The sequence below is a fragment of the Corvus hawaiiensis genome, chromosome 2, assembly GCF_020740725.1.
Source record: "Corvus hawaiiensis isolate bCorHaw1 chromosome 2, bCorHaw1.pri.cur, whole genome shotgun sequence".
NCBI lineage: Eukaryota > Metazoa > Chordata > Aves > Passeriformes > Corvidae > Corvus > Corvus hawaiiensis.
Window position 1 is genome coordinate 77078161 of NC_063214.1, and position 144179 is coordinate 77222339.

At 36.2% G+C, this 144179-nt stretch overlaps 1 protein-coding gene and 2 long non-coding RNA genes across 4 annotated transcripts; 2 read left to right on the forward strand and 1 right to left on the reverse strand.

The window, feature by feature from the left end:
* Positions 1-12909: 12909 nt before the first annotated feature.
* LOC125322138 lies at positions 12910-83755 on the forward strand. Of its 2 annotated transcripts, XR_007201862.1 has the most exons (6): positions 12910-13155; positions 16702-16746; positions 17553-17684; positions 18937-19068; positions 23632-23793; positions 83605-83755. It is a non-coding gene; the product is annotated as an uncharacterized LOC125322138 (long non-coding RNA). The 2 variants fall into 2 exon arrangements; XR_007201861.1 differs by lacking the exon at positions 16702-16746.
* Positions 83756-86208: 2453 nt separating this feature from the next.
* Positions 86209-98031, reverse strand: SLITRK6 (SLIT and NTRK like family member 6). Its single transcript, XM_048295740.1, has 2 exons — positions 97949-98031; positions 86209-94681 (listed from the first exon to the last, which is right to left on the reverse strand). Exon 2 carries the CDS (start codon positions 94664-94666, stop codon positions 92144-92146), a length of 2523 nt encoding a protein of 840 aa, XP_048151697.1. The 5' UTR covers positions 94667-94681; positions 97949-98031; the 3' UTR covers positions 86209-92143.
* Positions 98032-129169: 31138 nt separating this feature from the next.
* Positions 129170-140159, forward strand: LOC125320730. Its single transcript, XR_007201269.1, has 3 exons — positions 129170-129249; positions 139400-139458; positions 139909-140159. It is a non-coding gene; the product is annotated as an uncharacterized LOC125320730 (long non-coding RNA).
* Positions 140160-144179: the final 4020 nt, after the last annotated feature.

Below are 144179 nucleotides of genomic sequence, written 5' to 3' on the forward strand. Positions count from 1 at the left end.
CAGGCAGGGACATCTCCCACCAGATCAAGTTGCTCAGAGCTCCTTCTAGACTGGCCTTGAACAATTCCAGGGATAGAACATCCACTGCTTCTCTGGAGAACCTGTTGCACTCTCTCACCACTCTCACAGGGATGAACTTTCTCCTAACATCTAATCTAAACCTACCCTCTCTCGGTTTAAAACCATTACCTCTTGTCCTGTCACTACATGCACTTGAAAATCAAGTCCCTATCCATCTTTCTTGTAGGACTTGGAAGGCTGCAATAAGGTCTCCTCAGAGTTTTCTCCAGACTGAATAAGCCAAGCTGTCTCAGCCTGTGTTCATAGGAGAGGTGTTCTGCTTTGTGTCCCTCCTGTGGATTTGCTCCAACAGGTACATATCCTTCTTCTGTTGGGAACCCCAGAGCTGTATGCAGAACTCCAGGGGTGTGCACAGAAAAGGGAAGTAGACGGGCAAAAAACATGCCCCTTGGACTGATGGCCACCCTTCTTTTAATGCTTTCCAGGATACAATTGGCTTTCTGGACTGCAAATGCACATTGCCAGGTCATATTGAGCTTCTTGTCAAATATCACTCTTTCTCCTCAGGGCTGCTCTCAATCCATACTCTGATCATCCTGTATTTGTGCTTGTGATTGCCCTGACCCATGTGCAGCACCTTGTACGCTTGCCCTATTCAATTTCATGAGGTTTGCACAGGCAAACCTCTGGATGGAGAAGGTGAACTAGAAAAATCTCACACTAACAGGGAAGCCTTAAAGATAATGAAAGCCAATCTTCAGTCAAGATTCTTAAAAACAACAGGGTGACTGGAAGCAGTCAAATAAGAGTGAACATCCTGAAGGCATCTTCTGCTTTTTGACACTAACAGCTGATACAAGAAAAATTGGTAGAATAACAAGCCTGGACACAGGGATCTGTGACCCTCTAACTCAGCAAATATGATACCATCCATGCTACAGGCCACAGTCCATAATAACTCTGTGAGGCCTTGGGACTAAGCCTGGGTATGTATTCTGTCGATGTCTGGTCCTACTTTGGTCTTGGTTAGAACTTTGTTTCAGCTTGTTTGTGTGCAACACCAATTGCCTAAACCCCATGATTATTACTGAATTTTAGTACAGCTTTGTTTTGTGAAGTCCCATTGCAGCAATGTTTCTAATATGGTGAAATATTACCATAAATAATGTATAAAACCGCTTATTCTATGTAAAATAAATGCTCTGCAGCCCTAAAATTAAAAAGCAATTTACAGAAGTACAAACTTGTGATGACAGTTCCAGAACTATAAACAAACCACTAATAGCCATTTATTTGTTATAAAAGAAATATAACCTTGAAAGCTGGGCAAAGCCCTTTTTTTTCAGCTGTAACAGGAAACAAGTATCCAAAGAACAAGTGTCTAAAGTATATAAACCCCGACATGTATAGTAAATAAAGATACAATGAGGAACTGTGGAGCAATGGAGAAAGATCAAGGTATAGGCAGTGTTACAAAATGCATGGAAATAATCCCAAGTGAACCTATGGGCAAGAAGCACTTCCCCATAATACCATATTCTCATGGGAAAGGGTTTATAAAGCTTACAGCTTGGTGTAACACACCCTCACACACCCTGAGGGCATCGGGCTTAGGAATCACACAGGCAGTGTGTGAGCATAACAACAGCAGAAGGAAGGAGTAGATGCATGAAATGTGAGCGCAGCAATTCTAATCAAGTTGTTCATCAGAGAGGTTTTTTTGTCTGTCTTTGGCTGGTTTTGGACTTGCAGTTTGGTTTATGTCTTCAATTTTATTTGTTTTTCTTTTCTCTAATAATTCGATCTGGATTAAAGATAATTAAACTGTTGAGATTAAAATTAGATTGACCATTAAGTATTGGCTTTAAGTAAGAGGTGTATTTATTTTGTTCTCATAAATTACATAAGTTACAGTGCAATAAATTGGTAGAGAATGCATGCAGGCAAAGATGTAATTTAGATGCTATAAGTCAAAACCAAAACCACAATAGGATCAGTTGGGAAATCTCAAAATTACCTAGGCTTTCCTGATTATATTATACTACAAACCTAAACCTTTGAAAATGTTCCTTCAGTAGTGGAGACTGATGACAGTAATTCTGATAAACATATTAAAGCATTTACACAATGTGGAAAGGCTTTAGTGAGGAAAGAAAGCAATCTAGAACATCTAATGTAGGGGAGAGAATTGAAACAAGTCAGCTGCATCATTAATAATGATTGAAGATAGTGAATTAATGTGTAAAAGAAAGGGGGAGTATGTTTGCAGTAATGGACTTTGCCTTCACAACTAGCCACTACATGTGATGGAGCCCTGCTTTCCTGGAGATGGTTGAACACTTGCCTGGGAAATAGTGAATTAATTCCTTATTTTACTTTCCTTGTACACATATCTTTTGCTTTACTTATTAAACTGTCTTTCTCAGATACATCCCATTCATCAGCACAGGGAAATGAAAAGTTAATATTAAACTGCACTGAAATCCACATAGATCATGTGACAATATTCAACTTCTGACTTTTAAGAACATCATTAACACACATTAGCCTTGAACAGTTCACCTTAAAGACACCCAATAAACAAACAAAGAAACAAACCCCCCCAAACGTTAATTACACCTGTTTTCATTAGGGCTACTTTTTGTTATCATTCTCCATAACACTAGATACTGTGAGAAAAGCTGGAATTGTGTCAAACTTCAAGAAAATTCATGTATCGGAGGGCAAAAATCCTTCATGAGGGCTAAGCTCTTTTAGTTACGGGCACATTTTCTTCATGCTTATCTCTAAGATTTTAAGCATTATAGTATCATGTTCAGAAGGAAGTTTGAAAGAAATTTAGATGTTATTTAAGTAGAAAGAGTCAATAGACTCCTCCTCTCTTGATAATACAAACATCTTTTGTACAGTACACCTGGTCTTGTGAACAATTTGCCACTGAGGAATCCAAATAATTTTTGTTAGGCAAATATTTACAAAGTGAGTATGAATAGCATTAGCCTTAACTGACCTTGCAAAAATAGTACATTGTACTTACTGAGATTGTATTTGCTAACTTACCCCTTTTCAGTTGTGACTAAGGCTTAGGAGGAAGATTTATGTTTAACTGTTGAAAGCAGAGAATGGAATCTAAAGTCTATCTCCAGGTTCTTTACTTCTATTGATCATGGAAACAACAGGTGTTTCAAAAAGTATTCTCACTGAAGAACCACTGAGATTGTGACTAGAACACACCACTTTATATCTAAACCAGAAAATACAGACTAGATCTAACTGACATACTATAGTTCAGGTCAGTCTAATTCCTTAATTCCCTAACACAGAATGGCCTTATCCATATCAGCTGTTGAGAAGAATCCTTGGCCCGTGTTTTATTCCTGACACCACAGTGTTGTCAGGGAAAGTGTAGACACTACTATATTAAAGAGAGTATACAAACTAGTATATTAAATTTAAGGAGTGTGGAAGATTTATTTTTTACACAAGCCTAGTTGACCAACTATTGCTTTTTAACTTAGACCTGTTAGGAAGCTGGAATCAATTCCAGAAATTGAATCAACTACTTTTGCTTTTATTTGTGTCCCAGTCACAGCTGTCTCATACCATTTGAGATGCCTAAGGGTACAGTAGCTGTCATCCCAGTGCTACACTGAGAGTCTGCAATAGGCTCTATGCCAGATCTGCAACAATCATGTCTGTTAGATGTCTCAACTACCTCCATGCTTAATTAGATGAATCAAGACTCTGATGTCTGCTGACTATGGTGGGAATTTAAATATCTAACTTATGTTTAGACTGTAGCATATATGTATTTACATACAGTCTAAACACAAACTGCACTATGACTGTACTTTTAATTTCTTTTCAGAAAAATCTTTAAAATCCATGTCTCTTATGAAGATATCTCTTCTCCTCCTATCAAATACTAACCTTAATATTGTTGTAGTCTGTCAGTCATTTAGAATGTACAGTGTTGACAGAATTTCTTGTTTATGTGCATTACGATATAGACTTTAATGACCTGTTTATACTTCTCATTTGCTATCTAGTTGGAGTTTATATAGTATTTTACTGATCAACTATGACTGTAGATTGTTATTCTACTCATTGTTCAATTTGAAATCTCACAATTTATTCAACTCACGTTATGTGAAAACTGTTGTGAACAGAGAATTATGGACTAATGCACCACCAAAACAGTTTTTACAGGCATCAACTACTTTACATTCACAGCAGCGTTATAAGAAAATTAATGCGATCCCATTTCTACAAAGGAAGAGTTGAAGGACCAATTTTTAAGGTCAAGCTGTCTGCCACTTAAGAATAACCACTTAAAATTACATATTCTGGGGTGTATGGAGCACACAGCAATATGTATTAACTCTGTGTAGCACCTCATTCCTTCAAATCTTAATTTCCATTGATTTTTCAGTTGCAACTACAAGTATTCAGCAATTACGTAGCTTATACCATTGAGGCAACTAATGGATACAGGAAATGAGAAACGCCATGAGTAACAGGTCTTCAAATCACTTTTAAATAAATTAATTTATACCAAATAATAAGTAAAGCACAAGCACAAAGAGCCTGAGCGTAGAGTGAGGTGGAATTTAGCTATTAAAGTCTTCATAACATCTCAGGCCACCCAGTGTACAAGACTTTGCAATTTTCTAAGAACCTAATAATGACAGGCAACTCAAACAGTCTCAGAATTTCCTAAGGGTAAACACTTTGTTTACTTGTGGAAAAGTTAGAGCTGTAGTGTCTTGTTTATTTAGTTTTGTTTTGTTTTTCAAAAAAAGATTAGAGAATTTTCTGAGGTGTATAAACGTGAAATCTAAGTCCTTTTTCTGGGACCACAGTCTTAATTTTTTGAATAGTGCCCTAGCTATCCAGTCTATGATTTTGAATAGAATTTGGGGCTACCTCCTGAAATACAGCAGTGGAGACACTTCCCCAACAACAAGGAGTTTCTGAGAGCGCATGAGTTTATCTTCATTTACATTTTACTTGCACATCACCTCATGCAGATTTCACAACTCTACCTTTGTGTTAAAAATCCCCTATTTTGTATCTCAGGTGCCACTCTTTCTAACGTGCATGCATGCAAAAAGAAGTTGAATATAAAATTAAATAATTAATATGATTATGACACATCAGATGTCATTAATAAAAGAGCAGAAATACAAAGATGATATAGAAATAAAAGCTCCAGTGGCATAATTTAAGTATTTTAAGGATTAATTTATATGTGCACTCATAAAACTTACATATTTTACCAGTTGGACATGTGGTACAAAGTGAACTGTGAAAGAGGAAGGCAAAGTCCATCCTTTCATACAGTTCCTGAGGAATCACCAAATCAAGAATAGGCATAATTTATTTCTTGTCTTTAGAGGTTTAGATATGAGGGGTTCCCTAACTATATAAACGTTGGTTGATTAATTGCTGTGTCAGTAAAGGGATGAAGCAAAATAGGAAGATTTTTGAAACAAAAATATAAGTGAAAAAATTGATTAGAAATCGGATATTCCTTTCTATGTGGCTTCACCAAGGCTGCTGTACAGCAGGCCTCCTGCTCTGACACTGATACATCTGACAGACTTACTAATTAAATAGAGGTGACTGAGCATGATTGAGCACTGGGATTTAGTTCCAGAAGCAACACATATCTTTGTCCTTAATAAGAGACTGATTTTGCATTTTTTTAGAAATAAAGTTGTCTTTCTTTCACTTGATTGATAAAGCATAATAAGGGGTCATACCAAAGCTGACTTTCAAAATGCTGGAGGCTGATTTGCCTCCTTGTGTGATTAATATGAGCTCCTTTGTAACAAAGTGATAAAAGAAAAATTATTTAATCATGAAGATAACATGGAAATGCTTTAAAATTAATTTTATTAGTGTTCATTATGGCTTATATCTCTTATAATTTATTTAAAATAGTGAAAAGAAGGGGCTATTAAATCTGCAGGTAACATAGAGAAGCATAGATTGGTTTGGCACTAAAGTAAGCAATACCCATCAGTTAATTAGGGCTTTTCGAGGTATCAGGAACTTTTATATATTGAAGTACTATGACTAGTCTTCTGGAGAATAAAAGCAGGAGGTTATAAAATATTACCAAAAAGTACGATGCTTTTATTTATATTCCTAAGGCCTTAAAAGACAGTATTATCACTTTCGCTTCAGATAGTCACGGAGATTTTTCTGCATATTACACATCTATGAATTTTTAAACAGAAAATCAAATTTCTACATAATGAGAAAGTGAGCATTGAAAAAACATGACTTTAGGCAAAGGAACTTTGTATTGTACCTTAACAGCATAAATTTGCATAATCCTTTACCAGCATAGTTAACCAGAGTGTAGAGTCCTTTAAAAATTATTTTAATGTCTCCCTAAATAGAGGTAGTGCTTTCTGACTCATCACATGACTGCATACAGAAATTAATTTCTTGATTTTTATAACTCATTCTGAGGACAAAAACCCAAATAAATTAATCATACTGTAATCTATAAGCTGTAACTGCATACATATGCATTTTTTCAACCTTCTTTTATCCTCAGGTCCTAACTGAGCCTTTCCCTATGGCTTCAAAACTCCAATCTCCTAAATTGGATGTTAGCATTAACAAATCATATCAATATAAGGACAGTATAGAAGCAAATTGTACAGGTTAGATAGTCTAATAATCAAGCTCCTTTTATTAAAATAATGAAATTTTAAATATAAATATATGACATTAAGATTGAAACAACTGTGGCATTATTCTGGTGATTATTATTTCTTTAAATTAGTTCAGAATACATATAAATATTTAGTTTCAGAATTTCTTTGCACTCTGTGTTGTATGTAAGAAATTTCTTGGTGTACTGAACGTGTTAGGATTCAAATATGTTCACTGCATAAAAATATTATCTAACTGCACACATATAGACCTAAATTCAATATCTTTGATGTATTGTCTAAATGAGCATAAATAATTATTTTTTGGTTCTTCAAATGTGTGTTATAAGTAATATTAGTAAAACACCTAATGGACTTGATTCTGACTCTTACTTCAGAGGTACTTGTTGAGGAGTTTGCCCATTCAAAGAAAGGAGAGAAGAAAGGACTTGCAGCATGAAATTTCTTGTCTGGCAGGTGAATGTCATATACACTTAGGAAGAAATGTATTTTCATCGAAGACTACTAATAGTTTATTTCAAATGATTGAAAATTGTTCCACTGAGTTGCAATGAGAATTTGCATATCTTTTTTTAGCTTTGTTAAAGTTTTGGGAACTATAAAATGAAATACAGGTATATAGAGAGAAACAGAGGACAAAAAAACAATGAAAAAAAAAAAAACAGACAGGACAGGTTTTTCTTTCTGCAACTCATGAGAGCATGACATAATTTGCAATAGAATGAACAGATCCTATGGCTCAGGAAAGCAGAAACTTTTTGTTACAGCTGACCTAAATTTCACTACAGATACTCTGATGGAGAGAGAAAGGATATGTTGGAGTCACATTGATATGTCAATTGGACAAAAGACACATAAGGTGCTTCAAGTGCCAAGTTGAATTTTGAATAACCTAATAATAAAGCTTTCCTAAAATATTTATTTTCTCAACTTTTTAGCAGGAAAAAAAAAGATAAAATATTGGTAAAGAAATTGCTTTGGGTTTGACACTTAGAAAGATTAATTACTACAGGAATGCCAATGCATTGCAAGTTTATTTGTCTTGGAATTTTGTAATTTCTAGTATTTTTAAGATGATAATATCTGGGGGCAGTGTATCAAAAATAAAACTGAAGACTGGTATGGTAATGTGCATAACTTCATTAATTTCTCTTGATTTCTATTGACTTTAACTGACACGGTGGTGAAAGATATGCTTCTATTTGTAAAGGGTGATCCAAATGTAAAAAGGGCTTATCATTTTATCATTTTTATTTAAAGAAATGGCAGAATAGTCAGCAAATAATTTGGTGCCATACAACTGACTTACTTTCTTTCTATTTTTCTTTCATTTTATTATTTTTTTCCAAGAGGTTTTGGTGACTTTTCATGTGTTTGATTCATATGTTTTCTTTGACAAATTTCAAGGCATTTTGCATCTCAGATGGACAGTGTGGATAAGCTGGGACAGTCTTCTCATTGCTTTTGGTATGAGGTTCTCTGAAGAAAAAATGAGATGAAGGAAGGATCAAGTTAGATCCTTCTAACTGGTTGGTAGAAAAGTTGTATGTTCCTATTCTCAACTCAAGACTTAAAGGCGGATTTTATTTGCCTGAAACAAAATTCCTTCTGGAAGCTGCCACAGGCAGGTTCTGCATCTCCCATAACTAAGGATATACTTAAATAGAACTATTTACCCTACAGTATTTTAACAGACTTTTCTTGCCCTTTGGGTTTTGTGTCACATTCTTAAATTCATGATGCTGCATATCTTCAAGATTATGCCTATTGTTAAGGTATAATGCTGTGGTTTAGTTTTGTGTTTGGTTTGGAGTTTTTCTGGGGGATTATTGGGTTTTTTTCCAAAAATTTTCAAGCCCAAACTGCTCTGCATTTTAATTTTTTTTAGGAAAAGTAATAGCTTTGTGAAGGAAATACAGATATCTAAACTTTCTGTGTTGCATAATTTTGTGATTGGCTTACTAAATGTGTATTTGCACTAGCAGCTTTCACCTAAAGTCATCTGAGTCCCTGTAATATTTGGCAAAGTGTTCTTTCAACTACATAATGAATCTAAAATATAAGCTGGCCTAGATTTTTCTTGTTGCTACTTTTATTATGCTGATTTAAACCTATATTATATCAATCAAATACAACATTTATTCAACAGGTAGAAAAATAAAATCCTAAGAGTATCTTGCCCTACAATACTTAATTTGTGGTATTAGATAATATATTTCAGAAAATAATACTGTGTGACTAATTTGCCTTGTTCGACATACAATAAGTCTTATAGCACTAGATTTCATTTAAATATTAAAACTCTAGTATTTTCTTTAAATTAAGATTAATCAGTGTTGGCATCTTGCATATAAAGAAGAAATTGAGTCTTCAGGTATAATAGTGAAATATTTTCCATAGAATCATAGCCATTAAAAAAACTCTACTATCATAATCATGACATATCATTCTATTTTTCAAAGCAAGAAAACACTAGCAAATTCAAAATTAAAAAATGCAGCTGAAGAATTAGAAAATATCATATAATTCAGCATTAGAATTAGGACAAAATCTAAATTTTTTGAAGTCAATAGAAACATATAAAAAAGAAAACATTTCAGATACAACCACAAGGCCAAACTAAAAGAATTATTTTTCAGGAAATCTGAGCTGTGTATTCTGTATCTCTGAATAAAATGCATAATATTGTGATGACAGTGAAAAGATACAGCTAGCCATTATTTCTCTTTCTCTCTTCCACCTCCTATACTCGGCAGCCATGAAAGCAGCTTCGACTCTGAAGCGATGCTGAAAAAGAAGGGAGCAGGTGCAGAGTACCCATGTCTGATCACATAGCCTTTTCTTCTCTCTCCAAGGTAGGACTGTGAGCAAGAGCAGTCAGCTTGCCATATGGCCCTTTGTCCCAGGAGAGCAGGAGAGAATTTAGGTCCTAATTCACTGGCCTCTGAAATTACTGGTAGTCATTTCACTGATTTCAATAGGTGCAGGACTGAATCTTTTAATTATAGTTCATGAGTCAGAGAGGAAATTTAAACAGGCAGGATTTTTGTCTTGGCTAATGGCTAAAGCATACTGTCAGCTGTATAAAAACCTGGGCACCTGCTCTCGGACTATTTTTCAATGTTCTATGCCCTGGCTCATATTACCTCTTCAGACACACAATCAAAAGCCTCAGTTAAAATGTTATTATTATATTATAAAGGGTTATATTATTATAGAGGTCTTATTTTGGCTGGCTGTATAACACTTTGGTCATAAAATTATAGTGGCATATACTCCATAGCTGAGGCTGCAGGGCTGAAGTAGAGTAACAGGTAAAAGCATCATAGACCAGGAAGATGCTCATGGTAAGATGTAAATCTTTAAAAGTATAAACAGCTCGGGCTTCACTTTCCTGTGGATCTTCGTGTCTGTATATAATTTACATAATAGACATGAATCACTGTAGTTAATTTCCATAATTTTATGTTTATACAATAATTATTTGTATATTGTATACTATTATAACAATTATAAACATATAATAATTATTTTAATTATTTTCTTAATTTACATGTCAAACTGAACATCTCCGGGTACACTTGCCCTTAATATATGGTTAAATTTAGGTTTAGGGAAACTGATCTTTCCAAATCCATTGAATTCTTATTCTAGATGTATCTCCTATGAAGAAATGTGTACATACCCTGGTGAACACAAAAGGCAGGCAATCACAAGTACTTCAGTAATCTACTTTAAGAACTCAATCTCTTACAATATTTCATATATTATTTAAATAAATTATTTAGAGAAAAACCTATTAGTTATCCTTGATAAAAATACATTTCTACCCGAGCGTGTACAACATTCACCTTGCCGGACAAGAAATTTCATGCTGCAATGCCTGATTCAGTCTCACTAGAAAGAAGAGACAAGAGTAACACACAGCTGTGTGAAATTCAGCTGTGCAGACTTTGCTCAGACACATAACCTTCCTTTTTTGTCTATAACATACCAGTACCAGTAAGGCTGGGCTGACACTGCCTCCTGCCAACATGATTCTGCACATAGGAAAAATAGTACATATTGCACGTACTGTGTGCGTCTTTGCTTCTGGCCATCAAATCTTTTATTTTGTCAACTGTTTTAATAGATCCTGTCCCTCAGGGAATCTCTATCCCACTGAAATGGTCAGCCCATTTTCTTTCTAAGCTGAAAATGTGTCACATCTGTCTCAAACACTGAGGGATGGCATTTAATCTTGTTACAGTCTCTTGATGAGGATAACCTTCTCAGAAGGATGAAATGGCAAATGAAGAGGAAATGACATAGCTCTCTTCTCTTTGCACTCATTTGTATCTTTTAGTGAGTTAGTCAGCCTTTTTACAAATCTTTTTGTGTGTACATGGAATTGCGAAAGGAGTATTTATGTCAGTCCATGAATAATAGTAAAGCCACTAGCACATTTTTTCCTGAATTTTTGCCAGTCTTTTCCCTTTGAGTTGAATGTACGCTACTCACTTTTGGTACTGACATCTTTTTCACTCTGTGTGGATTTCAGTAACTATTGTTTTCATGAAAGCTTAGTTTCATAATGTATTTTTTCAGTGATCTGATAAATCTCATCACTTGCATTTATTTCATTTTTATCTGACATATTTTTACTATATCTTGTTCATGCACAAATATTTAAAATTTTCAAATTACAACAAAATTATTTTCCCAAGGAAAATATTGTATAAGATATAGAATAAAACACTTCAATTTAATGAACTTGTGGTTTTTTTAAAAATTAATCAACGATCTTATGTGTGTTTTGAAGCTAACAAAACTCATCTTAAAATGACTTTTTCCCACTTAAAAGTAGCCTTGACATTTACTCTAGATACTTAAATGCTTTTAAATATCTTCTTTTGTCTTTTTAATTAACAGAACTTACACAAACTAATAATGAATGTATATTCTATCTCTTCTTAAAGTCAGTATCTAATTTAGACATCAGTTAATATTCAACTGTAGTGGGTTGACCCTGGATGGATGTCAGGCACTCACCAAAACTGCTCTATCACTCCCCTCTGTAAGTGAACAGGAGAAAGAAAATATAATGAAGGATTCATGTGTTGAAATAAGGACAAGGAGGCATCACTCACTGATTACCATCATGGTTAAAACAGACTCAGCTCTGGGATATTAATCTAATTTATTACTAACAAAATCAGAGCAGGACAATGAGAGGTAAAATAAGTCTTAAAAAACACCTTCCTCCTTCCCAAGCTCTACATCCTCCCCTCAAGTGGCACAGGGAGATAGGGAATGGGGCCTATGGTCAGTTCATCACACACTGTTCCTGCTGATGCTCAGGGAGAGGAGCTGTTTCCCTGCTCCACTGTGGGGTCACTCACATGAGAGACAGTTCTGCATGAACTTCTACAATGTAAGTCCATCCCATGGGCAACAGCTCTCCATGAACTGCATGAGGTGCAGTCCTTCAGGCACAGCCTGTTCCAGCATGGGTCCACCACGGGGTCACAAATCCTACCAGTAAAACTGTGCCAGGGCTTCTCTCTCCACAGGTTTACAGATCTGTGGCACAGGTTCCCTACAGTTCACAGTCTCCCATCAGGTATCTGCCTGCTCTGTGGGTCTCTTCTACAGACTACAGAAGGATCTCTGCATCCCCATGGACCTTCATGGGCTGCAGGGGCACAGTTGCTTCACCATTACCTTAACCATGGGCTGCAGGGGTATCTCAGCTCTGGTGTCTGGATCACCTCCTGCATGTCCTTCTCCACTGACCTTGGTGTCTGTAGCGTTGTTCCTCTCACATGTTCTCACTCTGCTCTTCTCTGGCCACAATTACCTATGCCCAATAGCTTTTTTTTCCTTCTTAAATATATTATACAGAAGTATTGCTATCGCTCCTGATCGGCTCAGCCTTGGCCAGCAGCAGGTCTGTCCTGGAGCTCACTGCAATTGGCTCTGCCAGACATGGGGGAAGAAGCTTCTAGAAGCTTCTCACAGAAACCACCCTGTAGCCCCGCCACTATCAAAATAGCACAAACCCAGTACATCAGTATAGATTGGATATTAATAGTATAGCTGATTTTCAAATTTCAGATTTGTGTAGGTTGAATAACAGTTGCTTAGGGTGCAATAATGCATCGCCTGAAATATCCTCATGCAAATGTCTCAAAGCTTTGCAAGTCACAGACAAAATATTAAGATAAGAAGATGATAAAAGACCATGCTTAATTTTAACATTTTTCTTTATTCCCTCATAGGTATATTTTTATCACTGGAAAGCCCTTTGTGCTTTGGAAATAAGAAGATGGAACACAATTGATGAGATAGCTCTTAAAATTTTAGAAATCTTTCTGTGGAAGTTTCTGTTTCTCTACTAACAAAGGGAAGACAGAGAACAACATTTCCTAGACCTTTATCAGAGGCAATCCTGGCTGAAAAGGTAAGATTACTCTAGATTATGTATTCTAGTTGACTAGCAGTAAATACAAAACCCAAACCTGGTATGAAGTATGTGACACTGTATGTCACAAAGAGGGGTGCATATAATTGTTGTTTTCATGTTGTGGTTTACATGGGGAGGTTTGTGATTTTATTTAGTGTGTCCGAGTGCATGGAACCAACAAATATATTAACATCTTCTGCTTTTCAATAGAAATGAATCTGTAGAGAAAAGTGGTTGTTGCCTAATGTCACCTCTGTGCAGCTTTAGAGGGTTCACTTATGATGAGCTCTAATCTGGTCACATGGACTGGACCATATTTAATCTGAACTGAAACTCTAATGCAGATGCAGTGGACACCAGATGACAGCCTCATGTCTGCTACTGACCTCCTGGGTGACCTTATCTGAATCTTTTTATATCCTTATACTTCCTTTTTTCTCTCTAATAGAGGGTTAAGAATACAAGTAGGTAGAGTATTACCAGCAGTACAAGATCTCTGATAGAGTGGAATTTAGAGTGGAATGGTACTATTATCCATGTGTAGGGGAAAAAAGGGCCAACTAGCAACAGGTTTTTTCCTCATCTCCAGTTTACTTTTTCAGTGGTCATACAGGTGGAAGTATATTAGCAATAAATCCGGCAAGACTAGCAGTTGTGGAAAACTCTTCCATGTGGGAGAAGAGTCTTAATGATTGTCTCTATCCTTATTATTCATTCTTATGAGAAAAAGCCAAAGGTTTTCACTAATGAAAATTAAAGACAAAAATTGAATAAATTGACAGATGAAGGAGTGCAGACTTTATCAGGGCAGGATTCTGCTTGGATCTGTCAACCAGGCAACTGAATCTTCCATCCTCTGCTTGAGAGAGAAGGGTCTTATTCTCCATATAACTTTATTCAAAATAGTGGGAAAACTCATGGCTCTGTTCTATGGTAATAGATTCATGGGCTTTATGAAATCAGTCTTTTTTTCTCAAATGTGTTGGTTCCTATGCAGTGCTGCCATAGAGCTCATGCACCATAAGAGATGGAAAAAGGAACAGTTCAATGCCAATGAGTAACTCTTCCTGCTGATACTGCTTTTTGGTGTCATACAGCCAGGCATGAGTGATCCCATTGCAACAGCAAGAAGCATGTAAGGGCCATGTACCTTCTACGACTCACAGTTTAAATTAGGTAATAGCCAAGTTAACCACAGCAGCCTCCTGTTTGGAAAACACATCAGCTCTAATTCTGCTACAGTTTTTGCCTTTTTTGGAGCTGTGCCTGTGCATTTGTATGTGATGCCTGCTGCTTTGTTCCTCCTGAACCTTGCTTCAGAGCAGTATGGATAATCTGCATTCAGTTGTCTGTTTGACTTCAAAATCATGGTAACAGGCATGCTTTTGTATCACAAAATCAAAATCACTGATTTTCAGGTTTTTGGCATTCCATATATTTATGGGAAATATATAAACCTAAAAGTTTCCTTTTCCTTATGCTTGCAAAAGAAAGCCAGACAAAATAACCACTTGAGATAAGCTTCAGAATTTTTTTTTTTTTACTGAGGAAATGGGCTGTATTCTTTAGAAACATAAGCTTTCACCAGAAACCCCTTCCTGAATATGCAAACTAATTTTTTTCAGATTTCATGTGCATCTAGAGAAACTGAAGAAATTTTCTTGAATTGATAGCCTTTTTATATTGAGTGACAAGAGAATCCTTGCAGAATAATTTGCTGTATAGTCAAAGAATGTCAAGTCATTGACCTTTTTTGAGTCTACACCAGTTTACAAAATATACAGAAAACCCCCAAGAGTTTTTGTCGGGGGCTGCAGAGAATTTGCCTCGTAAGCCTGCTTTGCACATATTAATTTTGAATATTTAGGAAATCCTATTAAAAGCCTTAAAAAACACTGAGTTCAAAGCTTTTTAACTGTTCACTTGCCTCCAGGGGAAAGTATCTACACCAATTCACAGGGGGAAAAAAAAGACACTAAAATTAAAGAAAAAGAACACAGAAATATTTCATATTTTTTGCATCGGGCAATTAGCTGTGTTCTTACATCTGAAGCTTATCAGTGTATGTTTCTGACAATGTAAACATTCTGCAAGATGTATCATGATTAACTTGAAATATAGGCTAATTATGGTTGAAAAGAAAATTATTCTGTAATTATCTTTGTAATCTTATTACAAAATGCCTGCATATAGCCTAATCAACCAAAATAATAACAGACGTTTTTTAAATGTTGTGTCTGAACATCTGTGTCTATATTTGTAAGCAGGTAATGTAGCACATATATATAAATATATATATGTTCGCTAATAGATAAACAAACAGTGTGGAAAAAACATAAAACTTGAATTGAAACTCTGTCAGCTGCTTATGTAGTAACACTGTTAGGAAAGCACAAGCTTTAAACAAAAAGGAAATGCAGATCACTGTGCTCCTCTTTATGGTAGATGATTATATATCATTTAGTGAAATTATCCTCTGTACGTACTCAACCCAACAAATGCAAATCTTTGCTTCAACACGATCAGAAATTCTTGCACAGGAGTTAAAAAAATTTTTTGTAGTTTAATTTCAAATGGGATGGGGAAAATTTGTCCTGCATTTGGTCTCATGACTAAGGTGTAAGATATCAAAGTGTGTAATTTTTGATATTGTAATTAAACATAAAAATTCCTTTAGAAATTTTTAATGTATAATTCAATAATCACTGGTAAGCCCAAGTGGTATTATTATACCTAATTTCTTTCTTTAGTTGCAAATAATAGAGAAAATTAGGTTAATATCATCAAAAAATTGTGTGCAGCCAGCCTGAAACTATTTTGATGTGTTAATGGGACTGTATATTATTTGCAAACATTTCAATTTTCCAGCATTTTTCAGTCCCAGCCTTCAAACTGACCATGCAGCACATGATAAGGGCTTGATATCCATTTGAGCATTTGAATTTTCTTAAGTCACTGAAGGAAATCTTTCACTTTGCTATACTTTCTGTTCATTCAGCCATTTTGCAGCAGTCACACGAATCATCAATGAGATCCCCCTTGACTACCCTGACTTAGAAGATATGCCATAAGAGGGACACTGCTGTGCTTCAGCTGCAGAAATTTTCATTCCCTGGGATAAGATCATACCAAGTGTGGAGTAATACTCCTGAACCACACAAAGAATACATGTCATGTCAATAACACAAAATATCTGCCAAGCCCAATTATGTTTCACATAATTTGCACAGTCTGTACTGGCAGCAACAATGAGATCTCCAGTAAGACAAGCAGTGAAATCTAGAGAGATGATCAAACAACAGTGTTTGTATTAAGGTGGGAGGAACAGGTTTTCTGTGTTGCACATATCTTGGTTCTTGGAATTTGCTTATTTCCAAGCAAGCTGCTAGTTCACTTGTCAAACCTGAAATTGTAAGCGCTTTTTATTTTCTCTTTGTAGTCCCCTACCATATTTACTACTGGAAATCCAACTTCCTCAGTAAGTGAGACAGAAATCATACTTAGAAATAACTCCTTCCCTCTGACGCTGTGATTTCTTTTTAGAACACTATTTTGCTCTGTGAAGAAATGAACTTCTGGGGGGGGGGGGTGAGTAGAAATAATAAAAATAATTTTAAAAAAATGTAACATTTTATCTTACTTAGCTTTAGTCATGTGGAAAATGAACATCTACTCCAGTCTAACTGTCTAAAGATGTATACATCTAATAAAGGCAAATGAGTCCCTCTGATTTCTTTTTGAAATGGCTATAGAGACAACCTACACATCTAGCTTAGACTAGAAAGCATTATATGGATTAATTTATAAGAAAAATTTCCAGTCCATGTAATCCTATTAGCTATTAAAAGAATGGCTAGAAATGCACAAAGCAAAGAATTAATTATTCATCATAAGCCCTGATTTCAGCGTTTCCAGTACAGAATATTTGATTTTGTTACACTCATATATTCTTAATTGTGAAAAAACAATACTGCAAAAGATTGATATATTGTATACCAATGTGAACATTTAGATGCTCAAATACATATGTCAGTTCCTTTTTAACTCTGATTTTTAAAAATGTGCCAAAAACATTTGCCAGTTTTGGGAAGGATCTAATTTTTTCCCCTCTAGTCTATTAATGTATAATGTTTAGTTCAACAAACAGGTAACATTTCATCAAAGATGACAGGATTTTTACATCCTCACAAACAATTGTCAGATTTATAAAGTTATTAAATAATTTTGATTTGTAGAACTGAAAATGCTATTGTCAATACATAATAGCTGTTTTATGAGAAATAACAAAAAATAGGCAACCAGCTTAATCAAAGTCTTTTTCACCTCCAGTTTCCTCCCCAGCTCCTGAAACATGCTTTAAAAAAATGTTGAAGAGTTCTAATCTATTTTTTCAGATAGGTTGACCCACATTTCAAAAAACAGAGAAATCCTGTTAACATGGACTACATCTCCAGCTGTGCTAAAAGGCACTTTGAAGACACATCACTAAGTGGACAAGCCAATATGAAAGAGGCACCTCACCAAAGGTGAGCTCCTTTCAGTCACTTTAAAAAAAAAAAAAAAAGGTGATCTATCTTCAGAAGGAAGTATTCTAACAAAGCAGGCAAGAGTGATGCTCGATAAGAACTGCCATCAGCATGCACAAGATCAGCAGCTCACATTAATGTATATATTGCCAAGTTAATCATAGATTCGGACTAGTCAAAAATAAATGTAGTCCTGCAAATCTCTTCCTTCGGAATTTAAAAGGAGACTACATTTTATTAACACATACAAATATGAATTTTCATACACTATAATAGTTGTATAAAATGCCCAGCTCTTTATCTTAAACTGAATGCATACATAGGAACTGGCTGTGGGAAACTTCTCATGGAAAAATACACGTTAAATATATAAACTAAAGACTAATGCAGCCAGATGTATGCTCCCTTTAAACCCCTACATATGGGATGCCCAAGATTATTCTTGTGGAAGGCATTTCCAATAAATCACAGCAGTTTGTTTACATCTTGTCTAAATATTGCATGTTTTTGACTTGAGATTTATTTTGTATTTTCAAAAGCAGAAACAACAGTACAGTACACAGCCACATTGAATTGGCAGTGGGATACTTGCCAAGTAATTTAGGCACACCAATGCATAGGGACTGAAAGTTAAAAATAAAAAAAGAACAGTTATTCATTCCTTGTTTATATGGAGCTAAGCAAACAAAAAAAAGCAATTCTGTAAGAAATAGATCATTGCAAATCCATGAAGAAATTAGCATGCTCACTCAGGAATTCCCTTCTGGCATTTAGCTAGCATGGCTGACTATACACAAACTCAAGGTTTTCCAGCTTACCAGTGCCCTTCAGTCAAATTCAATGTATTAATTTTTTATCTGAAAATGTTTGTTACGTTTGGTTCTTAGATATTCTGCCTACTGATCACCCTCCATAGAGGAATGTTTCTTAAAATCCATCACGATTTTTTTCCATTCAAAGAAATGTACTTTACCTAAAAAAATGTCTTTTATTTGTTGCCATAGGATACAAGAGATCACCTAATTCAATATAGTACTAATCTTATCTAAAATAAACATTTCTGCCTTTCCAATCAGAAACCCCTGTTGGCATCTAAAATAAATTGTGTTCATATTTTTAGAAAAATTAGTTTCTATTGACTAAACCTTGGAAGCTATGTTAGGACCTGTTCACTCTTTGAAGAAAGATACAACTATATTGAAGATGGTAACGATAAAATGTTTTGAATGCTCACTTGAATTTTGTTTTATAGCCACATCTACATGAGTGCACTAAATGCCTGACACGGAAACCAGCTGGCATGGTGCAGCTTGTCCCTAGGCTGGCAATTTGCTTTGCCATGATTACATTTCCTCTGCACACTGTATGGCACAGGCCCCAACAGGTAAGGATCCTATTGGCATTTTACTCCTACACCACTCGGCAGCATGTTATGCAATTCAGCCCCTTCTCTCTGTCTCACATGGCACATAGACCACACCTAGGGGATTTAAAGGGGCTTTTTACCCACATTCTCAGGTAAGGAGTTTCTGTTGAATGGTTCCTCCACCCTTCTTGTGTTATGCAGGGACACCAGACACCAGATTCCTGAAGGGTGGTTGTAGTCAGGTGGGGGTTGACCTCTTTCACCAGGCAGCAACTGACAGAAGGAGAGGGCACAGTTCCAAGCTGCATCAAGGGAAATATAGGTTGGATATTAGGAAAAAGTTCTTTTACAGAAAGGGTGATAAAGTGCTGGAATGGACTGCCTGGGGAGGTGGTGGAATCACCATCCCTGGATGTGTTTAAAAAATGACTGGATATGGCACTCGATGCCGTGATCTAGTTGAGGTGATAGGGCATGGGTTGGACTCGATGATCTTGAAGGTCTCTTCCAACCCAGACATTCTGTGAATTCTGTGAATTATAGGTGTTCCCTTTCTTCTTTTTCTCCTTCCCACAGTCTCACAGTCTATGTTTCCTAACAGCAAAGACTGAAAACAAGCTTTATGCCCAGCAGAGCTCTCCCAGGGACTAATTTCTTTATCCAATCTGATGGCAGTGGAATCATGGAGAAATGCTCCTGTGGCAAAGAGCCTTCTGGCCTGCATTAGGAAAAGCATTTTCAGCAGGTTGAGGTGGTGTTTCATCACATCCTGTGAGGGAAGAGGTGGTCTTTCCCCCTGTTGAGATCACATTTAGTGTTCTGAGTCCAGGTCCAGGCTCTCCAACACAAGAGAGACATGGGCATCCTAAGCTGGTTGACTGAGGACTTAGAGCAATAGTCAAGACAAGAGAGCTGGAAGTGTTCAGCCTGGAGAGAAGGAGATTCGGGCACCCTATCAGTCTGCATACACACTTGATGAGGGACAGCAAAGAATTTAAAGCCAGACTCTTCTGACAGGTGACAGGACAAGAGTCAACAGAGACAAACTGAAATAGATGAAATTGCACTTAAACATAAGAACACTTTTACCACAAGGGTGGTCAAAGACTGAATGAGGTGCCTTGAGATGCTGTGGAGTCTCTCTGTCCTTTGTAAGCCTACAGGGCAGGGCCTTGAGCAATCTGCAGTATCTTACCCTGCTCTGAGCAGAAGGGATTGGACTGCATGATTTGCAGAAGGCCTTTCCCACCTGCTGCAATTCTGTGTTTCTGTGATTCTGCAGTTTCAAGTACTCTGCAGAGCACTCCTTGGTGTCTCCCTCTGCAGCCAGATCTTCAAAAAGATTCCTCTGAGGGTTGGCAAATCTGTGGTGGTTCCAAAGGGGAAATCTGAAATTCTCAAACCCAGATGTTAAGCAATGAGGGGCTAGACAGCAGAGCAAATCGTAAAAGCAAATATGCTGATCTGTGCCAGTGTGTTAAAAGTGAACTCTAAAAAGTCATTTCTACTTAAAAAAAAAAAACAAAAAACCTTTCTCTGCAGTAATTTTTGAGTTCTTTTTCTCTGCCTGTCATTTTGCTGTTGGTAAACTGATAAACCTAGCCAAAGCAAAATCTGCCTGCCCAGTACCCTTAGCCACTACCCCTGCAGGCTAAAGTGGGGGTGACCAGCAAACATGAGCATGGCAAACATAAATGCACAAATGCAGTAGTTTGGACAGCAGTTTGTGCAGAGGGGCATATGGAAGGGAGCCAGCAGCAAATGAGGACAGCACAGGACTGCTCAATATGCTGTGATGTGCCACAGGGCACAAAACACAAGCCTCAACAACAGCAACCATCCCAGCACATCGGAGACTTCCCCTCAGACAAAGCCTGAGCTGCAGGGCACCTAGAGGTCTCCCACTGAAACAAGTTAAAAAGGTGCACACGCCTGCATCTGTGCTCTGGCTGAGAAGCTGTGCTACCTAGCAAAAAAAACTTCTGGAGGAGATGAACAGACTGTGCAGCACCAGGAGAAATGAAAATGAGGTTGACAGGATCGTTAAAGAGACCCTGCAGAGATATGAACCCAAATTTCAAGCTGCACAGAAGGAGGAACAACCAGAGACTGTACTCATTCAGGTGGAAAATGGTGATTCCTGGGGTGGTGAAAGCTGGGAGCAAGTGAATTTTGGTAGCAGGTGGACAGCTCCTTCTTCACCCAAAGCTGCAGCTGCAGAATGGGTTTAGTGTCTTTGTATCACACATAGAGGATAAACTTCTTCCTGGGTAGGAACCACGGTGGGCCAAGTCTCAACTACACACTTGTATCGGGAGAAAACAATGGGTGGTAGTTATGGGAGATTCCTGATTGTGGGAAATGGAAGTCCCCATCCACAACCTGACTTCCTGCCTGGCAATTGCTGCTTGACAGGGTCTTGGATCAGGAATGCTGTGGAGAGACCACTGGTACTGGTCCAACTCTTGAACTAAGCCTTTTGCTGCTCATCTATGTGGGCACCAATGATAATTCTGCAGTGATATCGGGGGACTGTTTGGTTCTGGACACAAGGGTCAGGGGCATCAGGGTCCAGTTAGAGCTACCTGTGGACTGGTCGCTGCCAGGAAGAGATGGACTGTGCCTGACTGAACACAGAAAAATCATCTCTACCAACAGGTTTGTGAAGCTCACAAGAAGAACTTTAGCTGGGAATAATAATGACAGAGGGAGATGAAAACACACAGTTAAGTGAGGGAACAGTTGATGAAGTTGAAAAGCAAAGGGTGCATAAAGACTGTTAAAAGAAACCTCAGGAACAGCAAACTGGGGGAAAAGGACACCAGTCTCAAATGTACATGCCCAAGTGCACACTACCTGAGAAAGAAACAGGAGTAACTAGAGCAACTCATTAGGTGACACACTGCAATTCTGTGGGAGTAGCTGAGACACGGCAGAACAGCTCACATGACAGGGGTGCTGCAGTGGACGGATACTGACCCTTCAGGAAAGACAAGTGGGGAAGATGAGGGTCAGGGAGTCGCCCTCTGAAGAAGCAAGTCAAATGTACAGAGGTTTTGTACTGGATGGATGACAGGTGGATTGAAAGCTTTTTGGTCAGGATGAGACAAGAGGTCAATATGAGTAATATGGTGTGGTTGGAGTTTGTTACAGACCACATGGTCAAGGTGAGGAGTTTTTTTCTAAAGTACCAAAAGCAATTAGAATTCCTTTCACTCAGGCTAGGTTTTTTTAACCTTTCACCTCTTTCAGCCAGGAGGTGAAATATGCCAGTAGCAATTGCTTCCAATTCTAGATACCTCAGCTGCACTGAAACAGAAATAAATGTATTCTTTTTGCCTTCCAGACCTCAGTTACAGTTTTTTCAGAAAGCTGAACCTATTGTGACCATTCAAATTCCCACTCTGCTGGAGTATTTGTTTTCTGTTTGGTTTTTTTTCGGTAGAAATCAGACATTATTAAATTGATATGTATCTGGAGCTGTGAAGTGTTTTAGTTACCATTCAGCTTTGGTGAAACATTTTCACTCATGGCTTATTGCGAAATATAGTAAGGATCAAGACATTTATATTTAGGGATCTACATGCAGCTGCAGACATGTAAGGCAGAAATCTGAACTCCCATTATTCCCCACCTTCCTATTGTCCCTGCTCATTGCAGATGGATTGATATTGAATAGCTTTTCAAAGATGCCCTCCAACTCAAACTATTCTATGATTCAATGAATATCATGGACAATGATATAGTTACAGTGAGTGTAACTAACTGCTAAAGAGGTTTAGTAACTCATCATCCACTGAGGCACTCTCATTCAGAGGAGTGAGATTAAGTTAGTTATCCCAGAACAAAAAAGTTTTCCAAATCATAGACATGGTTTCTGTTTCTGCTCCAGAAGAGCATGCATCTTCAAGACCTCTGGCATATAGGCCAGCTCAGTGTAGATATCTCAGGTACTTTAGGATATGGCAATTGGCCCTAGAAGCATACAGTTGGTAACTGAATTGAGGCTTACATTTCCATTAATTATAATGAGACCTTTAATACCCACATATAGACGAACAGATTTAGGAATCTTATTTTGGAGTTATTTCTTATCCTGTCTGTCAGGTTTCAATCCACTTTCCTGCTCATAAATTGCCATTATTTGAGTTATCCCACAGTATTCAGTGTTGACTCCAGGTAGATCTCTAGAATGAGATAGGTTTCACTAACTTGTTATTCTCATACATATATATATATATATCCATATATCTATGTCTATATCTACCTATCTATTTATCTAATCTATCTACCTACCTACCTACCTACCTATCTTCGTACCTATCTACGTACCTATCTATCCATTCAGACAAATTATCCCAAGAGTATCTGCTAGCTCCACAGCATTGATATGTCTCAGGTATACTAGATACCTCTAAAAGCATCAAGCACCTGTGTATTGATAATTGAGTAGAACCCTTAGATATATAGATATATAAATCTCTGTAGATATATAAATCTCAAAGAATCGGCTCCCATGGATTCATTTGGCTAAAAAAACCTTTTTTTTTTTTTTTTTTTTGTTATTTATTATTACTTTAGGTGTTCTAGAACACCAAGTCATCTGCATAGAACTGCAGATTGGACGCATTTATCTGGAGTAGAAAAGCTGGAGACCAGGAGACCAGGCAGGGTATTCTATCAAGTCTGAAATTATTCTAGAGACTGATGTTTGAACAACTGAAGCCTACCTCCATGTTTGCTGTGAGTTGACTTTTTGTTCTCTGCCAGACACAAAAATGTTTTGCTTACTCAATTTTATCATACTTTAGCCTACATACTGAAAATATAGGTACAAATTAGGTTTTGAAAAGAAACAGAATGCAGCCTATAGTGGTTAATAAACTGGATCATGTAATCTGTAGATTACAAATGTGTTTTGTCAAAGACAGAAATTAATCTGTTTCCATGTTCAAGAGTGGAAGCAGGACTTGGGCAAACAAGAAAGGAGAAAAGGGACGAAAACTAACGTTTTGGACTTTGAAGTATCTCTTACTCTTTGTTGTAAAGTCTATATTATTAATTTTTCTACTTCTGGATCTTATGATTGCTATCTAACATCTCATCTGTTCATTTTAAAAAAGTTATTGTATCACTCTTTTCAGATCCCTTAGAAATAGTCAGAATTTGTTAAGATGGTTTTTACTTTGATTCTTGTTAAGGTATCCATAATATTAAGATATAGCACATCAACTGGATTTTTTGGTGGTAGAGATTATGGATAGTATCTTTATTTACAATTGTCAATAAAAGATAACTCAAAGTATCCTAAATTCAGATGTAGATGTTGTTAGTGGCTGATATTTACTGCATGCTGCCGAACACTTACACAAAATAGCTGTAAGAATAGGATCAATATTTCAATTCTTCAGACAACTACTGTTGAAGGTCTTAAATGTTAAAAAGGCACCATTTTATCTTGTAGGCAATTCGGTATAAGGCTTTTTATCAAGCACACAGTCATTTTTCAAGCTGCAGAATATGAAACAGGTTTTTTTATGTAAAAAGTATGCATCCCTCCAGAAAAGGAACTCAATTTATAGCTTTAGAAACAGTTTATGACAACTGTGAGTACGCCCTTGGAATTATTATGCAAGAAAAAAAAAATAAAGTACAGGTTAATTGTAACAAAATTATTTTCTAACAAAAATACATATCCACAACGAGAATGTTTGCATAATTGAAACACCTCAAGTTGTTAGCAATGAAAGGGAATCTAGTTCTCCGGGCTGTGACTTTTAATAAAATCTGGGTTAAATTATTATTATTCCATATTTCTGATATCTATAAAGGTCCAATTTTTTATATGTATTCCTTTCATTAAAATAGAAATGTTATATACCTCTCTTCAAATAGGAATAATTCAATTCTGGAAGTGATTTTCTCTGCTAATACTAGAGAAATTATAGGCAGCTAGCATAAAGAGTTTAAGTCACAGAGGAATCTTATTGTAAAGGTAAATATTGAAAAAATATTTTTTATAAATAGTACTTTGAAAGAAACAAAATGTTTTCTATTTTTTATGTCAGAATTGAATCTCATTTCAAAGTTTCCCTTTGAACCGTTGTTCAAAAGCAATTTGATACATTGTTACTTCTGTTTGCATTTTTAGAAAACAAGGAACTGTTCATGCCTTTTCCATTTATTTTGCAAACCTCAGGAGTTTGGCGGTGTGTGAAACAGGAAGATAAGTGACAGCACTTGAGATGCTAGAACCTAATGTACCACAGAACTGAGAGCAGGCAATATTGATAAAGACAGGGCAAAACAAATAGCTACAGTGAAGAAAAAGTGCAAGAAGGCAATGTAATTTCTGCTCTAATTAGTGAATCACTTCTATTTAATTAAAAATAAATGGTTATTTTACTTTTAGAACTAAAGGTAAATTTAGTGATGAAATTTAAAGGGTTTGTGTATTTTAAAGGGTAGGTATGTATAAAGATCGAGTTACTATCAAATAAAATGTTTTCCAGAGCCTAAAACTTCTAAATGAGCCTGCTCAGAAATTTGGGTAAGCTTCCATCATTGATTAATCTCCAAGTAAAGCGGAGAGGTTGTGGTACACCTCAAAGCAGTTTATGTCTTTTTACTTTGTTTTAATGGTTGAGGTTTTAAACTGCGATTATCTGAACAGCAAAAAGCATACTTTTGAAAATTCATGAAGTGAAAAGATAAAAAGAGGGAAACAGCTCCAGTAACATATTAAGTGATACTGTTGTGACATTCCCTGACACCTTATAACTGTGACATGCTAGAAGTGGTTCTTTACAAACAGTGAGTAGCTGACCCATGCTGCTCTTACATATCTACTGCGCTGGCTATGTCATACAGGCACAAAACTGGTGTATGGATTTCCTTCTAAATTATTGTGTTCTTAGTACTGGACATATCTACAAACACTTTCAGCCTTATTGTCTAAGGTACCAAGAACAGTTAGAATTTCTTTCACTCAGGCTATTTTGTCTCTCAGTGCCAGCTCCATTAATATTATCAGGTATATCACTAGAAGCCCTATAGAATTTTCCACTCTTTCAAATGCTGCAGGATTTCCATCTGTCCAATAGACTTCTCTATTTACATTCTTGGATAAATAAAGGAGTCCAGTCTATTTTCTTTAACAAAGGCCAGGAATCATTTGCTGTGCAATTGTTAGACTCAACTGAAGTGTAACTAAATCTTCTCCTCAATGATCTCTCACCACATGTTCTCTACCTATCATTCTCTATGTTATTTACTATATTGTAGCTTTAATTCAGGCATTTCTTACATCCAGATGGCTTGTTATCCTGGTATTAAGAACCTTTGTAAGAAACTAAACTTGGGGTTTCAGTGCTAAGGTGTATGAAATAGTCTTCTTCTTGCTAGATGCTTTGGCATACACATACTTCAGGTTGCTATTTCAAAACATCTGTCATCATATCTTGAAGTTTCTCACACAAAGGTCACATTTCATGTACGTGAGTGACAACATAAACCAGGAATTTTCTGAAAAAAATATAAAAGGAAATCTTCCAAATAAAATATTAAAAAAATATACATGTATTTGAATAAAATTTCCTATTTTTTAAGTAGTAAGAATAGGAAATATGTAACTGGATGTAGTTTGCTTTATATTAATTTTCTTTATTTCTGTATCTTTCTAGAAATACCATAACACAGCAGAATGGTACCAGAGCTTGCTATTTATCTGCAAGTGCTTCCCCACAAAATAATTACTGTTTGAAGCCTACTGTACACTCAGGATAAATAAAAGGATTCACAGAAGAGCAGGTCCATTAACTAAATATCTATGAGAAAGTATCACATTTTGGCATGCAGAAAACAATCCCAAAAAAAGTACTGATCACGGGTTCTCAATATCTTGTTTGAAGATAATTTTCCCCTATATTTTCACTTCAGCCATGGGATTAATGAACAGCAAGAGAATGCTAGATAAAATAATTTTTAAAAGGTGCTATTAAACACCCTTTACAAAAAGGTTACAAAAAAGATGACCATAAAACATACACTTAATTTGTAGACTCTTTGGTGCAATTAGAAAAGGGACAGTATATTTAGGACGGTGATTAAATGTAGTTTTTCAATGATCACATCTTTAAAAAATGACAAAAAATTCAAGTCCACTTCTGCACTGGATCTGGCTCTGAAGGAATTTATTTTTTTCATGGCAGACCATATGGCTGGTTTAGATTTGTGGCCACATCAGTGTTGATAGCATACCAAAGTTTTAGCTACTGTTGAACAGTGCCTGTATGTGGTTAAGGTCTCACTCTGTCCCCATAAAGAAGGCTGGGGGTGGGCAAGAAGCTGGGCAGGAACACAAATGGGCCAGCTGACCCTAACTGACCAAAAAGGTATCTCACGGCACATAACATCATGCCCGTCAATAAAATCGGGGGGAGTAAGCAGGCAACTGTGTGGGGACTTCCTGTCAGCTCAGGCCAACCATCACAATTAGCATTTAGACAAAATATAAATTTCACCAATACTCATATGTATGCAGCTTTAATAGAAAGGTGTGAGACTCATGTATGCTAACACAAGGTTCTATCTACATCTGTGGTTTGCATTACTCATATTTCACCTGAACTGAGTTGCTCTATTCTCTGAAAAGTTCACAATTTTATAGGTAGTGATGTCTCCTCTATTGTTTTGTAGAATTTCCATTTTCTTAGATGTGTCATATTGAAATATGCTCCCTTTCCTGCATTGCCTTTTATATAACTGTGTTGCCTAGGGGCCCTTGTCACAGTCTAAGTCTCCCTTGAGCAGTACAAACACTGAACAAAAAGGTGAACTTATCCCACGGACATTTCACAAGGTAAGTATAAAAGAAGACGCAGACTGATACAAGAAGTCTCATTCAGAATACAAAGCAGCAGTGAGAGGGTATTAGTCATGATGTTAGGCATTTGCTTTGGTGAATAAACTCAGTTTTTTAACACTTAACAGTATAAAGGTTAAGAACAAACCAACACGATTGTGATACTGCTTTTCAGGCATTTATCAAAATGGAAAGTAGGACAAGAAGGATCAAAGAGGTAAAAGAGATTCAATTATTTAGTACAGGTCATAAAGTCCTTATTGTAGCATAGTTATAAATAAGTGCAGAAAATTTAAATCAATGACTGTGACTGGCTCAATAATTTGGAGCTTTTTGAAACAAGAAGTCATTTTATAGAGAGGACTAGCATGAAAAGGCCAATGGCCACACACTGCCCTCCCCCCACCCCCAACAAAAACTTTAAAACCAAAATTCTTTTTGGAATACTGAAGTTAAAAAAAAAAAAAAAGTGATTAATTTTTATCTCAAAACTGGCTAAAATATTTATAGAAAATATTAAATTTATTAAATTATGCCTTAAAATATCAGGCAGGTCAGGTGCTGGACAAACAGCACAAACCCAGGTGTGTGCATGTGTGACAAGAAGGATGCAGTTTGTTTGATTTTTTCTTTAATTCCATGATAGTTCTAATCTTTTATATGCATGGGCTTTAAAAAATTATTTGCTTTTCTGATACAAATAATTTTTTGCATGCTTATGAGATAAACATGAGAAATTTCCAGTTGCAAATGTCAAAAGGGAAATGCAAGTGAAATATCTAAACTGTGAAATATGGAACATGATTTTAATTAAACAAGTGCCACTGTCATACTGCTCACAATTGCCAGACAATTTTATAATGGCAAAAATACAAAAAGTCAGGATTATGATTGAAAGGGGACCTTTATTATCTAACTCTTTTACCAGGATATGTCACATCAAAAACATTGCCATCACACTCTCTAAATGTATTCTGAAGAGACAAAAAATAAAAGAAAAAAAAAATTCAGCTTCAGTCTTATCTGTGGATTTCACCCTTATATGAATATTTTTCACACAGTATGACTTAGTAAAAGATCAATCTAAAAGCCAAATGTTGCTAGGAATTACGTCTCTTTTTTTTACTTTTAAAGCTGGTAAGGCTTTATAATTCCGCAAACAAGCTGCAAAGGATTATGAAGCAACATAGAAAAATTTATATAGATTTTCTTTAAATCAGGATCACACCAGTGGATTAAAAAAAAAATTCTAATATTTGAAAGAAAGAAATAAAAACACATGTATGTCAACTGCTCAGTGTGCTTGTGTGTTGTTTAGTGGTTGTTAAAGTATTTTGTATAAGTTTCCTATTAATTAGAATTACATACAGCCCATTTTTAAATCTATAAATTGATTATGATTTAGCACTTAATTTTTTTTTACTTGAATAGAATAATAATGCTAAGTTCAAATTGTAAAATAGTTCCATGCTATCCAATAGGTAATTACTACCTGAGAAAAATACTTTTTGGATACTATTGGTATAGACATGCTTTCACATGCACACAAACACACACAAATTCACACACAGATATCTTTGTTGTGTGTATAGTACTTTCACTTGACTACAATATAAGGGACTTTAATACTGTCAAGGTTTTTTTGTTTGTTTTAGTTTTGCAGGCCCTTATCCTAAAATATACATTGAAAAGTTTTAGAATACCTCACTGGAGTAAAGCTTTTCCCAGGATACATACTTTGGAAGCCCTTTTCCATTGTGGGTAAATTTAACCATAAAAGTCCATCTTCACATTACCTTGTGCTAATAATGGCTTTAGTTTAGGTGATTCAGAGAAGCATGAATTTTCAACTCTGTTATTTCAAATATGGGAGTACATGAAGCAATTAGAAATCATGAAAAATCAGAAGAGCAATAAAGTTCATATATTCACCACAAGAAAAAAAATTACACTTTTACATTTTTTTTTCCAAGGTAATTTTAATTCTGGAACTTAAATCATACAAAACAGGTGATTTTAAGGTGGTGAATGTATCTGGAAGAGGTAATGCACTCCACATTTTTTATCTCATTATCACAGTGACTGAGAAAATGTTGGAAGCTAATATAATGCATCACATCCCTCTCATCTAGCCCTGACCGCATAAGCTTGTGGCAGATGGATTACAGCACATGCCCATTGTGAATGTTCCTAATGTTCTCAGTTCTCACAGGCAGCTGAGACCTGAGGTAGAACTGATCTGTTTCCTATTATTATTAATAAATGAGACAGATTAGTAGAGGTTATACAAGTCTGGGAATAGTATAGGAAGTGTATATTCCCCATGAATTTGCATGTTTTAAAGACTAAAACATGATATAATATTTGAAAACTGTTAATTAACAGTATAAGTGGGAAAATAATGTCATGGGGAAAAGATATTATAGCTGCTGACAAACAGATTTGTCCCTTTGGAGCACTGAAGACAATTTTTGACTGGTAGGAGAAAATGCTTTTGCTATAGTAGACAACAAATGGTTAGGATAGTAAAACCCATTACAGTGTAAAGTCACAATATCTTTCTTTTTTTTTTTACAACTTTCTTTTTGCTCAGAAGAAAATTAATTTCTTACACTGGTATGTGTTTTGATTAATTTTTTCTGGAGTCTGAATAGTTGGAAACAAAGTATGAATTTCATTACAACCTCTTTTTTTTTTACCTTTTTAATAAAGGTAGATTGTCAGTACTTAGATTTTCAGAATCCTACCATGGATAGGTTTTATAGAAAATTTCAATTCATAATAGATTCACAAGTAGGGCCCCAGTCTAAAATTCTCAGCATCCAAGTGTTTCTAATATGACACAATCTGGACGATATAAAAATAATAAAAATAAAAAAGCCTTGCAAACATCAGCCCTGATCCTGTTGAATTGTTGATGCAGTGGGGTTGTTCTACTTGTGAAATATTTACTTCAAAAATCAGGCTAGGAAAAAGAAGACAATGAAAGTGCTCTTGAAGTACTAGTGACATACAACTTTGGTAATGTAGCAGCTAGCGTATAGAGACAGGATGGACATGTGTCTTGGATTAAGTGAAGTTGAATTTAAATATTAGGTTTTTCATCCTATGGATAGAAAAGAAAGACCTGCATTTCAAGTTACTGTTTAACATTTGCATTATTTATGCTTTCCTCTCAAGTACAAGTTTTCATTACCTTCAAATACAAGTTTTCATTACCTTCAAATACAGCATTAATTTAACATAAAATGTTATCATTTGTTGAAATGACACTTACTTATCAGTAGTTTTGATACACTATAGTTTAACTTCCTTGGTGTTTTAATCATTTGGTACAGTTTTACACATACCCAAATTTAGATAACTGTAAATTGGGACTCAGGTTTCTATTCTATTTACACAATGAAAATGTAATTTCTGCTGCTTAGAAGGATGCTGGAAATCCATTCTTCAATTGTGAAAGTGCTAAGGAATCTTGGATTTGTAGCTAGAACTCTTAATCTGTTTCAAACACAAGCTCCTGAAGGACAGGGGATATCTGTGCAGTCCATGTCTAGGTTTTAGACAACTTCCAAACCTTGAGCACTGCTTAAGGTTTCTTCACTATAACTGTTTTTCAGAACATGAAAATCAAGTAATTGAAGTTCTATTAAGAAATATCAAGGTGAGTTCAAGAATGAGAGCAAATATCTACCACTGAATTCAATATCTTTATTTTTACTGTGCTTAAAAATGATGTGTTTACCATCATGAGTTTTCCTATTTACCCCATGAATACTGATATTGACACAGAGCAGGAAGTATTCATCTTAGCTATCTGCAACCATCTAAAAAAATAGTTCTTTGAATTTGAAGTACCTATCTTGACAATCAAGTAAAGATAGACACTTTAAAATGTAGTCTGTGACAAAGAAAGATGCTTGAGGCTACTATATTTTTAATTTGCACGACTTGGTTAAACCACAACACACTTCTCTTCAGAAACACATTATATTATTTTACTATAAAATTCATCTTTCTAAATCAATAAATCAAATAAATTACTTTTTTAGTGTTTCTAGTGCTATTTCTAGGAAACTGAAGGACTAAAATGATGACTAAAAGTATTTGAAAAGTTTGTCTCTAGGTGCTTTACTGAAACCTCCTTTCTATAAAAGTTTACAGGTGTAAACAAAGTCCTTATATGTATAGCTTTAAGAAAGATTGTATCATTTACTATATAGTAATATTTTCATCTTTGTGCCTTCTAATTAACAGTTGCATAATGTGAACATTTCTAGGGTGTTAGATAAAGAGAATAAACATGTATTTCATTGAATATTTTGATTTATGGACTAACCCTTATATAAAAATGTCAACATACATGAATGACTGTAATTAAAACATAAAGTCTATTTCAGGTTTCTGGCAATCAAGCATGCATACTCAAGCCTTACTTCTGTGGTCTGAGATTTCTGTGTTATAATTTTAGCTCTGTATTACACTACTGGTTTTTGGTTTGGTTTTTTTTGAATATAATATTTGTGAAAGCTCTTAGAGTCATAATACTGGAAAATTAATCTTTCCAACAACATAACAGATAGAGCAGGGGCAGTGATGGACTACAGTCTTCAACATGTGATCTGAGTCACTTTATGTCCTTCTTACAAGTTCAAGGGCAGCTGTTATATGCTGCTGTTAAACTTAAATAAATGACACTACGTAGAGGAGTGAAACCACAAAAGTAATACCATTTTCTTTCATTGATAAGGTCTGATTTAGTGATCTTCTGAAACATTCCTCCTAAAGAATTAAACATAAACACACAGATCAATATTCTCACGTCTGTTTATACAATGTAAAAATAGATAAACAAGCAAAAAACAAACAAAAAAATCCCAGAATCTTTGGCAACAAAAACATAATACTTTCATATACCAAGGAAACAGATTTGTACCAAAAATTCTTAATATTAATAAAACAGTGTTGAGGTAAAAATATAATAAAAATAAGCAGAATGTAACAAAAGTTTAGAAACCTGTTGTTTCTTTATATTTTAGGTGACATTCTCTTGCACCTAGTAAACTAAAAAAATAATAAGAAATATGACAAGATAAATCATGGTCCTTTGTACTTTAAGATCCTATCATTATAAAAAGTACAATAAAGAAATTTGGAATGTTCAGCATTTTCCTGGTCTTTTCTGGCATACAAAAATGAGACCGGATATTTTGTCTGAAGGAGCAGTCCACATTCAGAGCAAAAGGTAACAAATAGAAAAGCTCTAAGTACATTAAAAATCATTTTAAATTTAAACATTTGAGAAGTCATTTTAATGACTAGGAGCTCATATTCTTTAAAAACTGAGCAGTCCTTTAATTGCTGTTTTAGTTTTACCATCATTAATAAAAAGGGATGTGTGAGTGGAACTGTAAAACCTTAAGAAAAAAAAGTTGAAGCAAACATGCTGCCAACGAAAAGAATAAAAAAAACAAACAAAAAAACCAACCAACCAAACAAGCAAACAAAATTTGAAAGACAGAATAAAAGAATAAAGTTTCCCAAACTCAGCCTGGGGACAGTTTAATTCAAATCAATGAGATCTTTAAAAATGAAGAAAAATATCAAAGAATAAATTAATAAATAAGAGGCTGCACATTCAATTGAGCTTAAGAGGGCCTGAAAATCTTTGATGTCGTTTCCGAAAGAAATTATTGGATTTATTAACAGTGGCAGTCGAGCCACATGGGAATCACTCCATAAACACAAACATTCATCAAAGAATCTGCCGCATTATCCCTGAAATGGGCTTGATCATTTGGGGGCTTGTTCTGTAAGTATTTCTTCAAATATTTGATCATTTAAGATACTGAAATTAGTGTCAGTAACACTCATGCATTTAAGGATGCCTGCATTTCTTTCCTCATTTGAATAGGTGCTAATTGGTCCCACTTCTTTCTTAAATTAAATTATAAACTTAAATTATACTGCCAGGTGCATGAACTCTCCTGGCTATTTCTTTGCACCTGCAAGCCAAGGGCCAGTATTTTGTTCTGGAGGAGACAGGCTGCATCCATGTTACAAATCATTTGACACTGGGTCCCAATCCAAACCCTGCATGGTGTGCTATAGCTCTAAGATGCAATTACAATATTTTGTAGGTTTCATTCACTGCAGAATGTCTGAAATAATAGTACTGAGCAAATGCAAGGGTTGTTTTTGCAACAGAAAATTAAGGACATACCTCCTATGACAAAGAGTGTTGTATAAGGGTGCTGGGATGACTAGAAGGGCACTGGAGGATTGTATAGGTTTAAAGAATATAAGTATGTAGAGTTCCAGTCATATATTCATACTGAAGTGTTTTTGGTGTTGGTTTTATTTGGGTTTTATTGATTTTTTTTTTAACTAGAAACCTGCTCTTTAGCTTAAAAATGTAGTCTGTGAATAAACTAATGCTCACAGAGTATGAAAGATAAGGTGATCTGAGGATGGCCAGTTAAGGTCTTTGGCGGCACAAATAGATCTTTGGATTTGAGTTCTTTGCCATAAGCATGTATTTGTTGCATTATTTAGGAACTAAACCTTTCAACAAACGGTTCCTAAATGTTCAAAAGCATCAGGCAATGTATGATCTCAAACACTATTATATACAAAGTTTGTCTACTTTGAATATTGGCCAAAGAAGAACCTTTCTTATTTGATTTTCAATTTGTAATGAATTAAGGCTTCCTATAAACCAGTAAAATGTCCTTTTAAATTTGCAGTGTGAAAGATCTGGTACTGTGACCTTGGATCTGCTCCAGTTATTTAATTAAATTTTCAGATCACTGGAAAGAGTCTAGGAAAAGTACCAGTTCTGTAGCTTTTTGTTAGAGCTCTTAGTCATGTGCTGGGAAACAGGTTCATGTCTTCATCCAGCTGGTGCTCAGCTGGTCATAAACTGCAGAACAAGTTCAACAAGAATACACAGAGAGAGAGACATGTCTAAGAAAACAGATGAGCCTGTTCCTGGACTGTATTCTTGAACAGCATGTGCCAAGCTGGTTCAGTTTCATATTTTAAACCAAGACAGATAGAGGGCTAGAGATACAGGGATAAACCTGACATTGTAGTAGCTTGCCACTCATTTATAACAAAAAAAACAGGCTTCTTAAATGCAGCTTTTTGTTTGTTTCCATTAAAAACTACCTCAGAATTACAGTTGTTGAAAATAGATGAGATTCTCATTAGCAAAGAGAAGGATGTAACTGAAAAGACACCTCTTTTCCAGGGTCAATTTTTTGGTGTCTTCTTTGCAAATTGGGGAAATCTGTATAGAGATTATGTCTTCCTAAAATAATACCAGGCTGTTTTTTTCATTATGGTCTGTGTCACAAAGTGTAGCAGAGAGTTTCTTGTAGAGGAGTATGATATTATTGACTTGCACAAGGGAAAATAGTCTACGTGCTCTGTCAACATTAATTGTCTAAACAACAAAATTATTTATATTCCTTTGCATTGCTGAAATGTTACTGTCTTTCAACTTCCCCTAGAGATTCTTTTCTTTCAAAATAATTAGATTTCTCTCCAATTTTTTTTTCATCTAATCTTGACTTTACTATTAATAAATAAAGACATCGGATGCAAATTCTGCTGAAAAAAACTGAATACATCAGCAAAAATGGGCATCTGCACATTAAAATTGGATAGGTGATTGCCCAGACACATGATGAAATAAACAAGCTTGCAAGGACTGGTATAAAAATAGGTCCACATAGATCTTGTTATATACAAGTAAATAAGTCTGCCATTAATAGTCATAAAAACATGAGCTTTGTATTGACCTGACAGTGCAGGCACTCAGGGCTTTCCTGAGCTTGCCTTGGCTTACTCTGGCAACTGATATTAGTGTTTATAATAATATAAGTGTATTATTAATGTGACTTTTCTATATTGATTAGGACTGTAAAGGATAATGTTATTGTAACAGGATTTATAATAATTGATGCATTTTTATTATTCTGTTAAAATATTTATTGGGCTGTCAATAAATTTTTAGCTCCATATAAATGGTGTGTTCTTTTCCCCCAGAAATAGATTTTGAGGTAACTTTGCAATAAATACTCATTGGCCCTTTTGAAAAGTTATTTCATTTAGTGGACTTTCATTAAAGTGGACATCCAAAAAGCATTCAGGTTCAGCCATGATATTCTGCTTGGAGGGTTTCTTCGCACTGTACTGCACCTTCTCATCTAGAATGGATATTACACCTCATTCAACATCAGTGTCAGAAGTTTTACTGCACCCCTTCTTAAAAAAAAGAAAATAATAAGTGCTACCAGCCCTTCAACAGTCATGAATCATGACAGCTTCTTAGATTTCAAATATATGATATATTGCATTTAAATTCCTAATATTGCTGTACTGTGTATCAGAAAAACATATTATCAACTATTTTAATATTAGTGTACTTGATGACCTAGAAGGTAAAGATATTTTATTATTCCTCTATTACAGATGGGTAATTAATGTGCAGAAACACTAGGGTGGGCTTACAGGGTCAAGTGTGTGAAATGAGATGAACTTCTTATCAAGTCTGCATTCCATTGCCTTTTCAGTGTGTCATCAAACATATATGCAGAAATCAAAAATACATACTCATTAAAACTACATCTTATTGCTAGCATGCATGGTAATACTTGTTCAATTAAATATTTGATTAAAAATTGTTCATAAAATATTTGTTTTAATTTCAATGTTTTCCAGATCCCTTTCATTCAGGGAGCTTCTTTAAGTGCATGTACTTCACTTTAAATGAGAACAAACATCATTGAAACAAAAACCTTTTCAGAATACACACTTTAGTATTTGTTTTTTAAGATTATAGGAAGAAATTTAGCAGAGATTAAAAGTCTGAAACCTGAATTTTGTGCATGGTGCTGAAAGGTCACAGAACAAGAGGAATCTTCTACAATATTTTGAATAGTTAATAAGCAATGCTTCTTTTGAGCAAAGATCTGTTGGTTTTTTGGGGTTTTTTTTTCAGTTTTAGATTCTCTAGATATGGAAAGAGTCCAGTAGAAAAAGACATTTGATCCAGAGATGTACTGTGCATTTATGATTTAAGTTCAAGCAACTAAATCATGTCATTAAATTCTGCTAAATTGTTTGACTTTACCTTATTTTCTATGCCAGTGTGTTACTAACATTTGCACTGTTGTATGAAGAAATACATTAAAACTTGTAGCAAACATACAAAAGAATTCTTACAGACTTGTCCTTGTGTTGACATAAATAGCCACAGAACAATACCAGGCTATTATACACTGTTAGATAAAGTTTAATTTTGGTTTTAGACGTTAGTACTACTGAAATGCTAATTTCTATATTCTGTGTTCATAAATTTGTTTCAAGCAAATAATTCACCACTAGAATTTATTTCTATGAAAATATCAAAGAATCACAGAATGGCTTGAAAGAGACCCCAAAGATCATCCATTTACAATCCTCCTGCCATGGACAGGGATGCCAGTAACTAGAACAGTTTCCTCCAGGCCCTATCCAACCTGGCCTTCCACTTCCAACACTTCCAAGAATGGGGCATCCTCAACTTCTCTAGGAAATTTGTTCCAGTGATTTACCCCACTCTGAGTAAAGAATTTCTTCCTAATATCTAATCTAAACCTGCTGACTTTAAGTTTAAAACTAATCCCTAGTCCTGTCACTATGCATACCACACTTACCATGAAGCAGCAAAATATTCTGATTGGGAATATGGCAAACTGCAGATCAGACCACATTTCAATGGTTATCATCAGCAGATCATGCACACTGTCAGGGGCCTTGAATACCTGACATATCATGCAGGCACTGGAGGCTCAAAATAATCTAATACTTTCCTAATCTAATACCACTGTTTGAAAAAGGTGCTAAGATAGTGTCAGCAAACTCTTCTTGGTAGTAGCAGATGATATAATGATGGATAATTTCTGCAGATTCCAGCTTCGGATGTTTGGACAGAGGAAAGAGACTTTTGCACTAGGAGTTTGTATGAAATCTGAACATGTTGTCCAAAGAAGCTGCAGAACATTGATGCTTGGAGATTTTCAGGAGCCAACTAGACAAAGCTAAAGCTGTGATGGTCCTGTGATAACAGTAGTCCCTATATGAGTGGCAGGTTGTCCTACATTACCTATATTTCTATAATTCTTTATGAACAAAACAAAGCAAACAAAAAAAATCTGACAAAAAAAACCCGCAAACAAGAAAACAAGGCCCCCCAAAAACCCCAAACCAACCAACCAACAATAACAAAAAAAAACCCTAAAAACAAACAACAAAAAGAAAGACTCAGACATCTACCAGTTTCCTTTTTTTTTCATTGACAGAATCACAAATAATAAGCAGATGCTTGAAAACTGTCTGAAATTAACAAAGTCTTAATGTTTCTTAGAACAGAAGTTTGTTAGTCTGGATTTCATTATGGGGAAAGATTTATTATTTTATTGTTCATAGAAGAACAAGAATAGCAATTGAATCATTAAGCAGAGAGACATGACCAGAACTGGGCATGAGTACTGTTTCACTTTTTTTAGTGAAAACTTTTCTGCTTTCAGAAACCCAGGCATTTCATGAGACTTAAAAATTAAGAACAGTTCCACCTTTCTGACAGGATCACTGACTTTACTAAGCAAAAATTTACATTAGGCCAACTATTCATCCCCTAAATCTAGAATTAAGATGCACATACTAATGCGTATTAATAGTGGGTGTTTTAATGAGCTTTGAATTCAGCTTCACTCACTGCAGGAAAAAGGCAAATGAATTTTTCATCCGTACATTTATAGATTCTGTTTTCTGTATTTTGTCATGAGAAGGGGAAATAATTTTCTGTTTCTTTTCTAAAATTAAAAACCTTCTGAAGCTGCACATTGCTGCTTTCATGCTTGAAAAAACTTTTTCAGTTTTCAGACATCATCTTTTGGAAATTTTTCTGTTTGATAAACCTTATGGCATAAGAATGACTTGTATAGTTTTAGTTTTCCTCCTCTCAAGTTGCCCTTGTTTCTGTTAATAAATTTCTTTTTTCTTGTGACAAACAGTTTAAATCACATCAGTAAGATAGTCTTACCACACAACTTTATTCCTAAAAGCGCAAAAGAAAGCTACTTAACAATCAAATAATGCAATTTTATCCTTTTGTCCCAGCTATATCATATTAAATGATATATAAAAGATGCTTTATAACTACAGATTTATTTAGTGCATCTGGTAATTGATAATATTTACTGGGCAATCAAATTCTGTATGCAAAATTACATTGCCAGAAAAAATAATTATTTTTAACTACCATCACATCTCCACCATATCCTAGCTAAACTCATAAATTAATGTAGGACCCCATGGACACACTATTGCAGTTAAGGGACAGGGTAAAACATTGTTCCCTTGCCACAAAAATTGCATTTCTTAGTATCTGTAGGACATGCATTCTGCTTAGGCTGCTTTCAGCTTCATCTCTTTGGAGAACAGTTTCATATGGCATGAAAACTATCCTGGAAATTGCCACGTGTCAGGAGACTATCCAGTTTGTGTGGTTGCATCTTCTCCAGCAGCTGGCATTCCCTGCAGTTAACAGCAGCATTTATAATACATTTCTTGACAGTCACATCACAAAACATTTACAATATCTTCAAGCTTTCAATCTGTCATCCCAAATTCTGGCTATTAAAAAAAAAAAAAAAAAGGAAAACTGAAAGCTATGCAGCTTTCTGCTGTTTAATGTACTTCAGCATTTCAGAATAGTCAAGTGATCTAGCATTCTTCTATCCCTTTCCATTTAAATCACAGCCCTTGTTAAATCTTCTGTAATGTTCATTCAGATGTATCAGAACCACCTTGACTGTCTTCTTCCTCACTTCCTATCTTTTTCTAGATTAAACAGCCTCATAACTGGAACTCAGTCATTATTTAGAAATGATCATTAGTAGAGTGACTGGAAATCCAAGTCACAGGTTTTAAGGACTTATTCATTAAATCAATCTTTTCTTCTTTCTAGACTGATTTCTAGAAAATGTGAATCAAAAGTGTATGGCCCAATTTAAATCCCTGCAAACACTTTGCCATACTATAAGAATCTAGACATTTATAAAACTTATTTTGCATTGATTCCTAGATCCTGAGGGAAGCTCCCAGGAGGCTTTAACAAGCCAACCATGTACCAAATGCAATGTCTACAATTCTAGCCACCATTTCCAAGTTTTACCATGTGATCTTGAAGGAATGGACAAATGGTAGAGTTTGGCACATGAAAAAATTAATCATTCTTCATAACAGAACATCTCTATCTGAAAAGATGATATAATTGTCATTATCTATGATCACAGCTCACAGGATTCTTTTCTAAAGCTGATTCCATATAATCAGCATCCTATTCATCACTATATATTCCTCAACATATAATCTTTGAATAATTGCCATTCATTTTTCCTGCAAAAATAAAGTGCTCTTGAATTAACAGCAGACAGCAATAGAGTTGAGTTTATTAATTTGATGGAGAAAATTCTATCATCTGTACTATTTTAGAGAACGATGACTCTATACTATCTCTTTGGTACTCAGAATAACATCTGATGATATCTGAACCCAGAACTTTCTTTACCTAAGAAAAATTTGTCAGTAGTCTTAATAGGAGATATAATTTTAAAATATTGTTTAGGAGTTTAAAATCATTGGGAAGTTGCCTCTCTTTAGGATAAGTCTAGGGTTTTAGCACTTAAAAAGAATTGAGCAATATAAGTGCTAGTTGTTTCATGCCATCTCAAACTGATCGAAAACAAAGTCACAAAGGTCTAGCTGTGTCCAAATATATTAATCAATGGATCTCAGCATGAGCTGTCACAATCTGTTATTTTGTGTCTTGAATGACTTGAAGGGATGTCAGTTACTTCTATGGAAAATAGCCAGGTTTGAATTACAGAACCACTACAACTTATCCTGACTTCAGACTTGAAGGCAGTCACTGTTGCATTCAGATAAAATTTTCTTGCCTCATTCATTCAATAAATGTTTACTTTCAAAAAAAAAGTGCCCTTGCAAATATTTTAAAATATTCCTGAATTGAGAGAGATATCTCAAAATATTATCTTGGAAAAGTCTCAAAACAGCTGAGAGGATTTGGTGGGTGGGGGTTGCTTGTTTCCTTTGCATAGGTTACTCTTTTAGTATTCAGCTAATTTAGTTTAATTTTTTTATTTTACTTTTTTTTTTGACAGGGTGGATGAATGAAAAAAATTTCACTCTGTTGTTCACTCAGCTTTAGCACTGCCACAAGGACATGAAGAAACCCTGAGATTTGTTCAGTTCGTCAGAGCATGGTGCTAATAATGCCAAGGTTGTGGGTTTGATCCCCATATGCTCCATTCACTTGAGAGTTGGACTTCATGATCCTTGTGGGTCCCTTCCAACTCAAACTAGTCTGTGACTCTGCAAACTGCAAAAGCCTAAGAGACATATATATATATCTAGAAGCTCCTCCAGTGAAAAATCTTTCAAAAAGTCAGTGTTTCAGGAAGACATGCAATTTAATATTCAGGTTGTAGTTTGACCTCTGTTATTTTTTTCATTTTAGTATTTATAGGCCCTATTAGAGGTTACCCACTTAGAGAACAAAAATCCTCTTAATATTTACTAGTTAATTAATTGGATCTTCTAAGTTTAAAGAGTCACTTGATTATAAAGCTGTAAATAGAATTCCTAAGTACTTCAGTTCTGGTGTGAAAATAAAGGATGTCTAAGTTGGCAGTTCATTAACTTCCTTGAGGTTTTTGTTCTCCTAACAATACTTTTGTTATGAACTTCAATGCTTGTGTTTTCCTGACAGTGAATAGATGGTGAATTTTCATCGAATGTACATACTCAAAGTGAGACATTCAGAACTACAAACAGGAATGCTACCTGTCTTGCTCATCACCTTCTCATTCATCCTCAGAAACAGACTAACCAAAAAAAAAAAAAAAAAAAAAAATCAAAGAAAGAACAGAAAAATAAGATTAATAAAATCTATTTATTCAGGAGTCATCTGATTTAAATTCCTGAGTGTCTACCTTGCTTATGCATAAATCCTGTTCAGTTGTCTGGTTTACATGCAGGCACTGCTGTGATGCACCCTGGTGCCTAAGTATTTCTATCACTGGCTGCAAAATAATCAATTCTAACTAAGACCAGACCACTCAAGTTCAGAGAAAGGTTCCATGGAGTCACTGACACAATGCAATTGTGAAAGTCCTGTATAAACCTGGAACTGTGGCAATATGATACAAAATATCTGCTACTGAACAAATGATATGGTAAGGAACTTTCATATTTCCTTATCATTTTAGTATTGGCCAAAAACCAGAGCATTCATTTCCCACAGTTAAAATGATTTTTTTCTGCTATAATTGTAACTTGCAGTGGGGTAAACAGCTTGAAAAAATTGAGACCACAGATCCATGTCTCTCTTATGGAACAAGGAATTTTTCATGTGGTCAGGAACAGTTCCAAGGAGTAGTTCTATTAGAATTTCTGGCTTTTTCTGATATAAGTAACAATAGTAATCTTTACATTTAGAAAATAATTTTAAAGGTGTCTGCATTACAGTCTAAAAGCCCATCATTTAGCATGGTAATCATGGCTGCTGGTCTAAATTGTCTTCTTTAGAAATAAGGTTATGATGAGCAGGTATCTCATTCTAATTTTGTATTTTTATGTGCTTTAAATGTTTTAGCAGTTTAATTCCTTAAAAGGAAACTCCCTGAAAGTCCCCTTTACATCATCTTTGCTCAGTCTCAAATCATTAGACTGCATTAAAACATTGCAGCTAAGTTCTACTACAAGCTTTGATCTTGCTCATTCAAATTACTGTACTTTCCACAAAAGAACCAAGAGTCAAGAACTGTGTTTTGGTAAGAAATACACCACTGCTGTGTTTTCCATTTATTTGTATTTATGTAGTATTTTATTTCTCATCTGTTTTCTGTTTTCTGTCATCTGTCTGTAGAACAAGAACTCAGGTCACTTACTGCTGCTTGCTATACACACATGCAGCCCTTATCCACTGCTGAAACATAGAGAAACTTTATATATATATATATATATATATATATATATATATATATATATGATGTCACTACCAAAAATAAAAAATAGTGAAAAAAATAGTGACATGCTATGAAAATTATTTACTTAATTTCTTCAGCTTCTTGAATGATTAAGTATTTCATTACAAGCAAAAGTTAAGTAGCACCAGTAGCTATCATAAGATATAATTTTTGAAAACACAGTACAACAGAGGAATTTTACATAAAGGATATGAGTCAGCTAAAGAGGTTTCTAATGGAATTCACTCAGCTGCAATCCTAACCAGGTTCAGTACATATCCTGTTTGTTATTTCAATAGTTCTCTGGAACTACAGAAAGTGGATTGCACAATGTGGGTGTGGTAATGAAAGTACTTATTTTACCTTTGAGACTTTCAGTGCATAGAAAAACGAGTTTGCCTAGCTATGCATTTGCTAGTATTGACTACAGCAATAAGGAGGAGTATCACAACTCAGTCATACATCACGAGGGCACAGAGATTTATGAAAACAGGAATTAATTCTGTAAGCATACATACTTCTTCTCATGTCCAGAGCAGGAAATAAGGAGTTCTGAAACACAAGACAACAGGTGTAAGTGACTCCTGAAATTTACTGTGGCAAAACAGACCAGAGAGAGTTTAGAGAATACATTATTTACTCTGTTTCTAATTTTTACAATTTCTGCCACCATTTTTCATATTGATTAAAAATTTTGCACTCTGCTGTTTTCTTCTGACGAAAGCCTACACAGCAATTGTAACACAAGAGTATATCAGATATAAATATTTCCATTCCAACTCCAAATGCTATCAATTCTTCCTTTTTTTCACTCCTTCATGATTAGTTTCTGTCATCTTTATTATATTCAATTAACACAAAACTGCAAAGATGTGTCCTTCAATCCCAAACTCATAATTTTCTGAAGTAAACAGGCTTAATCACCAGTAGATTATATTACTAAATGAAGTCATTTGACAAGTAATGAAAACAGTAGAGCTCAAGAAGGCTGTCATCTGAACTAATGAAAGTTTAAGTTATTTGAATTCAATGAAATTTGATGTTTGTTTGTGGTTTTTTTAAATTTAATTATTATCAATTACTTAATTCCAATGATAACTCTTGGATACATCTCTCTAGTACATGTTTTTACCTTTCTGCTTATTTCTTCAATTATTTGCATAGAAATAGTAATAATTTACTTCTACTATTTCTTGATACAGAGTTATATTTCATTCAGGCTATCTTTTGATTTGAACTTCATATAATTTGGTGGTGTTATGCTGCAAAGAATATGTGTATCTTTAATTGCTGTTATAGTTGTACAGATGAAACCTTCACCCACAAGGTAGGATAAACTTCTGGAATTTTGGAAGTGGGTTTATAAATTTATATCCTCTCTAGCATCTATTGCTATAGTATGCTGAACCTGATGTTCAATTTCAGAGCCTCAGCCTCAAGCTACTTCTTATTTCAGGAAGTTAATTTTTTCTCAACTAATCTTTCTTTTGTAAATTTTTTGGGGTGTTGGGTTTCCCCTTCCCCTACTTCCTTTGCTTGGTTTTGGGTTTTTGGAGGGCTTTTTGTTTGTTGTTTGATGGGTTTTTTCCTTTTTTTTTTTTTTTTTTTTTTTTTTTTTTTTTTTTGCCTTCCACAGCATTTTAAACTGATATGAAATTTTCCTTAAAGTAAAGAAGAACCAAACTTGGCATGTTTATTTCTTGGGAAACCACTGTGTTGCTCATGACCACAGAAGAACTTGATAAACATTGTGTTCTCAGCCTGGACTATGTCTAAAGTGAAATACAAAAAAAAAGATTAATTACCCTGAGTAATTCAAGAAAAAAAGCCATTCTTTTTCTCCACCATTTTTTCCAGAAAATGGAATATTCATGGAGATAGTATGGGAATCTCTTAGCCATGTGAGAAATTTAGAATCATAATTCAAGATACATAACATGTATTAGGAAAATGAGACTGGATCTGTGACATGAACTGACTGCTGAGTAGTCAGCTTATCCCTGCTTGTTCATATAGATGTCATATAGGGCTTCAAGAAAGAGTGACAGTGTCATCTGCAATACTTTGGGACACTGAGTTGAATGAAGCTAGGGGAAAAATATTGCTTCAACTTTTCTGAAGAGTTGTAAGTGTTGGAAAACTTTCCAGACAGAGAACGACATAACTGAAGGGTTGACTCCAATCTTAGACCTTGGGATGAATGAAGAAGATATTTTAAATGCCCTTATAAGGAAGTGAAGCTGATACGTCAAATTTTCATATTCATAGTAACTTCAGGTGAAAAAGACATCATTAAAAAAAGTAGCTCCATGTGTTATAGGAGAACATTCATTGGTAACATAATCCTGAATTACTTTGCAGACAGCAGCAGATTCTGAGGGACATATTTTATAATTTTATTTGGTTGAACATATTTTTTATGTTAATTTAAGAGCACTGTATTTAGTAAACTGTCAAAAGATTGGTTGCAAATGCCGGCATTACCTTATGCTCCTGAAAAAGAAATCTGAGACATGAGATCCTAAACATTGCTTCAATTCTGAAAAAGAGTGGTTGAAAAAGAAATTTATGAGGTCCAACATTTCAGATGGGAGAGTTCCAGGTGTCATACATAAGAAGTAGCCATAACATCTTTACCATTTATGTTTAATAGATTCCACCACCTTAAAGAAACCTCCCCAATACTACTAAATGTCAGTGCTGTCAACTAAAGGAGGAGGGACAGATTTATTGCATTGACAAAAAAGATCTTAGGGAAGAGAGTTCAGGGGAACATCTGTGAGGGGTAGACTTGTGCCCTGTATGACAGCATGTCTGATTACGGTTCTGCCTTGAAAAGCGTGAAAGAGCCCTTTCCAGAAAATACAGGATGACAGACGTACAGGAATTTGATGCCAGGTTTGTCTTCAACTGCAGAATGCTCTGTCATGGTGTTTGTGGGTCTGCAGATGTGCACTTCTGGCTGGACAGATGTGCCTGATGTTTCTGTTTCTCTCGCATTTCTCTGGGGATATGTCATATTATGCATCACCTCCTTCTCAGTAGCTCTACCCTAACATGAACTCCTCTGTCATAAGGATTTAGTTGACTGCGGAGTTGTATCTTAAAGTTTCTCAAAACTAAAAAATAACTGTTCGTGTTCTTTCAGAGCTTTTTTCAGCTATAATATCCCTATAATTATTAGTACAACTAATGGGATAATGCAATGAGCCAAGTCTGCATAGATCAGCACTGTTGCCAGAATTGTTTGTCCCATTATAGGTTATCTAATGTGTTTAATCACTAGCCGCCTTTTACTCTAAACCTGCTTTGATATATAACAAACATAAGGCACCTGTAATATTTAGATGATTTTATCCTCTCAAATGGAGACTGTCAACATTTTTAGCTTCATACATATTTCAGGCATGGTTCATCTAGCAGCCTTTTATGGCATCTCACAGTAGAGAAAATCCAGATATTAGTAAACCAGAAGTACAAGTCTTTGCTGAAATTCATATCTGGAGAATGTTGTGAAAATTCAGAATTATTTTATGTTTCTTAAAAATATCTTATGGGAAATCAGACAATATTTAATAAGAAATCACATAAAAAAATTTTGAGAGATGTAAGGTACAGTATTATCTCTGTAATTTGAATTTGAGTTTGCAAACATTTCTTCAAATAGAAAGGATGGTGAGATTTATCTTACTATAAAGAAAATTACTATAATAAATCAGAGAAAGCACTTCATAATATGGTCATTTTTCTCTATGGATTTTGAAGGGGACTTGAGATTACCTGCTCAGATGTAGATTTCTACACTGTAGATATCTGGAACTAGCCAATAGAGATAGATCACTTATCAAGGCTCTGTTGTTTAATGCCATTACTATTTGACTCAAATAATTATACAGTTAACAAAAAACAGTTGTGGAGAGCTAAGGGCCAAACTCCCACCCATGCACTTGCTCACTCCCTCTCTTTAGTGGAACAGGAGGAGAGAATAGGATGAGAAAGTTCATGGGTTGAGATAAAAGTCATGAGATATCTTAACAGTCTCAACTTGGCAGACTTAGTCCAATTTCTTGCCAGTTAATGTAGATTTGAGTAGTGAGAAACAAAGACAGAGATCAAACCCCCACCTTTCCTCTACCTTCTCCCAGGCACAACTTCACTCTGCTATTGCCAAACCCTCTCCCCCCCTGGAGCAGCACACAAAGGGACAGGGAGCAGTATGGCTGAAACATAGCAGCTTCTCTCTTCTGCTGTCCCACTCTGGTAGGCAGGCTCTCTCATTGGGTGAGCTTCCTCAGGAGAAAAATCTGATCCCATGTCAGGTCTCCACAGGTATCATCTCCTTTTGGAAATATCCAACTACTCCTGTGTCCAGTCCTCCACAGGCTGCAGTGATTGTCTTCTTCTCTGTGTACTCTTCCAAGGAAATGTCTGCTCTAACAGGGTAAGAGGGAGTATCCCCTCCATCAGGAATTTTGCCACAGACAGCAACTCCCACTCTTTATTTTCTGACTTTGGTGTTCAGCGAACAGTTTCTTGCTTTTTTTTCCCCTCCTCTTCTGCCTGTGTGGCATTTTCTGACCTTTCTTGAAAATGTTTTCCCTGTGATGCCATCACCTTGGTTGAGGGGCTCAGCCATGTCCTGCGGTGGCTCGGTCGGGGCCAGCTGGAACTGGCTCTCTCTGTCACAGATCAGAGACCATCCTCCTAGCCCTGACAGCCTTGACACACATGCAAACCCAACACTACTGTGTTTCTAATACAGCTCATAATAACCTTCACAATAACCTTCAAATGAACATGGAACAATAGCTCTGGTATCTCAGGGAAGTTCAGATCTGTAGGTAATGTAGCAATATTTGAGTAATACTAAACTTACACCAAACTGTGTCCCACAATTTACCAAAGGCAGTAAAAATTTAAGACTGTAGAGTGATAACTACATACTTTTGGTTCTCAAGAAAGGGTCACCTCTTAAGATTTGTGGCTGTTTTTTGAAACACAGGCACTTCCAGAAAAGTAGATCTGTTTGAAGAGGTTTATAGAAAGTTAATTGTATCAGCAGTCTAAGACTTCACATTCAGAGAAGCAATCAGGCGTCAAATTGTTGAATGATTTTCAAATAAATGACAAGTAAAAATGACAAAGGTATGATGGAAAGTCTTAAAGAAATTTCATTAGCTACCTCCAGTGATAGTCCAAGGTGAGATGAGATGCACAGAGCAGTGGGGCTGAAGATAAAGCAGGACACCCTATAGTGAATTAATATTAAAATTTCAGACTATGGCACACTGCCAGTTTTTCTGACAGATTTAGCTAATCTAATTAGAAGACAGAAGTGAGAGGACAAATTCTGTGTCTGGCTGTCAGCACTGAAATAAGAAGAAATACAAAGTAGCAAAATGACTGTAAACAAATACACTCAACACAAAAATGATAACCAAATGGCACATACTATTCACTACTCTATCAGTACTGAAACTGGCTTTCTTTTTCATCTGAATTCACCTTAACTCAGTCAATAATCTTGAAATTTTTGCAGTGGACCTAATGAACATATATTTTGCATTAAACATACAAAGCAAAATTAAGACAGGCAGATGAGACAAACAAAAGCTGATCATAAACGCTTCTAAATAAACTCAGTCATTCATTTTTTATACATTTGCTTCAAAGGTTTGGGGGTTTTCTTCTCTGATATGAAACAACAAGATCAGGATTAATTCTAAATTCATCATCCCTTTTGAAACAGAAACATTTGTGATGAAAATCTGCAGATGATTGCCTGAGTAAGGCAGTGGAAAGCACTATCCTAAGGGGTCAGAAGAGAGCTTGTAATGAAAATACAAATTTGTTGACTCATGCTTTAGAGGACAAAGCTAACTTTTGATGGTTTTATGACCAGTGGTATATAATGAATTCTCAATTACATAGTGAATATATGTATCCAGTTACAAAATATTACAGGTATTATTATGCCAAAAAGTATAATGTTGCATATAAAAAGAATATTTGCCATCACAGGCTGGGAATAAGCCATAAGTCAGGTTTTTTTTACATCTCAACACTTCAGAAACAAACAGCTTCTACAGTCTTATTGTATCTACTTCTGATATATACAAAGCGGACAACTGTTTTGGTGGAAGAATTAGGAAGGTGACACATCTGCATTAGATAGAAAACTTAACTAATTTGTTTCTCTACAGCTGGTGCACATCCATACTCATTAAAATCAAAGCCAAGATTTGCATTTTCTTCAGTGATGTAAGATCAAGTAAAAGCATTTAAAGACTGAGCTATTCCAATCCTCAAAATTAAATATTCCTGTGATTGATGGAGGGGGAAAGAAACCAAGCTGAATGTCTGTTTTCTGTCACTTATCTGCAAAGTTATCTTTTGTCAGAAATAGGAATAACATTTCCATATGGATCTTTTTAATGTTAAGTAAACATTTAGCATTTTCTTAACATGCGTTCTAGCAGTACAGTCAATTCCTTTGGTTAATGCTGTGTTACATTTATCTAAAGATGCAATGCTTTATTCCTTCAGACCCATCTTAAGAAGAAAAAAAAAAAGTTATTGCATTCAATGGCTGTCAGATGGCACAGAATATGTTTGTAATAATAAGACTAAATCCTCTAAGAAATCCTAGATTTTCACCAAAGCATTAAGTTAAAAAACAAACAGGACAAAACCAAAGTACTCTAAACAGGAATGCTAGCAAAGATTAGATATAGAGACTGGAAAAGCCTTGATACTCTCTTGGGCAAGTGTCATGAATGTATGCTTTAGGTCATTCAAAGAATGACCAGCAAAGGTATCGGCAGAAGCAGGTTTAATATAAAAGTGAGAGTGTGACAAAGTTCTTTGGCAAGGTCAACTCTACTCCTTACTAGAGGGTACAAGCAAACAGAAAAAAATTAGACTAAAATCTAAAATAAATCAATCTATAATTAAAATCAACGTAAAATGATCTTTGTGGATGCTGGGTATAGAAAAAGGCACAGGTGGGAAAGGCTAAGTATAGAAAGGAAGAAGGGAAGTCCCCTGTTGAGTCACCAGCTTCAGAGTGGACCCCCTTGCCAAACCTAGCCCCAGACCTGATCAACGGTTTAAGCCTAAAGGTTTTAACAGCAGTTAAATTAATAGCACTTAATCCATAGCCTAATTTAAAAAAATTAACAAAAGATTCTATAGAATTTACTGTAACACAGCAGTAACTCAGAGACCTAACTTACTTGCAAAGCTAATATATTTAAGAGTCTAAGACAGGAACATTCATAGTACATATTCTATAGCATATTCATGTTTGCACCCACACACAGAACGAAAGGAGCATGTGCAAGGTATATACTTGTGAAAAAATCCCCTTGAGTTCAGTGAAGTACTCACATCGGAAGTCTCTGCACCTACTGGATGGTTGAAGGACTGGGGATATCTGTCTGGTCTCTGTTGTCACCTTTTGGCAGTGGTCCTCTGAGTATAGCAAACTTGAGAATTTGCTTGCTCTTAAAGGCATCCCACTCAAGGGCAGATCATAGAATCATAGACTGTCCAGGGTCAGAAGAGACCTTAAAGATCCTCTAGTTCCAGCCCTCTGCTTGAACACCTCCAGGAGTGGGACATCCACAACTTCTCTGGGCAACCTGTTGCAGCGCCTCACCTCTCTCACAGCAAAGAACTTCCTCTTAACATCTAACCTAAACCTACTCTTCTTCCAGTTTGAATACATTCCCCCTTGTCTGCTTTGGTTATACCACCATAACAGGATGTAAATTTGGTATCTCTGCTTAAATATGTAAATTGTAAGAAAAAAAATTTCAGCTTAGTACCACATATTACAGTGTTGATTAGCACAGGTGGCAAAATTTTGCAAAATTCCATCAAGTTTTAGGAAACTTGCACTATATTTAATGTGTTTGAGATCTTTACTGATTTCACCGAGGTTGTTAACATTTCTTTAGCTGGTGAGGGGAAGGATCACAAAGACATACAAACAGGGTTATGTCATAAATTGTGTTTCTGTAGGAAATCGGATTAATAAAAAGGACTCCAAGCTTCTGATTTAACTGTGATTGCAGCAACCTGTCATTTCCAAAGAATGAATTTGCCACATTTGTTAGGAAATAAATAAGAAACAAAAAGATCAGGAACAGCTCAGAGGAAGAAAACTCTTGAAGTCTCTTTACAGAAAGAGTGACTAATCTTGGTTCCAGACAGTTTACATTTTTTAGCTGAGATATTTTGGACCTTGGTGGAAGAGATGTTGTTCATGGAAGTAGCTCCTTTTATTGCCTTCTCACAATGAAAGTCATTGTCCATAAGTATACTTATAACTTTATACAGGCAAAAATTTAACACACTTTGTACATGGACATACAATTTATTGTCAGTTGAGCTAAAATTTGAAAAACCTAATGTAACTAAACCAGCTGTCTTGAGTCCAGTTACAATGATATAACTTACTAATATAGCTTTATACAGAAAATTAATATTCTGAAACAAAATGTCAGTCTGGAATAGGTAAAACTAATATTTACCCTTCTGTAGCGGGTTGAGTTCAAAACCGGGCAGAAACACCAATTAAATGTAGTGGTTTTGGTTCAAAATATTCATTACTTACTTATTTTCCTTCTGTGAGATAAGAATTAGGAGAAAAGCAAAGCAGGCACAAACCTTAAACAGTTGCAGTACAATGAAAGAGCTTTATTACTAATAGAATTAAAAGTAAAGAGAAAATAACAAAACAAAATTAAAGCAAATCCCCCCCCCCCCCTCCAGCACTTCTCTCCTTTTACCCAGCTCACACAAGGATGACAGAACATGGGATGTTAGTCAGTGTTCCAGTTCTTGAAACAGTCTCTCTCTTATGCTCAAGGAAAAAAAAAGGTTTTCCTTCAGTTGCACATGGTTCCCAAACTGCCACTAACAGCAGACCCGCCCGGAAACAAACAATCTGCTGTGTGTAGAACATCTCTCCCATGAAAAAAAAAATCTCACAGTTCCTTCACACTGCCAAACATGGGCCATCACATGGGGTTATTCATCTTTTTAAGGATAAGTTATTTTGGCCTGCACACAAAGGCTTTTCTTTGCCACAAGTCTCTAACAGCCTCTTACTACTTCTATATAGCCTGGCATAGGCACTCTTCACAATCTTCACAGGCCACACAATGATTCTCCATCCCCCCATGTTCTTCAAATGGATTAAAGAGACAAACAGTCTGTGGTATTACAGTTTCTTACCACGGCATGCAAGAAGGTTTTTTTTAAGCTGCGCGCCAGAATCGCGGCACCGCCCTCTTTTCTCCCGTCGCCATGCTCAGCTTCGTCCCACGTGACTCACTTCTCTTTCTCTCTGACTCTGAAGCCGCCATGTAGAAGAGTGTTCTTGTTCAGGCTTTACGGTGGGGAAAGCCTCGCTCCCTCTGTGCTGCTGGCTGCGTGGTGTCCTCTTCAGTTCAGCATGGAGTGTGCTGGCTGCAGACAGGAGGCTCTGCCGGCTCCCGCTGGCTCCGCCGGCTCCGCATGGAGAGGAGAGGGACCCGCCTGTCCCCAGAAGCCGCGCTGGATGGGTTTAGCTGTGAGCAGTCCATGGCTGGTTTTAACTGCCTGCGGCTCTGGGACAGTCCCCCGCAGTGACCCAGGGTCCGTGCCGCAGCGTTGGGAAAGGGGGAAAGGGGCAGTGGCCCCGGCCCGGCCCAGCGGGGCCGGGAGGCTCGGAGCCCCCCCACCTTCCAGCAGGCGAGCTCTGACAAAAGGGGAAGTCCCACCTTTCTGTGCGGTTTAAATATGTAAATTGTGAGAAGCGTAATTGGTCTTAAAGACTGTCCATCAACTCAGGGTCAACCCAATACACCTTCTCTTTGGTGCTGCACTCATAATGTTTCCAGGGGTCCTAACATGATGGCAGTTGTGTTCCTCAGTAAAGGGGTGGTCTGTTGTCCAAAACATTGATAATGTTTCGAGTTCTTCCCTGCAGGACTTGAGTATTTGTGGTGGTGGTTCATTTTTCATTGTCTTTGGGTGTGTTTGAGGCTATCTTTCTACTTATTACTACGGTCTAATTTCCTTTCATTTGTTTCCAATTACCCATTAAAAATTCCACAACCGTTTCTTCCAATATCAGTGGACATGAGGTCCACTATATTTTAGACAATAGCATATAAAGAAACTGCAACATTTGTAAGCATTTGGTACTTCAATTTTGTTTCCTGTTTTAGAAGTGTATTGGGTCTGACCAAGGTAGAGCTCACAGCCCTTACAGTGCTGTGCTTTGCATTGGTAGCTGGAAGGTTGTTGATAACAGACCAGTGTTTCAGCTACTGCTGAGCAGCGCTGTCCCTCTGACATTCCTTCCCCCACCAAAGGGGATGGGAGTGGGCAAGATCCTGGGAGGGGACACAACCAGGCCAGCTGACCAAAATTAGACAAAGAGGTATTCCATACCTTATGACATCAGCTCAGATATATAAGCTAGGGGAGAGAGGAGGAAGGCGGGGCATTCATGAATTTTCAGTGTTTGCCTGCGAGAGGAACTGTTACGCGTGCTGAAGCCCTGCTTCCTGGGAAGTGTCCGAACATCACTGCTGATGGAAAGTAGAGACTGGCTTTTTTTTCTCTTTAGTTCACGTGCACACAGATCTCTGCTTATTCTTTTCTTTTACTGTAATAAAACTGCCTTATTTCACCCTTCTGGTTGTGCTCCATTTTTTCTCTCTCCTGTCCCAGTGGGAAAGGGAGTGATAGAGCAACTTAGTGGGCATCTGGCACTCAGCCAGGGTCAACCCGCTACAGTCATTTTGGCACCTGAATGTGGGGCAAGATAAAGGCAGTTATATATATATATATATATATATATATATGTATTGCATGCCTTGGTTATTATTAATAGCAGTTCTTAAGTAGTCAGCTCCTGTGTGGCACACGGACTTCAGCAGCCACAATGCTGATCTTTATTTTGCTAAGTTTGGGAACATGTTGAAACAAACAATGACTATGAATGAACATAACTCCTTCTCTCTGCCTGGGGTGAATTTGAATATGGATGATTTTTTACTGGAGACTCCCATGGTCATTGCCAATCTTTATATAAGCTGCCTGATATTATTAATAGCATTAACCAATACCATTGATATACTATGGAATTCATGGAATTTTTCATCCTCCTGGTACAAGAGGAAACAACTTTTGGGTGAGGTGCTGTTAAAATCTGCCCTGCAGCACCCACTTCCTGGATGGAAAGATGTGTGGAGGGATTGGGGCAAGTTCCTAGGGTGGTTATCCATTGCCTGGGACTTTACTCCTGAACAGGTAAACAACACTAACAAACTGGCCCGTTGACTGATAGAAGAGTGTCTTGTCTACTCCCAGGAATGTGAGCAGCTTCTTGCCCTGTACTGGGGCCTGGCCTGGGCCTACCAAGCCTCTGTTCGATACTCTCAGAGGACTGTAGTCGAGGCAGGAACCCAAACTGTGTTTGAGGACACTATGGCTGAGACAGGGACACAAACCACAGCAACTACAGTAATTACCCCCATAGTGAAAACAAAAAAATGGACAAGTTCCAGGCCCATACCACTATTAGTAAGGGAGGAAGAAGAAGAGGAAGAAGAAGAAGAAGAGGAAGTAATAATAGGAAAGGAGGAGTTAGATCAAGAGGCAAGCCCTTCAACAAAGAAATTGAAGGAAGTGATGCAAGTCAAACAGGAAACCGAACTTACTCAGTCCCCGACCTCATCAGAACTTTGAGACTTGCAAAAAGATTACAGCCGCCAGCCAGGTGAGCGGATTTCTGCATGGCTGCTGTGATGCCAGGTGCCCAATGTGGGGTTAACCCACTACAAGAAGATAGAATGAAATATTTCAGAAGAGACATCTGTTTTATGTATTTCTTCCCCTGCCATTATTCCCATCCTGCTGGTCTAATATCCATCTGGACATGATTTTAATTTCATGATAAAAAAAACCAAAAACCAAACTAATAGGTTACATAAAATTTAACACAAATTATACTCTATGAATTGCAGCTCAAATATGCAGTCCCTCCTCTTGAAATAAAATTCAGAGGTAACGCTTATGATGTACTTCAAAACATATATGGTGTAGTTCAGAATGAATTATTTAGAACCTTACAAGTTTAACATACAAAGAAAAACATCACATCACTTTCTGCTGACAAAGATATAAATCACTCTGGTTTTAAAATGTTCCTCTCTATGCTCATGCCTCCCATGTACATGAATGAGCAAGGACCAAAACAGAACCATAATCTTTTGTAGAAGAGAAACTTTTAGCTTTATAGTCTATTAATGATATCTAATGACTCAATAAAAGTTTATCTTAGCTGTTGGCAGTTATAATTTCTAAATCATATCTAATCATGCACTAAAATAATGCAGCAAATATTTTCAGAGAAAGAAGAGACATAATCAACTTTTTTGGGATCAACTACACATTTTCTTATGTGGTAAAGAAAAACTAATGTAATATCAGATTGTCTGTCTGGAGGAAATCTTTAAATAACTGGACAAGCTTTAAAATATATTTTGATAGAATACTTTATGATATAAGGACTTCTAGAATTAAATATTCATACCTGACTAAAATAGAAACTAAAGGACATGTAATGGGGTAGAATAATCATCAACAGTTCAAAAGTGCAAAAGTATACAGGAAACATTTTGCATCGGACAAATTATTTTGATAACAATTGTCAGAAATTATGTTACCAAAGTTATAAGAGGAATATATAAAAGTTATCTCAGCAAGAGATAGGTCAAGGAAAGAAAAAGATAAGCTCTCTGATAATTTGTTTGTTTTTATGATGGTATAGAACAGGGCTGGCTTCACAGGTTTTCCTTGCATCATGATCTGGGTTATGGACTTTTATTTCAATGGAAAACATATAAGACCTGTTTTTATTTCTTGTTGTCGTTGCTTTAGTGCTGCATTTGAGCTCTAAAACCTTGAGTATGTGACAGTTTTTTTACAAACCTGTGGAGAAAAATCAATCTCTCATGTAATAGTTGTCTTTTTAGGAGACTGTTAACAGAGACATATCTATGAAGATTTGTTATTATTACAATATTACATTGTTTAATATATTCCCTAAGTACTCCATACTACATGGTAGCATGTAATTTGGATTTCCCAAATCCACTGAAAAGAAAATAAAATTAAAAACTTCAACAGATTTGGCTATTTGAGGAGAGGAACAAGATTCCTTTTAAGAGAATAAACTTTTATCTTTCTTTGTGAGCCTTTTTTTTTTTTTTTTTATTTTTTTTTATTCTCCAGCAAGCTGCACATCTGGAAGAAACCAAAAATACACTAATTATATTCCTACCGTATGCCATTAATGACCAATGTTTTATATTCCACTGAAGTTTGTATGGAAACATTAGCGCAAACTAGAGAGAACAATTAACAATCACATGTCCATGCCTTGCTTCTTTTGACAGGTTTTCTTACAGACCTAACCAAATGTTTTTACGGACTTAACAATGTTTTACAGAATGGACAATCATTTTCTATTATTTTGTGATCTCTATAGCTAAAAGGTTAATGAATGGAATTGTGAAATTAAGTTGTTATAACTCAGAGACACGATTTCATAGTTCATTATTAATTTGTCATTGACATAAGTGACAGCACTACATGGATCTCCAAAATTTGTCATTTTCCTTCTCTTACTCCTTAGGACCAGTGTTTGGACTGAAATCTCTCTTATGCTCTTCAAACCAATACTGATGGGGTACAGTACGGTAGAACTGGCTTGGAAAGGTAGAGGATGCCTCTTTTGTTTCAAAGATAACAAAAAAACTTTATTTGTTCCAAAGAGTCTTTAAGTCCTACTGTGCTGGTTTGGGCTGGAATAGATTTAATTTTCTTCTTAGTAGACATTTTCTGCTTCTCATCCTGACAGTGAGTAGGCTGGGGATGCAGAAGTTGGGAGGGGACATAGCTGGGACAGCTGACCCCAAATGAACAAGCAATAAAAGCTGGGGGGAAATAAGGAGAAGGGGTAAATGTTCAGAGTCATGGTGTTTGTTTCTCCAAGTCAGTGTTATCCATGATGGAGTCCTGCTTTCCTGGAGATGGCTGAACACCTACCTGCCCACAGGAAGCAGTGAATTAATTCCATGGGGTTTTTTTCTAGCATGTGCCAGTGGCTGCTCTACCTGTTAAACTGTCTTTAGGTCAGCCCATGAATTTTCACATCTATTTCCCTGCTTCTACTGATGAATCTTATACCTTTTTATATAGATATATCCATAGCTTTGCAAGCTGAAGTATTTTCTTTGTTGTGGTTTTCATGGGTAACACAGGCAATATGATTATGCAATATGTAGGTGAACAACAAAGGGCAGGTCTGAAATGAATATGTTCCATGTAGTGCAAGCCCTTTAACCTCAACATGGTACAATTAAAGAATGCAGTATTTGTTATTGGAAGAAAAAATTATGGAAGAAAAGTGAAAATAAAAATAAATTGCACATGGAAGTTAAGGAGAGTAAAATAGATGATGATGATGATGATGATGATGATGGTGATGATGAGTACATGTTTCATTCATTAGGTTTCTTATGCTGGCTGGTAGCTAGTAACTGTAAAATACAAAATGGAATGGTATATCTTGTGACGGATGATTTTCCAGTGAATTCCAGTTTACTTCAGATGGGTCTGCTCTAATTTACTCTTCTTAACTAATCCAACCTTAAATAATCTTATTTCTCTCTGCCCTTGTAACTCAGCTAGGATTTTTCTACATACCTAGTCATAAATCTAGTTGTAGTCTAATAGTGTTGCCAGCAGCCGCTAAAAGCTTTGTTCAGGATGCTCACATTAAATTCACTTATTAGTAGCAGGTCAGCCTCTTTTTTTTTTTTTTTTTCTTCCCTTTAATTATGTCTGTGTATATGCAGATTGTGAGTGTTTATGTAGTGGAGAGAGATATAAAACAGATACAATAGCCATGTCTCTTTTTCTGTGTAAACAGTTCCAGACGATCTCACATTCCCAGTTTATGTTTTCATTAGCACTTCCACTTGTGACAAGAGAACTGCTTTATGTTTTACAAATTTAGACTAAGACTGTTCATAGCTGTCTTGTCATCTAGCTGAAGTGAAATGTGAAAAAGTGCTAAGAGATGCTATATTGGATTTACTGGACAGCTATGAAAATCCAATGCTATCTTTGTGTGTAAACTGTAGCTTCTGGAAGAGAAACACTCACATTGAATATTTCTTTCCCTTGTGTGCTGGTGAAAAGAACATTCTCTGTATCTAAATGATGGGAGAATTCCTAACTAGTGGGATCTCAATTCTCACTGGCACTGAGGAGAAGTATTCTTTTCATTCCCACAAAAGCTTCCATGGAATTGTCATTAATTTGTATTTCTGCGCAGCAATAAAACTCCGTCTTCCTGTCTGTGACATCCATTGCTGGGAGTTTTAGAGACTTAGCAGTTGTAGTGGTAAGTTTCTGCCTTGTCTGAGATGAAGTTAGGAAGTGACTGAATATTAAAATCTACCTATAATTTCTTTGCCTTGCAGAATATCTAAAGGGATCAAAGTTTCTTTACACAATTTTGCATACAATTTGGCATAAAACAGGGATTGAAAGCAAGCTAAGGCAGAAGTAAAGATATAGAGTTGTTGGATAGAGGGTGAGAAAAAGCAAAATAAGACGAAACAGGAAATTTTGAACATTTTATACAGGAAGAATAATGTATAGTCTGGTGACTAAGATGGGAGTCTAGGATTCACTGCTTCAGTGCCAATATCCAAATACCTCTGGCCTAGAAATATTACCGCGGGCCTGGTTCCTATGGTATATCACCGTGTTCCGCAGCCATAGGGAGGAGGAGGAGGAGAAGATCCAGCAGGCAGGAATTGTGCAGCAAGATTGATTGATTGATTTATTTTACAAACTCTTTTATAGACTTTTTTCTTCATAGTCTAATTGGGCAAAGGACCAGCCACCCCTTGGGGGTGATTGGCCAAAATCCTAAAACATCCATTATCAAAATATTTTCTACTATACCATAAACAAGACTTTCCAAGGTTGCAGGTGGCTTGGCTGTTTACATTCCCTGCTACCTCTTCTGTGAGAGAGAAAAGTCTCTCACGGACTTAGAAAAATAACAAGAAGATCCTCACTAACAGCATTTTTGTACCTACATAGAAATAAGTCTTTCATACACCACCTCTCTTCCCTGTATCCCTGAAGGACTGTGAAATAGCAAATCCCTTGGTCTACATCTCAAGTAGAAACTAATGCATAGCCAGAAAACAAGCTGAAACACAGGTCATCTGATCATCTTCACTGCTTCGCAGATTGCACATTTACTGTCTGTTTTCCAGCCCCTCTGACTAGCTTTTTTACAAAACAGGTATGTCTACAGGACATACTGCTTAGACTTTCTCTAAGGAATATGAGAGAAAAAGTATGAGATAGTGGTGTCACTTCACCACAGATAGGTCTCTCCTGGTTTTTTTAAATGGTAGACTACAGACATGCTTAGTTTTGTGCACATTAGAGTATTAATTAAAAAAAAAAGTCAGGGCTCAGGTGAAAGTCAGAAAATTAATGGTATTCATCATACATTTTTTGCAATGTGGAGATTTCATAGACATAAATATTTTCATGTTTAATTTTTTTCTTTGTGTTATATCCTTAAAAGTTATAGTGAGAAGGATTAATTGTAAGTCTCATATGATAACACATAGGATCATATATCACCGGATTTGGGCATATATGGACTTTGTGGGGAGAAGGAGAAACCACACACGACATGCTTTCCTGAAAATATGATCAAAGAGTTTAATTTAGTCATTCACTTATGGACTTGATTAGTTATCTTTGAAGGAAGTGTAACAAGAATGGAAGAACACAATAAATTACCTCTATTACCCTAAATCAGTGGTCTGTGCAGCTCAGCATTGTGGTTCCTGTTACTGCAGTACAAGTGGCTACAGAATGGAGCATCACTTCTGCAGTCCTTTTCTCTTCCACCCATGTAGACTTGGACTGAGGAAAAAGCATACACTGCTGGTCGTTCCCTTTAACATTTATTTATAGTCAATGTTATCCACTCCATAACAAAGATTTAAATACCATGCAAAAAGCAGCAAAATGGAAGTTAGGAGACTGCATCATTTGATGCAGTCTAAGACTATAAAGACTGCTTTCTGTCACAGTTGGCTGCATATTCTTTCGTCTTCTAAAAGCCACACATGCAAATATATAACATATGTTATACTATAGTACTTATGCACATCTAGTAGAGTATAGTATATAGTAAATATACCATGCATATAGTGCACATATAGCATAGCATAAAATAGTATATTCTGTTGGAAGGGACCTACAACAATCATGCCATCCAATTGCTTGAACATTTCAGAACTGACCAAAAGTTAGCTTATGTTATTAAGGGTATTGTCCAAATACCCTTAAATACTGATAGGCTTGGGAGATTGACAACTTTTCTAGGAAGCCTGTTCCAGTGTTTAACCACACCCCTTGCAGTAAAGAAATGCTTCCTTATGTCTGGTATGAACAACCTATGACATATCATTAAGCCATTCTCATGTCCTGACACCAGAGACCAGGGAGAAGAGACCAGCACCTCCCTTTGCACTCCTTTCCCAGGAAGCTGTAGAGAGCAAGGAATTCATCCCTCAGCCTGCTTTTCTCCAAATCAGACAATCCCAAAGTCCTCAGACGCTTCTCAAAGGACATTCCTTCCAGCCATTTCACCAGATTTGTTGCCATCCTATGGATGCATTTGAGTGTCTTAAGAGGTTTCTCAAGTTGTGTGTTCCAGAACTGCACACAGCACTCAAGGTGAGATTGCAGCAGCATTGTAAATGGCAAGATAATCACCTTTTGACTGGCTGGAGATGCTGTGTTTGATGCACCCTGGTATAATTATATACTATACATACAGATAGATATTATAGGATATTTATCCTATTTATATATGAGACACCTATCATATCTACTGTTAGCTATACTGTACATACTGTACTATGTACTGTTCTACATGCCACACTGGGTGAAGGACTGGCTTATGGTCACGGCTCAAAACGCAGGGAATGGCACTACACCTGACTGCCAACTGGCCAGCAGCAGCGTTCCTCAGGGTTCAGTTCTAGCGCTAGCTCTCTACAGGATTTTTATCAACGATCTGGATGCAGGAGCTGAATGCATCATTAAAAAGTTTGTTGCTGATATTGGGTATTGTCCCTGCACATGGTGGGGGGCATAGGAACTGGATGGTATTTGGGGTCCCTTCCAACCCAAACCTTTCTATGGCCCTATGAGAGGTGGGACAAAATGCCTTGCAGAGGGATTTAGATGTATTGCAGCATTCGACAATTAATAGTGGGGCATAATTTAACAAATTGAAATGCCATCCAACTTCACCTAGGATGGACTCATGCCAGGCACAAGTACAAATTGGGAGAGGAATGGCTGGAGAGCAGCACTGCAGAAGGGGATGTGGCAGGTTCAGTGTGGGCCAGATGTGTGCCCTGGAAGCCAGGAGCACACCCCCCATCCTGAGATGCAGCAAACACAGTGTAACCAGCCAGTCTATTTAGTGGGCCCAGAGAAAGGCCACTACAGTGATAAAGGCCTTGAACACCTGTCTTATGAAGAAAAGCTGAGAAGGCTGGGGCTGTTTAGCACAGAGAAGAGAAGGCTCAGGAAAGATTTGATTCCTACCTTTCAGTAGTCAAAGGGGGCTTACAAAAAGGGCAGAGAGAGACTTTCGAGAAATGCCTGTAGTGTCAGTGGAAGGGCCAATGCTTTTAAACTTTAGGAGGGTAGGTTTTGATTGGATGTAAGGAAGAAATGCTTTAAAAGGAAGGTGGTGAGACATTGGAACATGTTGCCCAGAGAAACTGTGAATCCTCTCCCACTGGAAGTGTTCACAGTTATATTGGATTGAGCAACCTGACCCAGTGAAAACCACCAAAGCAATGCAGTTGAACCAGATAATCTTTAATGGTCCCTCCCTACCCAAACCATTCTAAGACTCTGGGATATCCTTAACAGCAGTGTGAAAAAGTTGCTTGACATTTGTCTAGAGCTTTCGTCTCAGTTTCATTTATACTTCACAGAAAAAAAAAAAGAAAAAGAAAAAAATATATGTTCCGAAGCCTTGACAGATGTGAGGGAAATTTTACCATATGAACTGATAATTATGTTCTACCTTTATATCATTTAACTCAATAATTAACTAGAATTGAGAACATTCAATGGAAGAAACCATATTGTGTATATATAAATCTCATTAGAAATTGGTCTCAGATAGGGTTCATACTTCATATAACTCCATCATAGTGCAGTTACGAGGAAAATGACTGGGAACATTTTAATGCTTTCAGCATTCTGAGATTTCAAATGAGTTAAAGATGAAACCTGAATTTTTCAAGCTATGAAACAACAGGTGTTAACCTCTCCTGAGTCCTTTTCCAGCCACCTGCCAGTCTTAGTACAAAAACCAACACAAAAATGTAACACACTTTCATATCCATAGAAAGTCTTTATAAAGATTAAAGCTTTGCATTATCTTTCCTTCATGAAAAAAAATCTTTTTTCCCCTCAGTGAGAGCTTTTATAACTGATTTCTATTGTGTGCTAGATTCTTTTTTTAATGGCTGTGATTCCGCTTATGGTTTCTTCCAACACTCCCCTCCCCCAAATAAGAAGCACAACTTGTTAAAATTAAATAGAAGTGGCTACAAGCTGACATCTGTGTCAATGTGAAGAACAAGGACACACTTTCCATGGCTCTCTTTTAAGAACAGAAGGGCTGTTTTTTCCTGGAATTCTGAAAGTAGTCTAAAGTCTTACACATGTAGCCTTTCTTTCTAAATGAAAGACGAAAGTGCTGTAGGAAAAAGAATCAGTGTCCTGTAAAAGAATAAATAAATTAATAAATAAGTTCTTATTTGGGAAACTATTCAAGATAAAAGCTAGAACACACCCTGTAAGATTTAGTGTTTGATAGTATACTCCATATCATACTGGTATTTTTATACATATATTGCTTACTTTTAAGTAGACATTTTTTGTCAGAAATTAAATACCTTTGTGCTAGAGAGCTTGTACCTAAGTGCTGCAATCATAAATGCTGCCTATAAATAGAAGCTATTCTTAACTTTGTCATCTGAATAGAAAACTTTACACTAGCACTTTAAAGGCAGGCTGACAAATGCAGTACTCCATAGGAGTAATCATGATTGGATCAGATCTTATTTTTCAGAATGGAACTACATGAGACTCTTTGATGCCTTTTCCTGGTCTTAAAATCAAGAGTCAAACACGGTTAGAAGGATAAAAGGGATTTTACCTTGGTATTTATTTTAAGGATCCTTAGGTGCACACGTCCATGTCATATGCATCGAAATGCACGCCGCCGAATAATGTCCACCCCAAAAGATCGGGTATAACATTATAGGTTTTACTAATTAGCATATCTATCAAAGATTCCCCAATGAGAGGTTCAAGTGAGCCCCCCTCCCGAAGGAGCCTTCCCCTGGATGGTTCTATCTTAGTTTACAGAATGTGTTCTGGAGAGGACCTTGGGGTCTGGGGCACACTGATACCTAGCTACAAAGCTTCTAAAATGTTTAGTCTCCTAGCTTGACAAACAAGTCCAAGAAAGTAGGCAAAAAGCACTAGGAATACAGAAGTTGTAAAAAGGTATAACAGGGGTATAAAAGAAAAGGCAAAAAATCTTCTTGGCATCAATATGAATCACAACAGGTGAAATTGTAATTAAAAAAAGGTATTTTTCGGTAACAGCACATTACAGACATATAAAAGACAAAGGCTTTTTTGACTGTAAGATATTAGAAAATAGCATTTTAGATGAGCCCTATTTTGCTGAATTTTGAAGCTTTATTTTGTAATAAGGATAATTTAATCAAATTTCAACTAAATACAGGCAGTCACATCTAATATAAGATGGAATATAGAATATATCATGTTTCAAATCTATGATAATCATACTTGTCTTGATATTTTATTTAGTGAAAAGTACATATCTGCAATGATTTTTCCTATATCATCTTTCATCCAGAAGGTAATCTTTAAGAGTATGAAAATGAATCCCGAGAAAGGTTTTCACTCAGAGTGTATTTGAGCAGTGGGACAGGCTCCCTAGGGAAGAGGTCATAGCAAAAAGCCTGACACAGTGCAAGAAGCATTTGGACAATACTCTCAGGCACAAGGTGTCATTTTTGGAGTGTCCTGTGCAGGTCCAGGAGTTGGACTTGATGATCCTGATGGGTCTCTTCCAACTCAGCATGTTCTATGATTCTGTGATCACTCCAAACACATAAAGATAAAAGACATCTCTCTTTGACAAGATGTTATAACAACACATCTTCATTTCTAGCAGATAAGACAGAGAAATCTTAAAAGAACTATTTGTCAAACAGAATTTTAGAAATATTTTTTGTTTCCTTTAAATGAAAAAAGTTCTTGAGGAAAAGAAATACCTTTATATAAGAATGTTTTTCTTTTTTATTAAAATAGGGGCTGAAAATTACTCATTAATGTCTCTCATTAGGCCATATCACCTCGTGTTCCTTAAGTTTCCTTAGGATAGATTCTCTAGACAGGTACTTCTTTCCATAGATATCATTTTGATGTGATAGCCTTAAGAATCCTTAAGAATCACTGAAATGTAGACCTCACCCATAACTATATATGAGAGAAAAAAAGAGTTGGGATGACAAATTCATTGCTGCTTCATAGTTAAATTTGAAAACTGAAGTGTAAGAAACCTTCTTAATTAAAACCATATTTTAACTGGCATTAAAATTTATTTAGTAATTAATTTTCATTATTTTAACAAGAACAGTAGCATTTGAAGAAATATCATATCTTTGCGCACTTACAGACTGATTTTGCCATGTAAATAAAATCTTGTCCTTGTATGCATTTACTAACATTTATTTTAACAGGAAAAAGCCCCACTACCACATTATTGAATTTCTTTGGCCATATTTGACACCTCAAAATCTGGCACCAAATCTAGTCAAGTCATCTCTAGCTTTCATTACATTAATCTAAGAAGATAGAGTGCAATCATTCTGGTAATATTAGACACCTTTTTTTCCGCTACTAGAAAATCTACCATCCAAATATGTCTTTCTCTTTTAATTGTCTGCGAAGAAGCCTCTGGCAATCGTCTTAGAAGACATTCAGCTTTCAGTTTTTTAAAATTGGGTAGATGAAAATTTCCCTAAGCACCCTTCTGAGGTCACCCTACTAGATGTTGAATAGACTTAGTCCTGCCTGGCTTAGAAAGTCAAATGGCATCAAACCTTTGGAGTTTCAATTCTTACACAGTACATCAAACATTATTTCCTGATCTCATTACATGTTTGTATTTGCTTCAGATACACTCTAATTTTTCATTCAAGTTTTTACTTTGTGTGCTTAATTAGAAAAAATAGTTAGCTAGTGAATAATAGTGAAAATTATTTTCTGTTAAAAAAAAATATTATAATAAAGTAAAAAACAAACAACAAGCAAATAACAAGCAAACAAAACAAACAAACAAAACCCCCCAAAAAATAACTTAACCAAAAGAAATTGTTTTGATAATATGATATTGTTCTAGACTACATCTAATTAGACAGGAATTTTTTTTTTTCACTTTTAAATACAAGTCTTCTTTAATTAAGGATCTTTTGGTGTAGGAGACATGTTCCTTTTAACAATATTTATAGACAAGTATCTCTTAAAACAGATTTTTTTAAAATGAGAATTTTTTTTTTATTTTAATAGCAACATCAAATCAGCATGGTATACAAGCAAAATGTATCAAGGTATCTAGGTGAATTGGCATCTAATGGTGGTAATTATTATCACTTTTACCCTTATCACTCCAGTGCATGGGCATCATGCCAGTTGTCTTTATGCACTTCAGGGCCCTCATTTTGTAAATTGAAAAGCATTCTAAAAAGCATTTATGCATTTATTTCCTAATCTCACTATTCTCAGTCATTACCAAGCGTATTGGACTTAACATAAATCACATGTTAAACTTAAAAATATATAACAGCTTCAAAATATAATGCACAAGAATATGTGCCATAATCAGTTTACAATTGCTTACTGTTTAAATCAATCACATTAACAAGCCACTCTTCCTTTTATGCATTCCTGGAGGAAATAAACTGAATACAATCTTTAAGGTGAGGAATACCAGACTACAAACAGAAATAGAAGCTTGTTTTAGACTTTTGAGATGAGGGATAATCACTCAATATTTTCATTCAAAGTACTGTCAATAATCATGAGAGTGTTATCCAAACTATACCACAGTAACAGCAAAGATAGAAAATATTCTATCTATAACTTCATAGATTATACAGGTTAAATACCCTCAGGCAAAAGATGGATTTCAACAAAATATGCATCAAAATATGCACTTCAACCATTAAACTAGAAAGGACAAGAAGACCAAATCCATCACAACTTCTGAGAAATTTCTCTCAGTGTGATAAAGGCCCTTAATGTCTGGAGATGGATCATGAATTCCAAATGGAGAGAGAAGCTTTTTTCCAGACCAGAATAAAGTGCCTCTCTTTAAGAAATGAAGCGTAAGACCTGCAGCTCTTCTCAGCACTCTCTTCTAGCAAAATTTTTCTGCTTAGTTCAGCAGCCTGGCTTCATGGATTGCTTTAGGTCTGTAACACTCCTCAAGCGCTCTGAAGGGGCTTGGGCACTGAAAACAGAGTATATATTCTACTCTGTGGCCAAATACATGAAAAACCAAGAAATTTCCGCATCAGGCAATTTTAGACCTACCTCCAAACCCAAAGGCTATATTATCTAATGGTCAAGAGTTTCTTATCAATTCTGTGTAATATACTTGTTATCAAATTAGAGAAAATACCACTCTGCCTGGCTGTTCTGCTTACTAGTATTTTAAATGTACATCTAGATAATTAATGAAAGTTTGAGATTTTTTTCTCTTAGGAAACAGGAAATCAGAAGTCTAATGTTGTTTCAAAGTTGTAACAGTTAAAAAACACTAGTGATATAATGGGTTTTTTGTTCTGGTATAGTTGTTTATTTGTTGGTTTGTTATTTTTTGGGTTTTTTTCTGTAGTAATGTAATCTGGAGTGGTGAATCACTGTGGAATGGAATAAAATTGAATTCAGCTTCTGAGTCTGCTAAAGCCAGTAGTGCCTGTGTTTTAAACATGCTCATTCGGAGCAGAAGCTCCAGAAAGGGAGGTTTTAATCTAATACATATCCCTATAACACCACTGTGTGATTTTATGTTTGTCTGTTTCCAAATTGAAAGGGCTATATGGATACCAGTGGAAAACAAGATTCTTCACTGAGCTGTCATACATTCAGAATTTAAGCAGAGATAATTCAAGTACAAGCTTGAATCTAGCACTTGTGTAACTCATAGTTATGTCTTTGGGTTTTTTTAGGTTTAAGCTGTGGTCTGTGTGGTGGGTTGACCTTGGAGGGATGCCAGACTTTCACCCAGCCCTTCACACCCACTCAGCTGTTCTCTTACTCCCCCTCCTCAACAGGATAGGCAGAGAAAATAAGATGAAAAAGCTCATGAATCAAGATAAAGACAGAGCTTGTGTAGTGCAGGAGGATGGGGAATGGGGGTTGCAGTCAGTCCATAACAGCTCCTCTTTGATGCTCTCTCCTCATCCTGAAATTGGGAAGTGCAGTAACTGCACCAAGCTGTAATTAATTCTGTTTCATTAAACAATGTCAGTATCATGGCCTTGGCCCAAAATGCCTTTTTTTTTTCTGCCTCCAGGTAGTTATATTAAATCTACATCATTTTATATTAATTTTCAGCATCTCTGTGGGTACCTAAAAATGATTGCCACTTTTCCATCATATCATTGAAGTTTTCATTAAAAAAAAAAAAGTAATTTAAATAAAATATGTGAAATAAGATAGGTATAGTCTCCATAAGGTTTGGATATGTTTATATGAGTTTAATTAAATCACTTCTAATAATGACTTCTCATCAAAGCTTCTTTAACAACAAATTTCAACTTTTAAATTCAATGTAAGAAATAAGAGTTTTTTGAGCTAAATGCAGTCACCTTGAAAACAGAAAGCAGATATGCTCCAAGATTGGCCTTACTTTTCCAGCTAGAACTACTCAGGGCAAGACTGTCAACATCAATTAAACATTTCTAGGGTAAGGAATAGATCTGGTTAACCTTAATGTGTTCACAATCTGATTTATTTTGTCGACAGACTATTCAAGGAGCTGTTAGTATAGAAGAAAACAAGTAGGATTTACACATAACTTTCAGCAGGAACAATTTTCATAGTTATGTAAGGAATACTCTTTTTGCTAAACGCTTCAGATTTTCTGTTGCATTTCCATATAAAAGTATTGCTTATTTTCACTTCTTGTAGTCAATACTTTTATTATTATTACTAAAAAAATATTTTTATACAGAACAGGAATTTTTTATGTGCATGTCAACAATAATTACATCGCTTATTTTTTGGATCATACTTTTTTATCTTTATTTTTTGTCTCTTTTGTGGCTTCTGGAAGTAGTTTTCTGAACATGCAGTGTTAGCAGTACAAAGCAATACCTATCTTTCAAACCAGACACAGCTTTCACCGATAAGGGACAGATCAAGATCGTATCTTAACAGCTCAGCCAAAGCTGAAAACATGGACATAACTTGAGTTCAGCAGGCTTTGGATCAGGCTCAAATACCCATGCTTTTCTGTCTTCATTTTCCTCAGTCAAGCAAGTCCTTGCTTGCAGGAAACCCATCTGGTTCTGTGGTATAGGAGATGGCTGCAGGAGGTCAAGATGTGAGGAGCCCAGGCTGGTGCAGAAATGTCTTCTGATCCCCAGGAAGCCCCAGGGCAGCACAGCACAGCTCTACCAGTCTCTCATGCGAAGAAGTTAAAGCAGCTCAGGGCAGTAGCTGAGCAGTGGTTAGAAAGAAGTACAATTGAATCTTCCCTATATCTCATGGATCAGAAAAGGAGATGCTCTTTTAGAGTATGTGCAGGAGAAAGACTGTGCTGGATGTTATTTTAATGTACTTATGTCAAAATTGTATTTGTACATTTTGCAGATTTTTCTGAAATGAATTATTTTTATATTTTTTTTTAATGTGGACTTCTCTAACATTGACAAATCTGAGCCATTTGTACCATTATTAAGGAGTTTATCAATAGCAAAGGTATTAATATAACAGCAATCCGACAGCAAATATTTTTATTGTGATATAGTAACTGAATGCACTACTGAATTGTCAAAAAAAAAAAAAAAAAAATACAGATCTTGCTGTTTAAGAGTCTTGTTAATAACTCAGAACAGGTTCAACCGGAGGTCAGTAAAGCTTTGAAGAGAACTTTACTACTGGTTTTGGGCAATTTCTGTGTTTTATACATGTATTTTGAAATGACAGAAAGTAGAGAAAATACCAAAGCACTTAAGTTAAACAGGAAGTAGGTACCTAAATCTAAAATCTTAATGCCTACTCATCTATCACTGAAGTGAAAGGAGTTTATACTACAGAAGACTTTACAGATAGTATTACTAAACATTTCCAAGTTAGAAATCCTGAACATCATAGCCTCTGCCCAATTGTTCCTGAAACCCCAGTTTAAGAAACAATATGACACACAAAATGTAGTTGAGCCACCTGTGTACTTCTACAATGCTTTTGGTGAAAGATTGTGAAATGCCTTTAAACAAACCTGACAGGTTGGAGTATCTTTTTGTACAACAAAAATCTGTGCTTCAGTTTCCCTACATGCATGAAGGATTGCAAATGTACATTTCTCATCCTCATGACAGTCACTTAAGCACTAAATTGGAGGCTGTCAGTTAGGTAAAAGGAAGGGTAGTAACACTTTCACAGAAATATAGAATGGTTTGTATTGGAAGGGACCTTAAAGATCATCCAGTTCCAACCCTCCTGCCAATGTCAAATGTCATGACTACCATAATCCATATGTATTTTATCTTTGTTCAGTCATCTGAATGCAAATTCAGGTTATTGCACATATTCAGAACTTTAGTTTAAATTTCGATGGCTTTTTTCTGAAATATGTGTTATGTAATTTTAGCCAGAATGAAGAAAATGAGAAAGCTTTCTCATTTAGCTTCCTTTTGCTCTAATCTGTTTTCAAATTTAACATCAACACTGATCAAAAAGGAAGTTTTACTAGTAACTTTGCTGAGGATTCCAGAACTTTAAATATAGCTGCTTACAAAACTTATAATGTTTAAAAGATTAATTTATACATATCATGCAATACATGCTAATTCAATGTTACATTATACGTTTATGTAAAATTTAGACTTGTAAGTTAACTGTATTATCATACAAAATCCATTGCAATTCCTAATGTCTATGGTAAAACTATTGCAAATGTCATTATTGTGCCTGCACATGTAAAACTGTAATAAATAGATTCTTTCCATAACTAAAATACAGTTTTTACTTCTGAACCAGAACCAGCATTCCAGTGAATCCTGGGGCAAAAAATGCATCACTTTTCATCAATTAATAAGGTGGGACATGTGGTAAATTTTTTTGTATATTCCACAGAATAAGAAAGACATTTACTTTTAATATGGGCATCTGTGTCTTAGGACAGATAACTTTGGTGATACTGACAGTTGTTCTGTAGGCTAGAATCATTCAGAAAATCGTAAGCATGCATTTGACAGCAAATGCTTATATAAAATGATTTAAATAAGATGACAAAACCTATTTAGCAATACTAATGTCTCTGAAATAATGGAACAACTGTTTCTAAATTATATAATTCAAGAGACAGATTGTCTCTGTACAGGCAGAACAACATGCAAAGCATGTGATGAACCAGAATACATCAATACAAGCAGGTAAGATCCTAGCATATATTCCCATATTCTGTGGGAAGATATTTGTTCTGACTGCATTGGGAACCACATTGAATAGAATATCCTGTTACAGAGGTTGTGAATATAGGAAGGATGAAGCATACAGACAGAGAGAAAGCAGCAGATGTAGTTCATCATTTATACCCATTTTAGTTAGTTTTTAAATGTTGATGAAAATATAATATTGTTTGAAGAACATATTGTCATTAAAACAGATAAGTATAATCAATGAAGAGACTAAAACTCAACCCATCCAAAAAAATTCAGCTGATTCAAAAGACATGTAATACTAAGCTTAAATTCAAGCCATTCAAGCCACTGACCAGAGAAATAGTTTAAAGGTGAACTGGTCATTCTTGCTTCACCCCAATTCTTTCCTGCTTTCTCCACAACAGCCTGGAGGACATACTGATCTTCAGTCTAAACAATCCCAAGTCATTGCATCTTTCTTTCTGGACCAGTTCTTTAGGTTTTTTGCAATTATTCTTTGTCTTTCCTGAAGAACTGTGTACATTTTGTGAGCTTTATCATAAAAAATTCACAGCAGTGGGATTCTCCACACTTGTTGCTGAGCTTGTTTCATGGGCAGAAGAGAAGTTGAAATCCTTTGTACCAGGGAAAGAGGAAGTCTGTGCAGTGAAGATGTGCAACCTTGAGAGCTGTCAAAGGCTACCTTACGGTCAGGGGATAATGAGACAATTCAGGCAAGAGAGGCTAGAGGGAAGTATCACGTTAAGGCAAGCACCTACATTTGATCAGCAGACTAGTCTCTGGGCTCCAAGGGCTTTCTTACCTAGCTCTTCACTGACCTTGATGGACGGTTAGACAACTACATTTAGACACTTAAATTAGTGTCCCTCTAGTCTAACACTGCATTAATTTTCATTGATTATAAAAAAAGTTTTAAAAAATTTAATAATTGTTAAACCATGTGGAACTAGAGAAGAGAAACAGATGAAGGAGAAACATCCTCCTAAAATTATTTTTTAGAATACTCTGTGATCATGAATGCATTAAGAGTTTTCCATAGTTCTACAATTTTTAAATTACAGAAAATTTAAGAACAAAACATACATGCTGCATCTGAATATTCAACATACATGTTATTGTAGAGAGTTATTGCAGTATTTCCCTTGTTAGTAGCATCAATCCCAAGTGAATTTACCAGGAATACCACTCTGCATGTGTGACTCTTTGTGTGTATGTAGTGGGAGTGTGTGTCCATAGAATGGAATATCATACATGTTTTTTTCAAAGTTTTAAGTCATATCCACCGTCACTATGTTGCAACATATTCAGAACTGAATGTATTTGGAAATTCCTCCAGATTAAAAAATAAATATTTCATTTGTAAACTGACACACTTGTACAGAATCAAAAAAGTTAAGACTGGAGTTTTTTTGGTCAAAGTTTTTATTGTGAGTAATAGATATATCTAGTGCTTGTATAAAGAGGTTTTTTTTACAAATATTTTATAGGCCTATTATTGTTGATGTCTATTGCCCTTATTCTGACTTTCAAGTAATATGATTTGGATAGAAAGATAAAATAAATACACCTTATTACGATTTTTTCTTTTGTATAAAAAAAAAAGATTTTGTTTCTATAAGTGGAAGAAAGATCTGGGAATTTTGATAGATATGAGAAAAGCAAAAACAATGAAAGATTTTAAGCTGAATGCATATAGATCAAATAACATTGCATAATACTGTAAAACATCTCAAACTGCTTTTTGAAGTTACACATGTGCTGCCTACTGAAGCATACACAGTGCTCTGACATAAGGTGTGAACATCCCTGTGCTGGGCACTGCAGCCCACCTTCAGCCACCGAAGCATTAGTAACTTTGTGGTTATTGGCTCACAAATCCTAGGTTTTGATGTGTGTTTTCACTTAGAGGAGAATTGAAGATAATTTAATAGAAATGTATAAAGCTTCATGTATCAATTACTATGTGATGATTTGCCCATGGATCAGGCATGCCTTTAAGAGCATGTACATCCATTTGGTGTAGTTTGTTCCTTTCAGCTTTTGGCTCCCTTTTCCTCACCTGCCCTTTGCCAGGGAACTGTTCTGAAAAGTCAGAAATGTACTCCTGCACTTTTCCTCTCTGTGTGGCCTTGCCTTATTTCTGTGTGTGATTTTGCTTCTTAATCTTGCCTGAATTAGTCAAAACAATTATAAATTTGTAAATATAAATGTATTATTTGCCTGTTAGGAAAATGTGATAGATTATATATTCACTGCAAAGGTAGTTTCAATAACAATATGTGAAAAGGAGAAAACAGTACAGCATTTCTAATAAATATATATATTCTAATAATTTACTATTTATGTGCTCCTGGTACGGCAAATTCATTTAAATATATGCTCCTAGGCTCCAGGTCTTTTTAGTAGCATGGCTATTATTTAACCTGTTTCTGCCCCACAGGTTTTTTTCCTTGTCATTGATTTTTTCTTCCAACAGAAATGTCTGTTTTCTATTTTCTATTTTTTATAACGCTTAAATTAAAATCAAATATTGCCTATTATACAGCTACATGAAATGCAGTGATGTAGCATATAAAGAGACAGAAGATAAATTTGGATATACTTATAATATATATCTATAAAACTTGGAGATATGTATATTTTTATTCATACATACATACATACATATATAAATATATTTGTGTGTGCGTGTGAGTGTATAGAAATATATATATATGTTCCTTCCCTGCAAAGATGTAGTCAGCTTTGGATGAAGATATGAAGACACCTAAAGTTTTAATACAAAGTATTGGGTGTCATTACCCTTAATAGTCTCATGACTTGAGACAGGCTCAATATAGTTGAGCTTTATACATCTAGCCAGCTTTAACTGTTTAACTCAGATTATCATACTGAAGCAATATATGCTGTAGTGCGTTCTCAAAAGGTATTTTGCCAGAATTTATTCTTCAAAAGTTGTAATGTATTATACTCAATATTTAAAGTTTTGGTTCAGCACATGAAGTACTATAAAGAAAAACAAACACCCTGTAATATGAAATATCAGTCATCCAAAATGCCTTGTATTTGAAGAGGCATCTCACAAAATCACAGTCTTAATTCTTTGTTTGCCAGGCCATTGGGCAGTCATTCAAATTGGATGTTAAATATTTGTTTAGAATTATTTTCAACTCTGTGTACATACTTAAGAATAATTACACTTGATCAAAAATCTCTACAGAATTAAGCCAAGCTAACACTTGTATTTTGATAACTTATTTTCTTCTATTTGCATTAAAAGGATGAGAGGCAAATGCAGACTTACCAGAGATACTCACATACAGTGTTGTTTAGAAACATAGTAAATGGAAATTGCTTAAGTAACTGGTAAAAATTATAGATAGTATGGAAATTAATTTGATCAGGTAATAACGAAACCAATGACTTAATCAGAGGTATGAAAAGAATTACATGAGGGAAATAATTAAATTGAAGTGACCATAAAATCATAGAAAGCCTTTTTACCTCCCAGCAATACACCATCAGTAATTCTCCTCCAAACCACATAAATGCTATATTTATAGACTGTCAGTACAATTCTTTTAGTCAGGAAAGAATTTCAACAAATGAGACCCAAGGGACCTGCACTGAATTGCCTTTGCAAGACATTTCCTCTGAACCTGGAAACGTCCTGACAGCTCTTTGTGAGGATTCTGTCTCATACAGCTTTAGGGATCTATGATAGAGGTGTCTACATCACCTGGTCACCCATTATAATCGGTAGAGAAAAACTTTTTTTTAGAGCAGATTTATTTGATTTACTTTAAGTATCTACACTGTGAAGAGACAATTTATCTTTCTCTCAGCCACAAAAAAAGACCCTGGGATGAATCCCATTTTACATGTCTTTCTTTTGAAAATTGTAAAATGAAGATGCAGTCCTGCCTTTCTCCTCTGAAGAATAATGAGTTTTAAATCTGTGAATTGCACTGGGTTTATAGATAAATATGAAACTCTGGATGTTGAAATAGAATTGATAGATCCAATTTTCAACCAATAATTCTGATATATCAACCCACTAATGAGTGACAAATGACACGATGACTTACATAGATCAAAGGACAGATAGAAATGCCAGATTTTTAGGAGCATAAATAAAAGGAACCTGAAACTCAGTCTCAAAAATAAGTGTGTCCTGAGGTCAGATCTGTTCTTGTTCTTCTAAAAATAAATTTAAAATAAATATACAAGATTAAGACTTGTGGTTTCAATGTCATGATACTGTTGCAGATGACACACCATTTGCAAAAATGCATAAGAAACCCCAAGATTTTACAAGTATATCATGGGGTCAGAAAAAAATAAGACTGGAAGCATAAAAAAGCAAGCTTGAACAGCAATACTGCTACTTTTTAAAAAATATTATTTCCATTTTGAATTTGCAGTGTCAGCAACATGCAATATATGATACAACTTTAACCTAGAACTGTTGACTTATGTTTGAGGTATTAAAACACAGTTTTGAAGTTCTTCACATCTTGAAATATAATTTTGTCTATTCCATTTTTTTCAAGTCATGTCAATATAGGCTTTATGTTTACTATCAGAATATCATGTTCTTTCTTCCTTCCTTCATTTTATGTATTTTCACCAAAAGACTACAAGCATGAATATTTTTACTTTGTAAAAGGGACTGGAATTTAGTCTCTGTATTGCTACTAGGAGACAAAAAGTTTATTTGAGCACTGTATTTCTCCCCATGGTTTATAACATGGATGGATTTATGTATAAAAACAAATACAGTATTGCATAACCCAAGTTACAAGAAGCTTCTTTCTTCTGAGAAATAAGTCACAGTGCTCTTTCATTGAAATTTATATTCCCTGCAAACCACCAATATTTCTAGGAAGCAAAATAAATAAATATGCTGGAATTCTGCAGTTTACCCTGCTAAGGGATCATGTCCAAGACGACATTTACTATTTGTTGTGAAACGTATGTTAGGAATAGTAATTTTCTCAAGATCACAGAATCATAGAATAGTTTGGAGTAGAAGGGACTTCAACGAATATCTAGTCCAACCTTCCTGTGATAAGCAGGGACATCTTCAACTAGATTAGGTTGCTCAGAGTCACATCCAAACTGACTTTGAATCTTTCTTGGGATGGGACGTTCTTTTTGTGTTCCACCACCCTCGTAAAAAAATTCTTCCACATACCTAGCCTAAATCTACCCTCTTTTAATTAAAACCCATTACCCCTTGTTGTTTCTCAACAGGTCCTACTAAGAGGTTTTTCCCCACATTTCTTACAAGTTCCCTTTATGTACTGCAAGGCCACAATGAGGTCTTCCTGGAGTCAACCTTGGCTGATCAACCCAAACCATCGCAGACTTTCCTCATAGGAGTGGTGCTCCAGCCCTCTGATCATTGCTGTTGCTCTCCTCTGGACTCACTCCAACAGGTCCACCTCTTTCCTGTGCTGAGGAACCCAGAGCTGGATCCAGTACAGGTGGTGTCTCAAAAGATGAGAGTAGAGGAGGAGAATCACCTCCATCAACCTGCTGGCCACGGGTTCTCTCAGCTTTCTGACCAATTTCCATTTACCAGCCTCCTCAAGTCCTTCTCAGCAGGGCTGTTCCTAGCCTCTTCAACCCCAAGCTTGTATTGAAACTGCGGGTTGTTCTGACTGAAATGCAGCACCTTGCATCCTGTGATTCACCTGAGCCCACTTGTACCCTCTAGAATGGCATCCCCTCCTTCAGGTGTGTCATCTGAACCACTAAACTTGATGTCATCTGCAAACTGGCTGAGGGTACACTTGATCCCACTGTCTGTGTCAATGATGAAGACATTGAACAATACTGATCCAGCTATGGACCCCTGAGGGACACCACCTGTCACTGATCTGCATCTGAACATTGAGCCATTGACCACTACCTTCTGGATCCAACCAACTCCTCATCCACCAAAGAGTCGACCCATGAAATCCATCTCTCTCCAATTTTAGAGGGAAGGATGTTGTGGGGGACCATGTCAAAAGCCTGACAGAAGTCGAGATAGATGGCATCCATAGCACTTCCCTTGTCCACTGATGTAGTCATTCCATCATAAGCCACCGGTTCAGTCAAGCAGCACTCGCCCTTTGTGAAGCCATGCTGCCTGTTTCAAATCACTTCCCTGTCCTTCATTTACCTTAGCATAGCTTCTAAGAGGGTCTGTTTCATGATCTTCTCTTTTCTACCACTTTTAAAAACAGGTGCATTGTTTCCCTTTTTCCAATTAGCAGGAACCTCACCTGACTGCCACAACTTTTTAAAGTATGATGGAGAGTGGCTTGGCAACTACATCAGCTAATTCCCTCAGGACTCTGGGATGCATCTCATCAGGTACCATAGACTTATGTATGGACAGGTCCCACAGGTGGTCACAAACCTGAGCTTCTCTATTGTCTGCATGCCTATTTTATTTTTTACTGAACAACAAGTTCTTTTCCAGATGATGCCAGTTCTATAAAGATTGGTGTCTTGTGGTGCCAGGAACTGGAGTGAGTGTAGGTGTGTGAATGAATGTGTGAGCACTAGTGAATATCAGTCTGCTCTTGACAGTGAGCAGGTGAAGTGGCTTATTGAGAGTGAAAAACAGGGAGAGAAAGAGCCTTGTTTGTCCACTGGCCTCTATGTTGATCAAATTATTTTGAAATGTTTAATCCCAAAAAAATGGGTTGCTTATTCACCACATACAGAAACAAAAGGTTTAAAATCTTTTTGAGGCATAATGGAAAGTGGATTTTCATATGTGACCTGAAGAACAGAGATGGGGACTGCATTATGAATGTTTTTTCTTTAAAAAAGCAGCAGAGACAAAACAGTGGGTGGAAATGTATAGATGTACACATGAATATTTGTGCATATTTTACACATTTTATGCACACACAATTTCTTTAAATGCACTGTTCACTCATTTTCATTCAGAGGAAAGGTTTTACAACAGCACTTGCTTTGAAGGAGAAAGACACCTATCTATTTGATACACTAAATTATTTCTAAGCTGAAGATGTGACATGTTATTAAACTTTATCTTCTTAACAATATTGCTGTTCTGCAATCATTACGACGAAATTATAATGTGGAACAATACACAGAGAACATCTGTAAAAAAAAGATGCATTTTAAATGGTTTTGTGAATACATGCCCTGTGGTTAGACATGACTGTAGAATTGTGTTTGGATGAAACCTGAGGTGACAGTTAAGGGAGCACACTAATTTAATAACAGTTGATGAATTAAGAAACTGTATTACTTTTTAAAATCACTTAGGAAGTCTCCTTTCAAGCCCCTTGGTAGTCTGGTTGATTCTTCTGGACAGCATGTCAAAAAGATTTGGAAACACATAGTCTTTACAAACCACCGTGTCTGGTTTAGCTTCTTTTTCACTTTCTAAAGAAACTTACATCAAAGCTTTATATTTCCATTCCAATAAATATGGTCTGTACAAGGGGGTTTTTTTGGGGACAAAATAATGCTGATTATCACAAAATTTATCCTAAGCTGAATACATAACCTGCAGCATCCATCACTTTAAAATATATTTCCTTTAAAAGGAGAAGAATATGTTAATGAGACAAAGTCTTAATGGTGATAAACCACTTCTTTATGTTTTTATGCAACAGAAACCAAACCATTTACATAAATGTAAATTTCCAGGAAAACTTTTAATATGATGACACAAGTATCTAATGATTACAGTCAAATACCACAAACTTTATAAACTCAGTGTCAGAAAAATGAGTATGGAACAATTTGAGCTTGACAGTTGTGGTTTCTAAAATTTCTCTTTTAAAAACAGTCAAGGAATAACTATGACTGAAGTAAAAAAAGAACTTACATACCCAAAGGATAAGTCCCAGTAGTCAAAAAGATGTCAAATAAAGACATTTCAGTTACTTTTTCTAATGGATTTAGACCTTTTCGTATTTACCCTTGATATTTCCATTTCCATAATAGATTATTTCAATGAATTCTTTATGAATCACAAATTAACATGATGCCTGATCTGAAAAGAAATTAGTGTGTGCTCCTCTGAGTAGAGGTGGAAAGGCAATGTCATCATATATAAAAAGACAACTTCTGAAGCAGATATGTTTCTGCAGAAGAGATGGTAATTATAGTAGAAACATGTTTTTATGTACAGGTACACATTTCTAAGCAGCACAGGTTCTAGCTCCAACATCTTGTTTGTCAGTATCTGAACCTTATTAAAACCCTACAGCTAGCACTGAACAAGTTGTTTAACAATTCCATGAAAATACAATGTTAAATGGAATAAGAAACACATCCCAATTAATTTTATCTCATGCTTTTGGAAGTGACTCAAAGAGTCAACAATGTCCTGAAATGTCCAAATGTCCAGTGTCCAAAAGTCTGCTGAATTTTCTCCTTCTGCAATAGTGATAAAAATGTATTACTTCTGAAGACCATGAAGCTACAGTTTTTTAATGGAAACTGCACAGCTGACATGGCTCTGGGAGACTGAGTTAAATTCTTGTTATTAGGACTCTGAATTCAAACCTCACAATGGGATTTTTTCCATGAGCCAGAGAAAATGTCATTCACTGTTAGATCCCACAATAACCTAACAAGAATGACAGTTAAGATATAAATTAAAAGGAAATCTCTCTGAAGACATTTAGAAAAATGAATGAATTTTGCATTTGCAGCTTTGGTCATTTAAGTAAGTTTTATCAAAGGACCTTGGAAAATAAAGAAGAACCCAATATAAGTTTATAGCTGCTTTTTTTCTTGTGCTATTCAGCTCTGCAAGTCAAAAGGGACAAGCACCAAAGATAAATACCATTTTTTTATTTCTCACTACCATGTTCACGTGGACATAACCGCTATACAGAGGTGAAGGTAAACAAAAGATAGATTTATCCTATCTTTTCAGGGACTATTTTATTCCATGTATTTTAAAAAGCCCATTTTACATGAAGTCAATCTTTGATAAAATATTTATTTGCGGGCTATCCAGTCTCTACAATGCCTTTGGCAGTATGAATATGACTAGTTTTAGTGCAAAATATTAATAATTATGGAAATTTATTAAATTTACTACTTAAACTCTCAATTAATAGTTCAGAAATAGCAAATCTTTAATACTTTCTTTATTATAAAAAATTATCTGCCCTGGTCCTGCACTTTCTCCAGGTCTGTACCTTATTAAATGTTTAACTTGTGTTAAAACTGTTTAGAAGTTTAAATTTTCAGAACAGAGGTCCCTAAGGTAATTTTTTTTCTTTCTTGTGTTTTAACACTTGCACAGCTTCCACTTAGAAAGATTACCTATCTTTCCACTATACTCCATCCCACATATAGAGAAAGAAGTAGCTCTTCATTTGAATAACACAAAGGCAAGTCTTGTTTGGAAAATACAGTTCTAGGAGCAAATCTAGATAAACAGAACTATAGGGAAATACAGATGTTTTATTTCTTAAAAACTAACCTTGATAATTTAAAAAGCAGGATGTGTAATAGGGAAAATATTCTTGCTCTGGGAAAAAATTGGAAACCATTAATTTCTGATTCACCAAGAAATACCACCATAGAAAACCCACTCTTTAAACTAAATGAAATAATTAATGAAAATGCAAAAAAAAAAAAAAAAGCTGTATGCCTTATGAACTAATTTTCTTTCAGGAAGATTATTGTAAATTGTGCTTTTTGAATTAAAATGGTGCAGAATATGACGTGTTTGATCTTCATTCACTTTTGCTGATGAGCAGTTGTTAAAGGTATAATATAAAATCAGTCTGTCTAAATATTGTCTCAGTGCTTAAACCTTATCCTTTTTTTCTGCCTTATATGTATTGCTCAATTCTATTGATGCCATACCTGTCTGTCTACTTCACCAGAAGGTTTTGTGAAAGTGACAACTCACATTTTTTTATAGGTAAAAAGAAGCACATCATAAGCACAGAGCTGAGAATTTATTGTTATTTCAATTAATATTTTGAGCTGTCCAAATCAACTAAAGGATTTCAACAGAAAATCCTTGCTAATAACGTAGGTTTATTTTCAAACCAAGTAGAGGTCTCAGCATCAGTAGTTTGAAGGGACCATAGCTGTCTGCATCTAGTGAGGGTCCATTGGACACTGTAATTATTTTTTGTAGTGCTGGGATTTCCTCTTCGATAATACACCTAATATGCACTACAAAAGGAAATATTTGATATGCCACATTTCTTTCATGCAAACAATTCAAACCTTTTACCAAAGATGGAATTGCTTATTGAACTTCCTGAATTTGAAGCTTAACCTGTTGATGGGCCAGCCAAGTTGTATATTCCAATGCATATTTAATAGGAATGACAAACACATGTAAGGGCTGCTGAAGTAGAAAAACAGATGCTTCACTACACCCAGAGCTTAACAAAGATTAGTAGGCAAAAGGGTAGAAAAACACACAAACCTCTGCTGTAGATATATGTTAGCAGCGCACCTTTTCTTTTCCTCTCAAACTTCTGTTCCTGTTTTGCTGGCAGAAACAGGAAAAATATTCTCTTAAGGAAAAGTCTCACAGGTAAAGCTGAAGACTCGGTCAGAGGATGATGGTTAAATAGAAGAGAAGAAATAATTATGTAACATTAATATATTACACAGCTTTTTCTTGCTCCACAGGAGTTCATCTTAAAAAAAAAATATACTTATTCCTGCACATCAAGGAAAATTAAGTGGTTTTTATGACTTAGATACCTAGAAAGAAGAAAAGAAAATTAAAAATTGAAGAGCAAAAAATCAAACCCATTAAAACCTGAGGAAATAGGACAAGATCTTACACAGAGGATGACTTTATATTTTCCTAAATAGATTAATAACAAAAAAAAGATATTTCTCAGTAGTTACCATCTCATGTCTCTAAACTAGTTAGAAGGGAATTACAGTAAGAGATTTTGATCCACCATTAGAAGCTGTTCCAAGCTGTGGTAATAAGTTCCTTAGCTCTTTCATCTACCATGTGAACATTAAATACATGGTGCAATTTATCTTCTTCACAATCTCCTTTAGTAAGTTGGAGTAATCATCAACAACAAATCCAAAAGCAGCTCTCACAGAGGCTTGCGGGGCTGGCAGTCAGTTGGTAGAAGAGATTCTAGCTAGAAAAGCATTTTAAGAGTCTGGCACACAAACCTAGCAACTTGTGTTCTTATACTAGGTTAATGAGCACTGATAATCTTAGCATGTTACACAAATAAGCTGTTGTATTTTACACACATTAGGTCGAATAAAAAAGCGAACTTCAAATTTGCTAAGGATTGTATGAAAACAGGAAGTAAAACAGCAAAATATTTATTAAAAGTTGCTCATAAATATGTTCAGCTTTAAGGAATGAAAAAGCATATCATTCCTAAAGCAAAACATTCCACTTAATTTTGCCTAACCAAATTTATTCTGTAACGGATATTGAAACTCGTATCAGAACATGCATAATAATCTGCTATCTTGCAATACAAATTTCTCATTCTCTTATAACTTCTATGTAACCAGGCCTTCCAGCAATCAAGCTAGATGGAAAATTTTAAAGATATAGTGGAAGGTGTTGAATAAACTTTTTCAAGGGGAAAACAATAAAATCACAGGCTTACCTCTTAAAATTTCTATAGGGTTCTAGGAAAGATTAGAAGTCAGTAATGTCAAAACATAACACTCGGACAAACTGAAATATTTAATTATTGACAACTGTGTTCGACTGAAAAAGTAAGTGTTAGTTTTGGAAAAAAAGTCTTCCTGTGTGAAATACTGAGGGTTTTGATTGCATATTTTTTCCATCAAGCTGTACTTTGATGGAAAATCCCCAGTCACCTTAAGATGTAATTCTTTTTCTTCCCCTCCTCATATAAATATTTCTTTGCTTGTTTGCATTGTGATATTTTTACCCCAAAAGAGAAAGGAACCAAAATAATTAGTTATACACTAGTCAGTTTATTAGGACCTTACGTGTCTGTGTTGTTTTAAAAGCCCACTATGGAGACCATTGCCCAGTGGTGAAAAACAAACACTTAGACAGTTGCTACCTAAAACACCACAGCATAAATTTATCCAGGCTACAAAATTTTACATACATGAAAAAAAGAAAGTGGGAAAAAAGTAAAAAAGAAAATAAAGAAGAGATGATAAAGAGAAATATATGATAGGTTATGCAGAGAATGATGGATAAATACTTGAAATATTTTAATGATTTTTTGTTATCCTTTTTTTTTATTAAGGACCTTTTATTTTTGTGTTTTCTTGTGGGGTTTTTTACAGTTTGTTTGTTTTTGTTTTTGTTTTTGTTTTTAGTTAAAACACCATTTATGTTTTTCAGTTCTCTCTTGGATCTACCTTTTAGAAATGAGACTGAGGATTCACTGTAGTACCAAGAGAGTACAACTGTGTATTAAACCAACAATTTTCCGTAGACTTTTTGGGTATTTCTTGTCTGAAAAAGCATTTTATGTAGGAATAAAATGTTCACATTTTTGTGGCAGTGTATTTTCATATTTAGGTAGAAAACAACCACATTTTTAATTTATGTCCATTGTCAAAGAATTACATGATTTGTGTCTAATCTTCTGCTTTTAAATTGCAGGAATAAGAATCATTTTTGTGTCTATTTCTAAAAAACTTTTGAACTCTTATGTTTGTGTTTAATCTCCAGCTGCAATTTTTCCATTGAATTTGTATGGATGACTATCTGTGATTATTGCAATCCTTCATTTCCTCCACAGGTGGGTAAATAATTGGTCTGGTAACAACACATCCATGTTTGTACTACCTTTCAGAGGTTTAATTTACAAGATTAATATATAACAGACCTATCAAAAGAGTACAAATTATAGGCTTTTCTATTAAATAAGACTCTATTAGCAAAAATTTAGGAAACCACTCCCAGATATAGGTCTAGATAGGTCTGAGAAATTTGGTTTCCACAAACATATACAAGTATGTTATATGTATACAAGTACATATTATGAACTAACTAACAGCCATTCTAGGACAAATCAAAGATCAATTTAGTATCCAGTCTTCAAAAATAGCTAAATTATATACCTAAACACTATAAGAAACATGGAAATATAGTTGTGTAAATTTTTGCTCTAAATCTGTATGGAAGTATTGGGTTTCAGGTAACAGATAACGTACCAGAGAAGGATTTTGAAAAGGCTGATTACTAATTAGCATGAAGCACTGCACTTAGACCAAAGAGTCTTGTTCCAAGTGCTGCTTCATAATTTGAAAGATTCAAAGTAGAATTTTATGTAAAAATATTTTTAATTTAAAACAAACATTACTGATACACTGTTTAATAATTTGTCCTTTTGACAATCAAAAGAGTATATTAAGTAATTTTTAAACCTGGAAGAACATTTGAAAAACTAAGATTGTTACCCTTGAAATGCATGATATATTGATCAGCAGTATATCAAGAAAACAAGAATCATTAATTCAACTAGTACAGAAATTTCAGCATTTTATTTAGGCATTTGAAGTCACCAATTCTGGAAAAAAAGTGTTTTTAGTAATAAACTTAAGTAGCCACAGTTCACCATCACCATCATACCACTATCAGAGAAGTACTGTTTAATTTGATGCAGCTTTCTTATTACTGCATCTCTGTATCTTACAAGAGTTAGGTGAAATCTTTTATTTTGTGACAGTGTTTGGTGATTATTGCCTTTTTCCTTAACTTCATATTCTGTGTATAGAAAAGAAAGACTGTAGACTATTTTGCCCTAAAAAATCTTTAGCAGAATAATATTAGAACCACAGATATTGTCCCTAGAAGGAACTTCTGGGGGCTGTCTAGTCCAGCCTCCTGCTTCAAGGGCCTGAGGTTCCATGGCTACTTTAGGTACTGTTATCTACCTGCTGCACTAGTGAAGAAGGTTTTCTTATTATCCAAATGTCTTTTAGGTGTTTACTATTCAGATTTACCTTTACAACCCACATTGTGATCTTCTTAGCATACTTAGGTGTTAGAAAAAATGACAGGAAGAAACAGACACAAACCTTTTACTTTTTCAGGAGACTGTGTCATGGGAGTCTTCAGCATAATTTTTGTGAGATATTTTTTAAGATATGGTCAGATCTTATAGTTAAGAACAGGCTCTGGTCTTGTCTAGTTCCAGCTTATGCTGTTTGGGAAATGGTTGGGTGCAACAACACCCTGATGCTTTTGTAAGTACTGTTTTTCTATATGTATCTGTGCGACAAAACCCTAGACTTCTAAGATGCTTCTGCATCATTCTATATCCAAAAAAAATAATTCCTTACCTTTAATGGCCCTTGGATCAGGGCATTAATCAAAAATTCAGAGGGAATTATTTTCTTTACATGATTGCTTTTACATGGGAAAATGATAAAGCTATATTCTCTATATTCTGTAGTCATTTTTATGAATAAAAATAATCATGGAATCTGAGCCTGCAAGAAGTCCAACTTCAGTCCTTAGAGCATATAATAAACAACAACTTCAAAATCTATAGAATATGATTCAGCCTTCATAATATCATGTATGGCAGCATGAAGATAGCTATCCTCAGCACAACATCTCCCTTCAGGGAATCCAAGTGAGTGAGTGGTCAATAGACAGCAACGCCACCTCCCCCCCAACTCTCCTGGAGTGATATATTACTTAATGACACTTGCGTAACACGAGGCAATTAAAATCTCGAAATATTAATCTTCATTTCAGTATTACCTCATGGAAACATTTACCTTTTGGGAATAATGGTATCAAAGTGGTAGATTTCTGATTTAGTGATGTTTTATGTTCATATGTAAGTCATACGATACCACACTGAGGAACATTGAACACCTCAAGCAAGATGAGAAAAGCAATCAAAGTCTTTAACAGTTGCTCAAGAACCTTTCCTCTGTAAAAAATGATGGACGTTTGTCACTGTCCTCCAAATACCAAAAATTCCAGGGTGTCTGGATTCCCATAAACTAGGCCAGAACTGGCAGCCTGGAATCTTGCATCTTACCAAGTTTCGTAAATATCTGATAACTGCGGGGTCTGATCTAACAGATATATCTAAAAGGTATTTGACACACAAGATCTTTTTAAAAGAGCAGTGGCAACAGCCTTCTACTTACAAAAGAGCATGTTTGCATAGTCTACTAGTTAGGCCAAATCCCTCCATTTTGCATGCCATATGAACCATGTAAATATACTGTGCTGTAGGGATGGGAATCCATGATACTCGACTCTGCAAAAAGCATATGAAACAAAGATACAAGAGAATTTTTCTAGTTTGGTCTCCTTGCCCAGGAAATGTACTTTTTTTTTTTTTTTTTTTTGCACAGTACACAACATCATTTCAGTAGGGAAAATGAGAGGAAGTAGCAGATTATATTTGAAAGTGGGTTTTTTGTTAATATGTCTTAGAATGGAACTGTCTAATATGCATTTAACCCAAATACGTGTCATTATGAAAGTGTTATGTTGGCTTTGAATTTTGAAAAATGGAAAAACTCTGAGCTGTCTCTTAACATGAAACTAAAAATAATACTAAATTTTATGACCTGACAAAATAAATTTCATCATTTCTTTTAAAAAGCAGGTTTATGATAGCATTCTATAGGATTTCTTTATACATAAAAGGCTTCAGATTTCTTTCTATTTAAGAAACTACTTATCTACTCTTCTTAGTTTATTTGGTAAATAATTACAACTAGAAGAAATTAAAAAAATTCTCGACTTGTTAAAAAATTATCTGAACAAATAATCTGGATGAATTTTTCTACAAAAACAAACAGCTGAAGTTACAATAAATAACATTTCTTCTTGAAACAAGAAACCATATTGTTTCTTCTTTTCTGTATTCCAACATCCCATTCCATAAATTATAAGTAAAAATCAAGTAGAAGTAGTCCTTCCAGTAGTAATATTCACATACTGTGAATGTTTTGAAGTTAATGTCTTAGAACATGAAACTTTGGTAAATGTTTTATGAAATGTGCTGTGCGCATGTACTTGCACTCCATTTTGGTGAAGCTGAATAAATAAAATAAAAAAATCTTCATCGCATCTTGCTTTCATAGAGCTGAACAGCATCTGGCCTTTAATGTTCTTCCTCAAGGTTGGCTGCTTTCCATTAGACTGTGGCTCTTTAGAATTTGTTCTCTCGTGTCAAAAAGCCAAGGCTGACTGTTAGGAGATGTGCAGGAAAGAAAACACCATGCTTTATCTTTTCAGTATGGAGATTAACTTCACCATATTGATTCCAGCTACAGCTCCCTTCTGTTTTAAGAAACAAAATGATTTGATACCAGCTCCTCAAACGACATCAAAAATATCATAAACTTCAGAAATTAAAAAAAAAAAGACAGCTTTTGACTTACAATACAAAATTATCTTCCCTGTCTCAAATCCCCAGTGGTGGACCAATCATCAAGTCCCAGAGGAACTCACCACTGAAGGCATTATATACACTGAAAAATCTCTCCGAGGAGTAGATTTCTATTGCAACAGATTGTAATGCCAGAGGTGAGTCTATGGCTAAGTGTGAAACTCATTAATGGAAATGCTGGTATTCTGTGTTAGGGAAAGTTATGAAACTTTCTGATCTTTTGAATTAAGTGTTTGATTGCCCTTTAATGTCATGATGATTTCAGTACATCTACATGAAATTTGCAGATTGTTTTGGTGTGACTGATAAAATATATTGCTGTAGACATTGGCATCCTAGAATGATAATCCAGTATTCCTTCTGGTGATGACTGAGATTCAGTCTCCATTTTCCCCTTGCCACTATTACTTTATCCTGTGAAATAATGTCTTATCTGTGGTAAATACCATTTTTTCTTTAACAGACAAGAAATGAATCTTTCTAAGGTGGTGTGGTTTCCCACTCTGGTCAAAGTTATTTCTTCAGTTTAGCATACTATACAATTAGTAACCTCTCTGTAGGTAGTAAGTGGTACATTGTAAACAACCTCCATTTGGAGTCATATAGGGAACATTTTTGTCATGCAAAGAGGGGCTGAAACCTGATCCTTAGATTCCAATCAGAGAAACAATGACTACAAATTAAAATGGATTGTATTCGAATCCAATAGGTTTGACACATCACTGAAAATAAGTACAAACTAACTTTCAGTGTGGAATAGATGATGGGAAGGTTGATCTGTCATTTAAATGGAAAACAATGTAAAAAAATTTTAGGCCATTTTGTGAATAGGCAAACACCCTAATTGATGTGTAAATTTACAGTCTTTGTTTGATAGGGTTTTTTAAGTGTGCCGTTGGGTTTTATTTCTTTTTAAAAACTTGGAGAGGCTTCACTGAAAGCAATTTAATCAAGTACCAGTACTAAAAGTCTTTGTGAAAATGACCTGTAGCAGGAAGAGTAAGAAAGAGAAATACATTTGCCTTTTATAAAGTTGAAAAGATAAGAACAGTTTAAAATAAAAAAGTGCAATGAATTGTTTTAATATGTTTATTTAGCGAACGGGTCTGTAGTGTTATTTAATATATTTTCTTCACTCAAATGTGAGGCAAAAAATGGTAGTATTGGTTACCTTGAGGTACCCTAGCAACAATAACATAACTGCCACTTACATCAGTGTGCTTGATGAAGCACTGTTCTCGCACTCAATTAAACTATCATGCTGACAGAAGAAAAATGGATCCACTTTGTTGCACACTGTCAAACATGCTTTGCCTTCCAACCTCCATTATTCTAGCTAAGTAAAAATGTATCAAACCACTTAACTGTGCCTGTCACTGAAAAAAAAAAAAAAAATGACACTAGGGTTTTAACAAGAAAATTTATGAATACCCTTCCCAACTTTCTGCAAACATCAATAATACTAACAACACATTTCCAGTAGTTATAATATTCCAAGGAACCTTAGAAATAGATATCACATCCTTCTTTCTTATGTGATCCCTTTCTTATGTCACAGTTTTATCTTTATCAGCTGACAATGGCTTTCTTCAGCTGAAGAATAATCATATAAGGTTATACTTTTGTCCCTTTTTGTTACAGCAGTGTAACGTTTCCTCATAGATGGAAAAATCACTATCTGAATGTAAGGCAATAGGCAGACCCCTCTCTTCTCATTATACAAACTCTCACTACGTGGCAGTCCAGCAGGCAACGTGATGATAGGAAAGTGGACAGCGAGCCACATCCTAGTGATTCCTGGATACTGCCAAGCCACTTGCGGTGTTAAGACTGCCACAGAGCACAGTTGTCATTATAAAGCGAAAGGCATGAATCTCCCTTCTGAAGGAAAGCTAAATGGTAAAGGTCTCTTTAATCCTGATGATACAGCTGTATCTGACTTGCTTTGACATTAATTTAGCTCAGTCTTCTTTCTGATGCTTTGAGACTGCAACAGAGAAGAATGTTTGCCACACAGTTGTCCTCAGCATTCTGCCAAGTAACTGTTAGCAGCTCACCAAAGCGACATCTGTGCATGTGGCAATTGTCTTTAGTCTGAAGCTGTTTCTCTTAAATCTAAGCCTGAGGGCTTGAATCATCATTTCCCTGTATCTTGCCAATTGCAGGGTGTTATTTTTACACACATTTTTTATTTGGAAATAACTACTGAAATCAAAGACACTGAAATAATAAACTCTGCTATTGAGTACCATTTACATTTTTATTCCAATTCTTTTCTCTACACTAATTTGAGATCTCTGAGTATTTGAAAAAGAACAATTCAATGGGTCTGATTCAGTATTCAAAGCATTCTAGTGCTCTTTCCATCGAATAAATCCAAATTTTAACTGCATTTGATTATTTTATAAAATTAATTTATTTGAATTTTTTTCCTGTGTGAAACTAAATTCTTTAAATGAAGACATCTAGTGTCATTCTGATGCCCTCAGCCATCTCACCTGCCCTCCAGTTGCTCCTCCACATCCATGCATGGGTTTCCATAGGTTCTATGGAATGTCCATGAAGCACATTCACATGTGCTTGAATATGCAAGTATATCTAAAATAACATTATACAACTAATTTAATTCAAAGTTATTGCAGCTGCATTTTCCCTTTTGTCTCACTCTTACATACAAAAGCAACACTTAGTATTTTCTTTCCTTGTCTGGAATAAAAATAGCAATGAAACAAATATGTTGTCACCACATTTACTCTTCATAATCTTCCAAAATAGACAGGTTTTCTGGATAAATTATTCTCAGATATAGAAAGAGGAAATAATACTTATTCTCTAATAACTGAAATTTTGATTTTTGTAAGCCAACAAATTTTACTTCCATTACAAACTGATAACACCTCAAAAATATTAATATGGAAATTGATTTGTTAACAGAGACAAAGTGTGGTCAGATCCTCAAAATACAGAAATTAGTATAGCACCATAAAAGTTGTTAGGTCTATGCAAATTTGAAAGAACTGAGAATCTGACTTTCCTATGTAATACAGTAATTTTTTCTGTCAGAAACTTATGTAGCAGAATATGAAGAATTCTCATTTGTAAATACAAATAGGTAAGACATGAACCATATTTTGAACTAAAGAATATATCTTTTTACTTGGAGTTTATCAAGACTTCAATGCCAAATTTAGCATACATATGTATACATGTAGTAATTAAGCTGATTTTTCACTTTACAAATAGGAATTAGAAAAAAAAACCTCATGCATAGTCAGTTTACAAAAGATTTGCTTAGAGGAAGATAAATACAGGTCAGAAATTTTGTTTTGGCACCATGTCGGTCATGCACAGAAATTGGATGGCCTTACTGCACTCAGGATAAGATGCTTCTGTCCCCATGACAGGAGTGAGAACCATTGTGTTTAATTCCCAAATAGTTTTAAACTTGTGCATATAGAAGTTGTTGCCTTCTTTAAAAAGTAACCTTTAAGAAAAAGACATTTTAAAAAGTCTTTATTTCTTTTTCATTAATAGAGAGCAGTTCCTTGATTAGCTTGAAAATCAGCCAGGAATAAGCATTTTCTTTTCTTGTGTGTTGGAGAAAAAAAAAAATACAAAATTATACAGAATAAATAGTAAATATAAATCTAGTGAGAATTCATTGCAAAAATAAACCTGCAGTGTTCTACGTTTTTCTAACCTATTTTTCCCACAACAATTTATTTTCTTCTAATTTCAGAAAATATATTTTTGTACAAATAACTAAATACTATTATTCTTCCTCATGTGTGTATTGTTGTAGTTATTCTGTCTGAGCATTGTTTTTGGGTAGGGTGGGAAAGGACCTTTATTTGCCCTTGGAAATTCCTAGCCACAGCAAACTCATTTCCTTCAAGAATATTTAAAGCCAGCACAGAAGTTATTTATATACATATGTATATATATATATATATCTAAAAATCAAACTTATTAAACACAGTAACATATTTACAGCTGATTCTCAGTAGCTTTCAAATTGCCCAGGATTATGAGTTGAAACACCAGTGATGCACAATATTTTATAGCAGCAGCTCAAGAAAAGATTGTCCAAACTTAGGTAAAGCTATCAGATAGGGAAAGTAGCAAAAGGCTTGCAGTTTTCTTTGTTGAAGATGTTGGGTAAACATAGTTACATATTTTTCCTTCCACATACTGATACAGAATGCACATGAAGTTCGGTGTAAAATACTTAAATATTTGCAGGCTCTGGGTGAATACACAAAAATATTTTATCTTTTTTTTTTTTAACTGACATTTAGTATGACAACATTTCAACTCTTTTCATATTTTTTATAAAGGTATGTCAGGTGTAGTTCTAGACAGTGGTCATGTATGCAGTGCATGTACTAACCTAACAAATACACTCTAATGTTATAAATACAAACACAGGTGTTGGAGTTTTCTTTTTAAGGTTTTTTTTTTTTTTTTTTAAGGAATCTAAATAAATGGAGGGGAAAAAGAAGGTGTAAGGGTAATGAACATTTTTTCCATAGATTGGAAAACAGAGAACAGAACGGAGAGTTCCATACACACCTTTTTTTGAAATGATGAGGAGTAGCGCAATAAGCAATCTTCCTCCCACAGTTCAATCACACAAATTTCTTGTTAAACTTGGGGTGTGACATATTGCCTGCACACAACCCCATGGCTTCCCACAGTGATCCCTGAGTTTTTCTTTGCTAGGATTACTGCTGTGCTTAAGTTCTGACTGTTGACATGTTATTATAAGGCACTTTTATTTACAATGGTTCCACCTTAAAATAAAATTACAGAAATTCGGCCCCAGCCCAATGTGTTACTACTTCACGTTTGCTGCTCCAGGACTTCCAGATAGTCAGGCTCAGCATGTAAATTAGCCTTGAGTTCAAAATACTCATTTTTAGTTTGTTCTAGAAAAACCTTTCTTGGCCTGGAGTACATGAGTGTCTCCATTAGCTTCAGCTCTTCATGTGTTCCAGGATAATGAACTTCCATGTCAGGCTGGAGCTGGACAATATTTTTTCTTAGGTACTCTGTGATCCCTAGTTGCTGAAGTTCTCTCTCTTTTTCAAGAATGTTTCTATACAAGCAGCTAGCATCCTGAAAAGACAGAAATTCAGCAGATTGATCTGTAGCCTTGTATTTGACATTTGGACCTGTAAGTGGTGAACTGTTCTCTCTTTCCAGGAGACTTCGGCGAAGATATTTGCAATCATTAGCTTCCTTCGCACTTCCCTCCTCCTGTTGCTGCTCCGTATGTTTGGGGCTGAAGGACGGGCTGTGGTACACCTGAACCATGGGGGTAACTATTCGTTGCTCATAGAGAGTCGCAGCTGGGTGTTCCGTGGTGTGGTGTGTTGTCTTATGCCCGTACATGCTGTACTGAAGGTGAACTGGGCTGCTGTCCCTCACTTGTTCATCCACTTGTTTCTTTTTGGATCTTCGGCGCCGATGCAGAACAAGAACAACTATTCCTGCCGCACAAAATACAATAGTTATAAACACAATGAGCAGTCCTAATATTAGAACAGAAAGTGGGACAGCATCTGTAAGGGACCGCAGGATGGTGTCTGCGGTGTTGGCAGTAGGAGAAGAAGTTGTCACCACTACAAAACTGGCATGAGTTGGTAGGGCAGGGCTGTTTATTAAACCTGGACACAAGACTTCACTGTTTAGGGATTTCAATTCCTTTTTTGCTAAGTGTCCTGGAGATTTACAAAAAATATCACCCATCATGGTATTCTTACTCAATTTTTGTATCCATTTTTGCAGTCCAACTGAATCACAAGTACAGTCCCAAGGATTGTCTTCAAGTTCAATTTGTACCAGCATATCCAGTTCATCCAATACATTGCTCACAGGTAAATGAGAAAATTGGTTTGTTTTCAGATTTAATCTGGTGAGGGGTACACCTGAAAAGATATGGGGTGGCAAAGCCTGCAGAAGGTTGTTATTTAGGTAGAGGACTTTCAGTTTTGGCATTACATTAAATGTCCCTGGCAAAACTTCTTTGATGGCATTATATTCAAGGTACAAGTACTCAAGGTGCTGAAGGCCAAGGAAGAGATTCTGACTTAGCTTTGTAAGATGATTGCCATTGAGATATAATTTCTGTAGTCTAGTCAGATTCATAAAGGAACCTTCCTCAAGGATCTCAATGCGATTGTTCCCCAGGTGAAGCATTTCCAGGCTGGAATAGTCCACAAGATCTGATTTCAATAACGTCTGAATAATGTTTCCAGCTAGGATAAGCTTTTTAGGATTTGGAGGAGGGGGTCCTAAATCAGACAAGCTTTCAATATTTCGCTCCTGGCAGTGCATAAGAACTCCTGAGAGCATATGGCTGGTGCAGTGACAAGGGACGGGACAAGAGATTCCTGGAAACGTAGTAGGCTTGGAAGTATGAAGCACTAAACTTGGTTCTTTAGTAGGACCTTTCAGGAGAGGAATCACCCTAGTTGACAGGTGACTATCGCTGATAGAGGTGGTTACAACCAAGGGCAGTGATCCTGAAGGATCTTCAAGTTCATTAACAGGATGGGTGGGACAAAGTGATTCTTTTTTCAACCGGCTTAATATGCTGCCTTTGATAACTGAAGGACTATTGCATACAACATCACCTATTATGGACTGAGGAGGCATGTTTTCTAGCCATATCTTCAGCTGCAACAAATCACAGTTACAGGCCCACTTATTGTCTTCCAGCTGAAGGTCTAGTATTCTTCCAATGTGTTCCAAAAAGCCAACATAGGGCAGTGTCTGTAACTGGTTTCCACGCAGATCTAAATGGGTCAACGGCACGAAACGAAATATGTTTGGAGGAAGATACTCAATGGCATTATCATTCAAAATAAGCACTTTAAGCCTGTTGAGCTTGCTAAAGGCACTTGCATCAATCACTGTGATGAAATTGTTGTCTGCTTGAAGGAACTCCAAATTTTCCAATCCATTAAACGTATCTTCTTTAAGTGTTTCCAAAGAATTGTGATTGATATGAAGTTGCTTAAGAAGGCTAAGACCGTTGAAAGCCCCAGGCTCAATATCTGCAATATTGTTAAAACCAAGATGTAAAGAAATAGCATTAACAAGGCCAGCAAAATCATTCACGTGTAACATACTCAGGCCATTGTTTAACAGATTAAGATGGAAAGGCCGTGATGGTGGGACATTTATTTCTGATATCATCTTGATGTCTCTTTTGTCACAGTTGATAATCATGGTATCATCCTTTTCTTCACAGGAACACAGACTCTGACAAGATCCTCTGGCTGAAGAAAAAGAAGGCTGTGACTGGAAAGGATCAGATGCAACCACAACTGAGCATAGAATAAAAATCCAAAGCTTCATCTTGTCCAGCAGATTCTATTAAAAAAAAAAAAAAAAAAGGAAAAAAAAAGAAAAAGAAAAATAATAGTCATGATTTCACAGGGTTTGAGTAGTTTTTATGGATTTTTTTTCCCCCGGGGCTACAGCAAGAAAAAATAGTCTTAATGCTGGTCATTGAGCTGCTTCACCTTCCAAATAATATCATATCATGCAAAACACTTGAATTATTTTCTGATTAGAGAATATATATTTAGTTTCATGTACTGAATGGAGTCATAAGGGAAAATCTTCAGTACTTTCATGCTGATACCCAAAGTAGGAAATAATCAGGTGTGTGTTGGTTTTATTTATATGCTGTATAGACTGCCAGTGGACAGCAGCAATAAGTTACTGTCCCAAGCAACTTATATCAAAGATAATATAATATTTTGAATCATTCCTTTGTGTCACTACATAGCACTGCAGATTTTAAGAGTACCTTGCTAAAATTAACTTAATGTTATCCAGCTGCTGAAGAGAAGAAACAAGATTTGGTTTGGATCAACAATGTGTTATGAGCAAAAGCCCATTTTGTCAGGATACAGGGAATCTTTCTTTGGTTCTGCATTATGTATGGAAATCAAAAGGTATTTCCTCTGAAATCCTTGTACCCACAAACTGAAAAGGAAGTAGAAAAAATAATTATCTTTCTTAAATTCTAACACATATATTGTAATTTGTGGATATTTAGTGAAAGTGGGACCACAGCACACAGTAGCGTAAAGTTTGCATATAATATACATATAAAAAATTTGTACACACAGTTAAAGTAAAAGAGAACTGACAATGCAGTACATGTCAGAAGAAACAAGCAAGCAAGGGCAAACTTTTTTTAAGATTAATGTTAGACTCCCTCCAATGATTATAATCCTCAATTTCCACAGTGGATTGTATATGGAACAGACCATTTATTACAAATTAAAAATTATCACTAGTATCAACCATATGTTATGTAATATAATTATCACCTTTAAACAAGCTGATCTTAAACTTTGAAACACTTGATAAATGCATCATTACAATACAGCTATGGAGTCTCAAGCAAAATTTAGATGTTTAAATCAGTCATTTATTATTGGTTTGAATTAATTTGTCCTACAGCCTATTTGAAGATTCTCTGTTTCTTTCTGTCAAGGCTGCCTAATTGGCAAGACCAATGGTAACTCTTGATATACAATGTAGAGTGAAATCACTGCTTATAATCTTTAATTAAGTATTTCCACATTTCCAAAAAAGTAAACAATAACCAAAAAAACCCTTAAAATGCAATGGGTGATTTAAAAACCAGTAATGTTTATGGGGTGTGCTATTTATTTGAGGACTGAACTAAGCAAGATTCTTAAGTAATCCATCTAATAAAGGTTACAGTCTTTCAAACTAAGTTATTGAAACATGAAATACAGAATGTCACTATACAACCAGCTGTGTTAGTTTCTGAAAGATTAGAACCTTTTACAAGGATCAATTCAAGTATATGAATGAATATTTTTACAGTGTGGCCATATGATCTGGCATCTCATCAATGAATATTTTAAATATAATGCACCTTGGTTACTAGAAACACTATTTCTCAAAGCTTCCCTTAGAACAGATTGCAAAGATTTACACATGCAGGCACTTAAATGCTGTGGTATGAGTATTACACACACACATATACAAAAGGAGCAACAGCAAATGTGTGCACAGTGAATTTTGGTTTTCTCCATTAGTAGCTCCTCATAAATGCAAGTAGAAGTATGAGTTTAGAAGTTGCAAGTGCAATTCACAGTGAGAAAAGGTATCCTTAAAAATATGAGCTTTTATCTTTGTTTTAGTAGAGCAAATAATTCTGTTGTCTCATATAACCCTCCTTGAACTCCAGCTGCCTAAGGTTAATATATATGCCTTTAAGTCTGTTTTACCAAGAAGTGTTGGATAAGACACACCATGTCAAGATGTTATTTTGAAGTATGCAGAATAATTCTAGGGTCATATTATGCTGGAGACTTATTCTTGCTTTTCATGCATCACTATCCTCTCCAGTGACCCAAGGTAAAAATTCAAGCTCTTGACACGGTTGCTGGCTTCAAACCTACTCTATGACTAATTCAACTTTATTTCTGTACACTTTTTCTCATTAGAAATTCCAGCGTCAATCTGTATCAAATTCAAACAGCACTTATAAAGTCCCTGAGCAAAAATTAAATGAAAAAAAAATCTGTAAGGCATGTTGCATTCTATTGCATATTGAGAAATTACGTTATAAAAATGAAAGCCCTCCTCTCAGAGATGAAAGTTACAACATTCGTAACCAATTTGAAAACATTCACATTTTAATCACCGTCATACTTCTGTAAGCAGCACTGCCAGAACTCTCTCACACACATATATATACACACACAAAAAAAATTAATAGGAGATTGGTATTCTTTTTGCAGTTTTTTTTTCTTTTTCCAAACACTCAGAAATATGTAATGAAGTTCTCAGTGGGCTACTATTGTAAAATAAAAACTGCTCTCATGTAACAGATGACTAACATTTAACTGAAAGAATTCACAATGCAACAAAATGTAATTTTAAAGACTTGAAAAACTAACCTTTTCATGTGGTGAGGTTTTTCAGCAAATTCCACATGGTAACTTAAGGTTTTTTTCATTTTATCTGCTTTCATGTAAGTCACTGCTGACTGCATACTGTAACTAAGCCCTGTAGGAATTCTAAAAGACTAAAAAATGTCATAGTTCCTTCTATGAGGCAAAGTTGAATACTTCCAGAAGTAGTCACCTTACAGCAAAGACATCTCATGCTTCCTAAATAATAACTTACTTGGTTTTAAAACATTGAAATAGCTTGTTTCATTATGCTTGGGGGTTTATTTGTTTAGTTGCTTTAATTCAGCTATTTTTAAAAAAATTATGTCGAAGATTTTCAAAGCCCCAAGCTAAGAATTAGCAATTTCTAAATGCCTTCAGGATTTTTTATTAAATTCTTAAGGGAATCACAGTCAGATGACGCATTTAAGACCACTTTTGTACTTGAGGAAATAAAACCAAACACCCGTTCGTGTCCCCTCAAGGGATTTGAATACAGCATTCCCTTAATACACATATTCTACACAGTAATCAGTTTGAATAAATGTGCCTGCAAACTGTTTAAAATACAGTATAAACTGCCATAGTTTAATATAAAAGTTATACAAAGTCATGCAGAAAAATAAATGCAACTTGTACTGAGAAATGAAATTCTCATGTGCTTAGCTAATTAACTAACTGGAGTCTTTCTTACCTGTACAGCAGCAGCACTCCCCGATACACTCAGTAATGCACAGTTGGAGCAACTGTTTCCATGCAAAGTAATTTTTCCCTCTGAAAAATGCACACTTTCTTCTGAGCTTCCCTTTGCTGCAAGCTCTGGTAATACTACAGCTCCACAAAGTTAAAATCCTTGTTCAGAAGACAAAGTACAAAGCATTCGATTGAAAAAATCTTCCAGGCAGCCGTGCACATCAGACCATCCTGTAAGCAGTTGTCCTTTTTCCTCAATTAAAATTCACAGCATACTTCACAGCTAGGCTGACTTTTCTGCATATAGTTAACTGTTTGCAAGCATTTGGATGCAGTAAACAAACAAGATGCTCAGCAGAGCTTGACTTGATCACTTGGTTTGTCAGATTTTTAGATGCAAGCTGCTCCTGTGTTTTCTCTGTTCTTTCTAGTCTTTCTTGTTAGCTCAGTTTGTTATTAGTCAGATTGCCAGGGGCTGGGAGGTAGGCGTAAATAAAGAGACTTCTTGGCTTTTGACTCAGCCTTTAAGCCCTTCCCCACCAGAGAGCTTTAATCTGCCACTGTCATTTAATACAAGATACAGCTCCACCTTGAGACAGATCAGCTCCTCCTCCTGCAATTTCTCTCACGTCCTTTCTCCCTTATCTAAGTGAGCCTCAGAAAGTAAAATTCAGCTAAATATCTTCTAGATTGCTTAAGGGCTGTTAATGCCTGATTTTGCAAAACAGTAAACATCCACTGCAGCTCTTGCAGTTTGTTCTCTTGGGTAGACCTTGCATTTAGTTTGTATCTGCAAATGCTTGCTTTAGAAACCTGAAAGCATTCCAGCCCAATTAGACTCCACAAAACACACCACAAGGGAAACTTTGTCCTCTGGAAAATATGTCTATCACGTTGAAGTGCAGAATTATTCAAATACATAGATGAGACTGTAAATCCCTCAATCCAGTCCACTCCGTGTGATTGGGGTAGGGGTGAATATGCACAGTTGTAAATACTTTATATCTGAAAAAAAATTATGGAATATTAGAACTCATGCTTGCAAAATGACTGCCGTCAGCCCTTTTTAAAACTGTCCATCTTGTTTTGTAGGAAGACTGGGTTGACTGTAATTGCCTGTTTTACAGATGTTAGCACAGTGTTGGTATCTGTCCATGTGAGATTGCATTGGATTTGCATGAAACATTGTTTTGACAAAAAACGGTCTGGTTGGGGGAAGGGCATTTTTAAAGACATGTATCATGCTTAAGGTATTATCTCCTTTGTGCTCATAAACAAGTAATTAGCAGATACAGTACAGCTACAGGAAGATGTTTATTCTGTGCAAGGAGGATGTTCCTTATTCCTCCTGCACTGCATGGGATGGTTTTATAAGCTGAAAATGCTACTTCCTCATTCATCCCACTGCCACAGAGCCACAAAACCTTTTGGTAAGCAACAACAGATGTGGTGCTCCAGCATATTTGCCCTCTAGAGAGTAACATTTCTGTTTTGTTATTATTGTGCCTTGGATTATGATACAGACAGTTTACTACAGCCTCCAACCAGTCAGATTCCAGAAACTTCTTGTGCACTGATAGCTCTCTAGGTGGCCTCGTTGACCTTTGAAGGGCTATTGCAATGCACTGTTCCATGTGATGAAGGCTATCAAGATCTTGTCCTATATTTATACTCACACACATATACATAAACTTTTATATATAATCATATGTATTTATATCTTGTTTTATTAGAATGAGCTCTGCAGCGCTTAATTTTCTAAAAATAAAAAATACAATTTAGAAGAATAAAAAACCAAGAAAACATTCCTAAGGAATAGCAGCAATTTGATTGCCATTCTTTTCAACACATCACTTATTTTTTTTGCAGTTTGCTACTTTTAATGAACCTTGTCTCTCAATCTAAACTTGCAGACATTTTACTATTAAGACTAAGGTTCTCAGTTATCTATGACCAGCCAAATAAATCATTATTTTCTTTATTAATTTTGAATTCATGAATTTTAAGTCATATTATTTCTATTTTTTACTGAACAGTTTTCAAGTGTTAACACTTGTGGTTAGCTGTTTGAGATAGAGACTATCTCTAAATATAGATATTCACACTAAAAGTGAAAACAACATCATTCTTTGCTTTTGAATTGACATCCACAAAAAATCCACATTATTTATCTATAATATTCGTAATTCAAAAACTGCATCTTTAACAAGTTTTTAAAAATGGTTAATGATTGTTTTTCCACCATAATTCTATGAATCATTAAGCAAATTATTATAGAGAATGTGATTCCGCAAGTTCATCTGCATGTCGGTTGAACTGACACAGGGTTTGTACCCTACATTTCAAATAATCATCTTCATCAATTGCTCTGACAATTTTAAATTTTGTGGACCTTGTATAAATAAAATCTAAAACTGTCAGGCTTTTGTGTACTGCAGGCGTATGGTTTACAGATCAGTCTTCAAAATGTTAATCTTCATGGTGACTTGTTTATTTGTAATTCCATTGTTTAAAAATAACAGGAGGAATAAGCATCTGCATTTGCTATTTCAGTGGATAGAAAATATTTTTTCCCATCATTCACAACTCACCACCACTTCTCAGAATGTACACAAGGATCCATTGATTCCACATAAGATGTAGGCAATAAATAATATATCCATCCCTGCCTGTGAGGAGCTTCAAGTCTGTATCAACAACTCTTCACCTATATTTCTTGCAACATGAACCCTTTGAACTCTGTATGAGTATGGGTCTGACAGCTTAATATACCATATTGAAAGGAAGCATTTTCCTGGAACCACTAAGTAGCATCTGAATATTCACACGAGAGAGCTTGCTGAGGAACCAAAACTCATACATATATTATAAATTAAAATTGTATATGGAACAACTGTCACCAAGGCTGACTTAACTAAGTAGTATCAGAAAACATGGCATATGTACATACACACACAAAATCAAACCAAACTAAACCAATAAACCCCATAATGTTACATAGCTATAATTATGGAAGCTACCAGAGCCTATTATATTATTTATTTCAGATACAGAACACCTATTTCCTTCACAGAACTATTGCCCCTTTTTATGTATTGGGATAGGTCCTACTCAAAACCTTCTTCTGCTCTGACCACACTGTTTGTGTGGCTTTTTGCAGTCATGAACACACTGCAATTGGGTAAATAAAGGCCAGGATTCTCCTCTAAAAGTGATATACAGACCTAGCACTTATTGTCTAAGCATAAAATTTAATTTTTATATTACCCTTTCTGAGAGGCAATTCTCTGAAATATCTGCTGAAAAAGATATTCAATTTGTAAGAAAACAATCAGGTTAAAGGAAAAAATTTCTATTACCCTGTTGCATTTTCTAACTAAATTAATTTAGACTCATATTTGTATAACTAATATATAAGTATACAGATCACAAAATTATAGAATAATAGAATGGTTTATGTTGGAAGAAACCTTAAAGATCATCTAGAGAATCACTTCCCTTATCTTGCTGGCCACGCATCTGATGCAGCCGAGGATATGGTTGGTTTTCTAGGCTGCACCTGCATATATGTGATATTGTATGCATTGGAAATTACCATCATGCAAAAATCCCATTCCCTGAAATCAATTATTTCAAAGAAAGACATATTGAAGTCAATATCCTTTATATTTCATTTTTCAAGTTAAAAAGTCATATGGTCCTTTAAATGTTCTCCTTGACTTAAAATACATTTTATCCTACTAAACCTAAGAGCATGGCTCCTCACAAAATACTGGATTCTCAGTCATTTAATGAAATATGATGCAACGGGAACAGATGAAATGAAGGTATTTTCCCTTGCATACTTCTTCTTAATAATCCTGTTTTGTTGTATTAGTCAGCTCGCAGAAAAATTTTAACATTTCTGAAATTTGCACTGTTTCCTCCTTTAGTATCTGTGCAATAGGTCTTGAATCTTCTTTAGTTCATTTTTAGTTTTTGGTTTGTTTGTTTGTTTGTTTTGTTGTTGTTTAACCCCTTGACAGAGAACTTCCAGTTCTACATAATATAAGAAGAGTTTACTATCAAAGTTAACATTTCCTATGCTTTTCTTAGATTGTTCATCTTGCTCATAAATTTTGGTATTGGAGTGAGAAATATTTCTTGATCTGAATCAACCTCTTGGAACAGACAGATCCTCCTTGCCTCTCCTCCTGAACTTGGCAATATTTGAATGTCAATTAAAGAAAAATGCCTAGAGGTGACTGGTCTGTAAAGAACAAAAGTCAACTGAGTTCTTGCAATCTTCAGTTATGATGAATCAGTTGCATATTTTTCAAAATGTATTTTGCTTGCCAATGACCCAAGAACATACACACAAAAAGATTGGGTCATGGTTTGGCATTGTGCAGCATGCTAACAGCGCAAAAAGTTCTCTACTAATCAATTTGTACTCCCTTTTCTTAGCAATTTTTGCTACCCCAGAAACATTATTATCCATTGATCTCAATTACTGTAGGTTTATACTGAAGTCATCCTCTCCACTACCACTTAGCCATTCAAAACTTTCTTTGAAGCTGAATGGGATAAAGTGCGTTTTGTCCATGTGAAGATAATACCTAGTGTGAAACGAATAGAATTTGCGTGGACTTCTATGGACTTTGACTTCTTTTCTGATTACTTTGGGCTTCTAGTCAGTATCCATTTAAAAAATACTTGTAAGTTTATATATATGCTAGTTATGTTTTACTTACCTTTTTTTTTTTTTTAAACCATATGTTAGAGTCAGCCAATTAATGACCAACTGCACCTCTGAGTAGTCAGCTTCACATTATACTTACAAATATTCCAATTGAGGTACCGGCAGATTTCCTGACTTTTATGGCTGAGAGCAGCTGACTGCCTTTCTCTCATAAAACTTAAAAAAATATCACTTCGGTACCAATTGTCGATGCAGCGCAAAGTTATAAGAATTGTGTAAATCTTTTGAAATTATTAATGGCATATTTTTTTCTCCTGTACTGCAAAAGGAGTAGAAATAACCACTGGGTGTGCAGTAATCAATAATCAGAACAGAAGATATTACATGATTTGCATATGTTTACATTTATTTTTTTGGTGTTACAAAATTACTATTGTTATTCTTTTTCAATAAGCATGAATAAGAAAAACATGAAAACATGAATCTGCTGTGTAATACGATTTCTTTCCTTTTGTCTATGAATAATGCATTGATATTTAACATTAGTATCCTGTTAAACACAAATGAGTTTCTACATGCTGACTGTGCCTAAGCTTATTCATGATGATGTGTGCCTGTGCCTAACCTAATTGTACATTACATGCTACTGCTATTCCACAAAATCCAGCTAAAATAGATTATACCAGGCAACTTTTAAAAACACCTGAAGAGTAAAGTCTACAGCAGTCAATCAAGTTTGGTATTTTGCTAGATTGCAAATAGCCATAGCGTTCAATTTCCTTCTCTTGAGGGTACTATATACACACTCAGTAAAATTCACAGACCCAGCACCAGTCTAATGAAGTAGTGAATTAGTATTTAAGCTCTGCTTTGAAAAAGATTTTCTCTTCTTTCTGAGAATGTATACCCTTTAGAAAGCCACTGTGTTCTGAACTCCAGCTTTGAATACATAATACAGGAACTGAAGCAAGTGAGCACACATGTCAAAGAACACTCTTTGGATCTGTAAAGTAATAGGTAGTGCTCAAGAGAGTTGTAGATCTTGGTGGCTGGTAACATGCTTCTCACCACTCTGACTTCCCAATACAGGATTGACGTGAGCTAATTTTCAATCTAAAAGTTCATTAATTAAGTCCAAGTTCATCAATCTATTGGCCTGTTTTTTTAATGTGTGGGCATATCTGGGTTAATTTGTCCACCTTAAAATGCCAGTCTTTGTAATGCACCATTCTGGAAGCCACTGTAATTCGCTGTGATATCTAGAACTTACTATCATAAGTTGGCAGGTACCAGCGTATGCTGGATCTGTCAGGGGTGGAGTTGAATCTTCACAGCAGTGTGTACAGTGCTATGTTGTAGATTTGTGACTAAACCAGAGCTGATAACACAACAGTGTTTTTACTACTTCTGAGAAGTACTTGTACCATGTAAAGGCTTCCTGTTTTTCCAACTCTGCCCCACCATGGGTAGGTTGGGAGTAGGCAAGAAATGGAGAAGGGACACAACCAAGGCAGCTGACCCAAACTGACCGAAAGGATACACTGTACCCTACAGTGCAATGCTCAGCAAAAAGTGAGGGGAGGGCCATATCTGGGAAAGTACTTGTTGCTCAGAGACAAAATGGGCATTGGCCTACTCATGTGAGGTGACGAGTGATCACCTTTACGTATTTTTTTTCCTCTTTCCTTCATTTATTGAACTGTGAGTGTCTCAACCCATGTGCTTTTTTCTCTGCTGCTCTTTCTGTTCTCTTCCCCATCCCACTGGGGATTGGAAGTGAGCAAGTGGCTGTGTGGTGCTAAACTGCTTAGGTGGCTAACCCACAATACAGAGGTACAATAAAGCTCCCTGTCTCTAAATTCATCATGCCCATGTTCCTCTTTTGCACAATATCCATGTAGTCAGACTATTCGGGAAGTGATAGAACTGGAAAAAAAAAACCAACCCAACTCCTTATTTTGACTTTACTTCCCAAAAGTCTGTAAGTAAATTCACTGTTCCCTGGTGAAGCTGCTGCACGGATGAGTAAAGACTGCAAGAGTATTGGGCTCTAACTGGAGGTACAGAAGCTGTAAAAATCTGAATGCACCTGACCACAGATACAACTCAGGAAAAGTGTGACAGATGTGCTGTTACATGCAGTTACCTCCTTGAGTGTATTTTCTTAGCCTAGTATTCTGCCACATAGCCATAGCCCTTGTCTCCACTCACACTATTATCACAGAGCAAAGAGAGCACATTAAAGAAATTCAACCTATGAGATATAGAACCCACTTCAGCCTTTCTGTCAAAGTGGGAGGAAGACACAAACCCACATCTGCCAATGATCTCATTTTTGGCTTCTATTCTCAAACAGACATTTATTTTTAGAAAGCAACTTTAAAAAATGTAAGGTTCATGTTAGTCACTGTAAAAATAAACACATTATGTAGAAAAAAAAGTACAATCAACAGAGTAAGGAGTATATGATTTCCTAAATTTTAAAAAAAAAAAAATAGGAATTTACAGTGAATTTCCCTTTATTGAATAAAGTGTATAGTTACATCTAAGCTCATTTTTTTCAGAAGATATGTCAGATTTCTCTTTAAAAAATGTATACCTGAGATACAAAAGAAAGTTGAAATGCAGTGAGAGGTGTTTTTTAATCACTTCAGCATGTTATACTGATAGCTTACCTTGTAATTTTGATGGCATGACTTCAGACTCACATGGTTCTATTTCCAAAAGAGGAGTGGGCTTATACAACTTTATTTAGTATTACTTTTTTATTAGGCAGATGTGGACTCTTACTTTGCTTTTATGCAGTCTGATAATGCAGACCAAATGAACCTTTGTTTTCACTTTTGAGGTAAGAATAGAAATTTTTATTCATATAGTACTGGATGTTACCTTGGACTGTTAGTTGAGGTTCAGATATTGGGATTTCTTACATGGACCAGGAAGAACATTAGTAAAGCAGAATGAAACATTTTTCTTCTGTAAAAGGGAAGAAAATCCTCTTTAGGCTGTAGAAAGAAAAATTCAATTTTTTCTCCTCAGGGGTGAGGGATAAGGACAGGAGCAGGAATATTTCCACTGAAAAAAGATGCAGAAAGTAGGTCAGGAAGAGTGAACTTTCTGTTCTTTCTTCTATTAAAGAAGATGAGAATAGGGTAAAGTAGTGACTGTATCGAGAGAGTTCATCTCACCAGCTGTGATCATGTTGTCACACACCTTTACTTTTCCTCAGTGACACTAACACACACAAAAGGCAGGAATATATACATTATTTATGCTTCCAAAAATCTATTGTCCTACACTCTACCTGCTATGTACCTTTCCTATGAATAAAATATTTTCTGAGCACTTAACCTTTGCAACAAATTGGCCTCATTTTTATATGGAATTTTATAGACAAAGCAGCTTTTTCTAGAACCCATAGTAAGGACAACTTCCAAATTAATTTTCTGACTTTTCCATAAGAGTTATCTGACTTAAAGATCTAACCACAACTGACCATCTACTGGCACCTGTGAACAGCCATATGGATTTCACTGAGTCACAGACCATCAGCAGGTGTGAGCTTCTCTGTAGGACAGCTACTGAGTCAGTAGCTAGGACTGGTATTCTACATGACATCAGGGATAGATTTTTTCATCCCCATCACTTACAGCATGGTAGTCACTATCTCAGTCCAACTAATAACTAAGAATATAAATAGTGAATTATTACAGTGTGCAGTGTAACCTGACTGAATAAATATTAATTATTTCTCCCCCTCTGTTTTCAGGTTGTAGTTGGATTTGTTTTGAAACAATAAGAAAAAGGGTTTCAGAACGAACCAAATTTTTCAATTTAGAGAGCACTGCTCTTTATTGCATATAATCTGTCTTAATTAGAAAAATAAATATCTATCTTTAGTACTGAAAATATTTTTCCTTTTTTGGAGGTTTTTTTTATGTAAATGATGGCCATATTTTTGCCAAAACTGAACTTATATTTTTCATTGACATTTACATCTTTCAGAGGCTTACTACACACAAAACTGACAGCTTGATGTTGCAATGACTTCCAACCATGAAGCAGGTTGCAGAGAGAGGTTGTAGGCTCTCCATCTTTAGAGATACACAAATCCTGATTGGATCTGTTCCTGGTCACACTGCTGTAGCTGACCCTGCCTGAGACACAGAGGGTGGACTAGATTATCTAAGCAGATCCCTTCCAGCTTCAGTGGTTCTGTGATTCTGTGAAATGCTTTGGGAATCCAAAATCTGTTGGGTTCAGAATTTTAAGGCACATCACCTTAAAATGGTTCTCAGAAGTGGATTAGTATATCTCAAAACATAATAATTAGCATTCTGTTGGTCTTATTCAAAGTCATGTATTGTTGTATTGTTTTTTACCATGGAGAGAAATGTAAATAATACTTTAATGATCTTTAAATTTAGTGTAAAAACTCTTAAATACCATGTTAAAGGAACATAGTTCATACTAAACAAGCTTAGAGAAATCCCAATATATTAAGAAGCTCATTTAATGACAACTATTATAACTACATGTTCTTTTAAAAAGTATTATAATTCAATTTTACAGGCCCCTTGATAAATCTTTGATTAATTTTTAATATTTATTTATTGTCTGGAGCAAAACAGTGATTCTGTCACAATTTAAAATAATGACCTAATCCAGTTTTGAAAGATACCTTTTGAAATACCTTTGGTATTTCTTGTTCCAATTTCTTGTGGTTTAACTTCAGCCAGCAACTAAGCACCAGACAGCCCCTTGCCCGTTCCCCATCCAGCAGGATGGGGGGAAGAGTATTGGAAAGGTAAAAGTGAGAAAAATTGTGGATTGAGAGAACAGTTTAATTATTGAAATTAAAGAAAATATAATAAGAATAATAATAAGAACAACAATAATAATGATAATGATAACAATAGTGCATTTTAATGAAAACAAAAAATAAAAAAGGGAAACAAGTAAACCTCAAGGAAGACAAGTGATACTGATGAAAACAACGGCTCACCATCAACCAGCTGATGCCCAGCTGGCCTCTGAGCAGTGGTCCCCCTGGCCAACCTTGCCCTTAGTTATATCTTCCATCATGGCACTGTATGTTATGGAATATGCCTTTGGACAGTTTGGGTCAGCTTTCCCGGCTGTGGTCCCTCCCAGCTTCTTGCGCACCCCCAGACCCCTGCTGTTGGAGTGATGTGAGAAGCAGAAAAGGCCTTGGCTCTGTGTAAGCACCACTCAGCAATAATGAAAACATCCCTGTGTTATCAGCACTGTTCTCAGCACAAATCCAAAACACAGTCCTGTACTAGATACTGTGAAGAAAATTCTCTCCCTTTCAAAACCAGTAAAACAAGTGTGTAGAACAGATAATCGAATCCACTGAGACATCAGTTTATGCTCTTTAAAAAAAACTGCCTGCACTTCTGTGACATTTAGTATATCATTTTGGAAATGCACTTTATTATTAAGGCTATTTTAAAGAAAATATTTCACATATCAAAGGAAGTAAGTTTCAAAGCACTGGACACTTTGAGTGAACTTCTAGCAAAAACATGGACCAAAGAATAAACCTTTATAGACCCTAATTTGAAGATCACAGGTGTTCTGCCTAGAATTCAGTTGTCACTATAAAATACTCAAGTAATTGTATTGTCTAAAACATAAAACAAGCAAGCATTGAAATTCAAGGGACTGATGCTAGTACATTGATTATCAAAGTATCAATCAACTTTTACAACCAGTCAGCATAAACACATATATTCCTTAGTTAATAACTAATATGAAGCTCAAAAAAATATACTTCAATCAAAATGCACTACACTAGTCTATTAAAACAACACAGTTAGAATCAAGTGAATCTCTATTGGCTCAGTGGATGCAAGTAGGAAAAAATACAGTGTATTTTTCCATCCTAGCAACGCTGCCACATTTTGTTTTCAAACTTCTACATTAACCATTTCAATGTTTCAGTTAACTTTTTTTATTCTTTTGACACTGTCAGCATTATGCTAATTATTTAATTTCCTATAAATATTATTTGAATTTCATAGCTGCAAGCTTTTAACTTCATCTTTTTTTAATTGTGGAAGTATCAACTGTTCAAGAGCTTGAACATTAATGCACTCATCCATTGACTTATGCAGACAGAAAATAAATTATAATAAATAACAATAAATGTCTGAATTTGAACTTTTGACTGCAGATCAAAATAATGCAATGTGGGTAATTAAAATTTTATATATATATATATAAAGAGAGTATTGTCTACATAGATATGTCCATATGAGTGCAGAGATACAGAGTGTGCTGACTCTGTGTTATCTTGCTGCTGTCCAGCTCTGTCACTTCTTCCCAGGTGATGTTGATTGAGATTTAACTGCTGTAACCTCATTAAGACTAACACTGAAGTAAACAGGAAAAACACCCATTGATTTCTACCAAAGCTTTTGCTGACCCTACAAAGTTACTGGAAATAAATCCATTTATTGGAATTGTTTTAATGATTACTAGTTTATAAACAAGCAATTGACCAAATAATGTTAATTAATATGCTACCATTGAACATGCTCACATCTTTTCCAGTACTAACTTGAAATTTTGATTTCTTTTTCACCATTTATTCTCTGACTCTTAATCTACAAAAGAAGAAAAAAAACCCAGAAAAACATTGATACTCAATGTTCTAAATGTTAAGAGATGTTCATAGTATGTAAAACTTGTTTTCTTCATCCACTTCTGGTTATTACCGTGTGTCACAGAGATAACATATGGAGGAGCAGTTTCTAAGTACAGATCAGTGAGATACAATGTGAATTGTGCAAAAATCTGTTCATTAGTAGAAGGGACACTCATCAAGCTGCAGCAGTCTGATGGCAGATCCTCAGAATGAAGCTGCTGGATCTAAGTTGCAGTATGGTTGACTTGAGAGTCAGGTGGTGGCACAGAGTAAAGGTGTCTCCTGGTTATAAACAGGATTCCATGTTACAGAATGTTTTATCAAGTAAAGAGTGATGAGCTGATAGAAACTACAGTAGTAATACTGCTTTCTTTTTTTTTTTTTTTTGATTTTATATGAAAAATCTGCTATCATTAATTTTGCATCATATTTTTCACACCACCACAGCAAATAGCACTTGTCATTCATAATCTGTAATTCCTTTGAATAAGAATTTACATGAAAAGAAAATGATTCAACAGGAAAAGAAAAAAAGATTATAAAAAGAACTTAGATTAATTCTTTTTAAACCATGGTACTCATTATATTTCCTTTTTTAATATACATACATATTGATAATATGCAATCACATTATTATGACTCATTTTCAAATGTTTGTCTTTTGGGTTGGAAGGGTGGAAATTCAACAGAGAAACATTTTCATTCTCTATTCATTCTGAAAATTTACATAGAGTATATTTGAAAGCAGTACAATGCCTTGGTCTTCTTTGAACTAAGTAATTGTCAAAATGGAAAGTTTCACAGTCTTTCTTATGCAAAATAATGTACCTAGATTCAAGTGAAAACTGAACTTTCAGGGAAGGCAGGAAAGATTGCCTTAGATTTACAGCTCAACACCACCCTCTCCTGGCAGCACCTCCCAACTGAAATACTGTCAGTTCTGAAAATTTTAGAAACATTTTTGTATTGATTTTAAAATATGGATATCACTTTTACTAATTCAAATAGTATTCCTAACTTACTGGAGAAGAAGAAATTTTTTTCTTTGTGCTGAGAACTGTAATCCACTAAAGCAAAATCTTCTGGGTTTACTGGTTTTCTAGTTTTACCACCATGAATATAAAGGTATTTTATTTTAGATTAATTTAAAAGTATGTACAAACCTCCAGCCTTCAGACTGTTCACAGCCCATGTGTAGTTAACACCTATATTTTAATCACTTAGAAAATTGTTATTTGTTCCCTGTAATGATTAATCTAGGATTAACAAAATTTAGGGAGAAAGTATCATTTTAAAAAATCATAAATTTATTACAGTTCAAATATGAAAAACCGAAGAAAATACCACTTGAAATACTGGAAAGATCAATAAGTAAGGAACGTATTGAGCTTACCTATTTGTTTTATACATTGCTGAGCTATAACAGCTTTTTCTTCCTTCCATTTATCTGCAAGCTCTTTTGAACAGCTTCTTTTGAATTTATATGTTTCCTATCAAAATCAGTTTCAAATACGGACCAAGTCTTTGTCAAAATTTCAACAGCTATCTGAAGAAGTGTATTGCTACTGTAAAAGCAGTAGTCTATCCTGCCATAAAAAAATAAAAAAGAAAACAAGAGAAAAGATGTCATAAAGGTCATCTGGAATCAATTCCTATTAATATCTTAATTATTTGCAATCCCAAAAATAATAAGCATGTCAGTGTGTAAATTGAAAATTGATGACCCCTGGCATGAATTTGTTTTCAGGGCTCAACATCATTTTCAAAGCAACCAAATGACAAGCCTTTGACCAAATTCGAGCTTGGTATTAGCATCAGAAGTTATTGTCATTCTCTCTACAGTTCAAATTATAATTTTATTTCATCAAAAAATGTATTTGTTGATAAATATACACATATCACTATGGAGCTAGCTAGCACAGATTAGAACATTTTCACATTTTGGCTCTAATGACATAATAGAAAATTCTGCCATTCACTTCACTGAATCAGCAGTTTAATTTGGCAAATATAAACATGCAGGCTTCTGCTTATCTCTTCCATATCTGAATTTTAGTCATCTTATTCACGTTCATAATTTTAGTTTTTACTTTTACATTTGGGAATAGCTACAGTAACACAAGGATGTAGTTGTCTGCCACGGTTTGCTATAAATACTTGACCCAATTATGAAGTATTATTTTTTTGTTTGGTTTTTGTCTGGTTTTTTTTTTTTTTTTTTTTTTTTTTTTTTTTTTTGGGGGGGGGGGGGTTTGGTTTTTTGGTTTTTTTTTTTGGTTGGTTTTTTTTTAAACTTTTATTCCTGCAGATTAAAGAGCCAAACCAAAATATTAAAACCCACCCACCTAGAAATGAGTGTGATGATGATGAAAATTGGAGTTGATTAAATTAAATCAATATCTCTGATTACTCTCTGTATTTATTTTTACACTAAGCAAACAATAGTATGGAAGTGTGGTTTTGCCTTGTACATCAATAGTGGAGTGGGAAATATGGACTCATGTTATCAATAGTTAATTGTGTTCTCAAAAGTTGGTTACCCAAAGACATAAATGATCATATAAATAAGATAATTTACAAATAAGACCATTTGACTAATCTGAAAAAAGTTTTAAACAAGACAATGAATTTATTTTCTGCATTCCCTGTAGCCTTAGAATGAAACCTTCCCTCTAAATTTTGTTAAACTACCAATTTATAGTTTTTCTGATCAGATACAGTAAAATCCAAATTGCTTGAATTCATGAAGGTTTTGTGTACCTCAATCAAAAAGTTTTCTTCTTGCATCTCTTAGGCTTGTTGGCTTATTAGGGAGTAAGATTATCTACAAGGTGGTAGTTGCTTTAACACAAAGCACGTCATGTATATGAATTAGGATATCAGGTTATAAAAGGAGGATGTTACTCCTAGTAAGCATTAAGGACACCATGCACAATTACTTTTTTTCTTAAACTTTGATTTTAAAATAACACTCTTATTTTAAAGAAAGACTTGCATCTGGGTTTGCAGTTCTTTGTTCCTAGTGATACACCAACATATCTTTTGCTTTCCTTTTTCCACTGTCTTTCATCTAAGAACCTTCAAGTTCTTGCACTATAAAGGAGGTTTCCAGCATTGAAGAAAAGGATAGCTAATGTAAATTACTGATTATATAGTGAGTTTGATTTTCATTAAAAATAACAGAAGATAGACAAGGACAAACAGGTGTCTTTTCTGGCTCTGTACTTTTTAATAAGGTCATTTTTTGTAGACAAGGACCCCATGAAATTTCTGGTGAAACTCCTACATACTTCAATGAAAAAAAAAAAAAACCTAATTGGGTTTTTATTGATTTACAAGGTTAACCTACCTTAAGAGAGTGGGAAGTTTACATCTTTAAACACCGTTTCATCCTAAACCACAATATCCCACAAATGAACGTATTTCATACTTCCAATATAAGGATAATCTATGAAACATGGTAAACAACTGGTTAGGGGAAAGCCTCATAGAATCATAGAATGGTTTGGGTTGGAAGGGACTTTAAGGATCATCTAGTTCCATCCCCTGCCATGAGTAGGGACACCATCCACTTGAACAGGTTACTTAATGCCCCATGCAACCTGGCCTTGAAAAATGAATTATCATTATCTACTTTTAAGTACCATGAAGTCTTAAATCATTGAAATGTTGTGAAAATCTGGCAAATTACATGCTGTAATATTGCAACAAAATAAATGATAAAATACAACTTGGTTGTTTAAAGTCAAGAGTTATAATCTTTCAATTACGTTGTTTTTACCCTCCAGTAAAAAAGACATTGTGAAATACAAGCTTGTCTTATGTTGTCCGTTATTTAATGGTTTTCAAACTGTTTCTATTTCATTATATTTTAAATGATTCAAAACTTCATTGAGTTATTAGCCTTTGATGACCTGCTAGCGCTTCTCTTTACTGTAATAAATAACAGTACCAAGTAAATACAAGCATAGACTACAGTATGTTAATTATAGTTTAAATGTTACTGCTTTATTTTAAATATCCTATTATACTCATATATTATCCAAGATAATGAATAATCTGAATTCAGGGTAATTCAACAATAATATTCCTTCCTTTTTCCTTTTTTTTAGATGACTGTTGTGTATGTTTTCTTATATTTGCTAGAAACTAATCAAGGAACCATCAACATGAAGGCCATATTTTTCTTGACAAAGAACTTCAGAGGCTGAAAATGGCAATGTCCTCCCAAATGCAACCTAAATGAAGCCACCAGCCTTAGGATTTTAAGGAGCCCAGGAAGGGTGAGCATAACAGCAGGAAGAGGGGTATAAAAGAAGTGTGTGTACAAGAGTTTAACTGCATTATTTTTTCTTATTCTTCCAAAACAATTAGATGTGGACTAAAACTGATTAGACTCTTAAAATCTTATTTATAGTAACAATAAATTATTGATTTTCCATATCTGAAAGGTGTGCTTCCTCTTTCTCTATAAATCAGATTTTGAGTGTAACACCAGAGCTGGTCCTGTTGCTTGCATAAATGCACGTTTAACCAGCATATCCTTCGTGGGCTCCAGATGCTTTCCAAAAGTTGCAACTCTCCTACAATTTGACCATCACAGCTGTAAAACCCATCTGAATTATTCTGACAGGCTAATATGTCTCATAAAACATTAACAGTTTGTGTTCAGGTAACTAAATTCAATCCCAGCTCTCCACTGACTATGGAAATGGGTCAAGAAAATACATTTTAATGTTTTAAACCCTGAGCCAAATTTCAGCCAGAAAAAGGCCACTTAGCTATGTATGACTGAGTATTATGGCAATACAGAAAATACACACTTTTACTATAACTATTTCCTATTACAATTACAAAATGCATTTTAACATTGTCACATTAGTTTTTATAGACATTTTATAAAGACATCAATAAGCTAAGATAATTAAGTGCATGTTTAAATGTGATTAAAAGGTTACATTCTTTCCAATGTAGCATGTGAGAAAATTTTATGAAGTCAACAAGACCCAATATTAAGCATTTACACATTTAATTCTATATTTGTATGTATAAAAGTTATTTGGAATTATATGTTATATAAAATCATTTAGTATGAATATATTCAGCTAAAAAGCTATGAAATAAGTAATATATAAAATATTCAATACTGTATTTTATTTCAGTAAGCATAGCAATCTGTATCAATTTTTATTTCCCTACCCTCCCCCAGGACATATGGAAATACTACTTTCTCTTTTCCCCAGCTAGCATCACTTTTTCCTTTCACAATTGCTTTATCATGCTCATATATTTTCTTCCGATCATCTTATTCCATTACTGATTGCATGTCTCATCAGTAATTTTGCAATTATCTTAAATTATGTCCCTAGTAATTTTTCTAATTATTTTGACTCACATACCTTAATTAATGGTATTCAAATGAATGTTTGAATTTGAATCTTTCTTTCATTCCTTTCTAGTCAATAGCTAGCTCAGGAATTCATTAGCAGTCCAAAATTACTAACTTGTCACAAAAATAGTACTTCTAGGAATTATGCTTGATGTATTTAAAAAGTTATCTGTCTCTGCCCTCTAGTGGTCATGTCATTCCTCAATCATCTCTTAAGAGGAAAAGAACAAAACACCTGAGAAATAAAATGCTTATTGATTTTAGCTTATTTCATCCCAGTTTACAAAATTCAGTCAACTTTTCTGTAGAAAATGGCTTTGTACAATTCCTTTAGATTCATGCTTCTGTGCTTTCAAAATAAAAACCAAATACCTTGAAAACAAGCAAATAAGGTAATTTTTCCATGTCCAGTATGATATAAAGTAGTTTTTTAATTATGTTGCACTGCAGTTTCACTGAATCCATTTAAGAAATTTTCAGTTTTGAAGCACTGCAACATGGGAAATCATACCCAAACTCATTCAGGGCAATTTGTTTGAAATCCAAATTTTTATTTTTTTTTTTAAGAGAAACTGTTAAAAAGAAGAAAGGAAAAAAAAAAAAAAGAAAAAGGAATTTTAAAAAATCAGCACAAAACCAAAACATTTTGCTATAGTAATTTTTTTTATTATAATAAATCTAATATCTCTGTTTTAAAAGATAAGCCAGTATAATTTGTTCCTTAGAAGAAAACAATTCGAAGACATGAGATTAACATTACTGAGATTCTTCCTTACCTACAATGATAGAATTTTGCTTCTAGGCTTGATGTCAAGGAAAAGAGCCACTTCCTGCCTGGCAGCCAACTCTAAAAATCCTCTTTTGGCCCTAGGAAGTTTTCCTTTTCCACACCACTGAGACCTGTCTGACAGTTTGTTAATCTTCTCAACATCTCAACAGAGGTGCAGGTGGAAGCCTCATCTGCTTCATGTCTGTTAATTCTGTCTGCTCTGGACTGTTTGATCTTCTTGAGCCTTCTCTTCAAGTTCAGTGGCTCTCAGTACACAGGGGTAGCCTCCTCCATTTGGCAAGTTTCACCTGACTTTCCTGTGCTCTTTGGAGGAGCACAGAATTATAACTCCAGTTCAAAGGGAGCTCTAGAGACATCAGTCCTAGATCAGTAAAAGCAGGATATATTTCAAACCTGAATGCTGTTGTATAGGGATTTGTCCTTTCACCCTCTCAAAATCTTCAGGGATGAAGACTTCACAGCCTCTCTAGGCAGTCTGTTCCAGTGTTTGATCACTCTCATTGAAAAGACTTTTTGCTTTTTCTTCTTGTCCTATCACTTAATACTCTGGAGGAGTCCTGAGACCAAAAAGACTGGCACGTGACACCAGCTCCTCAGTCAGTTGATGACTTGTCACCAGTGGTGTTCCCCAGGGCTCAGTATTGGTGCCTGTCCTATATAACATCTTTAGTGATGATTTGGATGAGGGGATTGAGTGTATCCTTGGTCAGTTCACAGATGACACTGGGTTAGATGGGAGTGTTGATTTTCTTTAGGGTAGGAAGGCTCTGCAGAGGGATCTTGACAGACTGGATTGATGGGCCAAGGCAAGGACAGCTGCATGAGGTCCGAAAAGGTAAAATGATGGGTCCTGCACCTGGGTCACAACAACATCATGCAGTCTGTGACACTGAGGAAGAATGCTTTAAGAGCTGGTCAGCAGAAAGGGACTTGGGGATTGTGGTTGACAGCCAGTTGAACATGAGGCAGTGTGTGCTCAGGTGATGAAGAAGGCCAATGGCATCCTGGTCTGTATCAAGGTTAGTGTGGCCAGCAGGACCAGAGCAGTGATTGTCCCACTGTACTCAGCACTGGTGAGGCGACACATTGAGTGCTGTGTTTGGTTTTGGGTCACTCACTTCAGAAAGAACATTGACGTGCTGGACCATGACCAGAGAAGGGCAACAAAAGCAATGAAGGGTCAAAGAAAATGTCTTATGGGGAGTGACTAAGGAAACTGGGATTGTTTTGTCTGGAGAAGAGGAAGCCCAGGTGGAACCTCATTGCTCTGTACAATTACCTAAAAGGAGATGGTAGTGCGTGGGGTCAGCCTCTTCTGCCATGTTTCAGGTGAAAGGACAAGAGGAAATTGTTGGGGTCCCTCCCCCGCCGTGTAGCCCTGGGAGAGGGGCCCTGAGGGCACAGACACGGGGCTTCCCTGTCCCTGCTCAGCCTCGTTCCCATTGGTTGGTTTTGTGTTCCCTGCGCGGGCAGAAGGACCCTTGGTCCCGTGACTGGGACAGTTCCTGGGCAGAGCTCCGGCCATGCGGCTGGAGAAATAAACATCTCTGAAACAGCTATCAAGAATCTGTCTGTCCATATATATTTCCTTTCCACGGGACTCCTGGTTTGATATATGCGTGTTGCAGGATCCCCACTGCAACAAATGGTGGAGATTTGTGAGCAGAACGATCCCCGATCCCTAAGCGACTGATTTGTGTGAGTAAACCCTGGAAACTTTGGATTCCTCTTCTTGGTTTTGCTTTGCTATTCCATATCTAAACTATGGAGGAACCGTGGGAAGACTCTTGGCTCTCAGAGCCGCATATGGACATTTATCTTAAACTTAAAATGATTCTTGAACAACGATTTGTAAATTTTAGCTTGATTCAAGCTCAAAAAGAACTGAAACACTTCCTGGCATGGTTGTTTAAGAACTTTTTCTATGTTTCTTGGGATTTAATTCTTACCAAGGGCTTTTGGAAAACCGTTTGGACACAGTTAATACTGGAGTCAAAATATATGCCGATGGAAGAATATTTTCGTGAATATTATTTAGTTACCGAGACTGTTGAGCAATGTCAGCTGTGTCCTGGCGAAGGGAAGCCTGGCGCAGGGACCGTGCGGCCCAGGCCACGTGCACCGAGCGCTCTGAGAGCAGCAGCGAGGCAGTTCCCGCGCGCGGGCGGAGCCACGCGAGCCGCAGTGTCGGTGGCGGAGCGAGGAGCGGCGGGACCCGGCGGGACCCGCACGGCGCAGCACAGCGCGTGGTGGAGCGAGCCCCGGGAACGCCCGACCGAGAGGGGCGGCGCGTGGGCAGCGGCTGGCGGCAATGGCGGTGGAACGGAGCCGCGCCCGGCCGAGACGCGCGCTGGAGCGGAGCGCGGGGGAGTCATCGCTCGGGGGCCCGGCCGAGACGTGGGTGCAGCGCCCGACATCGGCAGCGAAGCTGCGACCAGAGGAGGCGACGCACGGAGAACTGAGCGGCGTGGCCCGGCCCGGCCCGCGCAGCCCCGAACGCGACCCCGGGAAGAGCGCGCAGGCACCAGCAGCCCCGACAATTCCAACACGGGAGCGACCGAAAGAGACAGCAAAGACGCAGCGAGACAGAAAACAGCAGCCACTCGGAAAAAGGAAAAGATCATAGCAACTAAGACCTTAGGGATAGTAAAATGGTATAATGTTAAGCAAAATTATGGTTTTATAACAAGGTGTGACAACCAGCAAGACATATTCGTGCATAGAACTGCTATTAAAAAGAATAACCCTGAAAAATGCATCCCAAGCTTGGGAGATGGAGAGGTGGTGGAATTTAATATTGTACTAGGGAGAAAAGGGTTACAAGCATCGCAGGTCACTGGGCCTGATGGTGTTCCTGTAAAAGGCAGTATATATGCAAAAAATCGTAGTCATGTTAGACAGTATCTCCATTGTAAGTCCCCCCTACAGTTTCCCTTTCCTAATCCCACCTTTCCCTTTTACCCTATATCCTATTACCCCCAGTGTATTCCCAATCCGTTTTTTCATCCATGGTTTCCCTCACAAAACCATGCTTTTGCCAATTGTTTCCCCAAAAATCCCTTTCCAATGCCGAGTGGGGGATGAAAAGGGGGAGGGAAGAAGTTAAACCCTCTCCTGCCTCAGTTTCCCCACAAAGCATGCTCAGAGAATTCTGTCTCCCTTCTGTCAGCCCTAAGATGTTCCACAGAATCTGTTTGGACATTTAAAGGCTCAGGAGGGTGGCTTGTTTTGTCTTGAAACTGTTCTTGTTATGTTTATCCAGTTGTTTTCATTCTCCTTTTATTAAAATAAAACGGGTGAGGTGTTGGGGTCCCTCCCCCGCCGTGTAGCCCTGGGAGAGGGGCCCTGAGGGCACAGACACGGGGCTTCCCTGTCCCTGCTCAGCCTCGTTCCCATTGGTTGGTTTGTGTTCCCTGCGCGGGCAGAAGGACCCTTGGTCCCGTGACTGGGACAGTTCCTCGGCAGAGCCCCGGCCATGCGGCTGGAGAAATAAACATCTCTCTGAAACATCTAGCAAGAATCTGTCTGTCCATATATATTTCCTTTCCACGGGACTCCTGGTTTGATATATGCGTGTTGCAGGATCCCCACTGCAACAGGAAATGGCCTCAAATTGCACCTGGGGAGGTTCACATTAGAGATTAGGAAAAAAAAAATTCACTGAAAGGTTTGTTAGGCATTGGAATAATTTGCCCAGGGAGATAGTGGAGTTACCATCTCCAGTAGTTTAAGAAGCATCTGAAAGTGGCACTTGGCTATATGGTTTAGGGGTGGTTATGGTGGTGACAGGATGATGGTTGGATGACCTTGAAGGTCTCTTCTAACCCTGATGGTTCTGTGATTCTGTGTGATTCTCTTACTGGCAGACTTCACCTGCACCTACTTGTTTCTTTTCCATTGTCTGGCAGAAGCAAGGACATCCCCACATGAACAACTATGGCACTGCTCCTTACATTCAGAACCCTATGCTCATCCTTGGTATGCTCAGCATTTACTTTGGTGGTAATTATTACTGCTCACATGGATGAGCAGCAAGAAATGCTTGTTGAAGGCCTCAGTAATTTCTCCACACATCCTGGTTGCAAGACAGCAAAACCTCTCAGACAGCTCAGATAGTGAGCAAATGGTGCCTTCACTGTTATCCCATCCTCACCGTGCCGAAAGAAGTTTCTCAACAGCATCACGGACTGCCCTGTCACAAAGGTGTCATATCATACTTGGTTTCCTGATATGTCTTTCCTTGTGGAAGTTGTTCCTACTCATCCGTTACCAGGTCTTAGTTCATTTTCTGTATGACCATGTCTGCAAGAGGAGAAAAGCTTTTTTCCTGTTGCCTGAAAATCCAGTCTTTCAGCCTGCCCCAACCTTGTAGCCTCTGAGCTTTATTGATTCAAGCAGTCTTAGTTCTCCTCTCTTAACAAAGCAGGGCTGAGGCTGTTGAACTTCCAGGGCCTCTATGAAAAACTCGTCAATCTTCTTGCTGCTGAGTCCTGCTCTGATGTTTTGAAGATTATCCATTCCTTACTGCAGCCCTGTCAGTATGTGACTCAGTGCCTAAACAGAGTTTACCTGCATGACGAAGGGGGTGCACAACTAGCCCATCTCAGTCCTGGGAAGGTGTCCATCATTACTTGCAACCTAGCACTGGGAAACTGTCCTCTCACAGGACTCAGTAGAGTAAAGCCTTCTAAACTGCCCTTGAAGTCCTCTGGTCAATGCTAGCCAGGACTGTGTCCTGTGGTGCATTACTGCTATGGTTGTACCAAACTTGGCAATCCCAGTCTGTCTCAAGCAGTGTCTTCAGGACTGCTGCCCTCACGAGATGACCGTCAAATCCCCTTTCTGCTGCCCATGGTTGCTGTCATTCCTAGAAAAAGTTAAAGAAACACTCCATGGTTGTGTAATAGCTCCCCATGCAGAAAGAACTTGAAGGTGTAGGTCCTCCTTAATAAGGGAAAAGCAAATAGATGATGCAGAAGCCTATCTCTCTGAATAGTCATTGTGCAAACTGTACAGTTCCTTTTTGCTAGCCCTGTTTGGCTTTCTCAGTATGATGCAGCTGAGGAAAGTGAAAGGACAAAACCACTCTATTTTGCAACAGTCACTTCAACTTCTTGCAGCCTGTGGTGTTTTATTTGTATGACACTATGTATATGATATTACTCTAAAAAGGCGACAGACAAGAAATCTGCCAGGTGTGCAGCAAAACAAAGTCTACAAAAATGCTGTTGAAAATAAACATCAAAGTGTAATAAAGAAAGAATACCTAGGAACCAAAGGATTACCTAAAACCAAACAGAGGAAAAAAGGAACTGAATTTCCAGGCTGAAATCAAGCTAGGAACAAAAGACCAGTCTGCAAGGACACAAGAGGCCTTTTTGCTTTATTCTTATCTCCTCTGAGTTTACTTTTTAAAGTTACATATCCTACCATATATTAAAATATAATTATATTGAAAAAACACTTTTTTTTTTTTTGACTGTGCTTACCAAAATAATGGCAAAACATTTTTGATAGGTATCTTTTAATTGCTTCTCAAGTTAGGTTTTGTACCATGTGGTAGCCTGTTAACCCCTTGATTCTGTGATGCCAGGTTCCCCCTGTTCCCTGCCCCAGCCTTGGCCACCCCCTCGGTTTCTCCCTATTGGCTCCTGTACCACAACCACGCCCAGGGACCACCCCTGGGCTCCTGACAAAACCACCCCACACCCAGACCACGAGGTCTCTCTCTCTGCCTCTGAGGGTGCTGCGACAAGATGTGACTAAAGCCATCTTACCACCCTCATGGGAGACCCTTCTCTACCTCTTTTATCACCACTGCGTTGTAACGCTGCTGGCTGCCGGAGCCAGATCGAGGGGCTGTCTAAAATGGGCTCCGGGATGTGACTGATCGCACGGTCCAGGGTAACCCCTGCTGTGCTCACAGGGAGCTGCAGCCTGCTAGGCAGAGTCAAGCAGTTACAACAGTACCATAATTCTCTTAGCATTTTATATTAGTTTCAATAGCAGAAGTCAGCTTCATCTGTACTCCTCAATCAGTTTCTGTCATGTCTACATTTTTAGGAGACCTTCCCTGAGGGAATCCAGACATTCCCATGTGGCATGTCTATTCATTTTATATGTAAATTTTAGCATCTCCTTCATATTTGAAAGTAAGAGTTTTTGATGGTCTGCTCTGCTTTTTGGTAATTTCCATGATCAGCATGCTGGTTTTTTTGGACAATATCAGATTACTTTCAGACTGTTTTTCTCATGGCTGTCTGGTCCACATTCCTGGTACATGGCTCCTAGGTTTGCATCTCTACACACCTTTTCATGTTTAGCTCTTGCATACATGGTTACTACTGTGTTTTCTCCTTCTAATTGGTAACCACCATTCCTTGTTCTCTCACTAGTATAGAGAAGGTGGTCACAATTCTCCCAGCCCAGTCCCAGGGTGGAGTCCAATATTGCCTGCAACCTAGCGCTAGGAAACCGTGTCCTCTCATACAACTAATTAAGGCAGAGTAGTGAAACAGTGGTGTACCCAAAGACTACTGCAGCCCTTCTGGAACACTGTCAGCAGTTACTTACTGTTGATTTAAATATGTAATATTTAACTATTTTTAATTCTTCACATTTTTATTACTAATACAGGAATGCAGTGAAGCACTGGCTTTGTATGCACTCTAAATCATATCACTTATGCCCTTCCTCTCTGTTTTTCAGCTGTCTAAGTGACCCAAGGTTCCTCTCAGGAATTTGATGCAAGAGACAATAAAGGGATAATAGAAATGGAGTTTTAATATGTTGTTTTCTTAAAAGACTTCAGTTTATGTAAATTTAATCTCAAACTACTTTTCATATGCATATGGACTTTTCATATGCATATGCATGTGGATGTTAACACATGCTTAGTCATCTTAATTATTCACTCTTGCTCTTCTGCAAGATTCAAAGCTTGAAGAACTGTCCCTAAAGGCTTCTTTGTATCCATATCTTATGACATTCTTGATGAAATTGTGTTTTTCTATTTCTTCTAAGACCAGTACAAATGAAAAATATAAAAGTATTTTATAGTTGAAGGTGGTGCCCTCATGTCCCTCAGTAGCTGTGAAATGAGACAAGCTGCATTTGATTCTGTAATTCTGTGCTTTGATAAGTTACTTAATTTTCTTCCTCCATAGAACCTCTTTTTATCTGCCAATTATTCTAGATGGTTTGCTTCTACACTTCTAAATAACTACTATTTTTGGGATGGACTGCCTGTGTCACTTGGCATATATTTTCTTTTGATCCTTCATGGTATATCTGTGGAATTTACAATAATGTATTAGTCTCACTTGGTTTGGTGTGGCACAATAGTGCAAAAAGTGTAAATGGTATGAAAGCAGCATCACAGCCCTGAAAAAAAGTGCTTAAATAGTGGGAGCCTAAGGGTGTATGTTAATGCGAGAGGCATTAACAGGGTTAATTAATACATTAAGGCTAACTAGGACTGTCTGAAGTGTAAGGTCTTCAAAACAGTGCTGGAGATCTATATGGAATAGAGCAGCCGATTGTGATAGCTTTTCTGGATTAAGCTCTTAGGAAGCAGTTCCTGAAATATTGCTTGGAGAGTGCTACTTCATTTGTTCAAAGGGGAGCCATTGAGAAATGAAAACAGGTATTGTGTGAGTTTTCAAGAGCCCACAACACCCACAGAACTGTGAAGTTAATCAGGTATATTGCTGCACTGATATGGTCTTTAAAATAATCCAATACATCCCTCATATAAATATCAAAAATCCTGTAGATATGAATATGGAGAAGGGACATATAAGTGTCTTCAGTTCTAAGTACAGGATATGATGTCATTCTGTAGGAAGGTAATGATAACCGAAATAGTCCATCTTGTTACTGGTCAAACATAAAACCAACTCTGGTTTAGATAGCCTGAGCGCTGTAAATTTTAGGATATCTCACTTTGGTAAATATTACTTCCAAACTAGTGAAGCTGACTAAATGAAATTTCCTTATTTGTTTTGCTTTTCCTTGAAAGAGGTTGCCAAGAATAATTCTTCTCTGTTGTCAGAGGAGTATCACAGAATCTCAGAATCACAGAATGGGCAAGGTTGGCCAGGACCACAGTGGTCCAACCTCTCTGCTCAAGCTGTCATCCTAGAGCACATTGCACACAAATGTGTCCAGACAGCTCTTGAATATCTTCAGTGAGAGAGGCTTTGCAACCTCTCTGGGCAACAGCCACCCACACAGTAAAGAAGTTTATCTTCATATTCATGTAGAGCTTCTTGTACTCCAGTTTCTGCTCATTTCCTCTTGTTCTATTGCTCAGCACCTCTGAGAAGAGGCTGACTCAATTCTCTACACACTCTGTCTTCGGATACTTACAGACATTGATGAGGTGCCCTCTCAGTTGTCTCTTCTTGAGTCTGACCGGATCCAGCTCCCTCACCCTTTCCTCATAAGAGAGATGCTCCAGTACCTTAATCATCTTTGTCACCCTCTGCTGGACCTGCTCCAGAAGCCCCATGCCTCTCTTGCACTGAGGACACCAGAAGTGGACAAAGTCTCAGTAGGGTTGAGTAGAGGTGCAGGATCACCTCTGTCATCCTGCTGGAAAAGCTCTTTCTAATGCATCCCAGGATACCATCGGCCATCTTGTCCCCAAGGGCACAGTGCTGGCTCATGGACAGCTTGTTGACCACCAGGAGCCCCAGGTCTTTCTCTGCAGAGCAGCTTTCCATGTTGGACCTCATCCTGTACTGGTGAAGGTCTTTATTCCTCCTCAGGTGCAGGACCTTGCATTTGCCTTTGTTGAATTTCAGACAATTCTTCTCTGCCCATTTCTCTCTCCTTTGAGGTCTTTCTGCTGGGCTGCCCAGCCCTCTGAGGTATTTGGCTCTCCTCCCTGCTTTATGTTGTCAGTGAACGTGCTGAGGGGGCCTCTATGCCTTAATCCAAGTCATTAATGAATAAGTTGAACAATACTGGGCCCAGTATTGAACCCTGGGGGACATCACAAGGCTTCCAATTAGACCCTGTGCCAATGATTACAACACTCTGGGATCTGCTGTTCAGCCACTTCTCAATCCATCTCACTGTCCACTCATCCAATCCACACTCCAAGGTTTGCCTATGAGGATGTTGTGAGAGACAGTGTTAAAAGCCTTGCTGAAGTTGAGGTAGACAGTATCCACTTGCTCTCTTCTCACCAAGGCAGTTGTTTCATCAGAGAAGGCAATCATGTTTGTCAAGCACGATTTACCTTTAGTGAATCCATGCTGACCACTCCTTATCTCCTTCTTGTCATCCATGAGGATAAACATGGCCTCCAGAATGAGGTACTCTATCACCTTGTAAGAAATAATAAAGGTTAATGACTCAATCAGCCATTTGAAAAAGCAGCAGGGTACTTTACTAAGGCCAGGTTTGCACTCCTGCAACTGAAGGGGAGGCAGAAAAATTTGGGTGTGTGACAGAAAAACCTCTCATCTCAATAAAAACAGCACAGGGGTAAGCACCAACCACTGGGGAATGACCATGACAAACTGAGCTTTGTTTAGCAACAAGCAGGGGTTTTCAGCCAGGGTGCAGACCCATAAGCAGATCCTGTGAGGTGAGATGATGCTTTTTATCATGCCAATGTCCTCCCTTACACAACTTGCTCAGGTATAAAACACCTCCCCACTTGGGGGAGGTATTGGGGCACCCACACATAGGTCTGAGGGTGTTCATTCCTTCTGGTGGGGCACAACTGGCTCATCTACACTGATGTGAGAGGCAGATGCCATGTGTTAAGGTGTCACAAACCATCAAAGACCCACAAAGTGCCCCAGACTCATTTGTGGGGCCTTTTGCCAGAGGACAGCATATGATCCACAGTGTTACGTCGGGCTGCCCCCATCAGGGGAGGTACCTGGGTGTTCTCACCTGAACCTGAATATATATTAACCCATCAAACTTGTGTTTCATGGCTTTCCCCACCCATAACAGGTCAAGACTGAAACCATCACTTCAAACAAAGAGACATTTAAAACATTCCAGTCAGGCAAGCTATTCCACCACATCTCCATAATCACAATGAGATCAAAGCCCTATGACTGCACACGTATCTCCAGTTTCTCCTGTTTGTTCCTCATACTGCCTGCATACATGTACCGTGTAAGGTGGGAGCTCAGATGAAAAGGTATGAGCTCTAAATAATTTAGTTTTAATGCCACCAGATGGCATTGTTGAGAGGCTTAATTAAATTCTGACAGCATAACATCTTGTTAAATTATGGTGACAATTAAAAAGGGAATGAGGGACAGTAAGAAAGAAAAAAAAATGTTACTATTCTTCTGAACTGGTAAACCAAATAATTAAATAACCTCACTACAGCGTAGAAGTTAGGCTCTTAGAAGAACTTTTTTGTTTAAATGAAATCTAAAGTGTAGATTCTCAGGTCTTGTCTGCTAGCAGAAATATTTCTTTCTGGTCTCTAATGTTCTCATATCCCTAAATAGCCATATAGGACTATTTAAGCATATTTTAATTAATTGACATATAATTCTTTAATTGGCATAATTATAAAAATGTCTTTTAGCTTTCACCTTTGCTGCAGATTAATTAAATTTTACTGTTGTTTTTTGCTATGATTTTTTTTTGTTTTGTTTTGTTTGGTTGATTAGTTGGTTGGAGTTTTTTGTTTGGTTAGTTTTTTTTTTTTCATTTGATAGAATAAACACAATAACATCTGATGTAAGAACCAAATATTTTCAGACTCATGGAAATGCATGATACGGTTGATGATATTGGATCCCTCCTATTGAACTCCTAAGTCCTCAATATAGTTGGTAAGACAGAACACAGTATATTTGTATGCCATGACTTGTGAATTGCTGAATTATGGTCTTGTTTTCTCAGCATTTCCATTTAAGTGGAACAATAAAGAAGAAAGAGAGGGGAAGTAAGCTCACACACTACCTTCAAGCTGCAACATAAATCTAGTTTAAACTTCCTCAGCCACTTATACCAAGAGGGAAATCTCCAATTATATTAATCAGCTCTTCAGAAACATTTCAAAAGTGTCTTGTCACCCAAAAAGCCATGAATCAGACAAAATACCTTCTAGCCTGTCAAGGAGGAAAAAAAGTTATGTTTTCTTCTAAATAGCTTTCAGGTTAAAATTAGAACTGAGGGTTTGGAAGAAGAGGCGAAGAACAGGATAGCCTCTGTTCTCACATTTTTATAGTTTGATGATGTTTTCTTCGCTCTGCCTTTGTACACTTGATGGCAGTGTCTGTAGGTTTAGAGGAGTATGAGTCAATACATGACCACAGTGATTTGTGAAGGAATTGCAGTATTTCCTAATATAAGGAAACAGCAGCTGCAGACAAAAGGATAGGAGTAAATTGTGGCTGTTACTGCCTGTTGCAGGTGCATTTGACATCTCTGACACTCCCTTTGGAGGACCGATATTCCTGTACTCAAATGGCTCTTGTGAAAACTTGCTTTTTTACAAAGAATAGGAAAAAAAGTGGGTGATGAATACTAGGACATACTCCACATCTTTAACTGCTTCTGTGATGTGACTAACCATAACAATAGTGACAAAACCCAAATTTTCTAATGGACGTAGTGATAAGCGATAGCTCCACTTTGCAAGCTTGAGTGACTGCTAAGCCTCAAGTGGATATCAAGTGGATATATTCTGACAATATCTTAAATCAATATCTTGGAGGAATTTCAGAGCACACCAGGTCTCTCACCTTCCTTTACAAACTGGATTTTGGAAATTAGGGCAATCAGTAGTTCCCAGTTCTAAGAATAAGTACTTGGTTTGGAAATTTGGCAGTTCAGGCCTCTAGGATATGCAGTGGAGTAACCTATAGTTGGTAAGTTACTTTAACAGAAAAAAAAATACTTTGAAAGTAATGCACACATTCTTTTGATACTTCTACATGACAATTTTTCCTAGATTCTTCCATTAGCTCTTTAATTAGAACATAATTTTTCTACATGCTGACAGTTCCATAAGGTTCTGTGAATTAAGTAGCCCCTGAATAATTAGAATGTGACCTGGATAATATGCTTGTATTTCCTATTTAATTTCATAGACTTGTATTCCTTTCAAATGTTTTTTGTAAGCAAAAATGTAAACTACAGGCAGCATCAATAATCATTTAGCGGTTATTTGTTAGGGTTTTGCAATAAAAGATGTGTTTCCTATGTTTTATAATGAAATAATCTCAGCTAAACTACTGACATTGTTTTTTCTTCAAAGAAAAATGACAATTTTTTTTTGCTTGCTTTCATGTGCCTCACTATAGAAGTTACTTATTTCATGGGTCTTAAAAGCAAAACCCTTATTCATTTTTTTACAGACACTCTCAACTTCTCTCTTTTCCCTTTTCTTTTTTCCTGTTTCTTTCTAATTTTCTGAGCCTGGGTTTCCTTTCTGCAAAAGTGATTCACTTTCAATAGGAGATAGTCATAATTGGGATAATAATAATTGAGGTGGGGTAATCAGCATATCACCCCTTCTTTATCCAAAGTACTTGTGTCGTGGTCATCTAGGAGGCCTTACTCAGAAAACAGAGGGTATAGGCTTATAGTCTGAACTTTAGGAAGACCTGTAATACAGGTGTCCCACTCTGCCCAAAATACATACGATGGTATAGTTTCAACTTTTCCAACAACAGTATTAAATCAAAGTGGTGGTGAATGCTGTGTTTTATTCTGAAAGGGATGCTGCTGGGCTTTGTTAAGGGAGAGAGTTGCAAACATTCTGACTTGATTGGACCTCTTTGGAAACAAAACCTGAATTTCAAATGACACTAGGCAAAAGATGCGTTGTGAGATGCTTAGCTTTGCTTGTGTAGTGGTATCTCTCAGCATGGCTGCATTATGGTTCAGACCAGAAGGGTGGTTTTTCTTGTTGTTTGTCTGTTTTTGAGTAAATTGCTCATTTGTACTCTCTGTGCTAAGGTGCTCTCCATGTTGGATTCTCAAAATGTACACAATGGACATCTTTCCAATCACACCTTACCAGAAAAAGCTAAGTCATTTCATCTGCTGATAGGTTTTCAGTACACAGGATCAGCCTGTGACCAGGTCAGGGTAAAATACTGGAAAATGCTTGCAGTGTGTATGCCAAGGTCCTCAGCACTATTTGTTTTTGCTGTACTCTTTATTGAATTGAATTTGCTACTAATATAGATGGACCCTCACATTTACAGAAGTCTTGGAGTGCAGGGAATTTTACCAATTCTGATGAAGGTATCTAGGGAATCTTTATTGTCTAAGAGGTGTTGCTGTGGGGTTTTGTTTCATTGTTTGTCTTGCTTTTTGTTTGGCTTTTTTGAAAAAAAAAATTATTACTAATTAGTTTAGATCACTATATTTTTTGCAAATTTAAATGTTTATAAGAAGGGTTATATTGAAACAGAGATGATTGAGCTAATGATTATGCTTAAACTGTTATTTTCAAGGGAGATAGCCTGAAGTATTTTTTTATCCTGAACGGGAGTTTAGCTTTCCTTGAAAATAACAGATGCATTGAGGAAGAATTAGAAAAACCTTCAGAGTCTGTTATTTGTAAAGAATTCTCCAGTAGATGGAGGTACAGAACAGGAAGTTTTAGATGTACAAAAATCATTTTTTCTCAATGGTATTTTGTAAATTTTCTGTCAATCTTCCTAGGGTGTTTATCGTAACAGTTAATAAGTTGCTCTCTGAGAAGACGCTCAATAGAGCACAAAAACCAGCACTCAGATAAGAATTCCAACCATCTCCACATATGAAAGGTGAGTGGAATAAGTTAACAAATGCATTAAGAATAAGTTTCCTGATTTCCTAGCTCTCATTTCACTCACTGTCTTAAACACAGCTCTATTAGGTGTTTTGTGTATAGACAGATATTTGTAAATTTATAATTTCAGGTTAATAGATAAATTATATGCTTTTTATTTAAAATAGTTTATCTTAACATGCAAACTCTTATCTGCATGATTTGAGTCATCCTCATACTAGTGTGTGGGAGTTGTTTGTTTATATATTCTTTTCATTATATTAACACATCATAAGTACTGTCATAATTTCCTTCATTTTTCAGTTATTTTGTGAAAAAAAGAATTGAGTTGGTTACTTTACTGGCATGTTATTCTTCTATCATCTCAGCTGAAGCAGGAATATATAAAAACTAGGAGAAAGACTATGGGAATATAAAGTCTAAAATAAAAAAATAAAAAAAGATCCATGTAGTCATAGCAGGAAGATGCTAATGGTGGGAAAAAAAAAAATACAAGGCTATTTCTAATCCCATATTTTATTCAGATATGCAACCAGCCAAAAATGCTTCCCAAGATGGAGTATATCCTTTCTGCCTGGAGCCCTTAAAACATCCACCTGAAGACAGACATTTAGCCTTGCCATAAAATATTGACTGCTGTTTTTCATCGAAAATAGGTACAAAATCTCCTTGGAGAGAGGCTTGTTCCTGAAATAAGGGATCACTTGCATAAAAATATCTTAATTTTATTTTTTTTCCATTTATATGTTTACTAAAGATATTTACAAGGATTTTGTCATGGTGGCACATAGACACATTGATTCTAAAAATTTTCTCTTTCTTCCAGATGACTTGCAATGCATGTCGATTTGATGTTAAGAAAAAATGGAAACCTTGAAAGCTTTAAAACAGTCTTGTAAAGTGGTGAGGATGAGTGGTCATTGCTTTGAAAGTCAATTTCACAACCCATAGGTCATTATCTGAGAAAACTTGTGTAAACCTTATCCTTTTTCTCATGGCTGGTACTTCAGTGGTTACTAGTTCATGGACACACACAAAAAAAATCAATTGTGCCTAAAAAAACTTGATGCTGAAGAGAAAAAATTGAGCTATGAGAAGTTTCAGGTTTTTTTATTTTTCAGAGAGCCTTAAAGTTATGTCATTTTATCAGTAGCTTAGAATAATGCCTTGCAAATTTTCCAAAATCCAGATTTATGCAGGAATTTATACTTTCTCCTTGAAAGCTTGATCATATTTCTGAGATGTCTATCTGAAGAAGACATTAGTTTATCTCTCACTTTGTAAGAATTTTGTTTGGTTTGTGGTTTGGGGTTTTTTTTAGTTGGTTGATTTTCTTTTTTTTCTTTTTAATATGTTTTCCCATGTAATAGAAAACAATCTTGAGATTTCTGAGGATTTATAGAAAGAAGTAGTTGAACTGAAAGAACAGTTAGACTCAAAGAACAGATTGCCTTGAAATCATTCTGAAGAACAGGGCAAAGCTGTGGTGCAGGTCTGCAACCTCTTCATCAATAATGCAGTGGTCTCAGGAGCTCTATAATGTTGGGTAGATGAGCAAAAGATCTCTTTCATTTAGAAAGAGATATGGAAAGACTGACCTTGTTTCTCAAGAACCAAGTACGAGAAGAAAATTCCCATGGAATATCACAGAGGAATTCTTTATCTTTTTTACCTCAAAAATCAGGAGTCTCTGAGTAAGAGTGGTTGCAGCATTTTTTTTTCCCATTTTTGTCCAAGCACTCTCTTTTACTACCGCTTCTTCAAAGAAAGTTTGGAAAGAGCTTTCTTTTCTTTTTTTTTTTTTCCTTTAAATCTCCTTGCAAAATGAAATAATGTTTTCTGACAGTCATAAATGAGGAGCAGTGTACATGGGCATAAGACATTATCAAGTAGTATAGTATGTATGTATGTGTGTGTATATATATATATATATATATGTGTGAAGTAAAGGGAAATGTCTTTAAAGTTGCGTATCATGCCCTCAACTTTTTCACTAACCATAACAGCTTGGTTTTCTGTCACTTACTGAGATATTAACTATTTTAGCAATAGTAAGAATTGCCAGGATTTGATGCATTCTCATTTTAGCACAATTTCACTTAACCAGAACTTTGGGGATTTGGAATATGTCAAGGACAGCAAATACAGAACATTTGTTTTTCCCTGTGTCTTGCTGCTCTAAAGGTCAATCAATCTCCCTCTTCTACCAACCTGTACTGTGACTCTGGCACTGTTCTACAAGCATAACAAGTCATCTGAATTTGTTGTTCTTTGTGCTAGAAACCCCTGAAGTCATTGACCAGAGAGGAACATTTGTAGCTTTGTTTACGAAGTGAGCATTCAAAATGATTTTCAATACTTTCTGCTGTTCTTTATTCCCTTTATTCTTTCAATTGTCTGATTTTTTCATCAGCTTTCCTGCTTTAAACCAAAAGTGCAGTCCTGACAAAAGGTCTTTTTGATGAGAAAAAGAGATGCAGGAGAGATTGATCTGTACAAGAAAGGTCTCTTATGGTCTGAATATTTTGTGTTTATCTTGCCTTATCTATGGAGCTTAGATAAGTGAATGATCTCTTCTTTCATGAATGAGGATCCCTGGTTAAACAGAAAGAAAAGCAATTGGTGTGGAGGGAGTAGAAGCTAAAATCAAATGTATACTTCCAAATCATAGGCCTCTTGTAATCTTTATGGCTGCAACCTAATGTGTTTTTCAGGGCCATATGTTTTGCTTACATTAGTATAACTGCTAAAGCTGTTTCAAAGTGATTACTGCAGGTCTTACCAATTACACAGTGAAAGGATTGGCATTTTAGTCTGACCTCAGAGTTCCCCCTTACATTGTAACTCTGTACTGCAGGTGACAGCTTCCACCTTCTACCTTTCCAGGCTGACTCCATTTTCTAGCCATTGTTAACTGCTTTGGAAGTTCTTTTAGTGTCAGCAACAATGGCTTTAATGAAAAGAGTCTGTAACTGCCAAGTTACTTTAAGGAGACAACCATACTGTTTGCTTTGGGGAGCAGAGTGCTCTCTCTCCAGACATTATGGTGTCTTGAGAAATAGTATAATCCTCTCAATCACGTCACCCTAAGAAGATATGTCATTTCTAGCTTGTCCTATGGTATCTAATCCCTTTTGCCAGTGAGTTTCTCAAAAGTTAAAAAAAAAAAAGTTACTGTTCCTTGCCCTCTTCCTCTTCCTTTTAGTCTCTAAGCACTTATGCTCCAAGCATACAACTCTATGACTTTCTTCTGCAGACACTGGTTTGCACTATTTTTCTTTAAAGCAAACAATAGTAGTAAAGTTCATAAAAACAAATGTCCTATTCTACAATGACTCATACGGAACCAATGAGAAAAGAACAAACCCTTACATACCATGATACCTGTATCATACTAGATAAATATCATTAATGTGTCTTGTTGGAGGTTTTTCCTATATATCTTAGACTAAACCTAAAGACTAAATAAAAGTTTTTATGCAATTACTATTGTTATGTTCCACTATTTTTTTAAAGAAAAATAAACTAAAAGATTTTTTGAAGTCTTTTACAAAATTTCTAGCTGAATATCACTCTTAAAGTAACATATAAAAAACCGCTTATTTTGGAGCTTCCTTTCTTTTTCTGGTTCTGTATGATTTTTATTAAGCACCACTATACTTTTTTTTTTTTGGTTGACTATAGATGTTTCTTTTAGTATTTCTCTATGCCATAACAATCTCATTCTCTGCAAAAAAAATACACCTTGGAGATATTATGTTCAGGCACAAAATAATTTAACTAATACCTTTGCCTTTATAACTTCACTAACACAGAATACAAAACATCAGAGAGAAATGTCATCTGCGTGTTTCAACCAGCTTGGCCTTTCTTCAATGTGTCTTGAAATCTTGAGTGTCAATATTACTGAAATGTGTGAACTAGTGATGAGAACATATACATACATTTCCAATTCCAATTATTTGCTTTTCACTCCACCTTTCTATCTTTCAATTGCCCGTCTATCCTCAGAAGATTTATATGCATGCATTAATAATAAGAAAATATTCAAAATGTTGGTTATTATTCTTTTTTATCTTTTCTTTTTCCAAATACAGGAAGGATGCTCTGTGATCTTTGATTACTAAATCTCATATAAAAACCTGCATTTAATGACAGATTTGAATTATTGTTAGGTAAATTTTGAAAGATTTTGACCAAACATTTTTAGCTTGTATATACATAAAGCTGTAGATCCTGGTCTTCCAGATACTCTAAGCATTATCAAAATCAAGAAAAATAATCTACTTATTATTACATGAATGAAATTCTTTGTACACTGTTATTGGGCAAACAAGGATCTAGAAATGAAAACTGTTCTCATGCCATGGCATGGTTTTAATCTCAATGGATCAAAACAACATTTGCTTTTCACATGTTTTATCCTGTATCTATTACCATCTGGGGATAGGGTATATTCCCATAGAGGATATAGAAGGCTGTATTAACCTGTCTACATACAGAACATATGTCATATGCTTCAGTCTCTCTTTGTACACTCTCTTGTCAATAGAGGGAAACCAGGCACACCGAGGTGTAACTTACTGCATCCAGACCTAGGATTCTTCTTTCCCTCCATTAATTACAAAGAACATATGGAATGAACAGCTTCAATTCAGATGGAAGCAGTGTTACAGTTTTATATTAATATTTTATGAATTTTTGCTTCTAAAATGTGGATCAAACAATAAAAACAATTCAAAAATATTTTGGATTGATTTTTAACACATTTTTCAAGATCAGCAAGAAAAGATATTAGTATTTTTATTTTAAGCACATTCATATATTTATTGCTTTAATTATCTGCTTACCTAATACCCAAAAATTATTGTGGAGTTCTTAGCCTATATTTAGAAAATAAAAGATTCATAATAGATATACCTTTGTTCCCTATGTGGTGTGTGGAAAGAATTATAAATAACAATGTTTAGAAGGAACACTTTGTCAGAGGCTGAAATACCAAAGCAGCAGAATACAGCTGATAACAGGTAGCCAGTAAGAAATACTTGCAAAGTGGGTGAAAGTCAGAGGCTTCAGTTCAAAGCATAAGGGACAAAGTTTGGCTCAGGTCAAGACCCTGATATAGCTATAGATGTGACTACTAGAAAAATCTGTGGTTTTGTTATTCCTTTGAAACATAAAATTGAAAGAAACATGGTCTGGAGTAGCTGCAGACTCTTTTCTTAAAACACTCATGTGGGTTCTGGTCCCAAGTCTTATGGATTTTCATGTAAATTTCATCTTGCAACTGCTTCATGAAAAGTACACAAGCTGATATGGCAACAAGGAAAGAAGGTCTCAAGTGTCACACAGTATCCCTCTCCTCTAGTACAAGGAATGTCAAAGACTTTCCTGCATGTAGAAAAGCTTCTGCAGAACATGTGGAGAGAGCTGCAATGGAACCATACTGAGGAGGCTTCCCATCAGTGAAATGCAAGTTTTGTGTCCACTGTGTGAGACTTGACATAGCTACATAATGACCTATAAAAATCTATGCCTTTAAATATTAGTGTGGGGTTATGTAGCAGGACATCCCCTCTCTCTCATGGCTGGGGGATTTGGAAGAGATAACTCAAGCCAGATTAACAGCCCAGTGAGGAGTCAAGAGAGTCCAGCACCTCCAGGCTCCTGAAATTCTGAGCACAAGCTCCAGTACACATCTTGGTATGAGAGCAAATGTGGAAGGAGATAAAAGAAAATAAACATTGGTGACCAAAAGACAGTCTATAAAAGCCCACACAAATTATCACAGGGGCAGAAGTCTCTTATACACTCCTTGAGATCATGCAGGGAGATTTCTCCCCTTAAGTCCAGATGTGGGTTTTTGAGAGAAAGGAATTCGATGTCTAGCCCGTCAAGGACTGGCAGTAAGAAACACTGAATCCTAAGTTACACTATTTCTTGGCTAGCTGTAAATTTAATGGTACCTTTAACTCCATCTGTAATACTAGTATTCCCTTTGTGTCTTATCCCTGTGTAGTAATAGTCTGTTTTAAGTCTTATGTCTGTTAATTTTGTGTCTATTAATAAATAATCCATTTTATAATAGACCAAATCAGCCATTATTAAAGAACTTGTGAATAAGAGTGGGGTTTTGGGGTGCTGGACACCTCAATAACGCGACTGCCTGCTGCCAGAGGCCTGGGCAAAAGGCAGAGACTGATTTAAACCCACATCATCCATTCATAACAATTTACTGGCTGTATTGCATTTTGGACACATGTAATGGCATGCTGGGTCGTGTGAATTGATAATACACTTGCATAGAGATCAAGACTATTTGAGGACCATATTTATGAAAATTATCAGGATAAAGGAAAACTGAACAGGATTTCTTTACCCCTTTTTTTTTTTTCACCTCAACAGAAGGAAGGCAGACAGTTCAATTGACCTGTACACCCACTTTGCGTTTCAAAGAATATTATGAGCTTTAATGTTAGCAAGTTTTGTGAATGAACATCAACTATTACATCTTCAGCACTCCATGTGGCACTTTGTTATACACTTCTTGGTTCAATCACACTGCAAATAATATTTTTTTCCCCTATAGCTCATATACAAGTATTAATATACCACTGTATAAAAACCAGGTTGAAATTGCATGCAATGGTAAATCACCAAGGCAACAGGGAACTCTTCACAACCTTACAGTGTTGATTTTTCATTTCAGAAGCTCTAAAAAATATTACTTTTGCAGAAATAACCATCAAGCTGGGAGCAAAAAAGAAAACAGTATTTTCAAAAGCTAGTTAGAATGTGCGAATCAAACTATTGTTAAGACAGTTCAGTTTTGTGTGCATGTCTGTTTATATTTACGTACAATTTAATGTGGGTTTTTTACACGTAAATGAATGTCTTCAAAGGAAATTTATGAAAAGTTTTTGAAGCACAAGGACCATTATTAATATCTTACCACATTGCTGATTTGCCAGTACTAGAACATTGTTTCCACGAAAACATTCTTTGCTAAATCACAAAATGTAAAACTTCAATCATTCACATTTTCTAAATGTTTTACTAAGATACTTTGAATTCTCTAATCTAACTAATATTGCATTTGTTGCATATGATTTTAAACTAGGTAATTTCTTTGTGTTGTGGAATAAAATTTCCACATGATCATATTTCCATGAGAACCTGTGAGCATGTTAGATAATTTCTATCATGTCATAAATCTTCACTAATCTTACAAGTCTTTGGATTTACCCAGTACATGCATGAACTAGAAGAATGGGCAGAATGCCTGGAGTAAAGACTAGAACACATATGCCCTGAACAGACATGAGATCATAACTGTGAAATATTTCTTTTTCATTAGACAGCCTAATTATCACTATCTTTAATGAAAATCCTGCAGGCAGATAAGAACAGAAGTCCTAACAGACTGATTTTAATTAAGTTGCATTCAGTGGGCTGTAGTAGAAAAAAGGGTATGGAAAGTTATGTCAGACACTGATAGGAATTTTCTGAATGCATTAGTGATCCTTGTGGCTTTAGGTGGAGAACAGAGAGGTTGAGGTTTTCCTTTAAGGAAAACTAGAAAGTCATTAATTTGAAAATGTGTATCTGCTTTCAATATATACAAGAATATTTTTAGTAAGATTTCAAGAAGAAGAAGTCAAAGGACGGATAGTAATTCAGGCAAAGCATTTATGATCAATATTGTTTTATCCTATAAGGCTCATTGTCTATTTTTTCCAGCTCTTTAACAGAGTACCTGCAGAGTTTCTTCTGAGTGTTACCCTAGGAAGCATTTTGAAAAGAACAATGGAGACAAAATCTCTAATCACCTTAACTCCTTACAATTTAGGGGTTTTTTTTCAAATTTTTATTCTGCATAGCATGGAAAGAACAATATGTGCTTCTCACTTCTTTCAGTATGGCTCTGCATCCAGCCATAAAGTGGTGAGCTTGTTTGGCCCAAGTATATATCTTCCCTGATTTCATTTGATTCTGACTTGGACGTTGATCTCAGTGACTTCCATCACACCAGCATTGGTGTATTTCCACAGTTACAGATTGTCAGATACATTTACAACATCACTGCTATGTTGCCTATACTCAAGCAATATAAAATGGTCTTGAACAAGATTGTGACATCAAATGTGGAATACACTAGAGTTTTCTAAATGAGAAGAATAGTTAGTGAAAGTGCTGGAGAATGACAAGGGGAAAACCTTTATTAATGCAACTAATAGAAGTGACAAAACAACAACATGAAATACTCTCAGAAGCTTTGTCATTCTAAAATCCCAAGCAAATATACATTGCAGGAGTCATCACCCTCTTAAAAACCTCCAACAGTAATAAACTCATTTTTCTGAAAGATTTGGGACAAACTATACTTGTCTAACACAAGGCCTTCAGGGAATCCCTTTGGCAGGGGTTCAAGGGCATCACTTCTGAAGAGCTCCACAGACATTAGAATAAAAAATTATCCACATACGCCATGCTAAGAAAAGACCTGTAGGACATAAATCTAGTTAAAAGTCCAAGGACATGTCCCTGTAGAATTCCTCAGGGTGTCAGAGGAAAGAGTATCTCTGCACATCACGGCATATTCTTCATAATTACTGCAGGGATATTACCAGGGATAATTACCTGCTGCAGGGAACAAAAAGCCTTTGGGTCACATATATCATTCCCCTGATTATATCAATGTGACACACTGTTGTACTGACCATTGTGGTATAGGCTGTCTGAAGAAAAAAATTAAATACTATGAAAATGAACATTTGAATATGTGGAATGATTTTCAAATGTACTATAATATGGATCTGGGAGAGCAGTTTGCATAATGAGTCTCAGAAATAATGAATCCCATTGCTCTTTATCCACAGGATCCATAGAGCTAAGACTAGGCTATCTTGTAGCCAATAAACACATACTCAAATGCAAGAGAAAGAACACATTATATTAACCAAAAAGATAGATTGTGGTGGATCACATTGGTAGTATGGATGTTCTGGTCATCCAGAGGGAAAACCTTGCCCCTCAGCCTTCAGCTTCTCAGGTGTGGAAAGTAATATTGATTGTCAGCTTTCAGATTGAAAATTGAATTCCAGATGCTTCATGCAGCACTGTGTTATGATCCGGTTTAAACCCAGGAAAGCAAAGAAAGCTAAGTCTCTGAGCATAAACCAGAAAGAACTTAGAAGGTTCAAAATATCCCCAGAAATGAGATTAAAACCAAACGAAGTTAGATGTTGTTGCCAAAAAATTGATGTATTTTATTTAATAGTAAAAGAGGCAAAGAGAAGGGAAGAGAAAAGAGAGAAAGAAATAGAAAAAAGAAATGTGCGTGGGGGATGGGGGGACAGAGAGAGGTGACAGGGGTTAGGTGGAAGCATATCACCCATCCGAGGTGCTCCCCTCCATCTGGTCTGCTGGTGGTGAAGGTCCCCCATTGCCGCTGTGGCCACGCCGCTACATGCTGCCACACGCCATGTCACGCTGCCACACCACACGCCACCACATGCCAAAGAGTGCAGAATTCCGTGGATTAATACACACTTCGGGCCAGGTGAGAATGCCCACATGTCTTTCTTACAGGGGCTGGCTTCACACACTGTCCCTTGCAACACTGAGGGTCTGTAGCATCATCTCTGGTGCTTTGGTGCAGGGTCTGGGGACCCCTTTGAGGGGGGCCCTTGTTATGGGCCATGTCACCCCCTTCTGCTGTGGATAAGCTTCCCCCCAATCGCTCCCGGTGAGGGCCCCTCAGCTGGGCTCCTCTGCACAGTGGAGGATGGGCAGTCACTGCGCCTCTGACCGGAGGCGTTTCCAACACACACCCAAAGCCTCTCCTCCCTCCTGCCCTTTGGTAGAGGGTCTGTGGGAGCCTGGCAGCTGATAGCCCTGGGACCGTGAGCTCCACCTTGGAGGTGTTAAGCCTGTGCTTTGTGAATGTCCCCAGCCCTGAGTTGTTACTTTACCTTATCTTCATCAGCGAGCGGTGTAAGGCCTCAGTCAGGGCCCCATTCAGGGTATGGTAGTCTTCTCTTCAGCTTTTGTAATACAGTTTTAAAAGTCCTATAAGAAAATGTTTAAGCCATAAAATATAATATTTCAGTCTCTGACACACTGTATATCTGCTTTTTCTTTAGTTAAAATCACAAAGAAGAAAGGACAATAGCTCTGAATCAGGATGAGTTCATTCTGTCTTGTAAGTGCTTCTTTCTAAATCTCCATCTGTCTGTAACTATTGGCTCAAAGACACTGGCTGGAGCTGAGAAATGCATGTGAGTGCATATAAATTCACATAGATTCCCAGGCCCAGGTGTGACACCCATCAGGAAGAGTCAGGGAGCAGCTCTTCAGCGTACCTTTGGGACTGAGTAGGGCTTGCTGCCTAGAGGTATGGGACACATCATGGGATGCAGGGGAAGAAGATTTTGGGATAGCACAAGATCCCAAATGTGGGATGCTTAGAGAAGGAAGTGAAGGTTGGGAAAGGGAACTAGTTGCTTTGTGTAAGACCAAAAAAGGAATGTGGAGCAATAAGGTGACGAAAGGGTCGATTCCACGTAAACCCATGGCTGTCTGACAATTCTCTGCATGCCATCAGCACGGTCTGCCCTGCCTTACAAAATGCTATTTCTAACTCTTTTTGCAGAGGATGGACTCATGCTCAGTGTTGAGGGGAAAAGGAAGGACAGAGTCTGAGTGCCAGCCTCTACAGTCAGCCTACAGGTCATCAGGCCGTGGAGTCACAGTGCCAGGAAGGGGAGACAGCAGAGTGGACTAATGCGCCAACAGCTACAGTGGGACCCTAGTGTCATAGTGATCCATGTACCCATGCTGCCAGGAATTGGGTACATGTGCAAGTGCAGCTGTGTAGGTGAGTGTGCGATCCCTAGCAAACATCAAGCCAGAATAGTCAGAGAGCAGGTGAACCTGCCTGGGAGCCCAGGTTATGTCTGTTTTAGAACAGACTTTTAGCATCTATGTGTTTGAGGATGCTGCAAGACATTCCACTTTTTTTCAGAAGGTAGTGTGAAGTTTGGTTAATATTTTATTTAGGTAGCATCATTCAGTCTCAGGGGTTTTTTCCCCGTGAATACGTGTTTCTAAAAGGCATCCAGAATGGCTTTGAAATCAAGATACATAAACCCAGGATAAAATTATTTGTCTAAGTGACAGTACAGAAAAGGCTTGGGATTTTTGACAAATCCTGAATAAGGAGCACGGTGTGATTGACATACATTGGAGATCTATGCACTCTTAATCAGAGTACTGAGGGCTAATTGAGAGCACAGCGATGAGCATAAAATCCAGGGAGTGTGCTGGAGTTCATTGCTTTCTTGAAGTCAAGTGTTAATAAAAGTTAAATTATCCGTAGTAAAATATGCTTTGTTCTTTCTTTGTGCTTGTTCAGAATGTGTTCATTCAGAAAGCATTATGTTCAATTATCAGGGTATCTGTGAGTCAGAGAATTCCTTGTAACATAACATGCGTTTAGTAAAAAAGAAATTTAAAAATGGAAATAATTAAAGTGTTTAAAATAATATTTAATATTGAAAATAACTTTCGTATGACACATATGTTGAAAAAAGCTGAGCTCATAATAGCAGCCTTCATAAATAGTAGCATTTTGCTTCCTGCTTGCGTCAACTGGTACTTATCTATGGTTTACAAATAAAAATTTTATTCGAATTTTCCATAGAGACAAAAAGAACTGAACAACTAGACAGTTTTTAAGCAGTGGTCAAAATAAGCTTACTTATCTTAATTTCTTAGAATCCAGATTTTTTTTTTTTTTCTTTTTTCTTTTTTCTTTTGTAGTGGTAAACCACTGAAATCTTGTTGTTTTTGGGGGGTTTTCACCTGAAATAAGATGGTTTGAACTGTTATTAATATTTTTATTTGTAAACTCTTTATGTTGATATAGGCAATAGGATATACACACTGTACATTACGTACTGGATGATCCCAATCTATCTATATGAACTTGAATCAAGTCAAATTTCTCTGCAGACTCATGAATCTCTGTGATATTATATATTTCTTTACAGTAGCTTTCCTTCCTTTCCAACATGACTGTAGCAAGAGAAAACATTTTGATCTATAAAATCCAAAATTTCTCCTTAAAAGGAGAATTCTTATTCTTTAGAAGGTTAGCTTTCTCATGTTTCCAATAATGATGATGCCTAAATAATGACTTTTTAGTTTAGATCCTGTGAAGCCACAGAAAGAGCAAGGAAGTACTTGACATGGATGGCATGGAGCATGGATCTAAGTCATGAATAATTCAGTATAAAGAAACTTTCTTAGAAAATTTCAAACCATAAATGAAACTACTGTTTAAAAGATATCAAGCACAATTCTCCAGCAAAACATTCAGTGCAACATGGTGACTGGTTTTCATTGGCTCCTATCTGAATGTCTTTCTTAAAAGTATTACTGCACCAGCATGAAGTTAAATGAGGAAAGTTAAAAGTAATTATTTATAACAGTATGCCTTGTAATTAAAACTTTTTGATTACAACAGTAATATTACATATATATATATTAAAAAACCAGGTCATATTGGCTGAATTTAATATAACAGCAGGCAATGGAGATAACCTAGAACAGACACCTGAATATCCAATGATGTGGAGTATTGTTTTCAGATTAAAAAGCACAAAGTTCTTCTATCCAGATCATCTTAGAGGAGGATTCAATGGACAACTGAAGTAAACAGGCTTAGAACTGTTCCCATGCTCTGTTGATTATTGTACATCTGACAGCTGACCAATACCTGAATAACCCCCTTCAGAGGAATGGCAAAGAGTACTTTTGATTTCTTATTTCCATTCCTTGCTATGAGGCCAAAGTGTCAAGTATTAGTAAATATCTTTTTGGATATTTGGAGCTGGATGTGGTCAAGAGACTTCACTTGAGTCGGTGGAGGTCCCTGAATAGGGATTATTTATGGTGCTAGAAATTTTAATACAAAAGTCAGAGGTAAGACTATGGTGTGAATGCTGTTTTGTAACCATCAGATCTGAAAAACTTTTAAAGTGTAAAGTGAGAGAAAAATGGAAGTTGTTTAGGAGCCAACAGAAAGCAACAGATGCCCTTATGCTTCTGAAAAGTTCATTGTAAATGCTTTCAATGTTCATTATTCTCTTTTGTTCTTCACACTATTAAGCTCACAGGGAAGATTTTTTAAAGATTGCAAAATACAGGGCCTTTTTGAATTAGAAGTAGATGACAACTACTTTGAATCTCAAAGTGTCAATAGCAAGAAAAATGAAGAGGCATGTTTCAATGATGATAGTAGTTCATATGAAACTATCAAAAAACATGAGGCTGTGAAATATAGCGTGAGCTCCTGGTTCTAGTCCATTCTTCAAAGTGATAACACTTACCTCTGAAAAATGTCATGTCAGTTCCCAGGTGATATGAAAGAGTGTATACATTTAGCTCATCTAGCAAGGTGGTTCCCCATTTTTTTATATTAATGGATTAATGCTCTGTGTAGTTGTGCCAATGTGAAAGGCTATGATAAGTTTCTTCTCCTGTGGTGATGACTCAGTTTCCTTGGTTGACATGACATAGGGGCAAAAACATGGTTCCATTATTTTGCTGATTGCTTGCTTCACAATTATAGTAGACCAAGTATGAAAATATCTCCTTCTGTAAGAAGATGGCTATTAATTCTCTAGTTACATAAGACTAAGGATATATCCTTACTCTGTCTACACAGAGGAGGCAAGAATTTAGGTTTCAAAAAGGCCAAATAATGTATGATCCTAGGATTCATTATTTTCCTCTGCGATTCAGGCTCCTAAGCGCATAAATCACTTTTAAAATGTTAAGGTAAGTTCTACTCTGGGCCTCTGAGATAAGAAAGGTAAGACGGATGGAAAAAGTATTTGGCAAATGCAGTTTCAACCACCTAAAGGAACCAAAAGGAAACACCATAGGATGTTTTTCTATGACTCAGATGCATTAAATACTAGTCCTTCTAGCATTTGGATAATCTTTCTGCAACAAAACAGTGGTGGATAGCTTGGTAATATCTCGAATTTGATGACAAGTAGGAGCTTACTAGTCACGCTTTGCATCATTATCATATATATTATATTCTGTAATGACATGCTGACATAAAAATATATGGCTTGGAGGCTTTAACAGTGCAATTATGACGAGCTATTGACAAAAACAAACCAACCAAATAAAGTGGCACACCTGGAAAAAAGTGCATATGAGAAGATACTGTAACTAATGAAGGCTAAAACGTTAAAAAAAATCTGTTTCATGAGGTTTATTTTGCTTTTATAAGATAAGCTGATCCAGGGAGAGTGTTTATCCTCTGAAGAAGAAATGGAAGAGCAACACTTATTATTCAAGCGTTGGTTTACTCAAGGACCTAGAGTGACAAAAAAGGTAAAGATACTGTAGTGATCCATCCTCACACTAGGCTATACTGAAGTTTTATATCAACCTTTGACTGTAACTTTTGAAAAATAGTCGGTATAGGACAGAGAATTCTGCAGTTGCAATTCTTTCCTGAGGCTGTTCTTATAAGGCAGATCTTACCAAGCTTAATATTATCCCTGCATTTTGCCTACAAGCACAGCCTCAGTGCTGTCTGGAATTTGATCTGGATAATGATATGTCAAGTTTAAGATACATAATTTCCTGTATTCTTTCTTAATATTTAACAATTACTTTGCATAAACTCAGAGTCTGGAATATGGAAAAAGTATCCTGTAAAACACAAATTCTATGCATTTATTCATCAGGAATATGGCTTAAGACTTTTTTTTTTAAGGGATTTAAATATTGAACTACTTAAAAAAACCCTTAAATGTGTTTATTTTACAGTCTCTATTAAAAATATTTTTGGGAACTGGTGGCCTTCTTTCTCTTTAGGAACTATTTACATTTTTCCAT

Excerpts from the sequence above, each read along its gene's own strand:
- SLITRK6 (XM_048295740.1), bottom strand. The coding sequence starts at position 94,666 with ATGAAGCTTTGGATTTTTATTCTATGCTCAGTTGTGGTTGCATCTGAT.